The following is a 144,179-nucleotide window of genomic DNA, read 5'->3' on the forward strand; positions in this document are numbered from 1 at the left end:
ATGTTAACATTTAAGTAAGGAACAGCATGATCCTTCAATATTTCACTATTTTGTACAGTATCAGTCTCATGTAGGCAATCATGGACTTCGCTTTTATTGGTAAAATTAGGTGAAGGTTTGGAAGACATGATAACATGACCTACGTCATCGGAATCATAATCAACAACACACTTATCTTGATGATCACCTCTAGCTAACATATTCCCAAGAGGTCTAGACAACTGCAATTGATCTAACGCAGTGTGCACATGCCCCAAATCCCTTTTGACATCACACAAAGACAGATCATTTTCTTCACAAGCTCTAAAGCATCTATCAAGCTTCAAGTCATACTGCCTTTACAGATCCTTAATTGCAGCTTCAATCTTATCATCAAAATCATCAGCTAACGATACTAACCCCAGATTTACTTTGTTGTCAAGCACCTGTAAGTCTTTAACTACCTTTTCGTTCCAAACCATACATTCATTTCTAAATTGACTTATTTCCATTTTGAGATCCTTGAGCTCCTTTGTGTGAGCTTTACTTGCATCCGCTTGCACCTGCAGAGCAGTGTCCATTTTACTATTTTGTGCATTTATTAATTTCACAATGTCCGCCAGTGTGATATTACTCTCAACAGTTTCGGTCATTGTTAAAATATTGCAATAGACGAGCAAGTTAAACACAAAATTACACAAATTAAATATATTTTTAACAATTTACCTCTTATAAATAAAGAGACAAAATGAGTCTCTATAATCTATCTATATAACTGAGACGATGAATACATTAAACAAGAGACAAGATGAGTCTCATCAATCTAATATATAATGAGACGTAAAACAATTCTGATCAATCTTATTATGACTGAGACATATTGAGTCTCATAAATCTTATATATATAACGCTTTTTCCTCGGCTTATTGATCAACAGGTCATATATTTCTCAAATTAAATTAAAGAAAATTGTTTTAAAATTTCAAATCATAAGCTGCCCAAAAGTTCAACTCAAATTTTCATGTGTCAACTTAAGCTTACTAATAACTGTGTTACCCTTTGCATAAATAAAGAAATTACCACATGTGAAGAAATAAAGAACTGTATATTATAATAAAATTTCAGAAATACGAAGAATAGGTTCATACATCATATTCAGCGTACATTCACCTCAACAACTAAGGTTTGACATTTCGTTATCACATTTTGTATTTCAAGTCAGTTTAATACCATGCATAATCACTTTCGATTTTGCGTAGATTTTTAACGGGAATATCGGCACAAATCGCTCGATTATAAACAGTAGAATCCAAGAGAAATTAAGTACATTTATATGTTCAATACACTTTCCACATTCAGTTTAGACACTCTACGTATATTTTCAAACTAGGCCTTTCAATAATGTAGCTACATGCATGTTTCATACTTATCTTAACATTTCAGTTTCACGAGAAGATGGCTGCCATTTTTACGTCCTATGGACCGGTCCCTTTTTAATGTCCTATTCACTTATTAGGTTCTTCACGGCTTTTCTGAAGTTTGAAAAACCGTTACTGCTTTATTTGTGACATTTTAGTCACCTTTCCTGGAACAATCTTCTTGTTTTATACGAAATATTTCTAATTTAAGTCTCCGAAATATTTAGCGACTTCATTCTCCTCGTCCGTGATCTTAAAGATCAAGCAGTGTATCAAAACTCACACTGTTACAACTTTTTGCACAGTATACAAACTTGCGAACATATTTCAAGTGACAAATTTCGAGTTGTACAGTTATTATACATTAAAATGCTTGTAAAATAGATTAGATGCAATAAAATAGATATTACAATATTCAATTACATGTTTACGTATTTTATTTTCACCTTTTTCAGTTATTCTAAGTTTTACAATTTTGGTGGGAAAAAGGTTATTTACGCGCAACTTAGATTTTTCCCTTTATGTGAGTTGGCTATGTTTCCAAGTTTAGGATTACTTCACAGCTTTAGGATTACTATACAAGGCGCTCAATTTATCAAATCGTATCTTTATCGTCGAAATTCTGTCAAAAGTTATATTAAATGGTTTGTACATGTTAGTAACACATTTTAAATACATGTTTGTATCCAAATAGTAATGAAAGAGCAAATAAAAGCCATTGAAACCAAATATATTTGTGATTATGCATAAATTGGCAATTTTCGTGATACTTCACTAACCCAAATTACATCGCTGAGATATAAAACATTTTTAAATACGTGCAATTTACATACGTACTTCAATTATATCAAAGCCAAAGTGATGCAAATTAATTTTCTACAAATATAATTCACCAAATACGACCTCAAATCGTAAATTTCAAGTAATAAAATTATTTTATTTTTCACTTTATGATGGTACTCGTTCTGATACCGTCATAATCGCATAAGAAAATAATTTTGATTCTGAACTCTAATAATGTGTTTAGCAATGTATGAACGTCGTTCGGCAACACGTAACGAGGTGTTTTTAGTAAAGCCGTATAAACAGCATTTGGATAAATTTTCAGAAAATTGATAAAGGCATCTGTGAGTACTGTATATCATTCGGTTTTCTCTAAATTTGCTCTTAAAGCCCTCTAGGACTGCACCCGCACCCTGGCGCTGACTCTAATTGACAGTCATCTTGAAACTTCTAATCAGGTAGTTCTCAACCTCTTTCAGTCCGGGATCAACCTTGAAGGATAGATACAACACCTCACGGGACGCACAAGCATGGCAGATTCACTTGTAGGGGTGTGCACCCAGTTTATAATCGTATTTTTGTTAATATCGAGTACTTTAATAAGCCCTTTTCTACGCTTGCTTAAACAAATTTCATGTACTTCATTCTAGAAAAGTTCCATACATATACAGTTTAAAAGGCTGACATTGAGAGATGCAATGGTAGGGTGCGCATAACAGAAATGTAGACTGCGTACAACATGGGTTGAATTTAAAATGATGAAACAATATATCTTAGTAATTTAATAGATTTTTAAGACAGTAAATCAATTCTCAAGCCCGACTTCGCGACCCACCAAACATCCCCTCGGGACCCAGCTGTGAGTCGCGCCCCATACGTTGAGAAACGATTCGATCTAATGCCTTATTCCCCCCTAGCATTTGAGCGTCGAACAGAAACAAGTTTTGGAAGAATGCTTTTGTAGGCTGTCTCAGTGCACGGCGGCTCGAAGTCTGGAGAAGTGTCAGCAAAGAGCAGGAATCAGGGAAGGAAAAGAAAACATTTACTTACACAAAATAAGCTTGCAATCAGGCACCTTTCGTGGGGGGGGGGGGGGTGAACAACATATTTTTAAGGGGTATAGATAGAACCTCACAAGTGTATGTTTAGGGCTAGTGGTGGCCTTTTGGCAACTTTTGGTGCCAAACTGGGGGGAAGGGGGGGACAAGGAAAGTTTACTCTCTCTTGGTAGACAAGACCTAGCATTAAGAGGCCATAGTGCGGAGGCAAAAAATGGGGAGCAACTGTCCCCTAAATCGAAGCCACCGTTGAACGCTGCAATTTTTATAACAATGTGACGATTCATTGTGTTTGTGCGATTATTATGCCATTACGTCATCATTCTACGGTGAAGATAAAACTTAAAATAACCAAAATGAGACACAGAGATAGAAGAAACTCTCTCCATTAAGCGTAAAGTAGCCTATGCAATGTACATTTATCATGGGCGGATTAACTGGGAAATCTAATACTTTCGCCTGTACCGAAACGTCTCAATTTTTAAAAAATATATTGGGTGACCTAGTGAAATTGAGAAAGTATCAGCCCCGGTGCCTCGTTCCGAATACAGGTCGGTGATCCTGTATTATGACGAGGGAACAGCGTTCTTCTTCATAGTTCACTTGCTCACAGAAAAGTTGATTCAGACTGGATTCCCGGAGGGACAGGCCCACCGTTTCTTGTTTATCAAATTTTCAACTGTGAATATTTGCTTCAAAGTAAAATTAATTACATTGTTCCCTGTGGATGATACCTACCAATGTTTCTGAATTACTTTTGTTCATAAAATGGTAAAGGTAACGGGCATGGAATGAAATTCACGTATTAGGCCTATCAGTAATGGACAATTCTTGCAGTAATAATAAAATATTACTAATTGCCAGAGCTTAACCGTGATCGATTCGTTCACGGTAAAATTCACGCAATGTGGAGACAGATGGGGACAAGTAGTACAATTCGACAAGACGTGAATTTTAACGTGAACTAAGTTTCAGCACCGTTCGACGTGAAAGCTTCACGAGTTATTTTTAAAGAACACTGTTTCAAAGTCTGCGAGCTATATTTCCGCATTTCTATTCATAATGTCACTGATTGGGAATGACCTTCAAGAGCGTAGATTTTTATGAATGACTAGTATGTCAGTGAATGTGTGAAGAAACACGTCTCCTCGGACTAAAAGCGCAAAGTTATGGTAGAGTCCCTTGGTAGCAGAGTGCCAAAGATTTTCTGGTGGTAGGAGGGGAGGGTTGCACGTAATTGTTCATTTATCCCATAAGAAATTTCAAGTCCTTGCTTCTTATGTATATGCATACAAAATATTGAGGACAGAGTGCTGAAAAGAATTTCCCCTCCATTTCTTTATTGTTACTGGCGTTTTAAATATGAGTATTTACATTTTGTGCACATATCCCCACCCATTCGCTTGTAGGAATAATGCGGCAAATTCATCAGTCCTTCAAAAACCGCCACTTCATCCTCTGTGGTGTCTCAAACTGAAAATATATATTATCTTTAAATAAGTGGTTCTCAACCTTTTTCAGTCTGGGATCCACCTTGAAGGATATTACGCTTCACGGAACCCATAAAAATGGGCGCCGGCAGAATTACTTGAAGGAATGTGCACCTAGTATATAATCATATTTTTGCTAACATCGAGTTCTTTAAGAAACCCTCTTTTACACTTGCGTTAACAAATTACGCATACTTCATTCTAGAAAAGTAAATATGTAATTTAAAACACTAATTTACTATAGTCTAACTAATAACACATGCTGAAATTGAGAGATGCCGGTAAAAAACAATGGTAGAGCGTAAATAATAGACATGCAGAGTTTAGACTATGTACGTACAACACGGGTTAAATTTGAATTATTAAAGCAATATATCTTAGTAATTTAAATATAAGAGTTTTATGTGTATATATATATATATATATAAGAGTTTTATGTATATATATAGTTATAATTGCGGCAGCCAGTTACCAAAGCAACACCCTTAATCCACGATCCTTGAATTATCATTTATTTTATTTTATCGGATATCTCAATCTTGGCATTTTTCACATATCCCTGCGCATTAACACTATGTTATTGATGCAAATCTATAAGTTGTACGGCAGAAACACAACATACTATTCACCTTGAAACCATGAAATCAAGTTGAGGTATTGTAACTGATATGGTTGAATGCTCTGCGCAGACTTCAAGGCGCCAATGCAACAGTCCTTTTTCATCTTCCCAGTTGTATCGTGTAAGTGTCTGGAATCACTCTCCCAATTACAAAGTATTTCAGTTCGGCTCTGTGGCTGAAATGTTAGCATGACGCGCTACAAAACTCGGTGTCCTAGGTTCGCATCCTGGATAGAAGTTGTGTTTGTTTCGAAAGTCTTTTTCATCGTTCATTCTAACCTTCATATTATATGAGAGACTTGCCACAGGAATCCTCAATTTGAGAAAGGTACAGCCATTTGCTGCTGTTTTATACTGCCGCGGTAACTCGGTCGGCAGGACGTCTGACTACCAGGCGAGGGAGAACCGGGATTTTTTCCACCTGTTCAAGCGGCCTTGGCGCCCACCCAGCGTAGTACAAAGTGGGTATCTGGAGGAAACTCTGGGGACGTCCAGGGCTTCGGCTGTGACCAAGAAAGTGTGGGGCCCAACTCCGCACCCCGTATATGCCCTCGTGGCGTGGTACAAAGCACAGGGGAGGATTTTACTTTTTTTCCTACTGATTGATTTGATTTATTTTACTTCTCCCTTCTGTCTCTTTTACCCAATCGCGAAAATTAGGTTGTAATTGATGCGCGGGCAATAACAAATACGTATGGACAGTGCGCAATACAGACTGACTGTAGTCCAGACAGAGTGGGATTTATAAAATTTGGGCTCCTGGACTATCCCTTGTTTTTGGCACTGTCGATATTATCATTGTTGTTGTTGTTGTTATTATTATTATTATTATTAACCGTTTTGTTTTCATGGTACTTCACTTCCACTAATTGCGTGCTCTCTATTAATAACACTTGTAAACTTTAAAATATAGACACGTCTGATTATAAATTATTCAGTAAATTTCAGTTTCTTTTAAAATTGCCACTTGCAATATGCATTTCACCATACCAGACTAATACTGCACACGCACTAAAGGAACAGAAACCAACATTACATTACGGTAGCCACACTGGACGCGAATTAACCAAGAAACAAGGATGTTAATTTGGACCGTTAGTATCCCTCCACTTTACTTGACTTTTAATTATTGGCATTTAAAATGTTTACATTCGTTCTTACGAGGAACAATTGTTTATATTCGAGCATAAAAATTGTACATATTGTTTATATGACGCGACCTTTGAAAATAGGATCATCATGTAAGAACTTATTTAAACGTTAGAATCTCCTTCCTTCTTCCTTCATTCATTAAATAAGCAGGTAAAAGGATCTGACATGTTCTAATTTGCTATTATCACAACATTAAGAAAATGTAATAGTCGATGGTCTTTTTAACTTCTGCGCATTCAGGGTCTCATTTTTGTACGACCCTAGGATATAGCATAAGATGGCTTAGTGACACCCCCCCACCCTTCCTGAGTACAGGATGTAATACTTGGAGAGAGGTTGGCATTTTGGTGCTTACACGAGAATCATCCCTTACACCCCGCTTCTGTTATCGCTAAATATGGAAACCTTTCCACTTGTGGGCTGTATTCACCAGCTTTCAGTGGCGTGTACATAAATGTAGTAAAGAAATGTGAGCATAAGGGAGTTATGAGTTATTTTTACCACTCCTAGATTCTGAATTATTTTCCTATGTTTTACGTGTTTTGGAAGGAAAGTTGATCAAAAATAAGACTATGTCCCTCTAAAACTACTTCTAGATACGCCACTGTTACATAACTTCGCAGCTTGCACATCATAATACTGGTCTATCACCCGGTAACAGAATTTAACCCCGTTTAGCGTGAACATAATACAAGCCGATGTAGTGGTTACTATAACAGCCTGTTTTGTTAATATTTACCCTCTCAATTTATATATTAATTATCTCCGTAACAGTTACGATGAACTAACTCCGTGGCAAAAGGTTCCTTCAATAACAACGGCCCGTTAATAGACTTCCTCTTTGGTTGACACGTGGTCAGTACATCGAATCGCATTGCCGCTGTTATCTGGTTTTCTCGATCGGAACCTGCTAGTCCACGTAGCTCCCCAATTGCCTTCAAGAAACCGAAATGTTCTGTGATTGCGCTAACTTGAGTTCTAAATATACTTTATGCAAAGATAGGCTAATCAGGATTGACCTACAGTTAAAAATGGTATCCGAACCACTCTCCCGTGTATCGAACCCGGATCTCCTTGATTACAGGCCGACGATGTTACTGCTACTAAATCGGGGAGGCCCTATATGTTAGGCCCTTACCATTCGACTGTTTCAAAGCTCCAATCATGACATGACGGAAATAAAAATGATAAAGCAAACACAGCCACAGTAATCTTTGCAGTAAAGAATCACCAGTAAATACTTTGAACAAGCCAAAGAAAAGTTTCGCAAAGATACTTCGTAACCTCGTCTTTGAGCTCCGAAAGATGGGCCAAACATTCATTTTGTAACATTTTACTGCCTATTCCGTCCTCAGTAAACCACCGAGCCCAGGTCTTGTAATGTGTTTGAAATGATTAACTGAATGGAGTTGGGTGAAGAGAACAAAGGGCGTAATTCTTACTGCTTTCTTACAGACAGGGGGAGGGACGAACGAACACGTTTTTAATGCTCTTAGCTTCTCACACAAGGCGTGCTTTTCCTGCATTTACTTGAAAGGCGAAAACGTATCAGCAGCCAAGGAAGTGAATAACTCGTATATTCGCCCAAGTTTGATTTGATTTCGAAATCCACCCAAGAAAAGTAGTTTGACCAAGATAAGAAAAATCCACTGGCGCTGTTGCATAATTTTCAACAGTAAGGGAGCAATCAACAGTTTACCATGGAATTCTTCTCCTGCTTTGCCAAATTTTTCAGCACGGTCATCATCTTTATTCAGTGCTGAGCATTTGTATCATCACGAACCTCACACATCGAAAGTAGAGATGTAATATTTATCGTTGTTAAACCTTTTGACAGTGAAGCACTGAAGGAAACTGGCAACACTGCAGTACTCGGGTGAAAGGGAAAAAATAAAGATACACACGCGTTAAAGGAAATGTTAAAACTTTTGCTGCTATTCAGTTTCTTCAATGTATGGATGTTGGTTGTGTGTTCAAGGTCTTGGAAAGATTTGATTTTGTTATTTAGCGTCGCTTTCCTACCACTTTTGGCTAATCGCGACGACGAGGATGAGTGATGACAGGATGAAATTTGTAACATTTGTAATATTTGTAACATTTAATTACATCGATGAAACTTTTATTTCTGTTATTTATTTTTCTAAATAAGCATTCAAACCAGAGACCTAAACGAATACGTACATGTTTATTTATTTATTTATTTATTTGAAAAGTCCTGAATACAGAAAAATCCATTTTACATCAGGATATCAACCGGAAAAGAAATAAACAAAATAATAAGATGGACACATACACACACATATACATATATAACAAGAACAATAACAACTAGGGCAAAAAATAATATTATTTACTCTTCAGCTGCTTTATGCAAGCAGTTCTGTAAGTCTGTTTTGATAAATGGAAGCCCGGAGCGTCTCTTAATGAGTTGTAAATGGTTTGTAGCCTGTAGAGAAGTGATCTTTGTTCTAAGGATAGCTTTGAAGATTTAATGTAAAAGAAGTTGTTGCATTTACTGTTGGGACGTGGGATTCTGATATTAAGAAGTGGCAAGAGTTCGCTGGTGAAAAGTTGTCCATTAATGATTCTGAAGAGTAGTGTTAAATCTGAGAGTTGACGGCGAAGAGAAAGGTCATGAATTTGTAGAGTGGATAGAATTTCTTGTTTGGAGAAGTTTGCAAGGGCCGGGCATCTGTGTTTGACTATTCTGACGAAGAAACTTACTACTTTGTTTGTTTTCTTTAAATTGCTTTCACATGCCATTGACCAAATACAGGAGCCATATTCAAGAATAGGAACAACACACATTTTAAAGTAGGTTTTGAGGGCAGAAACGTGTGTTATGTCTGTAAATCTGTAAATTAGTCCGAGTGTTTTCATCGCTTTCGAAGTTATGTAGTCTATGTGATGGTTGAAAGTCAGTTTGCTATCAAAAATGACACCAAGATCCTTGTGCTGTCGTACGAACGGAATAACCTGGTTGCATAACTTGTAGGATGGCACTGTGTTATTGGATTTTAGGGTAAACCTCATGACAACAGATTTATCCGGATTTAATTTGAGATTCCAGTCTTGACACCAGCGTTCAATGTGTTTGAGATTGTCTTGGATATAGCATGTGTCCTGAAGTGAGGTAATGTTTCGGAATAATTTGCAGTCATCAGCATACAATAATACTGAACATTCGGAAGAAATATATTCGTGAATGTCATCCATGAAGAGAGAGAAACACAGGGGCCCCAGAGAACTTCCTTGGGGCACACCGGAAACTACAGGGAGCCACGACGAAGAGCAACCAGATACGATAACCTTTTGCTTTCTATTGTGCAAGTAAGATGAAAGTAGTTTAAGAAGAGCTCCGTGAATATTGAATCTATTCGATAATTTGTGGATGAGTTGCGTGTGAGAGATAGAGTCAAAGGCTTTGGAAAAGTCTAAGTATACGACATCCATGTCTTGCTTGGCATGCAGGCAGTTAACTGCTTTGGTAAGCAAGCAAGCAAGGTTTGTGTCACAGGAAGCATGAGGGAGAAAACCGTGTTGAGTGGGAGAGAGAAACGGAGAAACATGTGCAAGGATACGATTAGAAATGATTTTTTCAGCTAGCAGTGCAAGTGCAGGAAGTAAGGAAATCGGCCGATAGGAAGTGACATGAGTTTTTTTTCCGTGTTTGAGGATAGGGACTATATTTGCTTGCTTCCATGTACAAGGAAACACACCTTCGGAAAAGCATTTATTAAAGATTGTGCTTATTGGTTTGGATAAAATATGGGCTAAATGTTTCAGAAATGTCGCAGGAATATCATTAGGAGTGGTAGCTTTGGAACTTGAAACAGATTTTAATAATTCTTGAACTTCATTGCAGTTAGTTGAGATTTGAAAGAGTGTGTAAGGAATAATGGACCTGACTTCCGGTAGTGTGGTAGCAGCGTTCTTTGTAAAGTTACTATGGAAGTACGAGTTAAAAAGCGATGATCGCTCATCCTTTGTAGCAGACTTACCGTTCCAGGAGACTTGAGGGGGAATACGGTCATGTTGCCGGCGTGAGTTAATTAGCGTCCAGAATGTTTTAGGATTTTTAGCAGCACTTTCTGTTACACTTTGAATATAATTATTATAGTCCCTTTGAATTAAGTTTTTGCTATACTTCCTTAAGTAAGTAAAAGTGTTCAGTGTATGAACGTTCGGAATTTGTTTCCACAGGATCCACGCATTCTTTTTGTTCTTCAGCGTAAGCTTAGTCTCTTCAGTATACCACACAGGGAATCGGGATGTTCTTGTTTTCCTTAGGGGCACGTGATCTTTAATTACAGCCTGCACACAGTCCACGAGGAAATCCACTGCTTCTTCCGCGGGGAGGGGGTCCATCATTGTCCAAGGAATGAGGCTGGTGAAAAGGGAAAGTTCCTCCCAGTTGACTCTTTTCCAGTTGTAGACAGGTCTGGAGGAGGGGGAGGGCCTGGGGGCTTTTCCAGGGACTTGGATTTCGGCATGCACGGGGGTGTGGTCCGAGGCGATGAATTGCTCACCGGGAGTGGCCTTGACCTTTGTGTGCGAGGACAGCAACAGGTCGAGAGTTTCTGTGCGTCTTGTGGGAAAATCTACAAATTGTTGAAGTCCAATCGCCTTGATGTAATGGTCGAAAAACCACCTGTCATCATTATCTGTGCAGAGGCCAGAGTTCGATGATGACCATTTTATATGAAGGTTAAAATCACCCATAAGAATGATGTCAGTTTCCTCCATAGCATTTAGCACAGAGTCCAATAATGTTGACAAGGTTGCAGTGCCAGATTTAGGGGCTCTATAAAAACAACCGATTAAAAGTTTATTTGAGCCTATATTTACTTGAGTCCATATTAACTCGCATGACGTTTCGAGGTTCAGGCGTCTGATGCAGGGCCACTTGTTGTTTACGAGTAACATAACTCCGCCTCCACGTGAACCTCTATCGTTACGGAATACCTGAAATTCCGTCAGGGGTATTTCATTATCGGCGATCATTTCATTGAACCACACTTCACTGAAACCAATCACATCGTACTCGTTAAACTCGCTACAGAACATTTGTAGAGTTGATAGCTTTTTTGTTAGGCTTTGCACATTTTGATAGTATATTTTCACACCAGACTCATCACGGGAAGCCACCTGGGGACCAGGGTTGACATGAATGTCGCCTGCTAGCAGAAGGGTAAACGCAGCCACGATGAGGCTGTGCTGGGCCGAACCACGTGGCTGGCGGGAAGCGTTGTTCTTGCGGCTTCTGGAAACTGCCCACACGAAGCTCCGATCCGAACCCATGGCCGAGAAAGAAAATCGCCTGTAACTAAACGACCAGTCCTCCACACACTTGCAGTTATCCGGCATTTCATGTCTCGCAATACTACGAATCCACGTCACAAATAACACAAACACAATAGCACACAAACAACCCGAAAACAGTTGAAATTTCGGAGCACTAAATGCGCGTGAATCAGGCTTCGGCGCCATCTTGTCTTGTGCCATCATGTGGGCATGTTAGAGATTTATCCTATAAAAAAATATTCTTCGTAATAAAGGAGTTAGTTAACACGAACAGTTTTCTTTCTCTTCGTCGGATACGGTGCACAGTTCACTTTTCCCTTCAACGGTTTCTCATGAGTAGACCTGTCTTAAGAAACTGCAAATGACTAAATATTGATTCGAAGTATTGAATTAATTAATAATAAAATCCTAGGTAGGTCACCCCGTGATAGTCAGACACCATACCACGTTCATTATTGCACTTCAGAAATTGCATTTTAATATTAATTGTCAGAAAGGAGTGGAATATTTATTGATGATATGAATGTGAATCATGTAAAGGTAAAATAAAATTTATTAAATCGTTGCACGAATATAGCTGTAAGGGGCCACACTTTCTATCTCACTTAATGTCCACTATTTTGGACAATTACTTGATTTAGGAATATTTGAAAAATACTGGCCAACGACGAAGCTGCTATGCCTGCAGTCGTTTGTGGAAACCACAGAAAATCTCAGTCCGGATATGGGTGCATCTGCTTAATGCATGGCGTAAACTTGATCTGACTTTTGTAATTGTTATTCGGCCCAGATTTGAAAGCACCACTGATGCAAAGCCTCTTGTTGAGTGAGCGTGTCATCCGTTTCTGTTCCTCAAATCCTAACTTATGGTGGCGGGATCTCACCTCACGTAAAAGTGTATCATTTTAAAGAGTGGGAAGTTGCATGAACGATTACTATACCGTAGCTAAGAAATGCTGATTACAATGACAGAAGTATATTAATGTTGCAACAAAGTTATCGTTGAGAAATCACATCTTGTAACTTGGATATCTAGAAAAGTATTACAAGAAAGTTTGAACAGTGTAATTTTTGACTTCATTGAAACGTGATGAAAAATGTGGGAAGATTTTTATTAGATTCTTGTGTTTACAGTCAAAAATACAATTACACCTGTTATTGTAAAATATTTTGGCTGCGAATATGAGAGTTGTTGAAAGGTTCCCAATATAGCTATTTCGTTCTTTGATTTATTGGGCTGCTTTAAATAGAATTCGTGAAGGCAACGAGAGCAAGTGAAATATTCATTCGAGAATTAGACTGCAACAATCACTATAGCAGAGTTGTCTGTTTCCATTCGAATCGTGCCCGCGACAAAAGCAAGTTCCGAGCGACCCAGCTGTCAGCTGGTGCCAAAGTGTCGGGAATTGTCTCAAGCAGACCTTCAGTAAGCACACAGGCAATGAATTCGCTTTCTAACTGACACGTATACATACAAGACAAGGGACGTGACCGGGGATGGAGGATTGGGACAAAATATACTTTGTTCAATTTGGACCAAATTGTCTGTTTTTTACCATGTATTTAGTAACAATTGAATTGCTCGCTCACACTCTAAACATTTGTTTCTATGAACCGAAACTCAAGATTATGCTTATTACTTCAAAATTGCTATTACAAAATTGTTAATTTGACTTCACGTAATGGATTTTCAGTTTTCAATATAACGCAGGTGCTCTGCATAGCTATGGAGTCCAACAACCTTCTTAAAGACAAAAGCCTATCAACGGGTTCTTCGTTGAGCGCATTGAGTCCCACCGCCGCTGTTATCAGACTTTCTCAATAGGAGCCAGATCGTCCTTATGAAGTTTTCCTAACTATATTCATTCTTTTGAGTCATCACCCAAATTTTGGAGCTATGACCAGAGTTCGGACCGCGGATAATACGTGGGAGACCTTTTCATGGTAAGAGCATGATAATTACAATGGAATGAGAACCCAGGAGCTAGATATTTTGGCGCCCTAGTAATAGGGTGACCATAATATTTTGGCCCAAAAACGGGACATCCCAAGGAGATCAGTTTACCTCCTCCCCTCCTGGAAAATCAGTTAGGCCTAATTATAAAATTATTGTTATAATTATACTATCGTTATTATTATTTGAAATATGAACTGTCGTTTTTATTATCTCGGTGTGACTTACACGGTATTTCTGGTTCCTTCTGATCAACCTTTGATGTTAGCCCTACGCTAAAGTTGAGGAGTGCAATAAGTATTTATCAGAACAATCAATCTTCTTGAGAGCAGCTATATTTTTTCATCAACCGTTTATAAATCTCCTTGAAAACCTTACCCCACACATCTGACGCGAGATTTGCCATTTGAGTTTCTGGTTTGTGTCTTGTACCAAGTCCCTATTGAAACTGCATGTACGCTTCTTGGGCATGCTTATGCACTGCTCTACAAATAACGGAACACACGCAAAACAATACAAACTTTTTTAGCATGAAATGTCTCAACTTTATACTTGGTTTTCAAGCTAACACCTAGACTTTTATAAAACGGGACAAATAGTGTTTTTAAATAATATCGAAGGGACGACCGGGACACGCCTCTCAAACGGGACTGTCCCGGTCAAAACGGGACGTACGGTCACCCTATATAAATGACAACATCAATAAAGACCTAATGAGTGAACTGTTGAAATGAAGAGCATGTCAAACAGCTCGGTGTATTGAAATCGAGAGGTTAGGGTACGATGAAATGTTGCACGCAGAATGAAGCAACAACTGTCTACAATTTAACACAACCGAAACTTAGTCTTCATGGTTATTTATATCTCGAGGGTAGTAGTGCAGGTTGGAGAGTTCAACGTCATCATGTGGGGCTCAGGGGGCTCATGCCTTAATGGATTTCTCTCGTAAGGCATGAGCCCCCTGAGCTGGCAGTGTTGCCAGCTCCTTACTCGAAAAAAATCACCAAGGTTTTTTTTTGGGTCTAACCTAGCCTAAAGCAAGGAGCTGGCAATCTTGCTTGAGGCTCGCCTTAATGGATTTCTCTCGTAAGGCATGAGCCCTATTTTCTCGCAGTGTTACCAACATCTTACTCGAAAAAATCACCAAGGTTTTTTTTGGGTCTAACCTAGCCTAAAGCAAGGAGCTGGCAACCTTGCTTGAGGCTTGCCTTACAGTGCATAAAGCAAGGAGCTGGCAATCTTGCTTGAGGCTTGCCTTACAGTGCATAAAGCAAAGTTGGCAACCTACTGGTACTTTTGCCATAGCCTTTTACAAAAAAAAGAGAGAGGAGAGAGAGAGGGAAGAGTTAAACAACCGACAGCTGCCAACACCCACCTACAGCCTTTTTTTTTTCTTGGTCTAACCTAACCTAAAGCAAGGAGCTGGCAACCTTACTTAAGACTTGCCTTACAGTGCATAAAGCAATTTTTGCCAACCTACTGGTACTTTTGCCATAATCTTTTACAAAAAAAAGAGAGAGAAGAGAGAGAGGGAAGAGTTAAACAACCGACAGCTGCCAACACTCACCTACAGCTTTTTTTTTTTCTTGGTCTAACCTAGCCTCAAGCAAGGAGCTGGCAACTTTGCTTGAGGCTTGCCTTACAGTGCATAAAGCAATTTTTGCCAACCTACACACACTAAACAAGGAGAGCCGGCAACAAACACGAACTGCCGTAAAAGAGAGAGAGATGGGTGGATGGTAATATAGTATGTGTGTGCGTGTGTGCGTATAATATGTAGCATTATTAACTAGAGTGTGTTGCCAATTTACTTACAACTAAAAAGAAATAGAGATGCCAACTTTGCTGTAAGATGAAGAGAGAGAGAGAGATTTATGGCTGGCAACAGTGGTGAGCGATGTCCTCTTATTGTAAATTTTTTCCAAGTCCCAAAAAAAAAGAGAGAGGCCAATGTTTATATATCGTGACTTTTGTAAACCTCTCTCGGGGGAAACGATGTGCCACACACGCGCGCGCGCGTATGTATTGTGACGCAAACAAACAAACAAAATAATAATTGTTGTTTTTTAGGATACCTGGCCCCTATAACCTCGCCAGGGTGCGTGGTGCCCAGCCAAAAAAGTAAAAGTTTTCTAATGGCTGCGGTTATCTAAAACTGCACCTCTGTAGAGTTTCACGTGTTTTTTTTTTCTCAAACTTCCATGAAACTCTACAGAGGACCTCCGTAATGCATGCAACGTGTACTAACGACTCTAGTGTTATTTGATGTTGTGATATTTTTGGATATAGAGTTTTATTGTGAGATATAGATAAAAATAATTATGTTTATTATAATATTTTCTTGATGAAGATGGAGAATATGTGTGTGTTACAAATAAAGTTGCATGCTTTTTTTTTTCTAGTGTGTGTATGTGTTTTTGATGTTTCGACAGCATCTGAAACGATAAAAAAGAAATTTTATTGTTAATTTTCACGTGTAAAAACAACAACAAATTTTTTTGTGCAAATTTTCTGATTGTCTCGTGCTATAGTGCAAAAAAAGATATTGTAACTGATAACTAATGAAATTGACATTTGTAACTGATCTGAACTAGTGAAATTCGTATTGTGCTATTGTAACTGATTGTGCTAGTACAAAAAATTTCTTATTGTGCAAGAAAAGATGTTAAAAACTTGTTAAAACTGCTCTGTGACCCTCTCGTTCTTCACGTCGTAGGCGAAGGACTTCTCTGCAATCAGGATGACACTGCATAGGGTATCCTCGGGCAAGGCATCGTGGAACTCGCAGACGACCTTGATGTTGGTTCGATCGTTGACCACAACCTTCTTTCTCTTAGATGTGTTGATGACGGTCATGGGTCTCCGTGCTTTGAACTCGCTGGGCGTGTAGTACATGTCCACGCTTCCCTCGGTCACGCGTTTGTAAGCCGAAAACGCTTCGTAAAGTTTGAGGTAATCGTTTTTGGTCACGTCGAGGTTGTAATTCTCGCGCGGGAACACTTCGTTCCTACCGTTCTTCAGATAAACGTTCTTGATCTTGCAGTCGTCGAACTTGCTGGAATCTTTTTCCTGATTCTTGTCCCTCCCGGTCTGAAAAAGCACTACGACGAAATCTGGCATGTCGAACTGTATGTTGTTGAACTGCGTCGTCACGTCGAATTCCATGTGACTTCCCGACGCCATTTTCTGCACGCACTGGTAACCGTGAAAGTGAATCGGCACCTGCGGACTTTTCAAGATCTCCGCTTTGTACTTGAGGGCGTAGTTCGTTTCGTATTCCACCACCGGCATTCTCAATTCCATGCTCCGGATGACGCATTTTGCTGCTTCGGGTAAAGTGTTGGCTATCGGCGTGGTGCCGTCCGGACCCAAAGTAGCGTATCGCATCAGTGCGTCGTTGTCGTTGGCCGCTCTTCGAAACGTGATCCTCAGTCCCCCCTTCCACATGATCTCCTTGTAGTCCGAGAAGAAACCAGGCAGCAGACGCATGGGAAAGAGCACCGTGTGACTTCTCGTCGATATTTTGGTCCCGGCTTCGAATCCCCCGGCCTGGTAGTACGCTGCGTCTGTTTTGGATAATTTCAACGTTCCCACTGCCGTCGACGTGATGCCTGGATAATCTATTCTGTCGATGACGGTGTTGTGTTTCCTCACCTCCACCTGCGAGAACAGGTGAGGCACGAAGTTGTCCACGAGTATCAAGTTTGCTGCTGCGGGAAACGCGTCTCCGCTTTCCTTCTTCACCACGTCGAATTGAAGGTAGAGGTCCGCTCTGTGAGGATGAATGAACCCGTCGCCTACGTCCACGTCGTATTCGATCTCCCTGTTCGCTTCGTTCAGATTGGCGAACGTGCGACGGTTGGGAGGGAAAGATTGCAATTCGTAACTTTCGATTTGCTCCATTTTACATGTATGGTTATTTATTATATGTTGATCTCCACGATGGCCGTCGTAGTGGCACCTGCGAAATCCACCACGTCTCCTTTCTCGTTCGTCACCACCAACTCTATGTCGTCTATGCGGTTGCGACATACTGGAAAATAGATCGGTGAAGAGGGCGTGTAGATGATCGGTTCCATGAACTCGGAACTTGGTTTGAAAGTGGCTATGATTCCCGTCTGCTTGTGACTTCCTAGTAATCCGTCCGAAGATTTCGTGATCATACCTTCCGCCACGATGCAGTGTACGTTCAGAGTCTCTATGGCCAAGAATTTAGGAATGTTGGTTGCTACGTGCTTGATACCAGCTTCGAGTTTTGGGTGGTTGTTCTCGAAACCTAAAAGTTCTCCCATGGTGCCCAGGTCCACGGTCTCCGTCGCGGATAGGATTTCCACTCTGTGCGTGACCGAATTTTGAGAAAGGTATGTGCCTTTGGGTAATTGAGCTTGCAAAGTGGAAAGATTGTATTGTCCTGGCGTGACGACGATGTGTTCGCTTCCGATGCTAATTTTGTTGTTGTGATGCGTAACATTACGTATGAGGTACATGCTGTAGAATGCACGCAGAGCCACGGATTTAGGATAGAGGATGTCGTCGTGCAGCGTGAGTTTCAAGATCGAAGATTCGCTCGTGAGATGAAACACGCCCATCCTCGTGATGCTGTTTCAGGTTCCACAATGCTTTCTGGAAATCCTCGATCGTAGGGTTATTTATTTTAGAGAGAAACGCGAGCACGGAAAGGCAGAGATGACCGCAGTTCACGTCTCCGAAATCTTGAATGCGTTCGTCGTTGTAGTATATAGAGGTTTTGTTCGTTTTGAGATAATGGACTAAATTTGTAGGTGGAACACCTCCGAAAGAATCGAAAACGAATGCTTTGTTATTGTCATCGTTTTTGTGGTAACATATCCAATGCGTGCCTGGATTTTTTTGATTGTCCAAGTTGACTACTCCACATTCTCTTCTTTTGACGGTTGAAGGTAACGAGTCGGACATGAAAACTCCTCTGAAGTGTTTGATTCGTAACGGTTCGATCAGAGATTCAATGTCTCGGTTGGTGAGTGCTTCTGTTTCTTTTTTTTAAACTTTCTCATCACGCCCTTTCCTCCTTTCTTCTCCATGGCCAGGTTGTGACGTTTCTGTTCTTCCAACTCGGCCTTGTTCTTCTTCGAGTCGATGACGGTTTTCGCGATGGCGGCACTTCCGCCGGCCAAACTTCCAACGGCCCCCAATGCTGCCAGGATGGCCGGGATGCTGAATATGAAACCTCCGATCTTTTGCTGTTTCCGCGAACGATGCAAGCGTCTCAATTGAGGTGTGCTGAGAAGTAATTTCATTCCGTGTCCTTTGCTCAAGCAAGAACGTTTCTTCTCGCGTTGCTTCTTGGTGAGTAACCCATCGAGAGCACCTAGATTTTTAAGATTGGAGTATGGTATCTGGTACACGACACCCTTGGGCTTCATGTTGATGCTCTATGTGTTATTTTCACGGTATGTTATTTATATATATATTCTGAGATTTTTTCTTGTGTAGTTTTTTTACGGTATGTTATTTATATACCCCACCCCAATTTTTGTTTCGTGTTCATGGCGATGGTGGTACCCAGTGCGGCGACCCGTTCACCCAGCGATGCGTCTCTGCTCACGAACCTTTCGAAAGCTGCGTGCTCTAACTTTCTGTCTGCTTCGTGACGTGCGTCCAGATCCGTCTGCGTGGTGTTGTAGGCGATGTCGTGATCTTTGCATGCCGCGTCCAACGGATTCACACCCTTGTCTCCTCTCTCCAATCTTTTCTCGAGTTTGGTACCCGGTCCGCAGTACTGGTAGCCAGGTAGATGCATCTCGAAAGGTAACTTGTTGATGATGTCGTTCACGAGTCCCTTTCCTTCGGCCACGTTCCAAAATTTCGGAGGCAGCGTGTTGATGATTTTGATCAGGTAACCTATGCCCTTGTCGTCGTTCACGATGAAGTTGGAAAGTTTCGTGCTGATCATGTCCACGATGCCAACCTTCTCGTTGTAGAAATTACGATTGCCTGCATTCTCTTCGCCGGCTATCACCAACAATCGGTCCACGAGTTTCCTAACGTCGTCCACCCAAACGAATTCTTTGGGTAACGTGTTGTAGCGTTTGACGCCGCTGCCTGTTTTGACCTGGTTCCAAATCGGTTTGATGAGATTCCTGTACTTCTCGCCGCTGCTCGATTTCACCCTATTCTGCGAGGCGTCGTTGTTCTGGTACAAGGCATCCGTCATGATCAGAATTTCCTTGTAACTTTGGTAATCTTCGTCGGTGTAATCTTTCGGCTGCTTTTTGGCAACGAGTTCCCACAGTCCCACCGTACCCGGATACCTGTTCCAACTATCCTTGTCGCCTAAATTGACTTTAATGTCGTTGCCTTCGAAGGTCACCTTCGATTTCCCAATCTTCCACACCACACCGCCGCCTTCGCTGGTTTCCATGCTGGGATACAATCCGAACACTTCATCCTTGTCGAATTTCCCCGTGCTCAGGTAGTCTCGTGCCAAAGGTCCCAACTCGATTTTATCCGAAGACGACGACGTACTACCAATGGCTCGACGTCGTGCCGGTGCATCCTTCAGTTCGAACGGCGTCGAAGGAATGCTCGAAATGGGCGTGGGTACGGCGTAACTTTTAGCTGCGAGCGGTACGAGTTCGTTGATCAAATTTTTATTTTGTTCCGTGACACTTTTAATTTCTTTACCTAGACCGCTGATGGCATCGATCACGGGTTGATCCTGACGTTTCTTCTCTTCGTAGAATCCACGATTCTCGGATTTCCAACCTTTGAAGCGTTTCGCGAGGTAATCGCGAAGCTTGAGATTTTCGTCTTCGATTTTTCGTTTCGTCATGACGTTATTTATACACATCGTTTCTCACAACGTTGCAACGTTTAGAAAGTCGTTGATTTTGTTTCTGTATTTTCCGTCGTTGGGTTTCCTCGTCATGTCGATCGTCGCGAATCCGAAATCGTCACCGTTCCAGCAAGTAGAGCAGCAGCCTTCCGAAAATTGATTGTAGTTCATGTCTCCGCCTACGTAGTCATCGTACGCGTGCTTGAGGTTGGTGTGATCTTAACAAAACAAACATATGAAATTAGCGTTGTCGCGCACTAACTGTTTTGGAATTTTGGAAAACGTTTGAGCTAGGTAAAAACAATCCATTCCTTTGTGACGACCTTGCGTGAAAAAGTTGCGAATTTCATTTTGATTTTCCAGGATGGCGTCGTCGAACACAACAACTGAATTTTCACGACAATCGTCGAGTGGTTTTATTTCCGAGGCGAACGTTGCAATGTCCAGACCATCGTACAGTTTCATCAGTTGCTGGTATTTGGATTGCTCCAAACTTTTCGAGAACACGTACAGGTGCCTGTTCTTCCAATCTAACCAATTCGGTGCGAGGAGAAAATTGTCCACGAGCAGTGTCGTTTTCCCACACCCCGAAGGACCTACGATCAGACAGCGGATGCTGTCGGGAAGCAACTCACCGTTCTTTTTTTTTTCTCGTTTGACTTTCCGGATCCGGTAGACGCTTCACCACGTTCCACGTACTCACAAGATCACTTCGTTCGCGTCGATCCAACTCTTTTCCGGAAGTCCCAGCCATTTGACAAACAGTTTGTCACCTTTCCTACGTAATACTTTCTCGATGAGGTACGTGTCGGGGTGTTTCGTTTTAGAGAGTTCCTCTTCGTAAAATCTTCAGTAGGTGAAACCGTACGTTCTGGGCCGGCCCTTTGACCTACTTTTTATTTTACGACGTTTTACGCACTAAACTAACCTACAATGAAAGAAAAAATGGACAGAAAAAGCTCTGGCATCACTTTTTAAGCTATTTTTTATGCCAACTCGTTTTTTTGACCTACATTTGAAATGACTTACGACATTTTCCTATAAGGCTACCCCCCTCTTACTGTAAGGCCCCCCTCAGTGTAATCTACTACGACCTGCTAATAGAGTAGGTGGAATGGCCGATCCTAGAACAGTCCTTTGACCTACTTTTCGCGCGCAGTGTTGCCAGCTCCTCACTCGAAAAAATCACCAAGGTTTTTGTTTTTGGGTCTAACCTAACCTAAAGCAAGGAGCTGGCAACCTTGCTTGAGGTATTTTCTCGCAGTGTTGCCAACTCCTCACTCGAAAAAATCACCAAGGTTTTTTTTTCTTGGTCTAACCTAACCTAAAGCAGGGAGCTGGCAACCTTGCTTGAGGCTTGCCTTACAGTGCATAAAGCAAGGTTGCCAACCCACTGGTATTTTTGCCATAGCTTTTTACAAGAAAAAAAGAGAGAGGGAAGAGTTAAACAACCGACAGCTTACCCACAGCCTTTTTTGCTCTAACCTAACCTAAAGCAAGGAGTTGGCAATTTTGCTTGTGCAATCAACCCGGTTGACCGCTCTCAAGTGGAGATCAGCGTTGCAAACTCCTCACTCGAAAAAAAATCACCAAGGTTTTTTTTGGTCTAACCTAACCTAAAGCAAGGAGCTGGCAATTTTGCTTGTGCAATCAACCCGGTTGACCGCCCTCAAGTGGAGATCAGCGTTGCCAACTCCTCACTCGTAAAAAAAATCACCAAGATTTTTTTTGGTCTAACCTAACTTAAAGCAAAGAGGTGGCAACTTTGCTTGAGGCTTGCCTTACAGCGCATAAAGCAATTTTTGCCAACCTGCACACACTGGGCAAGGAGAGCCGGCACTGCTGTAAAAGAGAGAGAGACAGGTGGATGGCAACGCAGTATGTGTGTGCGTGTGTGTGTATAATATGTAGCATTATTAACTAGAGTGTGTTGGAAACCCACTTACAACTAAAAAAAAATAGAGATGCCAACGTTGGTGTAAGATGAAGAGAGAGAGAGACCCATGGCTGGCAACAGTGGTGAGCGAATGCGCCATATCGTAATTTTCCAACTCCGTATATCGTGACCTTTGTAAACCTCTCTCGGGGGAACGATGTGCCACACACACGCGCGCACACACCTGTATTGTGACGCAAGCAAACAAACAAAATAATAATTGTTGTTTTTTTATGATACCTGGCCCCTATAACCTCGCGAGGGTGCGTGGTGCCCAACACAGTTCTAATGGCCACGGCTAACAAAGTCATGCCTCTGTAGAGTTTCACGGGTTTTTTTTTCTCAAACTTCTATGAAACTCTACAGAGGACCTCCGTAATGCATGCAACGTGTACTAACAACTCTAGTGTTATTTGATGTTGTGATATTTTTGGATATAGAGTTTTATTGTGAGATATAGATAAAAATAATTATATTTATTATAATATTTTCTTGATGAAGATGGAGAATATGTGTGTGTGTTACAAATAAAGTTGCATGCTTATTTTTCTAGTGTGTGTGTATGTGTTTTTGATGTTTCGACAGCATCTGAAACGATAAAAAAAGAAATTTTATTGTTAATTTTCACGTGTAAAAACAACAACAAATTTTGTGCAAATTCTGATTGTCTCGTGCTATAGTGCAAAAAAGATATTGTAACTGATAACTAATAAAATTGACATTTGTAACTGATCTGAACTAGTGAAATTTGTATTGTGCCATTGTAACTGATTGTGCTAGTACAAAAAATTTCTTATTGTGCAAGAAAAGATGTTAAAAAACCTGTTAAAACTGCTCTGTGACCCTCTCGTTCTTCACGTCATACACAAATGTTTTCTCTGCAATCAGGATGACGCTACACACGGTGTCCTCGGGCAAGGCATCGTGGAACTCGCAGACGACCTTGATGTTGGTTCGATCGTTGACCACGACCTGATTTCTCTTAGATGTGTTAATGACAGTCATGGGTCTCCGTGCTTTGAATTCGCTGGGGGTGTAGTACATGTCCACGCTTCCCTCGGTCACGCGTTTGTAAGCCGAGAACGCTTCGTAAAGTTTGAGATAATCGTTTTTGGTCATGTCGAGGTTGTAATTCTCGCGCGGGAACACTTCGTTCCTCCCGTTCTTGAGATAAACGTTCTTGATCTTGCAGTCGTCGAACTTGCTGGAATCTTTTTCCTGGTTGTTATCGCGCCCGGTCTGAAAAAGCACTACGACAAAATCTGGCATGTCGAACTGTATGTTGTTGAACTGCGTCGTCACGTCGAATTCCATGTGACTTCCCGATGTCATCTTCTGCACGCACTGGTAACCGTGAAAGTGAATCGGCACCTGCGGACTTTTCAAGATCTCCGCTTTGTACTTGAGGGCGTAGTTCGTTTCGTATTCCACCACCGGCATTCTCAATTCCATGCTCCGGATGACGCACTTGGCTGCTTCGGGTAAAGTGTTGGCTATCGGCGTGGTGCCGTCCGGACCCAAAGTAGCGTATCGCATCAGTGCGTCGTTGTCGTTGGCCGCTCTTCGAAACGTGACCCTCAGTCCTCCCTTCCACATGATCTCCTTGTAGTCCGAGAAGAAACCAGGAAGCAGACGCATGGGAAAGAGCACCGTGTGACTTCTCGTCGATATTTTGGCCCCGGCTTCGAATCCCCCGGCCTGGTAGTACGCTGCTTCCGTTTTGGATAATTTCAATGTTCCCACTGCCGTCGACGTGATGCCTGGATAATCTATTCTGTCGATAACGGTGTTGTGTTTCCTCACCTCCACCTGCGAGAACAGGTGTGGCACGAAGTTGTCCACGAGTATCAAGTTTGCTGCTGCAGGAAACGCGTCTCCGCTTTCCTTCTTCACCACGTCGAATTGAAGGTAGAGGTCCGCTCTGTGAGGATGAATGAACCCGTCGCCTACGTCCACGTCGTATTCGATCTCCCTGTTCGCTTCGTTCAGATTGGCGAACGTGCGACGGTTGGGAGGGAAAGATTGCAATTCGTAACTTTCGATTTGCTCCATTTTACATGTATGGTTATTTATTATACGTTGATCTCCACGATGGCCGTCGTAGTGGCACCTGCGAAATCCACCGCGTCTCCTTTCTCGTTCGTCACCACTAACTCTATGTCGTCTATGCGGTTGCGACATACTGGAAAATAGATCGGCGAAGAGGGCGTGTAGATAATCGGTTCCATGAACTCGGAACTTGGTTTGAAAGTGGCTATGATTCCCGTCTGCTTGTGACTTCCTAATAATCCGTCCGAAGATTTCGTGATCATACCTTCCGCCACGTTGCAGTGTACGTTCAGAGTCTCTATGGCCAAGAATTTAGGAATGTTGGTTGCTACGTGCTTGATGCCAGCTTCGAGTTTGGTGTTGTTCTCGAAACCTAAAAGTTCTCCCATGGTGCCCAGGTCCACGGTCTCCGTCGCGGATAGGATTTCCACTCTGTGCGTGACCGAATTTTGAGAAAGGTATGTGCCTTTGGGTAACTGAGCTTGCAAAGTGGAAAGATTGTATTGTCCTGGCGTGACGACGATGTGTTCGCTTCCGACGCTAATTTTGTTGTTGTGCTGCGTGACGTTAGGTATGAGGTACATGCTGTAGAATGCACGCAGAGCCACGGATTTAGGATAGACGATGTCGTCGTGCAGCGTGAGTTTCAAGATTGAAGATTCGCTCGTGAGATGGAACACGCCCATCCTAGTGATGCTGTTTGAGGTTCCACAATGCTTTCTGGAAATCCTCGATCGTAGGGTTATTTATTTTAGAGAGAAACGCGAGCACGGAGAGGCAGAGATGACCGCAGTTCACGTCTCCGAAATCTTGAATGCGTTCGTCGTTGTAGTATATAGAGGTTTTGTTCGTTTTCAGATAATAAATTAAATTTGTAGGTGGAACACCTCCGAAAGAATCGAAAACGAATGCTTTATCATTGTCATTTTTGTGGTAACATATCCAATGCGTGCCTGGATTTTCTTGACCGTCCAAGTTGACTACTCCGCATTCTCTTTTTTTCACGCTTGAAGGTAACGAGTCGGACATAAAAACTACTCTGAAGTGTTTGATTTGTAACGGTCCGATCAGAGATTCAATGTCTCGGTTGGTGAGTGCCCTTGTTTCTTTTTTTTAAACTTTCTCATCACGCCCTTCCCCCCTTTCTTCTCCATGGCCAGGTTGTGACGTTTCTGTTCTTCCAATTCCGCTTTGTTCTTCTTCGAGTCGATGACGGTTTTCGCGATGGCGGCACTTCCGCCGGCCAAACTTCCAACGGCCCCCAATGCTGCTAGGATGGCCGGGATGGTGAATATGAAACCTCCGACCTTTAGCTGTTTCCGCGAACGCTGCAACCGTCTCTATTGAGGTGTGCTGAGCAGCAATTTCATTCCATGTCCTTTGCTCAAGCAAGAACGTTTCTTCTCGCGTTGTTTCTTGGTGAGTAACCCATCGAGGGCACCTAGATTTTTCAGATTGGAGTATGGTATCTGGTATACGACACCCTTGGGCTTCATGTTGATGCTCTATGTGTTATTTTCACGGTATGTTATTTATATATATATTCTGAGATTTTTTCTCGTGTAGTTTTTTTACGGTATGTTATTTATATATAAATATTTTGAGATTTTTTTTCACGGCCCCGCAGTCGCTACACAAATTCTATTACGTGCTTCGTTTTCTTGCCAAAAAGTTCCTTTGTCCCCTTGTACACGATTCGAGTTTTGTTCTCGATTAAAATAGATAGCTTCTCGTCCGATAACATGTTAGCGTATCGATCTGGTAAAAATAGACTGTATTGTGCGTTGAGCAACAGGCGTACCTTGGGACCATACTGGGTAGAAACGATTGAACCGGAAGTTATCGTGTAAGGTTTGTCGACTTCCAATTCCCGAATTTTTACATACTCGAATGACAAATTTAGCATTTGTTTTAATGCTTGGAGGTTACTCATTTTTTCAGTTGTCATATCGAAGAAGAGAAATTTTCAGTGTGTGTGTTAGAGAAATTTAATTTTTTTTTTCACGATGTGTGTTATTTATATATACCGAAGATTATTTTTTTCACGATGCGTGTTATTTATATATATATATTTTTCACGATTTGTATCGAAGATTTTTTTAACAGTGGAAGAAAGTTCGTGCTTCGGAGAACGCGATGATGTGCGTGATGATTTCTTCAGTTTCCTGTTTGGACTTACGCCAATCATCAGTATACCGTCTTCTTCCCTGCCTCGCCTCGTGCAGTTCATCCAACCTCTCGTTCAATTTCTCCCCTGCGGCCGACAGAAGAGTGTCGAGATCACCGCACATTATTCCACTGATCTCCCGAAGATGGTCCTTGAGAACTATTTCGCATCCCATGCGAAATGCCGGCGTCGTTCTAGCTATGATCACAAGTTTATTAACATCTCCGTTAACTACCTTTTTGAATATTTTAGATAGTAGTTCGTGCGGCAAATCAGTTATGCAAGCCATGTTGTTTTTTTTACTGTATGTTATTTATATACCCCACCCCAATTTTTGTTTCGTGTTCATGGCGATGGTGGTACCCAGTGCGGCGACCCGTTCACCCAGCGATGCGTCTCTGCTTACGAACCTTTCAAAAGCTGCATGTTCCAATTTTCTGTCTGCTTCGTGACGTGCGTCCAGATCCGTCTGCGTGGTGTTGTAAGCGATGTCGTGATCTTTGCATGCCGCGTCCAACAGATTCACACCCTTGTCTCCTCTCTCCAATCTTTTCTCGAGTTTGGTACCCGGTCCGCAGTACTGGTAGCCAGGTAGATGCATCTCGAAAGGTAACTTGTTGATGATGTCGTTCACGAGTCCTTTTCCTTCGGCCACGTTCCAAAATTTCGGAGGTAGCGTGTTGATGATTTTGATCAGGTAACCTATGCCCTTGTCGTCGTTCACGATGAAGTTGGAAAGTTTCGTGCTGATCATGTCCACGATGCCAACCTTCTCGTTGTAGAAATTACGGTTGCCTGCATTCTCTTCGCCGGCTATTACCAACAATCGGTCCACGAGATTCCTCACGTCGTCCACCCAAACAAATTCTTTGGGTAACGTGTTGTAACGTTTGACACCGCTGCCTGTTTTGACCTGGTTCCAAATCGGTTTGATGAGATTCCTGTACTTCTCGCCGCTGCTCGATTTCACCCTATTCTGCGAGGCGTCGTTGTTCTGGTACAAGGCATCCGTCATGATCAAAATTTCCTTGTAACTTTGGTAATCTTCGTGGGTGTAATCTTTCGGCTGCTTTTTGGCAACGAGTTCCCACAGTCCCACCGTACCCGGATACCTGTTCCAACTATCCTTGTCGCCTAAATTGACTTTAATGTCGTTGCCTTCGAAGGTCACCTTCGATTTCCCAATCTTCCACACCACACCACCGCCTTCGTTGGTTTCCATGCTGGGATACAATCCGAACACTTCATCCTTGTCGAATTTCCCCGTGCTCAGGTAGTCTCGTGCCAAAGGTCCCAACTCGATTTTATCCGAAGACGACGACGTGCTACCAATAGCTCGACGTCGCGCCGGTGCATCCTTCAGTTCGAACGGCGTCGAAGGAATGCTCGAAATAGGTGTGGGTACGGCGTAACTTTTAGCTGCGAGCGGTACGAGTTCATTAATCAAATTTTTATTTTGTTCCGTGACACTTTTAATTTCTTTACCTAGACTGCTGATGGCATCGATCACAGGTTGATCCTGACGTTTCTTCTCTTCGTAGAATCCGCGATTCTCGGATTTCCAACCTTTGAAGCGTTTCGCGAGGTAATCGCGAAGCTTGAGATTTTCGTCCTCGATTTTTCGTTTCGTCATAACGTTTATTTATATACATCGTTTCTCACAACGTTGCAACGTTTAGAAAGTCGTTGATTTTGTTTCTGTATTTTCCGTCGTTGGGTTTCCTCGTCATGTCGATCGTCGCGAATCCGAAATCGTCACCGTTCCAGCAAGTAGAGCAGCAGCCTTCCGAAAATTGATTGTAGTTCATGTCTCCGCCTACGTAGTCATCGTACGCGTGCTTGAGGTTGGTGTGATCTTGACGAAACAAACATATGAAATTAGCGTTGTCGCGCACTAACTGTTTTGGAATTTTGGAAAACGTTTGAGCTAGGTAAAAACAATCCATTCCTTTGTGACGACCTTGCGTGAAAAAGTTGCGAATTTCATTTTGATTTTCCAGGATGGCGTCGTCGAACACAACGACTGAATTTTCACGACAATCGTCGAGTGGTTTTATTTCCGAGGCGAACGTTGCAATGTCCAGACCATCGTACAGTTTCATCAGTTGCTGGTATTTGGATTGCTCCAAACTTTTCGAGAACACGTACAGGTGCCTGTTCTTCCAATCTAACCAATTCGGTGCGAGGAGAAAATTGTCCACGAGCAGTGTCGTTTTCCCACACCGCGATGGACCTACGATCAGACAGCGGATGCTCGAACCACGGTAAAAAGTTCCGTGCTCCAATTTTTTGTGAATCCCTTCTCGAAGGTGCGTTTGAATTTGCTGATCCTCACCTGGTCTCCAATTTTGTATTTAGCTTTTTTTGTCGTGGGTGTGTACTTTGGACAGTAAACGGTAGAAATTAAACGCTGCTCGTCAGATTTCGTAACGTCAGCTGGCTTCATGCCTATCGTTCTGTGTACCGTATCATTATAGGTGTCGACGAGTTCCGGCAGGATGTCGACCCATTTGTAATTTCCCCGAAGCGTGAATCGTTTCCACATGTGTGTTTTCAGAGTGCGATTGAATCTTTCCACGATGCCGGCTTTGATGTGACTGAAAGTCGAATAATGTCGAATCTCATGTTTTTGAATAAACTTTTGGAATACGGCGTTGTAAAATTCCTTCCCCTTGTCCGTTTGCAGAAACCGAGGTCGTCTGCCACCGCTTTCGCGAAAAATTAATTTGAATGCTTCCGTGACGCACGTCCCCGTTTTGGCTTTCAAAGGTAGAGCCCATGCGAATTTCGAAAATGTGTCTGTGAGGAGGTACTTGTTGCCCTTGTTCAATTTATGTACGATTTTCAAATTGCCGCTTCTCATCTCCACGAGGTCACTTTGCCAGAGGTCGTCGATGCCCTTGGTTACCACAGCCAAACGTTTGTAGTTGCGGCGTGCAGGTTTATGCAATTCTTCGACGATGGCCTGCCTAGACATTTTTTGTTTAGAGATTACGTTTCAAGAGAAGCACAAGCGTGATGGGATTCAAAGAGGGTGGCACTTCGCTCGTGTTTTGAATGATCAGCTTATCGCCGGCACTCACGTCGAAAACGGTGAGATCTTCGTCTTCGTGTATTTCATATATGTTGCGCGTTTCGTTCCAACGTGCCAAAGGAATGTTTCCTGCTTTCTGGACACCACGATTCGATATCAAAGTCATGGTGGGAACGCTAGCTTTTCTACCGTGAGACCAGTACGAAAATTCGTTTATCTGAATCGTGCCATCGAGGAGAAACTTGTAGTACGGATGATAAGGATGCAACATGTACAGTTTGTTACCTTCGACGAAGGTGGAGATTCTCTGTTGATTGGGTACGCTGTTAATTTCGATGGCTTGCAGAGAACGGAGTTTAGCGAATTTAGTATCGATGCTAACAAGGTTGCTGTGAAGCTGACCCAGTGTGTTTTGTACGGGCACCAAATGCTCGACTATGGTATCTGTTACGGTAGAAAATGACGGTTTGATTTTCACTTCCACGTTCAACTGCTTGTAGCTTTCGTTGAGTTCTTGCAACTTGGCACCGAAAGAGGCCAGCGTCGATTCCTGCGTTGATTCCAGCACTCCAACTTGATCTCTGATGTTGACCACAATGTTCTGAAGGTTCTCGATTTGATTCAATTTCGAGCTCTTCTCGGTAAGATCATTCACGATGATTCGCATCTCTGTAAACTGCGTGTGAAGGTCGGCGACGCTCTGCGAAGTGGGCAGCGTCGACACCAGGGAAGCAAGTTCGTCTCGAATCTGTTCCACGTTCGCCGTTTCCGTTTCCAATCGTTTCAGCATACGTGATATGTTCCTTTTCAAAGCGTGTAATTCTTTGGAGGTGGGGAGATTGGCCACCCTACTCTCGAGATCGCTCAACGAACTTTTGATGTCACTCGAATCGGATAGTGCCGTCACCGCCGTTTTCAATTTTTCCAAATCTTCGCTCGAAGGCACGCTCGTTCGTAACGATTCCAAGTCACCCTGTATGTTGTCCAGTACGTGATGAAAATGAGTAAGATTGGATTCGACGTTCAAGTTTTCCAAATATTGGATCTTCTGCTGAACCGTGCTTAACGTGTCCTGAATACTCGTCAACACACTTGCTTCAGCGTGAATATTTTTAATTTCTTCGTTGATCAATTCCAAGGACGCCTGAAGCGTAGCGATGGTGGTTTGAATGTGTTCGAAATCTCGATAAGCCTCCAGTTGAATTTTTATGTTCGCGACGCTTTTACCGATGACCTGCAGTTCGTCCGACGATGGTAGGTTCGTCATTGTATCTTCCAAAGTCTGCAACTTGGATTTGATTTCTTCCAACGTGCCGGTGAATTCTTCTTGTAATTTGGAAACAACAACCTGCAAGCGTTCTACATCAATATCATTCACGACGGTTTGAAGTTCAGAGAAATTCTTTTCTATTGCGGAAGTTCGCTCTTCGATTTCGAGTTTCAATTTTTCCAAATCTTCATTTTTCGATTGAAATTGCTGTAATTTGGCCAAATCATTTTGAAGCGAATCCATGCTCAACTGTATATTTTGAATGTTGTCGTAAGAAGGTACGTCAACATAATTTTTTATCAGTGTTTTCAGTTCGGAATCGATTTTCAGAATGGGATCGAGACATTGCGTTTGGAGCGTAGCGATCTCAGACTCTAAACTTTTGTTTAAGGTCTCCTGCAAAGCAATCAAATCGGTCCTCAACTTCTTAACTCGAACGTCCAGCTTGAGAATCTCTTCTGCATGGTCTACACGCTTGGTGTTGCCGAAAATGTCGTTAGGCATTTTTGGTTAACGGTTATTTATAATAGGATAGACGATTCGTAATTCTACGAAGAGAGGAATAAGTTTGTCATAATCTCCGAGGAGTTCCACGTAAAAATAATCTCCTGCGGAAACATCGTATGCCATGTTAGAAAGCATTTTGTCGTGCTTGATTCGAAAAATGTTCTTGCCGCTAGATATTTTGATTTCGCCTACGTTCTCCGGATTCAGGGTGATCCGAAGTTTCCCGTCGATCGGAATTTCATAGAAATGTAAATTGTTATTAAAAACATAAAACATCTTGCCCACGTCCTCATCCAATTTCGTCCAAATGCTGTTGAGGTGAATAATCAACAGACCGTTGAGTTTAGTTAACGCGGAAGGTAGAAATTCATGATCTGTCGTCGTGCGGTGTACAGTCTCCATTGTTTGCTTTCGGAAACCAAAAAGATTCATGTTGGTTATTTAAGAAAAAAATTGAGGTCGTATCTAATATAAATAACACCACAAAAAAATGTGCAATTTTTAGTAACTTCATCTTTTTTTTCTTAGCAAAAAAAATGGAGAAGAAGGAAGCGAAACGTGCATGCGACCAATGTGGGACATATATATCCATTTCTCACTTGAGAAGACATCGGAAGAATGTGCATGGCGAAGGATCAAGTAAGAGAGAGCTCGATGTTGACGATCAAGCGCCACGAAAAAAGCAGAAGAGTGCCGGCGAAAATATTCGAAATATTTTAACCGAGGAGACTTTCCGATCTGAAGAAACATCTGATCTAAACAACTTTTTTCGCTCGGTCAAAAGCAAGTTAATTTCGTCTATCACCGAAGCTTTGTTGCAATGCTCGTTGAAAATCCACCTCATCGTTTCCGTCATTTACGAAAACATGAAAAAAGAGCGAGAAACTTTCCATCATTACACTGGTGTAAAGAGCCTCCACGCCGCCGACGTCGATGAGGTGGATGCCATTTGCAACCAGATGTTTGACGCTTTGTTGAACAAGCACGAGACTTTCCAAAAACGCGGATCGGGTTGGACACTTTGCGGTTCGCCTCACACTTTAACTTTGAAGGTGGCACGATACAACCCGATGGGAGCATCCAGCTACATCAATTTGCCTCCGGAAATAGCCAGTAAGAAAGCCATAATCAACATTCAAAATGAAGATAACAGATGCTTTTTGTGGTGCATCATTGCCGATCATCACCCAGCCAATAATCATAAGCATCGTTTATACCACTACAACAAGCCAGAATATCTCTCAGAATTTGAAAAACCTATGGCTGGCATTAATTACCCTGTAAATCTACGAGACATTAGTAAATTTGAGACACAGTACAAGACAGATAAAAACGAAAGTATAGCAGTACACATATTCGGATTAGACAAAAAAAACACCATCTACGTTCTCAGACACAGCAACATTAAAAGTAATCGTGTCATCAGATTACTCCTGATCGAAGATGACGATAATTATCATTACTGTCTAATTCAGAATCTTCCAAAATTAATAAGAAGTCAAATTACCACAAATCACCATAAAATTCGAGTATGCGACAGATGCCTGAGTATATTCTACGGTCAAGGAAAAAAGAACGCTGATGAAGAACTCCGAGATCATCATGAAATGTGTAGTAAACATCCGGCCACGGCTATCAAAATGCCTTCTCAAGACATGACATTTTCCAACTACAAGGCATTACTCTGGCATCCCGTGGTGATATGCGCCGACTTTGAAAGTTTCCAACTTCCACTCGCCACATGCGAACCAAATCCCAGCGTATCGAGCACTACCGAAATTCTACATCACAAAGCCTGCGCTTTTGGATTGATGGTCAACAACACAGGCAATGTTATTTTACATCGCGGCAATGATGCTCCACAAAAATTCATTCAAACCCTGAAGCAGATGGCCATACAATTCGCTCCTCTACTAAGAGAAGACAAAGCAATGGAGTCTCTTACCCAGGAAGAGAAGGAAGCATACGACCTTGCCTCTCAGTGTGGTGTGTGCGAAAGTAACTTCACCCTCGAAAATGTCAAAGTTCGCCACCACAATCATCACACGGGAAAATATGTGGCCCCCGTGTGTAACAACTGTAATCTTCAAATCAAAAAACCAAATTTTATTCCTGTATTCATTCACAATTTGGAGGGCTACGACGCCAAAATCTTCATAAAGGAGATGGGATGCGACACTCAACCCATTAGCGTCATAGCTCGCACCAACGAGAAATTCATTTCATTCAGCAAGAAGGTGGACGTTGGAAATGGCAATCACGTAGAAATTCGCTTCTTGGACTCCTACAACTTTCTGTCTTCGAGTTTGGCGACACTCGCGTCTCAACTCACCGACGATGATTTGGTCGCCACCAGGAAATGTTTCGGCGACCAACATTTAGCACTGTTGAGACGCAAGGGTGTTTACCCCTACGAATACATGACGGATGCTTCCAAATTCTCAGAAACATCGTTACCACCGAGAGAAGCATTCTACAGTCGTCTTAGCGACACCTGTTGCACCGAAGAGGACTACCATCATGCTCAGCTCGTCTGGTCTACATTCTCTTGTCAAACCATGGGCGACTATCACGATCTGTATCTGAAACTGGATGTTACGCTATTGAGCGACCGTTTTCATCTCCATCGCTCGAGAGGAATGGCAGCATATGGTTTGGACCCCGCTTTCAGCTACACCACACCGGGTTATTCTTGGCAGGCGATGTTAAAATCCACGAAGATGAAGATAGAACTCATCACGGACGTCAATCAACTTTTGTTTGTTGAAGAGGCAAAACGTGGTGGAATCGTCCAGTGTCCCCTTCGATACGTCAAGGCCAACAATCCATATGTTGCCGATTTCGATGCAAAAAAACCGACAAACTTCTTGGCATACTGGGACATGAACAACCTGTATGGTTATGCCATGTCCGAGCCTCTGCCCATCGGAGAATACGAATGGATGAGCGAGCAGGAACTTCAAGATTGTTTGGAATGGAGCGAAGATCATGAAAATGGATGTTTCCTGAAAGTAGATTTGGAATATCCTGCATCGCTTCATCGAAAACACCATGGATTTGCGATGGCACCTGTGATGGAAACGGCTCCGGAGAAGAAGCTGATGCTCACCTTCAAGAGCAAAAAAAATTACGTGGTGCATTATCGTCTCCTACAATTCTACCTCCGGCATGGATTGGTTTTGAAGCATGTGCACTCGGGATTGAAGTTTAGACAGACCAGGTGGCTAGCACCCTATATCGACGGCAACACTCAACGTCGAGCATCAGCTTCTTCTTCCGCAGACAAAGACCTATACAAATTGATGAATAACAGCATCTACGGCAAGAGCATGGAAGATGCCAGGAAAAGAAGAAATATCAACTTGGTCTCCAACCCAAAGAAAATAAACAAGCACGTCACTCAGCCCACGTACAAAAACTTCACGATACTGAGCGACACGTTGGCATTGATCGAACGTGCTCTCCGCCACATAACATTCGACAAACCAATCGCCGCGGGAGTCGCGATCCTCGAGTTGTCGAAGCTGGCCATGTACAAGTTTCACTACGACATCATGAAACCACGCTATGGAGAGGCGATCGAGGTGGCGTACACCGACACGGACAGCTTCGTGTACAACATCCGCACCGATTATCTATACGAAGATCTGAAAAACATGAGCCAGCATTTCGACTTCTCTAATTATCCAAAAAATCACCCTCTCTTCGACGACAGCCAGAAAATGACGATCGGGAAGATGAAGGATGAAGTCAACGGCCGCATCATCACAGAGTTTGCGGGTCTTCGAGCGAAAATGTATGCCATCAAAGTTCAGGATGAGACCGAAATAAAAAAAGCAAAAGGGGTGGGGCGTTCGAGCACAAACAAACTAACCGTAGAAGATTACAAGTCGTGCTTGTTCGACAAAAAAATCAAACGCATGACCGAACATCGGATCACGAGCACCATCGACCAATTGCGTACATCCATGATTAATAAAGTGGCGCTTGATCCCCACGACACCAAATTGAGGCTACTGGACTGCAACATCCACACCCGAGAATGGGGACGTCATGACGAGGAAGAAATCTGCTCGCACCATTAGACTTCCGCATCAAAAAAGTATGTATTATTTCTTGCACCACTTTTTATTTTTTTTTAAAAAAAATCATTCACACTAATCTTTGCATTCACACTTTTTTTATATTTTTGCATTCACACTTTTTTATATTTTTCTATCGTTTTTTTAAAAAAAACAATCATTCACACTAATTTTTGCATTCACACTTTTTTTTATATTTTTCTATCATATTATGTACACTATTTTGAGGATATTTTTTTTCTTTCAGATGCTGCACCCCCTACGGAAACTTTTTTAGTTTTTACACATTCCATTCTTAACCAAATTTTTTTTTCTTCTCTTCAATCATAAAACACACACATTACACATGGAGGTCCTCTGTAGAGTTTCATAGAAGTTTGAGAAAAAAAACCCCATGAAACTCTACAAAGGCATGACTTTGTTAGCCGCGGCCATTAGAACTGTGTTGGGCACCACGCACCCTCGCGAGGTTATAGGGGCCAGGTATCCTAAAAAAACAACAATTATTATTTTGTTTGTTTGCTTGCGTCACAATACAGGTGTGTGCGCGCGTGTGTGTGGCACATCGTTCCCCCGAGAGAGGTTTACAAAGGTCACGATATACGGAGTTGGAAAATTACGATATGGCGCATTCGCTCACCACTGTTGCCAGCCATGGGTCTCTCTCTCTCTTCATCTTACACCAACGTTGGCATCTCTATTTTTTTTTAGTTGTAAGTGGGTTTCCAACACACTCTAGTTAATAATGCTACATATTATACACACACACGCACACACATACTGCGTTGCCATCCACCCGTCTCTCTCTCTTTTACAGCAGTGCCGGCTCTCCTTGCCCAGTGTGTGCAGGTTGGCAAAAATTGCTTTATGCGCTGTAAGGCAAGCCTCAAGCAAAGTTGCCACCTCTTTGCTTTAAGTTAGGTTAGACCAAAAAAAATCTTGGTGATTTTTTTTACGAGTGAGGAGTTGGCAACGCTGATCTCCACTTGAGGGCGGTCAACCGGGTTGATTGCACAAGCAAAATTGCCAGCTCCTTGCTTTAGGTTAGGTTAGACCAAAAAAAAACCTTGGTGATTTTTTTTCGAGTGAGGAGTTGGCAACGCTGATCTCCACTTGAGAGCGGTCAACCGGGTTGATTGCACAAGCAAAATTGCCAACTCCTTGCTTTAGGTTAGGTTAGAGCAAAAAAGGCTGTGGGTAAGCTGTCGGTTGTTTAACTCTTCCCTCTCTCTTTTTTTCTTGTAAAAGGCTATGGCAAAAATACCAGTGGGTTGGCAACCTTGCTTTATGCACTGTAAGGCAAGCCTCAAGCAAGGTTGCCAGCTCCCTGCTTTAGGTTAAGTTAGACCAAGAAAAAAAAAACCTTGGTGATTTTTTCGAGTGAGGAGTTGGCAACACTGCGAGAAAATACCTCAAGCAAGGTTGCCAGCTCCTTGCTTTAGGTTAGGTTAGACCCAAAAACAAAAACCTTGGTGATTTTTTCGAGTGAGGAGCTGGCAACACTGCGCGCGAAAAGTAGGTCAAAGGACTGTTCTAGGATCGGCCATTCCACCTACTCTATTAGCAGGTCGTAGTAGATTACACTGAGGGGGGCCTTACAGTAAGAGGGGGGTAGCCTTATAGGAAAATGTCGTAAGTCATTTCAAATGTAGGTCAAAAAAACGAGTTGGCATAAAAAATAGCTTAAAAAGTGATGCCAGAGCTTTTTCTGTCCATTTTTTCTTTCAGTGTACGTTAGTTTAGTGCGTAAAACGTCGTAAAATAAAAAGTAGGTCAAAGGGCCGGCCCGGAACGTACGGTTTCACCTACTATCTTCCTCTCAAAATCTCGCCGCTACTATCTTTTATTATATACGTGTGTCGGTTTCCGGGTAAAACTCGAACCACCGTAAAAAGTTCCGTGCTCCAATTTTTTGTGAATCCCTTCTCGAAGGTGCGTTTGAATTTGCTGATCATCACCTGGTCTCCAATTTTGTATTTAGCTTTTTTTGTCGTGGGTGTGTACTTTGGACAGTAAACTGTAGAAATTAAACGCTGCTCGTCAGATTTCGTAACGTCAGCTGGCTTCATGCCTATCGTTCTGTGTACCGTATCATTATATGTGTCGACGAGTTCCGGCAGGATGTCGACCCATTTGTAATTTCCCCGAAGCGTGAATCGTTTCCACATGTGTGTTTTCAAGGTTCGATTGAATCTTTCCACGATGCTGGCTTTGATGTGACTGAAGGTCGAATAATGTTGAATCTTGTGTTTTTGAATAAACTTTTGGAATACAGCGTTATAAAATTCCTTCCCCTTGTCTGTTTGCAGAAACCGTGGTCGTCTGCCACCGCTTTCGCGAAAAATTGTCTTGAATGCTTCCGCGACGCATGTTCCCGTTTTGGCTTTCAAAGGTAGAGCCCATGCGAATTTCGAAAACGTGTCTATGACGGTGAGGAGGTACTTGTTGCCCTTGTTCAATTTATGTACGTATTTTAACTTGCCGCTACTCATCTCGACGAGGTCACTTTGCCAGAGGTCATCGATGCCCTTGGTTACCACAGCCAAACGTTCGTAGTTGCGGCGTGCAGGTTTATGCAATTCTTCGACGATGGCTTGCCTAGACATTTTTTTTAGAGATTACGTTTCAAGAGAAGCACAAGCGTGATGGGATTCAAAGAGGGTGGCACCTCGCTCGTGTTTTGAATGATCAGCTTATCGCCGGCACTCACGTCGAAAACGGTAAGATCTTCGTCTTCGTGTATTTCATATATGTTGCGCGTTTCGTTCCAACGTGCCAGAGGAATGTTTCCTGCTTTCTGGACACCACGATTCGATATCAAGGTCATGGTGGGAACGCTAGCTTTTCTACCGTGAGACCAGTACGAAAATTCGTTTATCTGAATCGTGCCATCGAGGAGAAACTTGTAGTACGGATGATAAGGATGCAACATGTACAGTTTGTTACCTTCGACGAACGTGGAGATTCTCTGTTGATTGGGTACGCTGTTGATTTCGATGGCTTGCAGAGAATGCAGTTTAGCGAATTTAGTGTCGACGCCGAGCAGATTACTGTGAACTTGTCCGAGTTTATTTTCGATGGGCAGCAAATGCTCGACTATGGTATCCGTTACGGCAGAAAACGACGGTTTGATTTTCACTTCCACGTTCAACTGCTTGTAGTTTTCGTTGAGTTCTTGCAACTTGGCACCGAAAGAGGGCAGCTTCGATTCCTGCGTGGATTCCAACACTCCAACTTGATCTCTGATGTTGACGACAATGTTCTGAAGGTTCTCGACTTGATTCAATTTCGAGCTCTTCTCGGTAAGATCGTTCACGATCCTTCGCATCTCTGTAAACTGCGTGTGAAGGTCGGCGACGCTCTGCGAAGTGGGCAGCGTTGACACCAGCGAACTAATTTCGTCTCGAATCTGTTCCACGTTCGCCGTTTCCGTTTCTAGTCGTTTCAGCATTCGAGATATGTTTCTTTTCAAAGCGTGCAATTCTTTGGAGGTGGGGAGATTGGCCACCCTACTCTCGAGATCGCTCAATGAACTTTTGATGTCGTTCGAATCGGATAGTGCCGTCACCGCCGTTTTCAATTTTTCCAAATCTTCGCTCGAAGGCACGCTCGTCCGTAACGATTCCAAGTCACCCTGTATGTTGTCGAGTACGTGATGAAAATGAGCGAGATTCGTTTCGACGTTTACATTTTCTAAATATTCGATCTTCTGCTGAACCGTGCTTAACGTGTCTTGAATGCTCGTCAACGCTCTCGCTTCAGCGTGAATATTTTTAATTTCTTCGTTGATCAATTCCAAGGACGCCTGAAGCGTAGCGATGGTGGTTTGAATGTGTTCGAAATCTTGATAGGCCTCCAATTGAATTTTTATGTTCGCGACGCTTTTACCGATGACCTGCAGTTCGTCCGACGATGGTAGGTTCGTCATTGTATCTTCCAAAGTCTGCAACTTGGATTTAATTTCTTCCAACGTGCTGGTGAATTCTTCTTGTAATTTGGAAACAACGACATGCAAGCGTTCTGCGTCTATATCGTTCACAACGGTTTGAAGTTCAGAGAAATTCTTTTCTATTGCGGAAGTTCGTTCTTCGATTTCGAGTTTCAATTTTTCCAAATCTTCATTTTTCGATTGAAATTGCTGTAATTTGGCCAAATCATTTTGAAGCGAATCCACGCTCAACTGTATATTTTGAACGTTGTTGTAAGAAGGTACGTCGACATAATTTTTTATCAGCGTCTTCAGTTCGGAATCGATTTTCAGAATGGGGTCGAGACATTGCGTTTGGAGCGTAGCGATTTCCGACTCTAAACTTTTGTTTAAGGTCTCCTGCAAAGCAATCAAATCGGTCCTCAACTTCTTAACTCGAATGTCCAACATGAGAATCTCTTCTGCGTGGTCTACACGCTTGGTGTTGCCGAAAATGTCGTTAGGCATTTTTGGTTAACGGTTATTTATAATAGGATAGACGATTCGTAATTCTACGAGGAGAGGAATAAGTTTGTCGTAATCTCCGAGAAGTTCTATGTAAAAATAATCTCCTGCAGACACATCGTACGTAATGTTAGAAAGCGTCTTGTCGTGCTTGATTCGAAAAATGTTCTTGCCGGTAGAAATTTTGATTTCGCCTACGTTTTCCGGATTCACGGTGATTTGAAGTTTCCCGTCGATCGGAATTTCGTAGAAATGTAAATTGTTATTAAAAACATAAAACATCTTGCCCACATCGTCATTCAGTTTCGTCCAAATGCTGTTGAGGTGAATAATCAACAGACCGTTGAGTTTAGGTAACACGGAAGGTAAGACTTCATGATCTGGTATGGTTTCCATAATGATCTGTTTTTTGAAACCGAACAAATTCATAGGCATGCTGGTTATTTAAGAATACGGTCAAAGTTTTTTTTGTAATGACAGTCAAAGTGTTTTTTTTTTGTTTTGTTTTGTTTTTATGAATCTTCTGTTGAAGATGGACATATGTTGCAGGTTTTGCTTTCTGCTAAGCGATAGTGCCCCCACGGCAATGTGTGAATACCACACTCGAGGACGCACCTCTTATCGTCATCGGGATCCAGCGCAATTTTTCTAACTTTATTTGTGGTCAACACATGGTCGACGCTCTGGATGCGCTGTTCTGCTCTTAGAACCGACGACCTGGTCTTGAGGCAATCGACGAAGTCCTCGAATGTGAGATGCTCCCGAACCACCTGTCTGCCGACACCCTTGGCCTTCTTGGTAACGCTGCTCTCGGCTTTGATGGCATAGGCCTTGGCGCGAGGACCTGCAAACTCGAGAATTACATCACCGTCCTTCTCGTCTTTGAGTTTGCCAGGCACCTTCTTGTTGCGGGGCAGGATACCGTACTTGTTTTGCTGGGCATAGCCCGAGGTGTCGAAAAGGTTAACCAAAGATGGAACTGTGGCTATATCCCCGTACGCGTCGTCCGTGCGAACGTGGTACACCAAGCTGTCCGTGTCCGTGTAGAGTAGGCTAATATTGTCGTTATAGTGCTGGCGTAGTTTCCCATAATATATTTGAAACATGTGCAGCTTGCTCAGGTCTAATACTCAGGCGCCAACATAAATTGGCTTGTTGAGCTTCACCTCGCTCTTCCTCATATGCACCAGAGCAAGCTGTTCGTTATAAATGGTCCTCGATTTGAATAACGGGTTTGCTACGAGCCTGCGACATTGCGCTTTGTTTGATATTAGCCTCACATCTACACGATTCCGTACATTCTCCATGGTTTTCCCGAACACCGCATTGTTCATAAGCTTGAAGAATACCTTATCAAGCTCGGACGTGGCTGCGGTGCGGTGTTCGGTGTTGACTTCAATATATGGACGCAACCACGGAGAATGCTCGAACTTGAGGATGCGGTGAACTGCGTGGACCGTGACCCCTCGCTGCATCAACCACCGGAGATTCTGGTAGTGTAGGACGTAATTCTTCTTGGGCTCGAAATCCATGACGAGCTTCTTCTGGTTGGAATCGGGTGGACACTTGAACTCGGGTGCAGGGGGGAGATCGCTGAACAAATCCTGCAGCTTCTCGGAGAATTGCAGATCAACCTCGGCGAAGAACCCATGTTCTGAATCGTCGAAGCTTTCGATGTCGAAGTTGGAGGGGTCAGCCCACTCGAAGTCTCTAAAGGGGAGTGGCTGCATCATGGAGTGTCCGTAGAGGTTATTGACGTCCGTGTACATGATGTAGCTGGACGGTTGTGAGGGGTCGTAGCCGGTGGACATGTGGTGATTGTTGGCGTGCGAGTGTCGCTGCGACACCTGGACCATTCCACCCCGCACGGCACGTTCCACAAACAGCACCATGTCCACGTCCGAAAGAAGCTCCAGCTCGATCTTCGTCACCAGAAACATGGCTGACCACGCCAGTCCGGGGAGACTATAGAAGTAGGCAGGGTCCAGCTGGTAGATCTTCATTGCGGTCGCACGGAACGTCTGGAACACGTCGGCGAGGAGCGTCACATCAAGTCTGAGGTAGGCGTCGTGGTAGTCCCCGAGAGTTCGACAGCCCAGCTCGCGCCACATGGACTGGGCGTGGTGATATTCCTCGTCGGTGAAGTTCGAGCCTCGCAGCTTGCTATAGAAGTTTGCTCGAGGAGGTAGCGACGTCTCTGCGAACTTGGAAGGGTCTGTGATGTATTCGTAGGGATAGACCCCCTTACGCTTGAAGAGGCCGGCGTCCAAGTTCGGAAAGTTTCCGGAGGTAATGAGCATTTGCTCGTCGCTAAGCTTCCCTGCGAGAGCATCGAGGCTGGCCGGGAGGAACCTCAGGGAGTCGAGGAAGCGAAGCTCGACGGTAGAGTGTGATCCTGAGATTCGAACCCACTTGCTCAAGCTAATGTAACGCTCCTCGTTCTGCGCCAGGACGTTGATTCGCATGTCGTCGTACCCAAAGTGAGGCGGCACCAGATGGTGGAAGTCGTATCCCGAGCCATTATGAAAAAACACAGGGATGAAGCGCGGGTCCCGGGCCATGAGGTTGCATCCGTTGCACCAAGGACCAACGTACCTACCGTTAAAGTGATCGTGGTGTTGGACTTTACGGTTGTTGGCGGTGTACTCCTTGACGCAGACAGGGCAAGCGATGGCCTCGTCGTGTCTACGTTGATCGTCGGGGGACAGTGGGAGCATAGACTTTAGGGCCAACAGTACCTTCCCTATCTCGTTGGCCTCGACAACCATCCTCTCGAGGAAGTGTTTGGCTGCGTCTGGGCCACGGTACACGTAGGGCTCGGGGGCGATGTGCTGGTCACGTCGCACCACAACGTATGCGAAACTGGATGCCTCGTGGAGTTGGTAAGGGGTGGTGGAGGAAACTTCGGGATCGGGATCGCAAGTGGACAGGGGTTTGAGGAAGGCCTCGAAATCCGCGATGATGATAGCGGGGTGCTCCACCATGGCACCGTGCATGCGGAAACGCTCCACGGCACCAGGTTCGGGCAAGACTGCCACACCCGGCTCGTTGTTACTACAGTAGGGCTTGTGGCGAGCGAGCTTCTCGACAGCGATGTTGGGACCTCTGATGCGCTGATAATCCTGCTGTTCTCGATTGTCAAAAGTGATCAGACACCTTCGACAAACTTCTATGCTACCATGACGCTTGCTTTTTTGGCTCGACACCAACCGGGAGAGCGAGCGAATGAGGGTGTAGTGGTGATGGGTCTCGTTCTTGATAAGTAGGAGATGGATTTCTCGAGCATCATTGTTGTCTACGTCGCTCACGCAAATAGGGTACACCGCATTTTTGTCAGTGAGACCGTAAACGTTGATAGCCAACCGCGCACGAGCCTCGAACTTTTGAATGTCCGGGACCTCTACGGGATAGTCGATCCCAACCATCGCAACTTCCAGCTCTGCCTCGTAGGGTAGGTAGTGGGTAACGCGTTTTGGATTATTTTTTGGCTCAACTGGGTGCAACGCTGCCAGAACACACCATACGAAGCACTTGGCGTCACTGTTCTGAATCTTCAGGACGGCCTTCTTTGCCACAATGGTAGGTGGTAAGGGGACGTAGCTGGAGGCGGAGAGAGGCATGAACTTACAAAGTTTGACGCACAGTTCGTGAGGCTCGCCACACAGCGAACCCCCCGAGCCTTTAGCTTGATGTTCTTCTTGTTTTGCCACCAGCTCATCGGCAAACTGGTTGTAGATGACCTTGAGGTTGTCGACATCCGCCAGATGCAACGTCTTCGCCTTGGTGTTGTGGCAGAAGCTGTAAATTTCATCAGACGGCTTCTTGTACTGGCAACGTAGCGATGCGTAGAATTTGGTGGAGTGCGTTGCAAGCGCATCACCGAGGATGGAAATGATTTTGGCTTGCACGTTCTCCAAAAAGCTACGCACGTCGCATGAGCCCTCCGAAGTGATGACAAAATCTTCTAACAAACGCTGGAAAGCAGACTGGTTAGCTTTCGCCACAGGCTTGACGCGTTTGGCGGATGGTGGCGAGTCGGCTTCCGCTTTCCTCTTGGTCGAGCTGGTCGACGGTTGTGGAACAGGTGTTCCGACGACAATTTTGCATGATGTTATATGCCTCTTTAAATTATTAATGGTAATATGTATACCGCACCTGGGACATGGTTCGGTGGCAGCCAAATGCTTGCCCGGCACGCAGGTGCGACAATGTCTTGCAAAACGTTTGCTTGATATGGTTCTCTTGCACACAGGACAACTTTTCATGGAGCGCATTTTTTTGGGGGGTATGTTTATTTATATGTGATCTGTTGGTGGTAGAGTGTTTACAAAAAAATGCCTTACGAGAAAAATTTTGTAGGCTAATTCTAATTAGTGTTAGTTTGAGGGGTTTATTTATATATGGGTGGCGTTGTTTTCCTCAAATATGTGCTTTAATAAACCCTGTAAAAAAATTTAAAAAAATATATAAGAAAAATATGATTGTAGATAGAAAAAAGCACAATAAATATTGTATGCATGTGTAATTCTGTTTAGTTTATTTTTTGCTAGACACAAATCTTCTTCAGATTTTATTGCCCATTAGTATATTTTTCTACCAATCTAGTAGAGGTATGAAACTATGAAAATGTACTTGTTTATATATATTCTATTGTTTCGGCTGATATAATAGCAAATATATATATATATAGCTATTTTTGAAATTCTAAAACTTTCAGGTATACTTATTTTTACATGCAAACATACATCATAAAAAATTACACAATCGTATTTTTTTTCCATACACACATTTTTTATTTTCAGAAAACAAAGTTATTTTCGATTTTTTTTAAATCAAACAATAAACATTATTTGTGTTTATAGTATTTGTCGGGCAATAGCAGATAAAACAAGAATGGGTTTTCTACGACCCCTAGTTTACGAGTTACAAAACAACTTAGAAATTACATCTTGAAATTTAAATTTAAAATAACTCGAAAACAGTAAGCACTAATCATTATGTTTCCAATAGGTCGTAGAGTACATTCAATTTTTTATCAAATATCATTAAAATTTTCGAAATAGGGTAAAAACTAAGCCAGCAAATCAAGTTTCTCAAAAAATAAAAAAATTGTCTATATTTTCGAAACTTGAGGGGGTGGAATCGATTTTATTTGCTAGTCGTATAGTTTTCGTCAAATCCTATCCAACAAACCTAAAATAATCATCCTAGGTCAATTAGGAACCAAGAAAATCAATGTCTTGGAAAACATCTTAAGACAAATATCTTAAGAAAATTTTCTTGACAGACCGCAAGTAACATCTTGACAGACCGGAAGTCGACTTTCTTAAAGATTAAGACAAATATCTTAAGATGTTTTTCCAAGACATTGATTTTCTTGGTTCCTATGGGGGCTAGAACCACGCAACTTTGGATTATGTATATACCGTTGTTTTTTCCTACATATTCACTAGGGCTCGAAAGTGCGGTGGTTGTGTTGTTGCCTTGTAATCAAGAGGTCCTAGGTTCGAACCCGATAAAAGTACATAGTGGTTCGGATCCTACTTTAAAAAAAACTGTAGGCCTAGTCCCGATTAGTTTTACTGTGCATATGTGAATATAGGAAAGTACAATGCAAAATCAGCAATGTGTGATGTGGTCAGCACCAAATATTTTAATTTTATATGTATATTTAAGTTTCATGCATAAACATGGCAGTTTTCCTATATGATTTTATGGTATGGTGCTATGCACAGAGGAGCACTTTATTTAAGCATATTTAACTTCTCTTTCCATCTCTCAATCTATTCATATTTGACACAGTCATTGCAAGTCGGCCATTTTGTTTGCGTAGCAATTAGGCTTAAAAAAACTTTGACACACTCATTGCAAGTCGGCCATTTTGTTTACGTAGCAATTACGTTAAAAAAACTTTAAACCACATTATTGTTATTTTTTTGTGAATGCTTGTTGTGATAAAAAAACATAATTACATATATTTTATTTAATTTTATGTTTAATATCTTTTCTGTGTATAAAACTAAATAATAATAAAATTCGAAACACTATATACCTCCACTAAATATCAAACGCACAAAAAAAAAAAAAACAGGCTAACACACGCAAAATTATACTGGTCTGCCAGACGCCAGAGCCTCGTTACTCTACAGTCCAGGGTGTACTACGTGGAAGTGAGGTTAACTGTTGGGCGTCTTACCAGAAAATCGTCCTCTTACACCCCGCATATTGCTATTTTGCATATGCTTGGTGTATATAGTAATATGTAATAAATATATATATAAAAAAAGCAAGAAAAAAAGAAGAGAGATACATGCAACACACTTAAAACTTGTATACTTTCTCTCTCTTCTTTTTTTCTTGCTTTGTGAGTATATATTCCTTCCACAATATGCTTAAGAATTGTTTGGTTTTTGTAGAGAGTTTTACCTTTTATCTACAATTCCTTTACATTTGTTTGGCTATTACAGAATCAACTCACAGAAGCAACACTACCTATTTATATAACACAAAGCCAACTCATGCAAGCTAACAAACAAATTTACTCACGTTAGTTAATTTCAATCACAATCACAATGTTCTTCTTGCAGCTCACAATATTCTCCTTGCAGCTCACAGAGTAGAATGATGCTTTATTAGTCAGAATAGAGGAAGCTCGCTTGAGTGATCTCCCGTTACATGTCCGCCTCCCGCCCCACTCCCCCTAGTTGTTATAAAATGGCGTCGGAAGCGTGTACATGTCTCTCTTCTCCCCGTCTTTTTTTTTGGTTTATGAATAGAAGCAGGAAACTTGGTTCTGGCGGCATCAGTGATGGGTAATGTGAAAGTCTGTGACGGTCTAATGTTAATGCCCTCGAGCTTCTAGTTTTATTAGTCGAGGAGTAATATGTAGGTTAACAACGTGGACTAGTAGAAATCCGCTCTGTCAGCATGAAATTCCATCATTATTGTTAGCTTTTAAAAAAACAGGAAGTACATCCGCTACTGTGAATAGCCAGAAATGCTGCCCCTCCCAGTCATCCATCTCTCTTACAATAGCGTGTGTGTGTTGGCAACTCTCTCTAGTTGCAGGTTTTTTTTAGTTAACTCGTAACCCCCGTCAAAAACTACAGTAACATCATAATATCATATTGCACAGAAGAGGGAGGACATCGCTCACCACTGTTGCCAGCCATAAATCTCTCTCTCTCTTCATCTTACAGCAAAGTTGGCATCTCTATTTTTTTTTAGTTGTAAGTAAATTGCCAACACACTCTAGTTAATAATGCTACATATTATACGCACACACGCACACACATACTATATTACCATCCACCCATCTCTCTCTCTTTTACGGCAGTGCGTGTTTGTTGCCGGCTCTCCTTGTTTAGTGTGTGTAGGTTGGCAAAAATTGCTTTATGCACTGTAAGGCAAGCCTCAAGCAAAGTTGCCAGCTCCTTGCTTGAGGCTAGGTTAGACCAAGAAAAAAAAAAGCTGTAGGTGAGTGTTGGCAGCTGTCGGTTGTTTAACTCTTCCCTCTCTCTCTTCTCTCTCTTTTTTTTGTAAAAGATTATGGCAAAAGTACCAGTAGGTTGGCAAAAATTGCTTTATGCACTGTAAGGCAAGTCTTAAGTAAGGTTGCCAGCTCCTTGCTTTAGGTTAGGTTAGACCAAGAAAAAAAAAAGGCTGTAGGTGGGTGTTGGCAGCTGTCGGTTGTTTAACTCTTCCCTCTCTCTCTCCTCTCTCTTTTTTTTTGTAAAAGGCTATGGCAAAAGTACCAGTAGGTTGCCAACTTTGCTTTATGCACTGTAAGGCAAGCCTCAAGCAAGATTGCCAGCTCCTTGCTTTATGCACTGTAAGGCAAGCCTCAAGCAAGGTTGCCAGCTCCTTGCTTTAGGCTAGGTTAGACCCAAAAAAAAACCTTGGTGATTTTTTCGAGTAAGATGTTGGTAACACTGCGAGAAAATAGGGCTCATGCCTTACGAGAGAAATCCATTAAGGCGAGCCTCAAGCAAGATTGCCAGCTCCTTGCTTTAGGCTAGGTTAGACCCAAAAAAAACCTTGGTGATTTTTTCGAGTAAGGAGCTGGCAACACTGCCAGCTCAGGGGGCTCATGCCTTACGAGAGAAATCCATTAAGGCATGAGCCCCCTGAGCCCCACATGATGACGTTGAACTCTCCAACCTGCACTACTGAGGGTAGCAGCTTTGATGACGTCAGTGTTCATATAATGACGAGTAGATGAATGGTTACTACGAAGTCAACGGTTGTGAACTCGATTTACTTGTCGCCCGGCGTCCAATGTTCCGAATTCTGGACTGGGCATGGATGCGAGTGTCACTTCATCAACTTCATCCGCATCGTCGCGATTAGTCAAAAGTGACCGAAAAGTGAAGTAAAATAATAAAAATGAATAAAAGTTGAGTCAGGTCTAACGACCTGAGCGTTTCTGTGTGTATTGAATCCATGTATCATTGAACTCCTCCTTTAAGAGGCAGATCTTCAAAGTAATCACCTAGGATCTTTCAAAAGTTCAATACCTGTTCAGGATAAGAAGACCGTTCCAAATCATACGCCTTCTCATAGGCGTGCGCACGGAGGGCAAGAGAGACATTACAATATGTGTGTATTGTCCATCATGAGAAAAAATCACATAAGCACAAGAAGGCCAATACAATTCACTAAAAAAAATAATTAAAAAAACAATTTCGTGGTTGGTCGACACTTGAGCGTCAAGTTAACATAGACAATGTGTTTGCAGGATAACGGCACAGCACCGAATGACGATAGGAAATGCTCCACCCCAGTGGCGGCGATTGGGTTCCAAAACCGCGGGGTCAAAGACAATATTTCCTTTTGAAGATAAGGTTTAGCACAGTGCAAGGACAAAAGTGACGATGAACGAGGGACAAGTACCCCCCTCGCCCCCCTAATCGCCACCACTGCTCCACCATGTTATGAATCCCCTCCGGCCCGTGACAAAACAAAAGACTTTCGAATTTTACAAAAGATATATAAGCACATAAATTTCAATGTTAGAGCAACGCTAACAAGTAGACCAACGCCGGGTTGACAAACATGAAGCAATTTTTAATGTTTTGGTTGCTCCGTCACTCGGCCCTTGCATACGCGTACTATGCATTCGGTGATTTATTTACATACGAAGTTTAATATTTTGAAACTTGTTTCGTTCTTGATAAGTCGACCCCCGTGGTGGAGTGGTTAGCACATCGCGCTACGACACCAGGGGCCCCGGGTTCAATCCCGGCCTTGGCCTGGATGTTTGTGAGTGTCCATTCATCAATTTCATGATATCATCACTCATCCCCATCTTCGCAAATTAGCAAAAAGTGGCACAAGAAGCGAATTAAAATAAAGCAAATAAATCATTCAATCGTTCCCTATAATTCGACATTAATTTCAGCAATATCAATTTCCAACGATGTGGTTCGTCCTGCAATTTTCAGGCAAGTTATATTCACGAAATCTATTGTTTCTAGATGTTACAGTCACCTAATGCTTCCAAATTAGTTTGTGTGAGATAATTTCTCCCCCAATTTATGTTATTAAAGCTTTTACAATCCTGTGATTTGGCATAAGTAAATGGACAAACTTAAAAAAGAAAACTACGACAAAAAGTCACATTTTAAAATTAATATACGATAGGTAAAATGGCTTTTTCTAGCCTCGTTGCAACACTGTATGGCATAACCAAATAATTTTCATTGTGAACTCTAATAATGTCTTCAGCAATGTATGAACTTTGTTCGGCAACACATAACGAAGTGTTTTTCGCAAGGTTTTTTTAGTAAGGCCGTATAAACAGCATTTGTATAAATTTTCAGAAGAATGATAAAAGGCATCTGTCTGTTCTATATGTCATTCGGTTTTCTCTAAATTTGCACTGCAAGACCTCCAGGGACTTCACCTGCACCCTGACGCTGACTCTAACTGACTAATCTTGAAACGAGCAAAGGGGCAATGTGTTTTCAAGCCATTTATATTGATGGTGCACTGGCAATGCTGTCAACTTTTTATCAAGGGTCACGAATTCATATCCGGTGGAGGCTCATATTTGCTTGGATTCCGTTCAAACCCGATTAGGTTTGAACGAATTCTCTTCATTCTCGGGACTTAAATCAACTCTTTAATTATTTCCATCAGTATTCAGAAAACGCCACCCACAATTCACTTACTCTGTACGCATTTCTGTGCGGAATTTACTTCCAATTCCAAGTTTTCCTTTAGGGCACCGCCCTGCGTAACGAAGTGGGTAGCACGCCACGAGTTCTTAGTTCGATTCCAGACCTGGGAATTGGGGTTCTTTGAGAGAGTCTCTTCTTCAATTTCATCACTCATTCTTTTCTTCGCCATTAGCCAGAAGTAGCAGAAAAGCGAAGTAAAATAAACTCAATCAATCAGTGAATCGAATCAAACTTTTCAAGGGCCTCTAATCGGGTAGTTCTCAACCTTTTTCAGTATGGGACCCCCCCTGAAGAATATTACTCTTCACGGGACCCACACGTATAGGTGCCGGCAGAATTACTTGAAGGGGTGTGCACCCAGTTTATAATAGTACGTGTTTTTGCTAACATCGAGTAATTTACGAATCCCTTTTTTACGCTTGCTTAAACAAATTTCACATACTTCATTCTAGAAAAGTGCCATACATATATAATTTTAAAAGCTGAAATTGAGAGATGCCGGTGAAAAGCAATGGTAGGGTGCGCATAACAGAAATGTAAAGCTTAGACTACGGACAACACGGGTTGAATTTAAAATATTGAAACAATATATACTAGTATTTTAAATGTAATAGTTTTGTAAGACAGTAAGTAAATTCTCAAGCTCGACTTCGCGACCCACCAAACACCCTCTCGAGACCCAGCTGTGGGTCGCGCCCCATAGGTTGAGAAACGATACGATCCAATGCTTTATTCCCCCTAGCACTTGAGTCGGACAGAAACAAGTTTGGGAAGAATGCTTCTGCAAGCTGTGTCAGTGCATGGCGCTTCGAAGTCTGTAGAAGGGTCGGCGAAAGGTAGGAATGAAGGAAGGAAAAAGATAACGTTTGCTTCCACAAATTAAACTTGCAAAGCATAATTTTACTTGGATTCTCTCATTTTAAATTTGCAGCTGAAGCAGCAGGCAAGTTGTCCATCACTATGTTTATAACTATGCCACATGCAATACAAAATTTGAGGATTGAAAGAAAATCGCTAAGGAAACCGAGGGCAACGGTAGAATATAAAATAACGTACTTCGCGACAACAAAGGGGATAAGGTGTATACAACCTCTCGCCTCACAGAAAGCAAGTTCAAGAGAAGTACAATCAATAAACGATTTTTCAAACCCATATATTTTATCTTCGTATGGTTTTTATGGGTATGTCCAATGATATTTTGTCCCTAAAATACACACCCTTCTGTCTCCCTATTTTTCCTGTTGTATTTTCTGGTACAATGGAAATATTACGGGACGGTTTCCTTAACTTCATATTTACCATGAACCCTGCAGTACGTGCTCAAGACACTCGATCCAAATAATCTTTGCGATTAACTGAAAGTATGCGAATAAAATATATCTAATCAAACCTATCATTATAAACAATTTTATTGGCATACGTACATTCACTAAAGTTCCAACCAACCACGGTTAAGTGGTGAGATTAACAGCCTCCAGAGCCAGAGGTAAGCGGGTTCAACGCTGGTTAGGCATAGACGATTCATTGTGTTTGTGCGATTTTAATGCCATTACTTCATCTTTCTACGGTGAAAAGCAACGTAAAATATCCAAAATGGGACACAAAAATAGAAGAAACTCTCCCCATTAAGCGTAAAATAGCCTATGCAATTTAAATTTAGTCATGGGCGGATTAACTGGGAAATGAGATACTCTCGCCCGAAACGTCTCAAAATATTATTATAAATTGGATGGCCGAGTAACATTAAGAAAGTATCCGCCCTTGTACCTCCATCGGAGTAGAGGTCGGTGATCCTCTATGACTAGGGAACAACATTCTTCTATGTAGTTCACTTTGTTCACAGATAGGTTGATCGAGACTGGATCACGAGGAGATGGGAATGCTGCCATTCCTACAATATCTTGTTATCAAATGTTTAACTGTAAATAAATAATTTAATGAAAAATGAAAATAAATTACACTGTTCTCTAGGGATGTTCCCTACCAATGTTTCTAAATTTCTTTTGTTCATAAAATGATTTAATGTAACGTGTATGGAAGGGAAATTTTCTTAGTAGGCCTAGCAGTAAGGCACAGTTCTTGCTGTAATAATAAAATATTACTAATTGCCAGAGCTTAACCGTGATCGATTGCGTCGCCATCGATGTGGCAACAGATGGGGACGAGTAATACAATTCGACAATACGTAAATTTTGACGTGAACCAAGTTTCAGCACCGTTCAACGTGAAAGCTTTATGGGTTATTTTCAATGAACACCGTTCCAAGTACGCGAGCTATATTCCCGCATTTCTATTCGTAATGTCACTGATTGGGAATGACATTCTAAGAACGTGGATTTTCATGAATTATTAGGTGAGTGAGTGTGTGAAGAAACGCGTCTCCTCTGACTAAAAGCGCAAAGTTAGAGTACAGACCCGTGGTAGCAGCGTGTCAAAGATTTATTGGCGGTAGAGGAGAGGGGGTTGCACGTAATTTTTAATATATCCCATAGGAAACTTCAAGTCCGTGCTTCTTATGTACATGGATACAATACGATATCCCCACCCTTTCCCTTGCAGGAATAATGCGGCGAATTCAGCAGTCCTTCAAAAGACGCATCTTCGCACTCTGTGATGTCTAAAACTGAAAATACTAATATATAGGTATCTATTTTACCTTTAAATAAGTGGTTCTCAACCTTCTTCAGTTCGGGACCCACCTTGAAGGATATTACACTTCATGGGACACACAAGTATGGGCGCCGGCACAATTACTTGAAGGGGTGTACACCCACTTTAAAATCATATTTTTGCTAAGATCGAGTACTTTAAAAAGCCCTCTTTTACATTTCCGTAATGAAATTACGTATACTTCCTTCAAGAAAAGTAAATATGTAATTTAAAAGACTAATTTACTCTAGTCTAACTAAACACGCATGATGAAATTGAGAGATGCCGGCAAAAAGTGATGGTAGAGCGCAAATAATAGACATGCAGAGCTTAGACTTCGTACAACAAGAGTTGAATTTAAATTGTTAAACAATGTATCTTAGAACTTAAAATGTAATAAGTGTTTGAGACACAAAAAATAAATTTTCGAGCCCGACTTCGCGACACACCAAACACCTTCTCGGGACCCAGCAGTGGGTCGTGCTCCATACGTTGAGAAACGACGCGTTTATATACATTATTAGCCATTGGTATGAAGATATAAAATATTTTACCAAGAGTTTTACTTAACTACAAAGATTTAAATTTCCATACTTGTAATTGCAACAGTCAGTTAACAAAAAACACCCTTAATCCACCATAATGCAATTATCATTTCTATTATTTTAACGGTTATCCCAGCTTTAGCATTTTTCACATGTCCCTGCGCATTAACACTATGTTACACACGCATATCTCTAAGTTGGAGGACAGAAACAGACAGAATGACCGGAAGTATGGGCTTGCTTACTATTCACCCTGAAACCACAAAATCAAGTTGAGTGATTGATAGTGATATGGTTGAATGCTCTGCCCAGACTTGAAGGCGCCAATGCAACAGTCTCTTTTTATCTTCCCAGTTGTATCATTTACGTGTCGGAAATCACTCGCCCAAATACAAAGTATTTCAGTTCGGCTCTGTTTTTTATTTTTATTTTTTTTATTTGATTTAGTTTATTTTACTTCGCGTTTTGTACCTCTTGGCTAATTTTCGAAGATGGGGATGAGAAATTGAAATGATGAAATTGATGAATGGACATTCACAAACAACCAAGCCCGACCGGGATTCGAACCCGGGATCCTTAGTTCGGCTCTGTGGCTGAATGGTTAGCGTAACGTGCCAAAAAAACTTGGTGTCCTAGTTTCGCATCCTGGATAGAACCTGGACATGAAATTGTGTGTGTTCCAACAAACTGTTTCATTATTCATTGTAACCTTCATATTATATGCCAGACTTGCCATATGAATCCTCAATTTGGGAAAGGCACATCCATTTGCTGCTCTTTTCTTCTGATTGATTTGATTTATTTTCTGTCTCTTTTCGCCAATCGCGAAGATTAGGATGAAATTAATGCAAGGGCAATGCCAAATACGCATGGGCAGTGAGGAACAGACAGACTGACTGTGAGTCTAGAAGCCAAAGCCCCGTTTGTCGTCAGGCAGAGCGGGATTGATAACATTTGGTCTTGTTGACTATTCCTTGTTTTGGGCAGCATCGACATTATTATTATTATTATTATTATTATTATTATTATTATTATTATTATTAAGAGTTTTCTTATCATGATACTTCACTTCCACTAATTCCACTATATCTTTTAGATATAGATATCTGATTAAAAATTATTCTGTAAATTTAGTTTCTTTAAAAAAAAAACACTGCCACTTGCAAAATGCATTTCACCAAACCACACAAATACCGCACACGCACTAAAGGGAAATAAATGAAAACAACTGGTAAAATTCTAGCCAATTTTGATATGTCGCACGACCTCTTTCCCATTTAAATTTCTGAAGTTGAATTCAAGATGGCGGACATCAGGATGGCTGCCGACCATGCGGGTGAAGTCAATGTGGTTCCCCCTTGGCATGTCAACGATTGGTCATCGCCATTTTCATGTTCCATGCCGCAGTGGCCTTGTACTGGGGGTGTTAAGTGACTTATTGAGCCATAACTTTGAGGTATTGTTAACTCTGCAACAATTAAAGTTAGGTGAAAACAAATGTCACAGTTGTTTTCCTGGTGAAATTCTAGCCCATTTTGATATGTCGCATGACCCTCTTCCAATTTTAATATCTGAAGTTGAATTCAAGATGGCGGACATCAAGATGGCTGCCGACCATGCGGGTGACGTCAATGTGGTTCCCACTTGGCCAGGTAACGATTGGTCATCGCTATTTTCACGTTCCATGTCGCAGTGGCCTTGTACCGAGGGTGTTAAGTGACTTATTGAGCCACCCTGTATGTACATTTATACATATAAATTTAAATATAAAAATCCACGGTCGGTTTTATTTAATGTTTTGCTTTTGACGTCAGTCCACAATAAAACTTCAACTTAGATTCTATTTTGTATAACCTTACTTGGTGCCTTGGACCCAGGATATCCTTCTGGTTATTTGTTGAGATAATACATTCAACTTAAGAAATCGTATTAATAATAAGTTAAGATAGGATTATTTGTGTGTAAAATATTTGTTCTCTACGTAAGAAAGTGACAAAGAACTGTACTGTTTGATCCTGTGAGCAGGCTTTTTCGTTGCAGCTGTAGGGGATTAGCGAGCTAGCGACAAGTAGGTCAGTGGTACAAACATGGTTCGAACGTCGATCTCTCCGTCTCAGGACGAAGCAGCAGAAATAGGCTGGAATAAAACACTTGAATGCTGGGGCAATAGAATGTAGTTTTGTAAAATGTGGTACCATGAATATTGCGCGAGAATGAGCGAAGAAGAATTTGCGAAATTTGACTTAAAACACGAAATCGATCAATCTATAATTTCTTTTTACTGAAAGGTGCTATTCGGAAACGAGCAAAGCGTTTTCGTTACTTACGAAAAATTATCCAACTTTAACCCACAGAATTATAATCGAAACGTTGTTATATATATCTCGGCTATGACTGCCTGGAAAAGATAAAGGAAGTAACGATTGTTAAATGTCGGTTGACTCATTATCTTAGCACAATAAATTCTGGGTTCGAATTCCTATGTCAGTTCCATCTGTATTACGTGGCAAATAAAGAACTAATTAGAGGCAGAGATATATAAAGAGACAGTAAACATATCATTTTGGGGGAAGGGGTACTGACTGCATTTACGCACAGTATCGGCAGTATTAAAAAAAAGTCGGTAATTGCTTTGGTAATATATCAAAAGGTAAATAAAAGCAATCGCTGTTATTCACTTTGTTGATTTCTGGTTAAATTTTTTTTATTATTATTTCGTTGTTGTTAATTTTATCGGAGGAAAAAAATCTTACACTCTGCAGAAGATAAATCGTGTATTAATTTCCGAATAATAATTAATCACCATTATATATCATATGCATATCATTAACATTCTTCTGTTAAGCCTTGCATGTATCCTGCAACAAACGACGGAAACCTGTCAAAATACTTCATCGCAACCAAAGCAGTGGGACAAAGGCCACGACTGTAGAAATGCATGTTCCAACGAACGTCTATTTCAGGCGCCAAAGCGTCTGGATTTGTGTCGCTGAGAGCTTGAGCTTCGGTTTCGGTTGTAAATGAGTGAACACTTAGGCTATATTCACAAGCAACAGTGGACTGTGCATGGGGGCAATTGGTTGAGAATACAGTACTCCCCATATGGTTCAAGCTCGCTGTACAATTAACTTCAACTGCAAATAAAGATGGCGAAATGGTGTGAATGTTGTCTGCTATCGAAATTGTCCCAAATGGCGTAGTGGTAACGGTATCACATGTAATGATGCGGTCCGGCGTTCGATCACCTTTAGAGCCTCAGCGGCTGTTTCCATTGGATGATATTCAGCCAACAACTTCCCCCACAATTGTTTGCGCGAAATCACACCCTTTGAAATGATTCCGGCAAACGCCTCGGAGCGTGTTGTAAACACACTTTATACGCATTGCACCTACAGTGTCTGTGGCAGTGATTAAAGGTGCAAATATAAGGATTATATTCTAAATGTAGTCCTGCATTTTGTTTAGTCTCTTAACAATGACCAGACTATTTATCAGAATATATAAAACCATGTGTACGACCTCGCACACCCCTCAATCGCGGCTAATATGGAGGTGATGTAATGTGAACAAGAAAAAGCATTGATTCAATATTAACATATTACTTTGAAGTTTAGTAAATGATAAAATTTGTGTGTAACACTGGTGCAATAATTGGTTCCCTTTTAATTAATGATTATAATTTTGCAATTATTATAATTATTATATAACTGCACTAATATAAACAGCAAAGGAAGAAATGATTCATTAGAAAATAGCTTCTTGAATTTTAAGGTTAAAAAATATCAATATCTATTCATGTCACTGCTCGGGAATGACCTACTAAAAGCGCGGATTTTCATGAATGACTAGCATGAGAGTCAATATGTGAAGAAAATCGTCTCCTCGAATTAATAGCGCGGAGTTAGAGTAGAACCCAGAGAACCCTGGTAGCAGCAGATTTTCTATTTATCCTTTGGGAAAGTTCAATTTGCTGCTTCTCATGTAGTACATGCATGTGAAATATTGAGTTCAGAGTGCTGAAAATGTTTCTCCCCTACTTCTCTGTTGTTACTAGCATTTTACATGAGAGTATTTAAGTTTTGAACGTAGTTTCCCCCTTTCGCTGTAAGTAGGGTTGCGAGATTTCTAAAATAAAAAAACGGGACATATAGACATGGATATAGTTAAATTTATATTTACAACATTTTTAAACATTACAAAATCAATTGCAATTTAGAGCGGGCGTGTTTCGGCCATCTCTATCGCAAATATAACAATGAGTCGAAGTGGTTGGTAGATGAGAGAAAATAAATACAGACGCGCAAAAATATTCTCGTAGGTCCTAACGTTAGTGCCTCTACTACTCAACCTTACAAGATATAGGTAAATGAATGTCACCATTAAAGAGAGTACTTTATGTTGGTTACCGAAGATACCGAAAATGTCGGTTCTCAGTATATCGATATTTAGAGGTCATATTTTCGAGTACAGATAACGGATCCCGTCTATCGATGGTTTCAGCAACCGGCCTCCGTGGCGGAGTGGCTAGCACAGCGCGCTACGATGCCAAGGGTCCCTGGTTCGAGTCCTGGCCAGGGCATGGGTGTTTGTGCAAGCCTCTTCATCAATTTCATTAGGCTATATCATCACTCATCCTCAACTTCGCAAGTAACCGTAGGAGGCAGAAAAGCGAAGAAAAATAAACCAAATTAATCAATAGTTTCAGCAGCACTAAATATACCCGGATTATGCAACCATTACAGGATATTTTTTTTAATTTTGCCTGCTTTACGGTGCACTATATACACCAGCAAGTTAACCACAAGGAAATGAAGTAATTAGCTCACAAAGCGGATTATATAAAAACAACACCATCGTAGATTCTAGCCATCAGTCGTAGAATCACTTCTTGGTGAACAAGGGAAATTACATTAACATATTATTATTAATAATATTAAACAGAATAGGGTTATACACAGTGGCGGTGATTATGGGGGCGTGGGGGTAGTTGCCTCCCCTCAAATTTTGGCACTTCTTGTCCCCGCAACTGCGTCCTCTAACGAAATTTCCTGACACTCCACTCATCTCCACTTCAAAAGGATTGGTTGATTTGGTGTTTTAAGTCCACTTTATGCACAGTAAGGCTAATCGGGACTGGACCAACAGTTTAAAGTGGGATTCGAACCACTTGTACCTTCACCGGGTATCGAACCCGGGACCCCTTGATTACAAGGCGACGACGCAACCACTGCGCCATCGGGGAGGCCACACTTCAAAAGGAATGAAATAAAGAAATAAGTAAGTTTAGAATAGATGACCACAATTAGAGGCAAACCAAAAGAGTGATCATGTGAGAAGTCGACCCCATCCTCGAAATAATTTGATTTCGATCAGTCAAGTATGAGTTTTTAAACATTTAACAACGTTTTAGATGAAAATCTTTTTATTACATGAATGCGTGCGTTTTGTTGGTTCTGTTGCTACCGCGTTTGCCATTCGTTTCTCTGCAACGTAAAGTTTGGGGGACGGTCGAGATTCTAACCCGAGGCCACGTGATCAACAGCTTGACATGCTTTGCCCAGATGTTGGCTCGTTTGCCCCGTCGCACGGTAAAACTAAAAAAGGAGCTCCCTCTCCTATCAGGAGAAAGAAAACCTCGCGAATTGACACCCCGGAGACTTCGTGACGTGAGGTGAGGTGAGACTCATTTAGGGCTAAAAAGGGCTAAAACATCACCCTAGTTGTTGCAATCAATGGCAGAATTGCGATCCAGTCCCATGTCTTCATCTTTGCTTATGGGTGCGAGAAATCCGCCCCCTTCCTTTCCCTTCTCATTTCAAGTGCTGGAGAGTAAACTTATACCTTGCAAGTGTCAGTCTCAGAATATTACGAGTATAGAGTGAGTTTTAGATACCGGGGTTCAATATCTCGAAATACCGGTTACATCGAAGATGCAGAAAGTACCGGAAAATAGCGAAGGTACCGTTTCGATATATCGATATTTCGGTGTTGCCAATAACTGAGATTCCGGTATTTTCAAGTAACGGTAAATCAATAACTCCACCATCTTTAAAAAGTATCACGTTTCTTATCATTCATATTTATTTTCTAATCACACACTTATACATATGCACACATTGTGGAGGCTGTGTGCCTGTGCAGTGCTTCTTTCGGAAGAAAGTATTCAGGTAAATCAGGTAAATTCGTAAATTCGTAAGGAACATAAAACGAATATCCAAAGTTAATAAACAACTATTTATACTCTGTTATTTACAGCGCGTTCAATTTAAAATTCTACCTCAGTCCGTCCATTTACGAATACTTAACGCAATGTATTTTTCTTGTTTGTAATGGTAACACGACGGCTGAATAGTCACGTAGCTTGGTGTGGAACGAAGAGGCAAGGAAATGAATACTTACTCTCATGATGCTTTTCCGGTGGGTTCAATTTTAAATTGAACGCACTGTATATTTTAAGTGGCTTTTCTTCCTGCTTTCTTAATCGCGACGATTTTACATTTAGGTACTCCAAAGCAATAATTTTGTATATTCACACGTCAACCTGCCATTATCCTTCACATTTATGTTTTTACTTTATCAGTGACTCACTGGCAATTGCTATAATGCATAGTCGAACATCTAAGCAAAAGAAGGGCGAAAAAAAATATTATCGCACTGCGTCTCGGTTTTATTTAGGGGTGAAGCCGTTGTACATTACTCTGTCGCGTCTGAACTGAATCTCCTACCTGCCCCAAAGGAACGATTGATTGATTATATTGCTTTACTTTACTTCGCTTCTTGTGCCACTCTTGGCTAATTTTTTGAAGATGAGGATGAGTGATAACATGATGAAATTGATGAATGCACACTCACAAACTTCCATGCCCAGGCCAGGATTCGAACCCGGGCCCCTGGCGTCGTAGCGCGATGTGCTAACCACTCTACCTTCTGCGGCCGGCCCAAAGGAACGAGTAGAAGTTGTTAGTTATCTAAATAACTTACATAAGTTTCTTGGACGAATAAACTGGTCGCTGCAGAAAATGGACATTGCTTTGCGTTGATTAAAAAGAGTCTCAAAATATTTTATCATATATACTTGCTTCAAATTAGCAATCTCGTTACATAATTTTGTACAACCTTCATTCTTTTCGCGTCTATAAATATGTTGGCTAAAGAAGAGTAGTTGGATAACCTCAGGCTGAATTTTTCAAAAGAAAAGACGAATTGATCTAAAGTTAAAGTATTTTCTGATCATTTTATAAATGTATTTAACAGTTCTGCTGTACACTCAGCGGCGAAAGAAATAGTAGGCGAATTGTCCGCTACCATTTTCATTCCGTCTGTATTACACAATGTGATGATACTGACTTGAAATAATGACGTCAATAAGCAGAGAACAATGCCTGCATCGAAGCAACATAGTGCCATTCCTTAAGACAGCACAGGATGTACAATAAAAAAAGTAATGAAAATAGCAATGGACAATTTGCCTACCATTCCTTTGCTGTTGACTGTACAAAGTAAAAAGAAAACACTCTTTGGTGGGTTCCTTTATTTTCCACAGTGGGCTTTCAGAACGCCACAAGCAGTAACTAATTCTGTGCAACTTGCTTCGTAGCCTCCCTTGTTGGCAGCGTCAGCGGAGTAAAGAATGGCGCCAGGAAGTCTCATCCCCCGGTCGGAAAAGCTACAGACGCAAAATTGCGTTTGCATTAGCTGCTAGTCACTACGTACTTCGTTCTTGCCATCGTTGGTAATATCTGTGCATCAAACGTTGCCCATCATACACTTAAGTAGGATATAATTGAAGTGAATACATGCGAACTACAAAGCAAAACGGATGAGTGAAGGGTGGGGGGCAATGCTGTTTCATCGTTTAATATAGCCTACGTGTCATAGCAAAACTTTGGTCAAACCACATTCATCTGTGGTTTAACTTTGTTTTGAGTCCACGTTTTGCATGACAGGCTAATCGGGAAGGACCTACAGTTTAAAGTGGGATTCGAGCCTCTGATCAATCTACCCCAAGGAAACATGAAAGTTCGATCTCGGCATCCTTTGATTACAAAGCGACAGCGTTGGGCATGAAACAATGAGTGAGGCCCTTATCTTTGAAACGGTAGGCAGAATATGGGTGTAACATCATCATATTGACCCTTCGTCGTCGCCTTGTAATAAAGGGGTAACGGGTTCGATGCCCGGTGGAGGCACATAGTGGTTTGGATCCGATTTTAAAATATAGGTCCAGTTCCGATTAGGCTTACTGTGCATAAAGTGGACTTAAAACACCAACTCAATCAATCAATACTGACTCTTCTTCTTTTTGCTTCGTGTACATGGTGTGAAATCACTGTTTGAGGGGGGAAAGATCTTAATCTACACGCAGGTGCGCTCTAATATGTATACGTAATTAAATACAACATTACTAATTACAAAATCACTAAATATTTAAAAGTAACATTATTAAATACATTTAAAGCAATTATCTTTTTACATTTATAAATATCAGATTTGCATCAAGTAGCAAACTGATTTCTTTACTAAGTGTTTAAAGATGTCAATTAGTTTCAAAATTGTTGAAATCGTTTTATTATGGAACAGCTGAAAGATTGATTGATTGAATTGGTTTATTTTTCTTCGCTTTCTGCCACTTTTGGCTAATCGCGAAGATTGAAATGGCTGATATACAATGAAACCGATGAAGGGACACTCACAAATAACCATGCCCAGGCCGGGATTCGAACCCGGAACCTCAGGCGTTGTAGCACGCTATGCTAACCACTTTATTTTATATATATATATATATATATATATATATATATATATATATATATATATATATATTGTTGTAAACCCGTTTTACCTGGGCTCTGAGAGGTCACAGGGAAGTTTCATTTAAACATTTAGGTAGAGCTTAATAATATCTGTTGGCTAAACCTGCTCCGTAGGAGGGTAGAGATATGGAAAGTTGGTGTAAAAGGTTATTCACGCTTGTTCATACCTGGTAGATGTGTGTGATGTCTTGTCCTAATGCTTATCGCAGACCGAATCGTGACAGTTGCCAAGGTTCTATCCAGCGACCCTCAGCTCACCAAACCGGGCGATCCCTTGCGCCTTGTAGCATGCTAGGCAGCGGTAACTCCGTGTTCCATCGTCGTAGTTAGCAGTGTAACGTGTTGTAAAGTAATCGGACTAGTTATCCATGTAGCGTCGATGAGTGTCAGAATCCAAAAGAGAGCGAGCTCCGGGACGGAGCTTGCTTTTATCATTCTAGGCGTCGATAGGTTGTTAAACCTTTCAAACGCGGTAGATCCTGTTTAGATCCACGCGTTTGCCTTTCCAGTTCCTTGTTTTACGGAAGTTACAAGTTAGCGCATTCTTGGGATCACTCGCTGGTCGGACAAGTTCAGGAAATAAACAAGTGTGAATATTAACATGACGAGGTTTTCTCGGTTTAATGGTCTCCACATCTCTACATTCCCCTTGTTGAAATAATCGAACCACTCTGTGATGGTCGACTACCTCGTCCGGAGTAGGTTATATTTAAAAATTATGATTTATTAACATATCAAAACTCGTAGAAAACCAATACAGTAAACCAATCAGTAGAAGAATCACATCACCGTAAAAACAAAAATGAAATCACCAGAAGAGTCATATCATATCGTGGCACCAAACACCGTTGAGAAAAAAAATATAAAAACACGTAGAATAATAAAAAAAAATTAAATTGTAGGTCATAGCCTCTTATAAACTCAAAAAGTACGAGCACAATTAACTAAGTCTTGAGGCATGGATAAAAATAATTACATAAGTGTGACACTGAACTAGTTTTGATTGAGTGATGACAGCACAATAATAATAAAAAAAACACATGTCAGCACAGTGTGAAGAAACGCCGGGAACCGCAAGCGGTTGTATTTACTGTTTGCTGAGTTCAAAGTACACCCGGCGGAACATACACGATGCTGGGCGGAGCCTTGAGGTATGTTACCTATGGCAACTCTGTAAACTGCATGCCGCCATAGGCTGGACGTTCTGTGCAGCTGTCGATAATAAAAAAAACACAAAAGAAAGAGACGTATCTCTAATCCAATATGGGCAGCACCCATGGGCACAAACTTTGGCACTGTAAAGGACATGCGTGTGTACTAAGTGCGTGTGCCTTACGGTAGTTGAAGTAGCTGAGCACCGGAACACTTTTAGCCGATGAAAAATAACATATGCATCATATGACGTCAGGAAACAAGAGCAGGATGCACTCAGTGGGAGGGGCCTTCTGGAAGTCAAATTTGCGATGGCGCTTCGGGGCAAGAAACGTCCTGGGTAAAAAGCTCCAGTTCTGCATCGCGGCTTGGAAGATGGAAAAATCAGCCATGGGGTCCAGACGGGAACGGGTCCTTGTTGGGGCTGGAACTCCACAAAATCGTCGTCGGTCTCTGCGATGAGCCTAGGTCTGTCGCTCGATGGTACAAGCCAGTGGTCGTCATGGGTCCGGTAGCATCCCTGGCGATGAGAAAATGAAACAAGCGCAAAAAGGGAAAAATTAGGAAAAAGCAAAAGGTAGTGGAGCAGGGTTACAATAAATGATGACGGGTTATAAAATCGATTGAAAAGGGACTTTCAGTTAAAACTGGTGAATTATTTTGGGGGGAGGAGGTAATATCTAATTTGAATGACGGCGAAGGGGCGTTATTACTTATATGATGTAGTGGTTTTAAGGGGGCCTGTTTATGATTAACAGGTTTACCTGAAGAAAAGTTCGCCGGGGCAACGGGGGGGGGGAAGTAGGTGGAATAATCCCATGTTGTAAGGAAAGTTCGCCGGGGGGGAATGGGGGGGATAGGTGGAATAATCGGCCTAGCCGCAATAGGGGCCGGGGGCGACGGTGGCTTGACCTGAGGTGCCGGAAGTCGGCGTCCTTTCGAAAGAATGGTGGTACATTGAGTGGAAGTATTTATTTGTTTCGTACCAGAGGTGAAAGGGGTCGGTGGAAGAGGGGGTGGTGTGGGAATGACTGTCGTCTCCGGGGCATGTGAAAGTGATTGTAAGGCAATTGGGGCACTGATGGAGGATTTCTCTAACCGTTGTTGGGGTGTGGTGACAGGTGATTTGGGGGAACGACAGCAAGATATAATTAATAATGCCAATAAAATAAGTATGCCGAGAAGAGCTATTACGATGGATGCGAAAATAGCATAATGAGCTGGAGACATCTTGTTGTAGGGGTCTGAAATGAGAAAAGAAAGAGGAATTCAGCGATAATAGAACGAACTAAGTGATTACGAGACATTTCCTTCTGTAATATGTGTAAATGTCGTTTATAAAAACAATTGCAAGAATTTTACGTGTATTGTGGACAAAGGTTTAAGCGCCTTCGATTCGCTGCTAATAAAAAAAATTGAAAAAGAAGTGAAAAAGAATAGTTCATTGAAAAATAGAGTAAGTTTGTAATTTCATGGGATATGAGCTATACCATGTTGTATGCTATCAATATTTGAACTATAAAATTAAAGAAGAGAGTGGGAACATTTGTCTATATTTATTATATGCTTTATTAACATATTTAGTGCATTGCAGCTTTCAAAGAAGCAGTTCGCGTTACACCTAAGCGTAAATAAAAAAAATTGCTATGGCCAAAAAGCCAATTGTTCAAGCAAGTTCTACGCAGTTCATTTGTTCTTTAAATCATTGATCTTGTTCTATCTTAGTTCATTCGTTCTTTATTTCTTTGTACTTTTTCTTCATTTGAGCGTATATGTACCAGCAAATGGGGAAAAAAAATATTTGCTAGTTAGAATCATAAACACACTAAGTACTTATTAGTCAAATCAGCTAAGTGATATGTTCTGACTATTACTATGCGTTGAATCGCAAATTATAAAATAACATTAAAATATCTGTAAAAAAAAATTAATTATTAGGCAAGAGATGTATTATAAATGTTCCGACGATTGAGATAGCATTCTGTAATCCTGGTCTTGTTGAAAATAAAAATGTGTTCGTTCTAACGCAGAAATGCAGTGCGAGCACGAGAAGTGGAAAGAGGGGGGGGGAGTCGATGAGCGTGAGAAAATGCTGGATCATGGGATGCTAGCATGTGCAATGTACGCAACGAGGAGCGAGGAGGCTAAAGCGAGTGACAACGGAGTGGCGTGTTAATGAATGTTAGTGGGGTTATCATGGCACTAGTCGTAGCGGGCTTTGAGTCTAGAAATAGTAATAGTGTCAGTCTTTTGTTTACTTCTGCCGTCGATGAAAGTTACTTCGTAGGAATTCTCGTTAACTTTGCGAAGAATAGTTCCTTTGTACTTATAAGAGGACGCAAAGGCTTTTGACACACCTGGAGTTGGAGTGGCATCTAGAATCCATACATGTTGTCCTGGTGAGTACTGTATTTTCCTAGAAGTGCTGTCTGCGTACTTTTTCTGCTGTTCGTAACGCTTATGCAGGTTGTCATGTGCTGTCTTACGTATGGAAGTCAGGAGTTCAAGTCTCTGTGCGTTCGTCTGGGAAACATTGTCGGGGTTCGAAGGAAGGACTGCGTCAGCTAAGATCCTGGGGTTGTAGCCAAAGAAAGTAAAATACGGGCTCTGGAGTGATCCAGAATGGATTGTAACGTTGTGGCTGAACGCTGCGCTAGCTAAATAGTCACACCATGAATCCTTCTTTTCTAACACAAAAACTCTCATAACTTTCTTCAAGTAACTAAATGAACTTTCAACTAATCCATTCGTGAAATGGGCACAAGTATCTACATATTTTAGTTGTACGCCTGTAATATTAGCTAACTCTCGTAAGAGTAAACTTGAATTGGGTGTTGAACGATCTAAATAGATCGTTTCCGGGATGCCATGGACTAAAAAGATTTTCTCAACTAGGGCTGTTGCTATGTTTTGTGCATCGTGATTAGCCAAAGTAGCTGTAATTACATACCTTGTACAACTATCTACTACCGATAGGAAATATATGTATTTGTGCGTTTTTGAAGAGACTAAAGGACCACATACGTCAATATGAATTCGTTGGAAAGGAATTTGGGCTGCTTGAAATGTTTGCAGCGTATGCGGCTTAGAACCTTGTGGTTTCTTTGAAATCTGACAAGGGATGCAATGTCGAACCTTATCGTACACAAATTTCTTCATATTAGGGAAAAAGTAACGCATAAGCATTAAATTATATGTCTTTTGTGCACCTTGGTGACTTCCATTCATTTTGTGTGCATGAATAAGGTCGAAAACTTGATTTCTTAATGCATGAGGAATACAAAGTCTATCCCTATTACCAGTTTTGATTTTATTAGTCCTGTATAAGACTCCATTTTTGAGTACATAAGAATACGAAAGCTTTTCTAGTTTTGGATTACTAGGTTTGTCTTTGTTTTCTAATAAGTCAATAATGTCTCTGAAATAGGGGTCTTTACGTTGTTCTGAACTAATATCAAAATCTGCTGCTTGTGCATGAAATACTTGATGAAAGAATAAGTAATCATCATCATCATCATCTTTCTTGTTATGATTAGTCTTGTCAAGCGGTAAACTTGCACGGGAAAGTGCATCCGCAAGTTCATTTTTACTAGCGCTGACATGCCTTATTTCGAAATCAAAATTCTGAAAATAAAGGGCTCTTCTTCCTAAAATAGAACTATGGTGTTTAGTTGAACGAAGATAGGATAAGGCTTTGTTGTCTGTGAGAACCACAAAATGTTGATTCATAAGAAAAAATTTGAAAGTTTTCAAAACATAATATGCACCTGCAATTTCGAGTGAAAATGTGTCAGCTCTTTTCTCTGTTTCTGTTAAGGCTCGTGAACAATAGGCACATGGATGTAAATTTCCTTCGTCGTCAGGCTGTAACAACGATCCTCCAACTCCTTCTCCGCTCGCATCAATGTATACATATGAGGGGCGCTTAGGGTCATAAGGGCGGAGGATATGGGCGGAAGTGATCATTTCTTTCAGTGTTTCAAAGCTTTTCTGGTGTTCATTAGTCCATTGAAACTTAACATTCTTTTTAAGAAGCTTAAATAAACATTCTGTTGGTCCTGCAAAACCTTGCACAAATCGTCGAATGAAATTTACAAGTACTAGAAAACTACGAAGCTTGCGTTTGGTGGTAGGGGTGGGATTTGGTGACAACATGGCGAGTATGTGATAGGTGAATAAGGTGTGTGCTCCGATGAAATTCTATTTTTAATACTACAACAGGCAACTGAAGACTATATATTGCTGAGACTTGTTATGTAAGTATACTAAGTTTATTGACATTTACTTAAAAGTCAATATAAGTGCATATTCAATGAGCTATGAACGTAAAACTTGATTTTTTCGTTGAACTGTTTTGATAAACAAACATTCACTTGTTATCAGTGTTGCCAATTCATTTGCATCGGAGTTCACAGACTATCACCTCCTTGTGCTTTAGTGGGTGCTCAGTTACTGTCCATATAGACATTTACTGTGCTGTGTGTTTGTTCTAATAATACGTAAAGAATGAGCAATTGTGGTGAGTGTAATAAACCAGTTCCTCGGAATGATGTTAACGCCAAAATAGCATGTACTGACTGTTCCAAGCTATGGCATATTAAATGTGTGAACATTAATGAAACCGATCTGGAGTTTTATAAATCTGAAAATCGACCATGGAGGTGTAAATCATGCAACTCTAAAAAAAGACGATCTATGCATTCTGAAGAACCTTTAGTAGAAGGTGTTTCCTCTTTGCAAAACATTTTCGATTCCGTGAAAGAGTTAAAGGAAGAACTTATTAATGTTAAAAAAACAACTAAGGAGACGGAAATTGAACTTGGTAAATCATTAGAAATGTTACATGTAAAAATGGATGATAATTCTAGTCTAATAAAATCCCAGTCGGACAAAATCAATGCCTGCCTCGCCCACATCGAAGAACTGAAAAAGGAGAATACCGAGTTGAAACAAGAATTAAAAAACACTAAAGTTCAACTTGATGAATTGGAACAATATAGCAGAAGGAATGCATTGGAAATTATTGGTATTCCAGGAAAATCTAACGAAAATGTTTATCAAACTGTTATGGATGTTGGTAGGGCTCTTGATTTGGAAATTAAAGAGGAAATGATAGACGTATGTCATAGGCTTAAGAATTCTAGCAATCATAATTCTCCGGGTATAATTGTAAAGTTTGTAAGAAGAGTGGATAAGGATAAAATGATTGAAAAACGCAAGGTAAAAAGAAATTTAAATACAAATCATCTGGGGTTTACGAATAATCAGCCAATATATATTAATCATAGCCTTACTCCATATAGAAAAACTATTTTCGGCCAAGCTAGGAAATTACAAAGAGAAAAAAACTATGCCTATCTTTGGATTGATAATTCTGGTTCTATTCGTTTAAGAAAGACCCCAAATGACAGGCAAGTTTTTGTAATAAAAACTGAAACAGATATACAAAATATTATGTAATCATGGTGAGTTGAGTCATGGATTATAATGAATCACATAATGAATTGAATTTATACTATCAAAATGTAAGAGGTATTAATACTAAGCTTAATGATGTATATCTAAGTATTCTAAATGAAAACTATGATGTAATTGTTTTTACAGAAACTTGGCTTTCCAATGTTATTAACAACTGTGAATTTATTGATACTCGCTATGCTGTATTTAGGCAAGATCGGTTACATAGAAGAGGTGGTGGCGCATTAATTGCAGTAAAGAGTACTCTGAGGACCAAGAACATTGAAATAACTATAGAAAATATTCAGATTGTTTGTGTTAAGATAATAACTAATGTTTCTTCCATTATAGTGGTTACAGTTTATTTCCCACCTAATACTAAATTACAAATTTACAATATGTTTTTTACCAGAATGGAAGAGCTATGTAATATACATTCTTGTGGTTTGATTATTGTAGGAGATTTTAATATTCCAGAAATTGTAGATTCTAATTACGACTTAGAAAATGGTTGTCCTCTTTCCTTAACATTATTTAGATTTTTAAGTTTACTGGAATTACAAAGTATAAATAATGTAAAAATAACAACGGAAAAACGTTGGATTTGGTACTGACCAACTTGTCTAACAATGTCGTGGTTAATCATAACTCCTTCCCTCTTCTAAGCTCTGATGCTCATCATCCTCCCTTATTACTTCAAGTCCACCGCTTTTATGACAAAACTATTCATAATGTTAAGTCAAGTTCTATTTATACATATGATTACCGTAATGCCGATTTTTTCAATATATATAGAAATCTTAATCAAACTGATTGGCATCCTTTAACATTATTTAAGAATCCCAACGTAGCATTGGACTACTTTTATGAAATTTTAGATAAAATTATTGGTAATAATGTACCCATAAGGAAGCGTAATAAGAGAAAATCGTACCCGCCTTGGTTTACACTGGATATTATAAGATTACTTAAATATAAAGAGTATTATAGACATAGACGTAAATTGTCAGAATATAACCAGAAGAAATTTGTTGAATTACGCAGAAAATCAAAATCTATGATAACCAAAGCTTACAAGATTTACATAAAGAATTCTGAAGAATCCATAAAAAATAATCCTAGGTCTTTTTGGAGTTATATTAAAGGTAAAAAGAAATCAACTAATAATCAGTGTAGTTTAAACTATAATGGAGTATCACTTGACAATAACAAAGATATAGCTAATGGTTTTGCGCAATTCTTTAAGAGCGTTTTTAATGATTCTATTCCAACTTACTCAATTCCCAGTGAAGTACCTATGATAGTAAATCAACCATTAGTATTAGATAGTATTACTGAATCTGAATGTAAAACTTCTATTAGAAAATTGAAATCGAAGAAAGCTAGTGGTCCAGATAGTATACCCGTTTACATATTTAAAGGATGTACTGATTGCTTATTGTTTCCTCTATGCACTATATTTAATCTGATTATAACCACCCAAATTTTCCCCGATAGGTGGAAAATAAGTAAAGTAACTCCTATACCAAAATCTGGTAACGCCAAGGAAATCATCAATTATAGGCCTATATCTTTAATTTCAACACCAGCAAAAATTTTTGAACACATTTTATATAATAGAATTTGTTATCATGTTAAACCGTATATAACTCACCATCAGCATGGTTTTATATCCAAAAGATCAACCTTAACTAATCTTATCTCATTTACCCAATTTTTGGCAGACTCATTTAACAATGGTTACTCTGTTGATACTATTTATACAGATTTTGCTAAAGCTTTTGATAAGTTAGATCATGATATATTAATATATAAGTTAGCAAATTTCGGTTTTTCGTTTCCATTATTAAAATTAATAGCATCGTATTTAAAAAATAGGAAATTCTATGTCACCTACAATTTTGAATCATCCCCTTTATATAATGTTACATCTGGTGTTCCGCAAGGCTCAAACTTGGGTCCCTTACTTTTTATAATATTTATTAATGATTTATCCTCTGTTATAAAAAATTCTAATTATCTGCTATATGCTGATGACCTAAAAATATTTAAATCCATTACAAATATAAGTGATTTAGCGCAATTACAGAAAGATATAAACAATTGCTTTCAGTGTAGTGTCACCAATAGGTTAGATTTTAATATAAGTAAATGCAGAACTATTACGTTTAGCAGACATAACTTATCTTATACTCATAACTATACTATGAATGGAATAGTTTTAAATAGAGTTAAACTTATAAAGGATTTGGGACTTTTACTCGACTCAAGGCTTACTTACAGAGAGCACGTACAAACATTAGTATCGGATGCATTTAGAATTTTAGGCTTTATATTTAGAACTACCAGAGAAATTAATAATATTCAAGCTATTGCTTCAATATACAATTCGATATTAAGAAGTAAGTTAGAGTATGTTAGTGTCATCTGGGATCCTTATTTTCAATGCTACCGTGATTTAATTGAAAATGTTCAGAATAAGTTCGTAAGATATTTATATTACAAAAAATTTAAAAGATCTTCATATTTAGAAAGAATATCCTATAATACTATTTTATCTGAATTTGGGTTCTCTTCATTACAATCAAGAAGAGAACTAGCCAAACATATTTTACTTTATAAATTTATAAATAACTTAATTGATGCTCAAGATTGTCTTCAGTTGATAGGATTCACAATTAAACCTAGAACGTTGCGTTCTTATTTGCCATTTTCTTTGGTTAATTCTAAAAATATTGTACATCAGAATTCAGTAATGGTTCAAATATGTAAAGCTCATAATGTACTAATACAAAATAATGTTAATATTGATTTTGCTATGTCCTACGAGAGATATTTATCTGTCATTAAACAATTTATTCATAATTAGTATTTTGTCTAAAAAAATTGTAATTTTATATTTTTAGTTATTTTATCAATGCTAAATATAATTTTATAATACAATATAATATAACACAAACTGAAAATAGGCATTAATATCATTTAATTATTTGTGTATATGCAATTGGTTTATGTGTTTGTATATGTTAATATTTGTGTTTATGTATATGTTAATATTATGTTTATGTATATGGATATTATATACCATAGTTTATTTACTTGTAAGCCCCCGTTGTAAGTGGAGCAATAGCTCTGTTATGGGGAGTATGTATAAATAAATAATTAAATAAATATTCCAAAATAGCTTTAAGAATGTGTTCTGAAATCTTAACTCCCTTTTGAGATACCAAGTTACCGAGGACTTTTACTTCGGTAAAAGCTAGCCTACACTTAGAGGGTGATAATTTAAGGGATGCTGTTCGTAACTTTTGAAACACTCTGTCCAGTATGTTAAGCATGTGTGGGAGATTTGAACTGTAAATAATAATATCATCAGTGTAAACAGAAAGTTCTGAACTGTCTATTCCGCTAAGGGCAAGTTCGCTTACGCGGTTCATTACACCGGGGTATGTTTTCAATCCCTGGCATAACCTAGCATACCTAAAACTACCAAGATTGTTGATAGAAAAGGCGGTAATGTCCTTAGAACGCTCTGTTAATGAAACCTGAAAGAATGCACTGGACATATCTAAAATTGAGTAATATTTCTTTCCAGCCATCTCTGTCATGATGGTTTTTATGTCTGGGGATTGTAAGGAAATCGGAGCTATTATTCTGTTAAGGTCGCGGAGGTCAGAGATAAAACGGTAAGTCCCATTGGGTTTCTTAACTAATAGGACTGGGTGTCGATAGGGACTCCCTTCACAGCGCTCTATAACACCTTGGTCTAGTAATTTCTGAACTTCCTGTTTCATGGGTTCTCGGTAATGAAAAGGAATAGGGTAGGTTTTGGCATACACTGGGGTGTCATCTGTCAGTTTGATATCATATTCCAATACATTGGTTTTAGTTAATTTATCCCCTGGCCAGAGAAAAATATCTGCATACGTGTATGCGAGCTTTAGGATTTTTTCTCTTTCTTCTCGGGGAATATCAGGGTTAACTGTGAGGAGGGAGGGGTCAAATTTCTTTTGACTTTCACTAAGTTGTTGCTTTACTGTAGTATTTTCATTACAAGAGTATGAAAATGCAACATCTTCACTTTTATGTTCCCAAACGGAAGTAACGTCAGTTAAAATTTCACATGTCGATATTTCGCCTAATATTGTGTCACTTTCCAAAGTGATTGTGGTTTCCGTAGGGTTGTGTATGTGAATGACAGGTGACTGCGGGTTTACTGCAGCATTGGGAAGGACTACTGGATGCTGGCTCATAAGGGAAGCAGATGGTGTAAAAAGTACAGGCTTATGGGTATTATGTGTTATAGTGATAATGTTCAAATTGATATAAGTCTTGGATCGTGGACTTAACTGAACTGTGTTTGAAAGGGTAGCTTTTCCCTCATACACATTTACATTCTCAATTTGGGTAAATATGTCACGCGACAGCTGGTGAGTCTTGTACTTTGATCTTAAAATACTATAATTTGGAGTACGTCCTAAATGACAAAGAGTTATTGTGTTGTCTTTCAACAACATTTCGCACCTCTGCGTTCGTAAAAAGTCATTTCCTAAAAGGGGAGGGACGTTAGTTGAATCTACTATTCTAAATGGGTGCGAATATTTACGCTTTCCAATTATGATAGGAAGAACTACAATTTCAGACACACTCAGTTTCGATCCGGACACACCTTGGATTGTGGATTGTACCTTGTATGTTTTTCTTTCAGTAGGGAGAAGGTGGGAAGGATAAATTGAGATTTGGGAACCCACGTCAATAAGTAAATCTACCTGTTTCCCTTGTATGCTACTATTAATAAAGTATAGGCCATTTCTCTCAATTATAGGAACTTTATCTAATCTGCTATTATCTTCGATTTCGTTCCCGCAAGTCGAAGACGATTTTAGTTTAAACCACTCTCTCGTTGTGGCTTGTAAAAGCAATTGTCGCTCTCGTGATTATAACGACCGCAAAACCTGCAGGCTGAGGTATTTGCATCGTCGCGATTAGCCTGATCTCGACGTTGAAACCTCTTGTTACTATTACCTCTGAACTGGCCCCGAGAGTTCGATCGAAAGTTACCTCTGTGATTAGCTCTAGAATTACCTCTGTAGGAAGAGTTAGTATTCCCCTTGTTGAAACCTCTGTTATGTGCGTTTTGATTAGCCGTTTTCGCAAATTCCAGTACATTTGAGCAAAGATTGAAAAGAGAACTTGCGTTCATCTCTTCGGTTGAATGCAAAGCTAAGGTCGAGATTTGTGACGAAAGTTAGTTTATTTCGTCACCAGAGGCGGCATTTTGAGCGTGTTCTACTCTGGCTACGGCTGGTGCGCAGCGGGCACTATCAGAGCTCGGTACATGATACATTCCTTGATACACTGTGTGAGAATTATTTACGGGTGCTGGATTGGATTGTAGACTTTGGACTTGATGAGTCGATGGTGGGAGAAAAGGAGATGGATACTGGTTGTATGACACAAACTGTTGACTCAGGTTGAGTGGATTACTGGGGAGGGGGGAATAGACCTGTGCATGCGAACAGCTGTGAAGTGGTGTCGGGGTGAATGTCTGGGGCAAGCTCGCCTGAGCAATTGCCTGATCTATTTCCAATTTCTCCTCCAACATACGTGAATTAATTAATGACTGCTGGCGTTCGAAATTCTGTAGGTGGGCAATTAATTCTTCTGTTCTAGCAAAATGCTTGTTGGTTAAACAGCCAATGTATTTGGCTCGAAGTCCCGTGATGATGTAAGAGAGAGTTTGTTCTTCAGTGGCGTTCGGGAAGTATTGCTGGACTAATGCCTTTTTAGCAATAACGTAGGTGTGAATGGGTTCGGTTACCACTTGTTTTCTTTGGAGTATTATCTGTACAGGATCTGCTGACAGGTATGATCCCTTAAATAGCGTACTTAGCTCGTCTTTGATATGGGTGTATGTCAAGTCTACAAAATTGGGTCGTTTCTGTATGTCATGAAAATAAGTTAAAGCGGTGTCAGTCAAAAATAAAGGTAACATCTCTTTACGCTTAGCTTCCGACCATCCTGCGGCGTGTGCTACATTTTGGAACTTGAGGAAAAATGAGTCAATGTGCTTAGGGTCATTTCCGCTAAATGGTGCCGGGTATAATGCAGTTGGAATTGGGGTGGCCATGTTAGTGGTGGAAATTTGTACAGCTACGTTACCAGAACTATTAACAGTGTTAGAGGGAGTTGAAACGGGAGCTGGGGTACTTGCTAAGGGTTGGGGTTGGTTTTTGTTGGGTGTTTGTAGTCCAAGGACAAATTGAGGGTAATTTCTATTAGCAGACCTTAACCGTGTTAGCGGAGGGGAGGGAATTGGGGATAAAGGTCGTGAATTTATTGGATTTGCCGTGATTGCAGTTCCTAACTCTATGATTTGGTCGAGGGAGGAATCTAGGTGTTCGTGCAACGCTATCTGTGACGTATTCATAAACGAAGGTTCGTCGTGCTGACCAAAGAACAACTGAAAGTATCGGTATACAGTTATTTATGTCATTAATATGTCGCTGGTCAAATAAGTATAAGCAAGTGTTCTCATTCCTGTGTGAATGATACGTGAATACATGTTATGCAGAAGAACTAGATTTTTGTTGAAAAAGGGGGGGGGGGCTCGGCATAAAAGAAAAAGAGGGGTTGTTTTCCATAGGGTAATACACAAAAATGTCACTGGGTCTGACGCATCTTAAGCGTACTGTGGGAGTATGAGTTGGAATTACTAAAAATTTACTTTAAAAATGCTCCCAAAGTGGGAGGGAGGGGGAGAGAATAATTTAATGTAAAGCAATTCGTACAGGAGGGTACTTAATTGCAAAAAGGGCCTGAAGCAACTCCACCATGTTGTAAACCCGTTTTACCTGGGCTCTGAGAGGTCACAGGGAAGTTTCATTTAAACATTTAGGTAGAGCTTAATAATATCTGTTGGCTAAACCTGCTCCGTAGGAGGGTAGAGATATGGAAAGTTGGTGTAAAAGGTTATTCACGCTTGTTCATACCTGGTAGATGTGTGTGATGTCTTGTCCTAATGCTTATCGCAGACCGAATCGTGACAGTTGCCAAGGTTCTATCCAGCGACCCTCAGCTCACGAAACCGGGCGATCCCTTGCGCCTTGTAGCATGCTAGGCAGCGGTAACTCCGTGTTCCATCGTCGTAGTTAGCAGTGTAACGTGTTGTAAAGTAATCGGACTAGTTATCCATGTAGCGTCGATGAGTGTCAGAATCCAAAAGAGAGCGAGCTCCGGGACGGAGCTTGCTTTTATCATTCTAGGCGTCGAAAGGTTGTTAAACCTTTCAAACGCGGTAGATCCTGTTTAGATCCACGCGTTTGCCTTTCCAGTTCCTTGTTTTACGGAAGTTACAAGTTAGCGCGTTCTTGGGATCACTCGCTGGTCGGACAAGTTCAGGAAATAAACAAGTGTGAATATTAACATGACGAGGTTTTCTCGGTTTAATGGTCTCCACATCTCTACATTCCCCTTGTTGAAATAATCGAACCACTCTGTGATGGTCGACTACCTCGTCCGGAGTAGGTTATATTTAAAAATTATGATTTATTAACATATCAAAACTCGTAGAAAACCAATACAGTAAACCAATCAGTAGAAGAATCACATCATTAATGGTCTCCATATCTCTACAATATATATAAAGGAAATACCCCTACACGGAGGTATCCCCCACCATTCACTCTTTTTCTCACTTTTACACTTTTCAATTCTTACATTTTTCTTTGTTTCTTATCAACTGGACGAACACAAATACCCATGCCTTACCCGGGACTCGAACCCAGAACCCCTGGCGTTGTAGCGCGCTCTGCTTATCACTTCGCCACGGAGGTCGACAACCACTTCGCCCGCCACGGATGTCGGCGTTACACTTGAAACATTTTGTTTAGTTTTTCTATTAATATAAATCAATTACGTTTCATTCTTATATTTATTGTCCTTTCTTGTTTCACTTTAATTGTGAATACGTTGCTATTACTGCAGATCTGTTAATGATCTCTTGAAAGAGAGATTGTTGGGGAAATACCCCCGTTGCCCTTCGACCTCTCCGCTCCCAATAGTTCTCATGCACTATCATCCGCTGAGAGGAGATCGTTTCGAGTGATATTGAGCAATCCAGTGTTACGGTGAAAGAACCTTCCTTCATTTCACTTCAGGTGACAAGAAAATCGCAAAAAAATCAAGTATAAAGAACAGATTGAACTGTTTGTGACATTTTGACCATTTATGTAAGATTGTACGTGTAAGATGTACATGGTAAGATGTCACTTACCATGTTTTACACCAGAGCCCTTCATTTAATGAATTTATTTTGACTGTAATTTTAGTTTTACGTTCAGTTACTCAGCGCTGGACCTAAAGTTAACTTCTCATCCGGACCTTTTGGTGCACGAGTTTGGGGTGGCAAAATGCCTCATCTTATTTAAATCTTATTTCTTCAACATGCGTGAATAGTAGTGATAGTAAGTTTCATATTATTGAGTATAGGAAAGCAAGCAGAGAACAGCAATTTCAGGAAATCAGGCTGTGATTCCGCCCTTTGGAAAATTATTTCTTACTTATTGCAGACGATTATTTTACCAGAACCTTTGATAACTTCCAGGAAATATCCCGTTTCTACCGTTCTGCACGCCCTGACATATCCGCGTCGTGGTTAACCAGACGGTACAAATTAGTTACCTTCACCTCGTACTAATCCACACAATCCACAATACTTTCACAAAAAAAATACTTGGAACAGTAGCCATATTATTGGTATTATAACCTGAGCATTGCATTGCATTGGTTTGGAGTACGAGGTTGTTGTATTATGAAGTTTATCTAATTTTGTGTGGTGTCGCCAGTGTCACATGTTGGTATAATCCTGAGGATTTCGGTTGTCCCCTTTGTTGACTTATATTCAATGACAACTTAAGGAAAGCTAAGCACTTGTTTATCGCAGAAGAAAATTGTTATAACAGTGTAAAATGTGACAAATCCACAACAAAATTATATGCAAGGTAATTTCGTACTTTGTAAGTCACGTCTATATAACTTATACTTAATGAAAGAATGAATGAATACTGCATTTAAAGTTCTTTGAATATTGCTCATGTATTAGGGGAGTATACAGACCCCCCCACCACCACCACCACCGGTACGCTCTCAGACAAAAAAAAATGTAGAGTAAAAAGTAAAGTTGTTGCGTGGAAATATGACCATTCTATTCAATTGCTATTGCCTTCGGTTTGTAGACCGATTGATTATAAAAACAAAAGTGTTTTCTAAACTTTTCTCCGAAGATCTTGCATTTTCTGCAGCTTGCGTTTGCAATGTATGAGGTTGCAACCAGGAGACAGGACAACCAGGCGATCTTGCTTCTCTTCCATCGGTATGTAAGGTTGCCAGACCTTCATCTTTTTTGCTTAACTGCGCTGCTTTTAAATAACGTTTTTTTTTCAACATTAAAGCATAAACTTGGTATACACAGTTTAAATTGAGAATATTTCTGTTATACGTTTCGTGAAGCAATGCAGAGAGAACACGGGAGGGAACGTTCTTAGTTCTCTCTCTTCCCACACGACCTGCATGTGTTTCTGAGGCAGTGGCAACCATGCCCACTAAGTCTCGCCCTCGCAGACAAGGGATGGGGGGAAATCACTCGGTGTTGATTTTAGATGTTATCTGTAGAAGCACTTCGCAGGTTTCTCTCGCTCTTCCTGTGTAACTTGCGATAAATGCAGAATTCCTGTGTTTTGCGCACAATCGAAGGCAAATGTAAAAATAGACAAATTGCTAATCATTATGTTAATTAATTCTGTGTTGCTCAATGTGATTTTCCCGTGTAAAAATACTGTAAGCTTAAGTGTAACCCTTCTTCAAATAATATATAAAAATAATAATAATACAGCTTCTTAAAAAAAGCCCTGTCTGGGAAAGTAAATAATGGAAAAAAAACTATGGATATTTTGCCTGCTATAATTTTTCCCGTTGACTGTATATAGGAAAAGGACGTTTTGCTGTGGTCTTCGAAAACGATAGCGTCAAGGGATCGTGGGTTTGATACCGGTGGGGACACGTGTACAGTGGTACGGATTCCACTTTAGACTGTAGGTTCAGTCTCGAATAGCCTTTCTGTGCAAGAAGTGGCAATTGAATTCTTCGAAAAGTAGCATACATTTCAAATCTTGGTCGTCTAATACACGAATGTTTGTGCATACAGTTGCCATGCATCGCCAATGTCAACACTAAACTAAGAGTTCCAGTGTATTTCTATTTTACACCCGTTCTCTACCTATCGGGTTAATCTCCACATATACGCCGAATTTGCATAAATTTCATACAGTCTGAATCTCTTGTTCATTCCGCATACAACGGGATATCACTCATCTCTCTAGGACAATTAGCCTCCGATCTACACTCATTTAATTGAAACTCTACATTTTACTCAAAATCGGCTAGGGACCAAGAGGGTTACATGTGAAAATGGCCTTGGGAATCAAAAGGTTGAAAGTAAGGTAAGAAATTGTCGAAAAGTTAACAATGTTTCCCAGTTTTCTTTGTTCAACAAATGTAAAAGAAAAATCATGCAAAAACGCTTTTGCAAGTCAGTTTAAGTACAGATGTCTGAGAGATATGTGCAATCAAACCATGGCCAGTATTAATGGAAGGACTATTATGACAACTCATTTTATACAGGCACACTTTGTGCTTGGGAGAAGTGGGTGGTCAGACGAGGCACTTTCTGCATCTCCCAAATAAATGAAGATAACATTCTGAGCTCCCAGCAGCCATTTACGGTTAGCAACATTTTACTTTAGTAGAAATTTTAGACTAAATATTTGGTCAAAATTGCCGGTTTTTCCCTGAATTTTGCAAAAAAATATTTCTTGCTTGCTTCGATTGTAATATAAACGTTTCTACACGTCACATTCTTTTGAAAGAATTGGCGACCTATTCAATTAAAATGTTCCATGTCCCTACATAGCTATTTCTATGTATTTTTTTGTTTGGTCTATTTCGTGATTGAATCGAAACAATGAGGTGGAATGATAAAATTATGAAGGTACAAACACGATGTCCATGACTCCATATTATCGCGTTTATTCTTTAGATTTAGCTAAACTTCGCGGAAAATTGTGAAAAAGTATTAACGCAATCTTTCAAACTAGAATTTTGGTAATTGTTTGACACCCTCAAGATTGGCCCATGTAAGCAATTGGATCTCCAACGCTGTGCTTCTTGCTTGAGTGAGAGGGGACTTCAAGGGAAGGGAGGGGATGGGTGAAACCGTTCGTGGCTGATTCAAGGGTTGCCGCTTGAGATTACGGAAAGAAGGGAGACTATGCCATTCCTGTTTTCTCTGCTTTCAGGGCATATGGCCTGAGAGCGAACGATTGTCTACAGTCGGGTTAAACATTATGGAGACTCGACTTTGAACTCCAATTAAAAATTAACCAGTAGAGCTACGTATTTAAATTTCGTCAAGATTGGACCACAAGTTTTTTAATTACAGAATCTCGAAGTGAGCATAGTTTAAAAAACACATAAAAGGCTGCATTTTTTTGTTCTCGTCTCACACATAAAGATCGATATTTAAGATTTATTTTTGTGATCGAAGGCACGTAATACCGAAAAACACTTGATTCAGTTAACATGCATTTATTATTATTATTATTAGACGTATAACATATAGCGAATACATTACATTCAGTTAGGGAAGCTGTACAGTGAATATTGTTTAAAATTTGTCCATTCATAGAGCCGTAGGTTGAGAATTCTACGCCAAAGAGAACAACACAATTCGACACACCCTTTACACATCATTAAACTTTTGCTTCTGTCGAAAGTATTATTTTAGAACATATATACTCAATATGAAGGAAAGCTCTCATTTTGAACAGACCGAGGAAATTTACATCACTCAATTTAGGGTTAAAACGGACAATTTAGACCGGTTTGTTAGTGTAAAAAAATATGTATGTGAAATTATCCAATATTTGAAGGCATAGAAAACATTTCCAGGTCCCTAGCCTCCCCCTTCCCTGCATTGAGGGAGCTGCTGCTGTGCAACTGGTCACCGCTGAAACCAACTTTGTTCTATTTTATGTCTTATATTTGTGCAGTTATAACCCCACCAAATAATCCCCTGTTTAAAAGGGAAGTGGGGGGAGGGGTGATGGACTGCGAGATTAATTTGTGGAGTTTATGGACAATACGAAGCTTTGTGGTCTTCCAGGCCAGTGTCGTTTAGAAGTCATTTGTATTTCATATTTATTTTATGTCGCTTTTCTTCCACTTTTGACTATTCACGACGATGGATCATGATTATGTTAAATGGATGAAGAGACATTCACAAAACCGTCTCGTCCAGGCTGACGGGACTCGAACTCGGAGTGGGCCTCCCCCATGGCGCAGTGATAGCGTCATTGCCTTGTAATCAAGGGGTTCCGGGTTCGATACCCGGTGGAGGCACAAGTGGTTCGGATCCCACTTTAAACTGTAGGTCCAGTCCCGATTAGCCTTACTGTGCATAAAGTGGACTTAAAACAACAACTCAAACCAACACGAACTCGGAGTGTACGGTCACTCAACGCACTCGTCCACAGTGTCGAACCTTTAGAAGTGGGGGAATTAATCTTTTCACACCATATTTCTCAAGAAATTACGTTACGACTATGCGTCAATAAGTGATTGAAAATATCATTATATTTTAACTGACATTAAAAGTGTTGTTGAAAAGCCGTGATTTCTTTCTATAAAAATATGTTTCAAAGTATGGATATTTGTGTAAGAATAGAATTTAATCTGTAGGTTTTTAGAACTACAATTATATAGTTTAAAACTTTGTTGAAGAGTTTCATTCATTTTCTAAGATTAATCATTCATATTAATATGATACTTTTGGAGGTTAAGGCTTTCATTTTAAACCTAAAATTCCCAATCGGTTGTTCGGCGTAGCTATAGGCTAGAAAACAGAACACTGAGCGGCGCATAATATGTTGACGGTAGTGACTTGCAACAACTCTTTAGTTCTTTACCTGAATATCCAGAAAAGTAACTTGTTGATCTAAAATAATTCACTTATTCTACACATGTTTATGTAGTTTATTTATTTATATTAATATCGTTAGAAAAAAATACAAATTTTACTTAAACGTCTTCCTACTAAATGCTTTGAATTCAAAGCTTTATTCTTCCATAGCATTTGAACTTCAGAGGAAAACAAGCATGATAGGAATGCTTGGCGCCTCGAAGTCCGGACAAGAGGCCGCGAAGAGTAGGGACGAGCAAGGGAAAGTAACAATTATACCAATACAAAATTAGATTACAGCAGTAAAAATTAGTTGCATTTTGTTACTTCCAGTTTGCAAATGCAGCAGTAGGCAAGTTGTCATCGTGAATATTGTACACATTGTTGTATGCAATAAAAATCGAGGATTGAAAGAAAAGTTGTAAGAAATCCGAGGACAATATCAGAATGTCATAGAATACGGCACACAGCAGTGACAAGAGAGCGGAGAACGTGGTGCAATGCGACGTGCACACGAAGCGAAAATTGGTTGCTAAGAGCCATAAATCTATTCTCCTAACCTAACAACGTAGAATTGTCATTAGAATCAGTGGCGGCGATTGGGTTCCAAAACTGGGGGGGGGCAAAGACAGTACACTTTGGTGCATAAGATTTAGCATAGTGTGAGGGCAAAAGTGAAATAAATAAGGGGACAACAGCCTCCGTCACTCACCCTTATTAGAATTTTAATTGTAAAAATTAAACATGCTAGTTGCTTAGGCGAGTTAAGTTTAGTGCTGTCAGCATATTTTATGATCCTGTGATCCCGAGCGGCTGTCTCTTGATATATTACAGTTTCCTAGATACAGTGTGTTACTTTGTAACATTGTATATCTGACAATTATAATAAAAGAAAATGTTCAATACATCCAAATGCCAACCTCTCTTCCACGTAGTACAACCTCGACTGCATTGTGCAGAGGAAGAAGGTTCTAGCGCTTGGATTCACAATCAGGATAATCCTCTGTGGGGTTTGCGTTATATGTTTGTCCCTTCATCCATTTCTAACATTCACTTGCAACCTCGCAATTAGCCAGAAATGGTAGAAATGCGACGTTAAATAAACTAAATCAACTAACAATAAAATAAATGCTCAACGTACAAACACAACTGCATAAAATATATGTGACGCTTCGAAAGACGGTATTTTGAATTTATTATCCCTTCCCATGCCTTGGATTGCCTCGTATATAAATATTCCTTACGTTGCTTAACTAAAATTATACCCTAGGATAGTGAAATGGTAAACATTAATGAAGCGACAGAAAAATGCAACGTACAGCCTTTAACGTTAATCTGAATTGCTTTTCTTCGGTTAATCGTTAATGAGCATTAATGGTGGAATGCAGAAATAAATGAAAGAACGAACACAATGGTATATCTGTGCCTTACTCAGGATTCTAAATTAGGGCTTCTGGCTTCGCAGCTACTCCTTCATGCAGACCGGAAGGTAAAAAAAATGAATACAATACAGTTGATTTGATTTGAATATTATTATTTAGCGTCGCTTTTCTTTCCCTTTTGTCCAGACGAAACGATGGGATGAGTAATGATACGATGAAATTGATGAAGAGCGCCCACAAAGGAACACCCAAGTAGCGTCGTAATGCGCTGTGCTAACCTTTCCGCCACGAAGGTCAGCTGCAATAGATTGATCGATTGATTTGCTTTATTTTACTTCGCCTTTTGTGCCACTTTTGGCTAATTTGAGAAAATGGGGATGTGTGATGATATGATGAAATTGATGAATGGGCACTCACAAACATCCACGCTCAGGCCGGGATTCCAACCCGGTACCCCTGGTGACGTAGCGCGATGTGCGAACCACTCCGCCATGACGGCCGGCAGCTACAATAGAGTCGAATTTACTGAATGAGAACATATACGCATTGATTGATTGATCGATTGATTTGCTGTTTTAATTCCACTTTATGCACAGTTAGGCTAATCGGGACTGAACCCACAGTTTAAAGTGGGTTCCGAACCACTGTATGGCTCCACCGCATTTACCGTTTTAAGGGGAAGTTTAACTACATAGCTTTCATTTTTTACTATCCCTTCAACGGAGCGTACTGTTGACAATATCACCCGCAGTACGGCCTTGATCGAGAATGTGTGGAGCCATATCTTCTGCTTGAAAGGTAGCACCGTAAGATGCACAAGAAAGAACTTTACCTTTTGTAGCACTCGCCCACACACATTTTAATGGCATAACCTCTGCCTAGGGATTCGCTGTTCCCCTAAGTACACTTGTTTGTGTAACTTCGTAAATATTGTCTCAATAAAGCCACACTAAGGAAATGAACACGCTTCCTTTTACTAAAACTGAATTTTTTGTTGGCCCTTTATTTTATTACATAATTTATTTTAATCTCAATCAAATACACATCTACATATTATTCACGTTTAGAAACGGGAAGAGTATTTATATAGTTTTTTTTACCTTCTCATTTTAAAATTAATGGAATTAATATTTTCTTTATGATCGTACATGGTAAGTACATGTGTAGTTTCCAGGCATTATTTACCATAAAGGAATAAAATCAATGTTTTCTACTCGAGGTTTTCCCCTTTCCCCAAAGTTGTCTGTTGTAGAACATTAGCAAAGATACCCTTATTTCATTGTCCTCTCTGTTGTTTTATGTAAGTAAGAACGTGCATTAAGGATGATACGCATATAATAATTCGAATATCCCTGCGTAAGAATGTGTATGTTATCTATTTATATTTTCTCTTTAATACACGCACATAAACAACACGACAACAAGAGCAGGACACAGAATGTAACTTAAATGGAATTCTATCAACTTCAACATTCGAAATGATAGGTTTCCTACTTTGTGAGGCTGATACGCAATGGAGAGATAGATGAACGTGATAACGGGCAGCTTAGCAAGTCGCGTTGATCCTAGTAGTGTAAGTGTATTGTTTCAAAGTAATACTTGGTACGAGTGCATTTGTAGCCTCTGTTTTTTACAAATCGAATATCAGTTTTTGACATATTTTGACAATTTTTTGTCGATGTTTTAGCGTTTATCGATGTTTTAGTGAAATTTCCCTTTTTTCCCACCTCATACTTGGTACGAGTGCATTTGTAGCCTCTTTTTTTATCAATCGAATATCAGTTTTTGACATATTTTGACAATTTTTTGTCGATGTTTTAGCGTTTAGCGATGTTTTAGTAAAATTTCTCTTTTTTTCCCACCTCACACTTGTAGGTATATCACGATCTTACGTGATATAACTTAACCTATCCTTTTTTTTTATTACGTGCTAAACTACACGAGAGCCTCTACATGCTTTGACCTACTTTAGAGTAGTGTAATCAAGCCGGTTGACCAACATTAATTGGGGTTCAAAAATACCTCAAAAACTCACTTTCTCTCCACGTTCCGCGCCTCATTTATTGCGCTGACGATGTTTCGCAGCGAAGAAAACAGCACCAAAACATCAAAAACTCACTTTACTCATTTGGGGTTCACCAAAAACCTCAAAAAAAAAAAAAAAAACTCGCCTTCTCTCCACGTTTCGCGCCTCATTCATTGCGCTGACGATGTTTCACAGCGATGAAAACAGTATCAAAAAACTTTAAAAAAAACTCACTTTCTCTCCACGTTCCGCGCATCATTTATTGCGCTGACACACAGCGTGATGAGTAAATAATGCACTCTCTCATCCTTGAAGGATGAATGCACCTTATCGTAATTTTCCAAGTCCGGGGCCATGTTTATATATCGTGACCTTTTGTAAACCTCTCTCTGTCGCACACACACATATATGCGCGCGTGCCTGTATTGTGTGATGCAAGCAAACAAACAAAAATAATAATTGTTTTTTTTTTTAGTAGACCCAAATTGGAGAGAGTTCACCAACCGAAATTGAATCTCGGTGAGGCTCGCCTTAATGGTTTTTTTTCTTGTAAGGCATAAGCCTCATTTTCTCGCAGTGTTGCCAACACCTCACTCGATCACGATCTTACGTGATATAACTTAACCTATCTTACGATTTTTTTTTACGATCTTCAGTGATATAACTTAACCTATCATTTATTCTTTTTATTTGCACACCGAACAGTAGTAGACCCAAATGGAGAGAGAGAGTTCACCAACCGAAAGTGGGGCTCGACTTAATGGTTTGCTCTTGTAAGACACAAGCCTTATTTTCTCGCAATGTTGCCAACATCTTACTCGATCACGATCTTACGTGATATAACTTAACCTATCTTACGATTTTTTTTACGATCTTCAGTGACCTATCATTTTCTTTTATTTGCACACCGAACTAACTTACATTATATTTTATATATCCTTGTTGATTTTTTTTTTAGTAAGTGGCAATTTTTTTAGGAATTTTGTTTTTTAAAACTGCTCTGTGACCCTTTCGTTCTTCACGTCGTGGACGAAGGACTTCTCTGCGACCGGGATGACGCTGCACACGGTATCGGCAGGCAGCGGGTCGTGGAACTCGCAGACGATCTTGATGTTGGTTCGATCGTTGACCACCACCTGCTTCCTTTTCGTCGTGTTGATGACGAACATGGGTCTGCGGGTTTTGAATTCGCTGGGCGTGTAGTACATGTGCACGCTTCCCTCGGTCACGCGCTTGTAAGCAGAAAACGCTTCGTAAAGTTTGAGATAACCGTCTTTGGTCATGTCGAGGTTGTAATTCTCGCGCGGGAACACTTCGTTCCTACCATTCTTGAGATAAACGTTCTTGATCTTGCAGTCGTCGAATTTACTGGAATCTTTTTCCTGATTGTTATCGCGCCCGGTCTGAAAGAGCACTACGACGAAATCTGGCATGTCGAACTGTATGTTGTTGAACTGCGTCGTCACGTCGAATTCCATGTGACTTCCGGACGCCATCTTTTGCACGCACTGGTAACCGTGAAAGTGAATCGGCACCTGTGGACTTTTCAAGATCTCCGCTTTATACTTGAGGGCGTAGTTCGTTTCGTATTCCACCACCGGCATTCTCAACTCCATGCTCCGGATGACGCATTTGGCTGCTTCGGGTAATGTGTTGGGCAGTGGCGTGATACCGTCCGGACCCAAAGTAGCGTATCGCATCAGTGCGTCGTTGTCGTTGGCCGCTCTTCGAAACGTGATCCTCAGTCCTCCCTTCCACATGATCTCCTTGTAGTCCGAGAAGAATCCCGGCAGCAGACGCATGGGAAAGAGCACCGTGTGACTTCTCGTTGATATTTTCGTCCCCGCTTCGAACCCTCCCGCCTGGTAGTACGCCGCGTCCGTTTTGGATAATTTCAATGTTCCCACTGTCGATTCTGTCGATGACGGTACCGTGTTTCCTCACCTCCACCTGCGAGAACAGGTGAGGCACGAAGTTGTCCACGAGTATCAAATTTGCTGCTGCTGGGGGAAACGCGTCTCCGCTTTCCTTCTTCACCACGTCGAATTGAAGGTAGGGGTCCGCTCTGTGAGGATGAACGAACCCATCCCCTACGTCCACGTCGTATTCGATCTCCCTGTTCGATTCGTTCAAATTTGCGAACGTGCGACGGTTGGGAGGGAAAGATTGCAACTCGTAACTTTCGATTTGCTCCATGATGTATGGTTATTTATTATACGTTGATCTCCACGACGGCCGTGGTCGTTGCACCTGCGAAATCCACCACCTCTTCTTTCTCGTTCGTCACCACCAACTCTATGTCGTCTATGCGGTGGCGACATACTGGAAAATAGATCGGCGAAGAGGGTGTGTAGATGATCGGTTCCATGAACTCGGAACTTGGTTTGAACATGGCTATAATTCCCGTCTGCTTGTGACTTCCCAGCAACCCCCCGTCCGAGGATTTCGTGATCTTGCCTTTCGCTACGTTGCAGTGAACGTTCAAAGTTTCGATGGCTAAGAATTTAGGAATGTTGGTTGCTACGTGCTTGATGCCAGCTTCGAGTTTTGTGTCGTTCTCGAAACCTAAAAGTTCTCCCATGGTGCCCAGGTCCACGGTCTCCGTAGCCGACACGATTTCCACTCTGTGCGTGACCGAATTTTGAGAAAGGTACGTGCCTTTGGGTAATTGAGCTTGCAAAGTAGAAAGATTGTATTGACCTTGCGTGACGACAATATGTTCGCTTCCGACGCTAATTTTGTTGTTGTGCTGCGTGACGTTAGGTATGAGGTACATGCTGTAGAATGCACGCAGAGCTACGGATTTAGGATAGACGATGTCGTCGTGCAGCGTGAGTTTCAAGATCGAAGATTCGCTCGTGAGATGGAACACGCCCATCGTGATGCTGTTTGAGGTTCCACAATGCTTTCTGGAAATCTTCCACCTGCGGCTTATTTATTTTAGAGAGAAACGCGAGCACGGAGAGGCAGAGATGAAAGTAGTTCACGTCTCCGAAATTTTGAATGCGTTCGTCGTTGTAGTATATAGAGGTTTTGTTCGTTTTCAGATAATGAACTAAATTTGTAGGTGGAACACCTCCGAAAGAATCGAAAACGAATGCTTTATTGTCATTTTTGTGGTAACATATCCAATGCGTGCCTGGATTTTCTTGACCGTCCAAGTTGACTACGCCGCATTCTCTTTTTTTAACGGTTGAAGGTAACGAGTCGGACATGAAAACTCCTCTGAAATTTTTGATTTGTAACGGTTCGATCAGAGATTCAATGTCTCGGTTGGTGAGTGCTGCTGTTTCGTTTTTTTAAACTTTTTCACCACGCCCTTGCCCCATTTCTTCTCCATGGCCAGGTTGTGGCGTTTCTGTTCTTCCAATTCCGCCTTGTTCTTCTTCGAGTCGATGACGGTTTTCGCGATGGCGGCGCTACCCCCGGCCAAACTTCCCACGGCCCCCAATGCTGCCAGGATGGCCGGGATGCTGAATATGAAACCTCCGATCTTTTGCTGTTTCCGCGAACGCTGCAAGCGTCTCAATTGTGGAGTGCTGAGAAGTAATTTCATTCCGTGTCCTTTCGTCAAGCAAGAACGTTTCTTCTCGCTTTGTTTCTTGGTGAGTAACCCATCGAGGGCACCTAGATTTTTCAGATTCGAATATGGTATCTGGTACACGACACCCTTGGGCTTCATGTTGATGCTCTATGTGTTATTTTCACGGTATGTTATTTATATATAAATGTTCTGAGATTTTTTTTTGTTTCGCGTAATTTTTTTTCAAGGTATGTTTTTTATATATATAAATATGTTTCGAGATTTTTTTTTGTTTCCCTCTCGTGTAATTTTTTTTGACGGTATGTTATTTATATATATATATATATATGTTCTGAGATTTTTTTTGTTTCGTGTAATTTTTTTTTTCACGGTATGTTATTTTATATATACTCCGTGCAGCCGTTACACAAATTCTATTACGTGCTTCGATTTCTTACCAAGAAGTTCCTTTGTCCCCTTGTACACGATTCGAGTTTTGTTCTCGATTAAGATAGCTAGCTTCTCGTCGGATAACATGTTAGCGTATCGATCTGGTAAAAATTGACGGTATTGTCCGTCGAGCAACAGACGCACCTTGGGACCATACTGGGTAGAAACGATTGAACCGGAAGTTATCGTGTAAGGTTTGCCGACTTCCAATTCCTGAATTTTTACATACTCGACTGACAAATTTAGCATTTGTTTTAATGCTTGGAAATCAGTCATTTTTTATCAGTCATATCGAAGGACAAAAATTTTCAGGGTGTTATAGAAATCTTTTTTTCACAATGTGTGTTATTTATATATACCGAAGATTATTTTTTTTCACGATGTGTGTTATTTATATATCAAGTTTTTTTTTTGACACGTATATATTATTATTTTTTTTAACAGAGGAAGAAAGTCCGTGCTTCCGAAAGCGCGATGATGTGCGTTATGATATCTTCAGTTTCCAGCTTAGACTTGCGCCAATCATCCGTGTATCGTCTTCTCCCTTGCCTCGCCTCGTGCAGTTCGTCCATTCTCTCGTTTAATTTTTTCCCTGCGGCCGAAAGAAGAGTGTCGAGATCACCGCACCTCATTCCACTGATCTCCCGAAGACGGTCCTTGACAGCCATTTCACATGGGATTCGAAATGCCGGCGTCGTTTTAGCTATGATCAAAAGTTTCCCTATATCCTCACAATCTCCGTTTACTGCTTGTTTGAATATTTTTCTAAGCAGTTCGTGCGGCAAATGAGTTATGCAAACCATGTTGTTTTTTACTGTATGTTATTTATTTATACACCCCACCCAAATTTTTGTTTCGTGTTCATGGCGATGGTGGTGCCCAGTGCGGCGACCCGTTCACCCAGCGACGCGTCTCTGCTGACGAATCTTTCGAAAGCTGCGTGCTCTAACTTTCTGTCTGCTTCGTGACGTGCATCCAGATCCGTCTGCGTGGTGTTGTAAGCGATGTCGTAATCTTTGCATGCCGCGTCCAACGGATTCACACCCTTGTCTCCTCTCTCCAATCTTTTCTCGAGTTTGGTACCCGGTCCGCAGTACTGGTAGCCAGGTAAATGCATCTCGAAAGGTAACTTGTTGATGATGTCGTTCACGAGTCCCTTTCCTTCGGCCACGTTCCAGAATCTCGGAGGCAGCGTGTTGATGATTTTGATCAGGTAACCTATGCCCTTGTCGTCGTTCACGATGAAGTTGGAAAGTTTCGTGCTGATCATGTCCACGATGCCAACCTTCTCGTTGTAGAAATTACGATTGCCTCCATTCTCTTCGCCGGCTATCACCAACAATCGGTCCACGAGCTTCCTCACGTCGTCCACCCAAACGAATTCTTTGGGTAACGTGTTGTAGCGTTTGACGCCGCTGCCTGTTTTCACCTGGTTCCAAATCGGTTTGATGAGATTCCTGTACTTCTCGCCGCTACTCGATTTCTCCCTATTCTGCGAGGCATCGTTGTTCTGGTACAAGGCATCCGTCATGATTAAAATTTCCTTGTAACTCTGGTAATCTTCGTCGGTGTAATCTTTAGGCTGCTTTTTGGCAACGAGTTCCCACAGTCCCACCGTACCCGGATACCTGGTCCAACTATCCTTGTCGCCTAAATTAACTTTAATGTCGTTGCCTTCGAAGGTCACCTTCGATTTCCCAATCTTCCACACAACACCGCAGCCTTCGTTGCTCTCCATGCTCGGATACAATCCGAACACTTCATCCTTGTCGAATTTCCCCGTGCTCAGGTAGTCTCGTGCCAAAGGTCCCAACTCGATCTTTTCCGAAGACGTGCTACCTATGGCTCGACGCCGTGCCGGTACGTCCTTCAGTTCGAACGGTGTCGAAGGAATGCTCGAAATGGGCGTGGGTACGTCGTAACTTTTAGCTGCGAGCGGAACGAGTTCGTTGATCAAATTTTTATTTTGTTCCGTGACACTTTTAATTTCTTTACCTAGACCGCTGATGGCGTCGAACACAGGTTGATCCTGACGTTTCTTCTCTTCCTAGGATCCGCGATTCTCGGATTTCCAACCTTTGAAGCGCTTCACGTGGTATTCTCGCAACTTGAGATTTTCGTCTTCTTGAAATTGACGTTTTGACATTTTGCTATATACGTTGAAACGTTTTTGAAACGTCGAATTCTCAGCCTATACGTTCGGTTCTTGTAGTTTTCTGCTGTCACCCGCTTGAGACTGTCCACTTTTTCTAACACTCACTTTTTGTTGTAATGGTTATTTTATATATGCTTGTCAGACGTTTGAAAAAAAGAACGTTTTTTTTTCAAATTTTATTTTTTAGATTCTCACGACCTTTGATTTTTTTTGGATTTTTTTCATCTTGTTGCAAATCTGAAATTGTCCTCTTGTTAGCCTTTGAGACGTCTAGATAAACGTTTATTTTATTCCTATATTTTCCATGGTTTGCTTTTAGAGTCATTTCAATGGTTACGATTCCGAAATCGTCACTGTTCCAACAGTGGGAGCAGAATTTAGAAAATAGATTGTAATTTATGTCAGCCCCTACGTAATCATCGTGTGAGTGTTTTAAATTGGTGTGGTCTTGTCGAAACAAACATATGAAATTAGCGTTGTCGCGTAGCAGTTGTTTCGGAACCTTGGAAAAAGTTTGTGCCAGGTAGAAACAATCCAATCCTTTGTGACGTCCTCGAGTGAAAAAATTACGAATCTCGTTTTGATTTTCCAAGATCATGTCGTCGAACACCACAACGGAATTCTCGAGACAATCGTCCAGTGGAATAATTTCGGATGCGAAAGTTGCAATGCCCAGTCCCTCGTACAGTTTCATAAGTTGCTGGTATTTCGCTTGTTCGAGACTTTTCGAAAATACGTAGAGGTGTCTGTTTTCCCAGTCTAACCAATTGGGTGCGAGGATAAAATTATCAATGAGCAGTGTCGTCTTTCCGCACCCCGAAGGTCCTACGATCAGACATCGTATGCTGTCGGGGAGCAATTCGCCGTTCCTTTTCTTCGTTTGATTTTCCGAATCAGGTAAACGTTTCACGACATTCCACGTACTCATAGAATCACTTCGTTCGAATCGATCCAACTCGTGTCCGGAAGTCCCAGCCATTTCACCTCTCTTACGCAAAACTTTTTCGATGAGGTACGTGTCGGGGTATTTAGTTTTAGAGAGTTCCTCCTCGTAGAAGCGCCCCAATAAAATGTCACCGCCACTGTCCTTTATTATTTACGTGTGACGGTTCCCGGGTAAAACTCGAACCACGGTAAAAAGTTCAGTGCTCCAGTTTCGTGTGAAACCCCTGTCGAACGTTCGCTTCAATTTACTGATCCTCACCTGGTCTCCAATTTTGTATTTAGGTTTTTTTGTCGTGGGTGTGTACTTTGGACAGTAAAGTGTAGAAATTAAACGTTGCTCGTCGGACTTGGTAACGTCAGCTGGCTTCATGCCTATCGTTCTGTGCACCGTGTGATTATAGTCGTTAACGAGTTCCGGAAGGATGGTGACCCACTTGTAGATTCCCTGAAGCGTGAAGCGTGACCACATGCGCGATTTCAGAGTGCGATTAAATCTTTCCACGATGCTGGCCTTGACGTCACTGAAGGTCGAGTAATGTCGAACGTCATGTTTCCGAATAAACTTTTGGAATACGGCATTTTAAAATTCCTTCCCCTTGTCCCTGTGCAGAAACCGAGGTCGTCTGCCGCCGCTTTCGCGAAAAATTGTCTTGAATGCTTCCGTGACGCATGTTCCTGTTTTCGCCTTCAAAGGTAGAGCCCACGCGAATTTCGAAAATGTGTCTATGACGGTGAGGAGGTACTTGTTGCCCTTGTTCAATTTATGTACATTTTTTAACTTGCCGCTACTCATCTCTACGAGGTCGCTTTCCCAGAGGTCGTCGATGCCCTTGGTTACCACAGCCAAACGTTCGTAGTTGCGGCGTGCAGGTTTATGCAATTCTTCGACGATGGCTTGCCTAGACATTTTTTTTTTTTAGAGATTACGTTTGAAGAGAAGCACCAGCGTGATGGGATTCAAAGAGGCTGGCACCTCGCTCGTGTTTCGAACGATCAGCTTATCGACGGCACTCACGTCGAAAACGGTAAGATCTTCGTCTTCGTGTATTTCATATATGTTGCGCGTTTCGTTCCAACGTGCCAGAGGAATGTTTCCTGCTTTCTGGACACCACGATTCGATATTAAGGTCATGGTGGGAACGCTAGCTTTTCTGCCGTGAGACCAGTACGAAAATTCGTTTACCTGAATCGTGCCATCGAGGAGAAACTTGTAGTACGGATGATAAGGATGTAACATGTAAAGTTTGTTACCTTCGACGAACGTGGAGATTCTCTGCTGATTGGGTACGCTGTTGATTTCGATGGCTTGCAAGGTGAACAATAAGGCGAATTTAGTGTCGACGCCGAGCAGATTACTGTGAACTTGTCCGAGTTTATTTTCGATGGGCAGCAAATGCTCGACTAAGGTATCCGTTACGGCAGAAAACGACGGTTTGATTTTCACTTCCACGTTCAACTGCTTGTAGTTTTCGTTGAGTTCTTGCAACTTGGCACCGAAAGAGGCCAGCGTCGATTCCTGCGTGGATTCCAGCACTCCAACTTGATCTCTGATGTTGACGACAATGTTCTGAAGGTTCTCGACTTGATTCAATTTCGAGCTTTTCTCGGTAAGATCGTTCACGATGCTTCGCATCTCTGTAAACTGCGTGTGAAGATCGGCGACGCTCTGCGAAGTGGGCAACGTCGACACCAGCGAATTAATTTCATCTCGAATCTGTTCCACGTTCGCCGTTTCCGTTTCCAGTCGTTTCAGCATTCGAGATATGTTCCTTTTCAAAGCGTGTAATTCTTTGGAGGTGGGGAGATTGGCCACCCTACTTTCGAGATCGCTCAATGAACTTTTGACGTCGCTCGAATCGGATAGTGCCGTCACCGCCGTTTTCAATTTTTCCAAATCTTCGCTCGAAGGCACGCTCATCCGTAACGATTCCAAGTCACCCTGTATCTTGTCCAGTACGTGATGAAAATGAGCAAGGTTCGTTTCGACGTTCAAATTTTCTAAATATTCGATCTTCTGCCGAACCGTGCTTAACGTGTCTTGAATGCTCGTCAACGCTCTTGCTTCAGCGTGAATATTTTTAATTTCTTCGTTGATCAACTCCAGAGACGCCTGAAGCGTAGCGATGGTGGTTTGAATGTGTTCGAAATCTTGATAAGCCTCCAATTGAATTTTTATGTTCGCGACGCTTTTACCGATGACCTGCAGTTCGTCCGACGATGGTAGGTTCGTCATGGTATCTTCCAAAGTCTGCAACTTGGATTTAATTTCTTCCAACGTGCCGGTGAATTCTTCTTGTAATTTGGAAACGACGACATGCAAGCGTTCCACATCGATATCGTTCACGACGTTTTGAAGTTCAGAGAAATTCTTTTCTATTGCGGAAGTTCGTTCTTCGATTTCGAGTTTCAATTTTTCCAAATCTTCATTTTTCGATTGAAATTGCTGTAATTTGGCCAAATCATTTTGAAGCGAATCCACGCTCAACTGTTTATTTTAAACGTTGTCGTAAGAAGGTACGTCGACATAATTTTTTATGAGCGTTTTCAGTTCGGAATCGATTTTCAGAATGGGGTCGAGACATTGCGTTTGGAGCGTAGCGATCTCCGACTCTAAACTTTTGTTTAAGGTCTCCTGCAAAGCGATCAAATCGCTCCTCAACTTCTTAACACGAACGTCCAACATGAGAATCTCTTCTGCGTGGTTCACACGCTTGGTGTTGCCGAAAATGTCGTTAGGCATTTTTGTTAACGGTTATTTATAATAGGATAGACGATTCGTAATTCTACGAAGAGAGGAACGAGTTTGTCGTAATCTCCTAGAAGTTCCACGTAAAGATAATCGCCTGCAGACACATCGTACGCCAAGTTAGAAACCACCTTGTCGTGCTTCATTCGAAAAATGTTCTTCCCGGTAGATATTTTGATTTCGCCTACGTTTTCCGGATTCACGGTGATCCGAAGTTTCCCGTCGATCGGAATTTCGTAGAAATGTAAATTGTTATTGAAGACGTAAAAAATCTTGCCCACGTCCTCATCCAATTTAGTCCAAATGCTGTTGAGGTGAATGATCAACAGACCGTTGAGTTTAGTTAACACGGATGGTAGAAATTCATGATCTGTCGTCGCGCGGTGTACAGTTTCCATGTTGGTTTGCTTTCGGAAACCAAAAAGATTCATTGTCCTTGCTAGTTACTTATTGTGTATGTGAGACAGTTAAAGTTTTTTTTTCATGTGCATTGCCTACAATTTTTATTAATTTCTAAACAATAGTGTCCCCAAGGCAACGTGTGGATTCCACAAGACAAAATACATCTTTTATCGTCATGTGGATCTAATGCTACTTTCCTAACTTTGTTTGTTGTAATCACGTGGTCTACACTTTGGATTCTTTGTTCTATACTTAATATCGTCGATTGTGAGAAAAGGCAATCGACGTAATCGGGGAAGGTGAGTTTGTTCTCTACCGTATTCTTGCCCACACCTTTTGCTTTCTTCGTGACGCTACTCTCTGTTCTCATGGCATACATCTTCGAACGCAAACCCGCGAACTCGACAATAATATCACCGTTACATTCATCTTTCAGTTTACCTAGGACTTTTTTGTTGAGGGAAGGAATTCCAAATCTGTTGGGTTGAGGATATGCAGAAGTATACAGAATACTCGAGCATGGAAGGATTTTTTATGTCTTCGTATAGGTTAGGTGTTTGTATGCTGTAAATGAAGCTGTCGGTGTCCGTGTACAAAAGTGATATCTTATCATTGAAGAAGGGTTTCATCACGTCGTAATGAAATTCGAACATGTAAAGTTTCGACAAGTCGAGAACCGTTGCGCCAACGTAAATTGGTTTTCTGAATTTCATCAATTTTATATCTAGATTGAAAAGTGCCAAATTCTCGTTGTAAATTTTTGTCGACTTGAATCTAGGATCGGCCACCCACTTCATGCATTTATTTTTATCCGAAACCAATTTCACGTCTACATGATTCCGCACGTTTTCCATCGTCTTGCCATACACCGCGTTATTCATCAATTTAAAAAAATCTTTGTCTAAATCGGAAGTGGCAACCGTCCTATGTTGCGTGTTTGTTTCAATGTACGGTTTGAGCCACTCGGAATGTTTAAACCTGAGGACTCTTCTAATCTTCGCTACCTTTGCACCCTTCCCGATCAAGAATCGGAGATTCGAGTAATGAACAACGTATCTCTTTTTCCCCTCAAGAGTCAATAAAAGCTTGCATTGATTAGAATGAGGCGAAGATTTGAACTCGGATGCCGGTGGTAAATCGCTGAACAGATCGTGTAAATGGTCGGGGAATTCGATATCCACCTCTGCGAAGAAGCCATGCTCACTATCGTCGAAATTTTCTATGTCTATTGATGCCCATTCGAATCCCCCGTAAGGAAGTTTCTGTACCATGGCATGCCCGTAGAGATTATTAACGTCGGCGTAGAAGATGTAATTCGATGCTCGATTTGAATCATAATCTTCTTTCATGTGCACGTTGTTGGCTTTTGCATATCTCTGCACACATTGTACCATCTCGCCCCGAATCCCCCTCTCGATGAAAAGTAACATGTCCACGTCCGATATCAGTTCCAGCTTGACCTTTGTCTGGAATAACATTGCCGACCACGCTAATCCCGGTAGGCTGTAGAAATACGCTGGATCTAATTTATAAATATTCTTTGCCGTTTTCCTGAACGCTTGAAAAACATCCGCGAGTATCGTCACGTCTAATTTTAAGTAGGCATCGTGGTAGTCTCCGAGAGTCCTACATCCTAATTTCTCCCAAATGAGTTGCGCGTGTTGGTATTCTTCGTCCGTGATTCCTTTCTCTCTGAGTCTGCTGTAAAATTCTCTTGGAGGTGGGAGAGCGTCGTCGTTAAATTTAGAACCATCACTAACATATTCGTAAGGATAAATCCCCTTACGTCTAACGAGTTCTATGCCTACGTTGGGAAAATTAGCTGTTGTAATTTTGAATTGTTCGTCTAAAAGTTTGCTGGCAAGAGCGTCCAGGCTGGCAGAGAGAAATCTGTACGAATCCAGAAACCTCATCTCGATGGTATTTTTAGTCTCGGGAATCATAACTTTCTTACTTATAGAGATGTATCTTTCTTCGTTTTGAGCAAGAATATCTATTTTTTGAGCGTCGTATCCGAGTTTCCTGATTAAGGGATGAAAGTCGTAATTAGAACCATTGTGAAAGAATATGGGGACGAATTTTGGTTTTTGGATTTTGAGGTTGCATGCATTGCAGATTCCGCTTATGAAGCGACCGTCCGTATGCGAATGGTGAAACACTTTACGATTGTCGTCTGTGAAGTGGTTATCGCACACAGGACACTCGACAGTGTCGTAGAAATTTTGAAGTTCGATAGCAGATAACGGAAGCATCGGTTTCGATGTTTGCAGCATGCATCCAATTTTCCCAACCTCCTCGACCATCTTTTCGAAGAAGCGTTCGATTGCATCGGGTCCTCGGTATACGTACGTATACGTAATGATAAACCTGTTCTGGATTATTTGACCAATGAATCGGGTGAAGTTCCGCCAACACACACCAGAGAAAACACTTGTTATCGCTGTTCTGTATATTTAACACAGCCCTCTTGTGTTGAATGTTCGGTGGAAGAGGAACGTAGCTGGAAGCGCGAAGAGGCGAGAATCGGTTCACGTAAACAGTTAACGTGTGAGGACTTCCACACAGAGACCATCCCGACCCTTTAGCCTCGAAATCGTCGTGTTTCTTAACCAGTTCATTTGAAAGATCAGAATAAAATTCGTCCAAATTATCGACGTCCGCCAAATGAAGAGCCTGGTTTTTTGCTCGATGATAAAAAATACTTGTTGTACCATCGACTTTTTCGTATTCGGAAAATAGATCAACGTATACTTTTATGGAATTATTTTCCAATTTATTTTTTAGAATATTTATCACGGATGTTTTCGTTTCACGCAAGAAACTAAGAATGTCGCAGCCTGGTTCCGAAGTAAAAGAGAAATCCTGAATATGACGGTTGAATGCAGATCTAATCGGTTTGCGTTCATTACATAATTTAATTTGCTTGGAAGTGGAAGCTTCGGTACCTGGATCATCGATTTTTCTTTTCAATGTTCCTTGTTCGGTCGATGGTTTGCAAATTTTCAGGTGTTTACTTAAATTTGGAATGCTGATCATCTTTCCGCATCGAGCACAAGGCTTAGAAGGTAAGGAACGATTAATTCTCGAAGCTGTTTCGCTACATCTTGCCCTGTGCTTGCTAATATTAGTTTTAGATATTAATTTTTCGCAAGTAACACATTCGATCAAACTGGTGGATTCCATTATGCTTTCTCAGATCACACAAACCAAAAAAATAATTTCCAGGTATGTTATTTTATATGGAATTTCTCGGGGTGATTACAAAACTCAAAAATTCAATGTACTGTGAATACAATTTTCAGGTATGTTATTTTATATAGAATTTCTTGGGGTGATTACAAAACTCAAAAAAAATTCAATCTATACTGTGAATAGAATTTCAGGTATGTTATTTTATATAGAATTTCTCGGGGGAATACAAAAATCAGATCGTCACGAGCATCGTGTGGCCCACGGCGAAGGCTTACTTGGAGTTCGTGGAAAGGCACGCGACTCAATTCGATCTGGGGAGGAAGCTGGATCTCTCAGCCCCCAGCTGGCTAGTTTCAAAAGCGACTGCATCAACGCTCTGGCTTGGCGTCACGTTTTCGAGAAGGTTTTCGGAAAGGATCCGGCCAAGTACCTGCGAACGATTTTTCCGAACACCGTCTGCGACGGCCACGTTCTCAACGAATTCACGTGGACGACCCAGAATCGTTTCCACACGCATTACTTTCTCGGCTGGGGTCTGATCTATCGATTCTGCTGCATCATCCCGACGTTCTTCATCATACACTGCAACATCAATTACCTGGTGTTGCATTATACGGTTCTGGAAAACAAGTTGAACTTCCTGAAAGATTTGTACCAGGACGTGACCGAAACTGACGTGTTCAAAACTCAATTTCTGCGCCTCCTGAGGACGGAAAAGAGAATATCGAATCAGTACAAAACCTTCGAACGGACGATCCTGCCCGATAATTTTCGTTTCCACCAGATCGTGGAGGGTGACAGCGACCAGCAGCAGCAGCACCACCAAGTGTGGTCGTGGGCCGCGTACATCGATTCTCTCAACCTGGACGCGAGCAAAGAACGCTATTTTCCCAAAAAGGATTCCGCGTTCGTTCGGGAGCGTATCGAGCGCGTGAACTGGGTGAAGGTCCCCGCACCGTGGGTCGAAGTCGTGCGAACGCTTTTTTCTTATTTTCACATGAAAGATCGCAATTTCGGAGCCTGGCAATTATTTGGAACCGAGGCGAACAACAACACCGTGAAAGCGGTCGTTTCCCCGAAATTGGGATTCAGCTTGATCCTCGACCAGATCGACCCGCAGGAGAACGAAGCGTCCTGTTTGCTCCATTTCATCCCGGGCAACAACATTCGCATCGAATTCTCCTGCTGCGACGTACCGGACTCGTGCTGCGAATTTTGCCACACGATGTGTTTCCTGCAAACGCTGACTAACACAACCCCGACGCTCATTTCTTGGGATTTGAAAGTTATACTCGTAGGCACCGAACCTTCCTCGTTGCAACCCATCACGAACAATTACAGAGTATGCCAAAAATGCCGCGCCTGGTTTAGGTCGTCGTCCGACGTCGATGCTGCAAATAAAAAAAAATGATAAGTCACTGAAGATCGTAAAAAAAAAATCGTAAGATAGGTTAAGTTATATCACGTAAGATCGTGATCGAGTAAGATGTTGGCAACACTGCGAGAAAATAAGGTTTGTGTCTTACAAGAGCAAACCATTAAGTCGAGCCCCACTTTCGGTTGGTGAACTCTCTCTCTCCATTTGGGTCTACTACAGTTCGGTGTGCAAATAAAAAGAATAAATGATAGGTTAAGTTATATCACTGAAGATCGTAAAAAAAATCGTAAGATAGGTTAAGTTATATCACGTAAGATCGTGATCGAGTGAGGTGTTGGCAACACTGCGAGAAAATGAGGCTTATGCCTTACAAGAAAAAAAAAACATTAAGGCGAGCCTCACCGAGCCTCACTTTCGGTTGGTGAACTCTCTCCATTTTGGGTCTACTAAAAAAAACAATTATTATTTTTGTTTGTTTGCTTGCATCACACAATACAGGCACGCGCGCATATGTGTGTGCGCGCAACAGAGAGAGAGAGAGAGAGGTTTACAAAAGGTCACGATATATAAACATTGGTCCCGGACTTGGAAAAAAATTACGATAAGGTGCATTCATCCTTCAAGGATGAGAGAGTGCATTATTTACTCATCACGCTGTGTGTCAGCGCAATAAATGAGGCGCGGAACGTGGAGAGAAAGTGAGTTTTTTTTAAAGTTTTTTGATGCTGTTTTCATCGCTGTGAAACATCGTCAGCGCAATGAATGAGGCGCGAAACGTGGAGAGAAGGCGAGTTTTTTTTTTTAAGTTTTTGGTGAACCCAAAATGAGTAAAGTGAGTTTTTGAAGTTTTGGTGCTGTTTTCTTCGCTCCGAGACATCGTCAGCGCAATAAATGAGGCGCGGAACGTGGAGAGAAAGTGAGTTTTTGAGGTATTTTTGAACCAAAATTAATGTTGGTCAACCGGCTTGATTACACTACTCTAAAGTAGGTCAAAGCATGTAGAGGCTCTCGTGTAGTTTAGCACGTAATAAAAAAAAGGATAGGTTAAGTTATATCACGTAAGATCGTGATATACCTACAAGTGTGAGGTGGGGAAAAAAAAGAAATTTTACTAAAATCGCTAAACGCTAAAACATCGACAAAAAATTGTCAAAATATGTCAAAAACTGATATTCGATTGATAAAAAAGGAGGCTAAAAATGCACTCGTACCAAGTATGAGGTGGGAAAAAAGGGAAATTTCACTAAAACATCGCTAAACGCTAAAACATCGACAAAAAATTGTCAAAATATGTCAAAAACTGATATTCGATTGGTAAAAAACAGAGGCTACAAATGCACTCGTACCAAGTATTACTTTGAAACAATACACTTACACTACTGATCCATTTCTGCAAGAGGGGAGCGTACTTGTGTTTCCCCGCGACGTTGTCAGGTGAGGAGCTTATCAACTTTTCAAGTCGCAACTTTAAGCAGAGAGGGCAGGAAGTGAAGACGACAAAAAGTGTGGCAACGTAGCAAAAAACTCATGCACGGCGCAGTGGCCGCAGAGGTGGATCGCATAAAACAACAGTGTTGCCAAACACGGTCCTTGGAAAAAGAACTACATTGAAGTTAAGGACTCAGACCAAGCAGTTAGCTTTTAGACGTATAAACACTTGTCTCCGTGCTCTACACTGGGGATTCTGTGTTCGAATCCTGTACGAGTTTGTGGAGCTTCCAGACCAAAGTGAGAAGCGAAGCATATAACTTGAAAACAAACACTCAAAAGTGTATGTGACGTTTCGAAGTGACATGACAAGGTGCACATGTCGAGTCACGTTGCGTCGTTCTAATCTGGTGGCATCTTCTGGTAGCGCAGCTGCACTGAATGCTTGCTTATATTCGTAAGAGGCGCGTGTTGCTTGTTACTTCGGTATGAACCCCTTAGTTTGTACACACTGTTATTCTTAATATGAGCGTTTGTATATATGAAATATTCGATAAAATATAAATGAAATATTTGAACCAATACTATTTTGCTATATTTTACTTCGCTTTTTATGCCACTTTTGGCTAATTTGCAAAGATGGGGATGACTGATGACTGATGACGTGATGAAATTGATGAATAAACACTCACAAACATCTATGCCCAGGCCAGGATTTGAACCCGGGACCCGTGCGTCGTTTTCGAACCAATGCGACACGACAAACATCATGTGTCGCTTACGTGTTTCTCGCAATGAGCGTTGCAGTATTTCTCCCGTCTGGGGTCGTGCCCACGCGTTGAATGGTTTCTTACGGAGAGACTTCAAACCGAAGCTACAGGGTACAAGTATCACAAAACGGCGGCAAGTGACAATTAAGGTTCACATCGAAGTGACAATTACAAGACACACGGACCACTTTAGTCTATCAGAAAGCATTAAAATACGAAAGCCCGAACACCAGACCGCTGCGACATAATTCACGATATTTAGAAAACTGCCCATTCTGTGTAACACGGAAGCAATAAGCGAAACGTGCAACTTGTCACATTGCTTTGTTTCGAAATGTTGAATTCATTAGTGTTGCAATTGTCTCAAAGCGATACGTGTCACTTGTCGCCTTCCACTTCGGTCTGAAAGTTCCATGAATGTTATGCATCATGTCGTCTTGGTCTGTTGTTGGCGGATATGAGAAGACTTGCATATAGACCAAGGTACTTGTGTCACTTGTCACTTCGATATAACCCCCCACCCCTATTGCCCCGTCGATTGTCACTTTTGAACAGAAATCTCCATTCTTATTTTTTTTTTAAAAAATATTATTATTTCGTTATCAATTCATTTTTCTTCAGCGTGACCGAAACAAGTAACGAGAAGTTACCAATAAAGATTGAAAACTCTGCTATTTGTTTCTTGGCAATGGAAGAAAATGTGCTTTAGAAATGTATTTATAGTGCATTTACTAGTGTTATATTAAAACCAACTGATAATTTATTATGGATACATAAAAAAGTCACATTTGGAGGAAGAAATTATCTTGTAGAGTATTGTTTGAGTATAGGAATAAAGTATAATAGAAGAACAGATTTGGTTCCAAAGTTTTAAGTTGGCAATATTGACAGGTCGGGAGCAACAGGACGGCCAGGCGAGCGGGGAATCCCGGCGGCCGCCGAACGAACCTTTCCTTGCCTCTCAACCCCCTGCGATGTTCGGTACCAATACATGCGAAATAGATCCAAGATTTTACACACTCACACTTCACGGTACCAAGAGATGCGATTAAACACCACAGTTTTACACAGCCTTGAAGGTACCAGGTTTCACCAGCAGGTGGCAGAGTGTAACACAGCGACATGAACACTAATCCAACAAATATGAACTTTTTGGTACCTTCGAAATACTTCGCCTACAGGTCGCAAGGGCTCTCAGGAGTCTCGAAATGGCCTTTTCCTTATTGGGACCGGCAAAAAGTCCCAACAATTTCTTTGGTCCCATTAAGAAAGGTGTTTAAAGATACGCCGGTCCTAAGAAGAATATATCTGCGTACCCACACATACATATACACACACACACACAGAGAGAGAGAGAGAGAAAGAGAGAGAGAGAGAGAGAGGGAGAGAGAGAGAGATTTTCAATTTTTAAGTTTATTTTACCAAAGTAAGACGGCTTAGTTTATTCAAGAAAGTTTTCAATTATATTTTGGATGCAAAAGTATATTTTGTCAAGTTCTACCCTTTTATTTTACAAGTTTAGGCTTATTATTACTCAAATAACACAATTCCATCTGTTCAGGAAAGATTTTTAGTTACATTTGCGACGCACAAAGTTTGTCTTGTCAAGTTTTGTCTATTTATTTCACAATTTATTTTAATTTTTTACCAAAATGACACTATTTATACTATTTAGGCAACATTTTTTATTGCAATTTGGATTTACAAAGAGATTTTTTAAAATCTTTGTATTAAAGTTTCTATTTATTACGTTTTGTATCTCACATTCACTAATTTTTAAAGTTTTTTTTTTTAATAATTTCTCTAATCTCTAAGGAAGAAGTATTTTTAACTAACATTTTAGCCACTAACTTTATTATTACTATTATTATTATTATTGTTTTTGATGTAGGTGTTGAATGTGTTGTTAGGGTTTATTGATTTCCACTATGCTATTTTTCGTTCTGTATTTCTATATTAGGATATTACAAAGTTCTAAGGTGTGTATAATATTTCAAAGTATTTTCAGGGTGTACTTGTTAATGCATTTGGATGATAACTATTAGATTTTTGGACGAACTAATGTTAAAAATATATCAACCAATCAGAAAACGCGTCGGTTTTATTTCAACCAATCAGAAAACGCGTTGGTTTTATTTCAACCAATCAGAGAAGGCGTTAGTTTTGCTTATGAGGTATAAAAACTGCGTAAAAGCAAGCAGAACCTATTTTGAGAAGAATTTCTGAAGCATTGTGTCAGAGAAGACATCAAGTAGTGATTATTGTCTGAGAGTTTCAGACAAATAACTCAAGAGAAGCTATAATTAAGGTAAGTGATTTTTATTATGTAGGCGTGTTTTTAAATAATATGTAAATGCAAATATTGAAACGAAGAAAACGTCAATGCAAACCAAAAAGAATATCCGTAATGTGAACAAACACTTCAACTATTTTCCTATTTTTTACAGGTGCTTCTATTTTCTGTGTACTTGTAACTGGAAGGAACTGCTAGTGAAAGATGGCGTCTTCAAGCTCCACTAACAAGGCTAGCCACACTGCGGTGAGTACCCAGCAAGAGATTTTACCATTGGAATGTATATTTCTCCACTAGTTTTTGAAATAATATATAAATCCAGAAAACAAACAAACGAAAAAAGTAAATACAAAAATGAATATGCGTAATGTAAACAAGTACTACAACTATGTTTCTATTTTTCAGATGCTTTTATTTGTGTACCTGTGAGTGGAAGGATCTGTTACTGGAAATAACGCCAACAAAGTAACCGACTAGGACATGAGTCAAATAATTGCAGCATGTCCATGTTATTCCAATTATATCTATAAGGATTGTGTGTTGGAGATTTTGAAGAGGTATACACCTGGCAAGTATATTATATGCTGGGCATGTTATTCTAATCAAGGCAACCAACTAGCCCACGATTGTGTTGTTAACCATTTCTACGAGTGTGAGTGCGTATGCTGTAAAGATGAAGATTTACTCACTGAACGTTATTTTACTTGCCAAGGAGAACGCTGTTTGAATAAATGCCAACGATGTGTAAAGTGGATGTGCGAGATAATCCAGTATTATTTACAGAACTCTGATAACACAAAACATATTTTTGATTTTTATATTACTAACCATGAGGATGTTGCGGATGCTTTGACGGCACACGAGGTACAGACGGAATACAAAGCTTTTTATAGTGTGTCATGTGAAATTTCAAACAATATCGAACTAGTGAAATCTCTTATAAACTCTATACGCTCAGCAGAGCTTACTTATGGTAGCACAGGATTTTTGTGAGAGTTGAATAGAGACTGACTAATAACAGCGAAAATAGTGCAATACATTATTGATGTACAAGGATTTATTTATAACAGAAAATTTATATTGCGTGAGATTTGTGTGAGTTCTACAAATTTGGACACTGTGTATTATGCGCTTGTGAGTGTTCCCGATTATTTCAAAGATAACAAAGAATCGCGCTGGATTAAAGACAATCTCCATGCATTAATGTATGAAATTCCTTGTGGATGTGAAATACACTATGCCCGGAGGGCAGTTAGGAACTTGAACTGTCAAGGTGGTACATTTTTCTGCAAAGGAAAATCCCAAATTATCAAAGATATGTTTAATATTGATAACATTGTTGATTTACAAACTGTAAACTGTCCATCCCTGAAGAATTTGTATATGTTTCAAGGAGGATTGTGCAAGTATCATTCTGAAACTTCTCCCCCAGCTGAACAAGGTTGCGCATTCAGAAATGTTCAAAGACTTGTATGTTGGTACAATAATAAAAATATTAATGTGTAATGTATTTTAGTGCAAATAATAAAGATTTGTGAAAAAGAAATGTTTTCTATGTTGTTATTTAGTCTTAAAGCCTTTATTCAAGGTATTTTCAAATATTACCGTTTTTTTTGTTTGAGTGATTGACTTAATACCAGGAGTTAAACGAGCCGTATTTTTACTACAATCACTATATGTCTATGAGGACTAAAATCCACTGATTGAAGCTTAAAGATTAGGCTTACTATGTATATTTATTAAACACAGGAAAATACGAACCTTACAGAGGATTGTAGGAGGCATAGGCCCACACGCCAGAGCTTTATTAGCCTGCAAGAACAACTTATATGTTGAATTGTGACTGTTTAGCAATAATATTTATAAAGTTTAAATCATTTTCATTAGATTAAATATATATTTTGGATTCAAATAAAACACGCAAGTTAAGTTTTTAAGTTTATTTTTATTTAATATACAAATATAGAATATATCAGATTTACATATATGAAAAGTACTGTACCAAAGAGCAAAAGTCACATAGGGATTACGATTTAGCCGAAGCTGAAATTCTTCCATGAGGGATTTGTAGTAAGAGAGAAATTTTCGCCACTGGTTAAAGTTGAGGGTGACTCCACCAGAGATGTTGGTGATTCCACTTTTATGTTTTCTCCAATGCCCTCGAAGGTGAAGTAAAGTTCTCCTGTAATGTTTATAGATCTGAATCTGTCTTCTTGTGTGGGGAACCTGTTTTTGTAAGTGTTGAAGATCGCATCTGATTTGTACACGCATGATGGGTACTCTTCGCTATTTAGGACAATGTAAATTTTTTTAAGTTTCAAAATCAATTCAGTTTCTGTGAAAGTACCTCGAATTAACAAGTACACCCTGAAAATACTTTGAAATATTATACACACCTTAGAACTTTGTAATATCCTAATATAGAAATACAGAACGAAAAATAGCATAGTGGAAATCAATAAACGCTAACAACACATTCAACACCTACATCAAAAACAATAATAATAATAATAGTAATAATAAAGTTAGTGGCTAAAATTTTAGTTAAAAATACTTCTTCCTTAGAGATTAGAGAAATTATTAAAAAAAAAACCTTAAAAATTAGTGAATGTGAGATACAAAACGTAATAAATAGAAAATTTAATACAAAGATTTTAAAAAATCTCTTTATAAATCGAAATTGCAATATAAAATGTTGCCTAAATAGTATAAATAGTGTTATTTTGGTAAAAAATTAAAATAAATTGTGAAAAAAATAGACAAACCTTGACAAGACAAACTTTGTGCGTCACAAATGTAACTAAGAATTTTTCCTGAACAGATGGAATTGTGTTATTTGAGTAATAATAAGCCTAAACTTGTAAAATAAAAGGGTTGAACTTGACAAAATATACTTTTGCATCCAAAATATAATTGAAAACATTCTTGAATAGACTAAGTCGTCTTACTTTGGTAAAATAAACTTAAAAATTGAAAATCTCTCTCTCTCTCTCTCTCTCTCTCTCTCTCTCTCTGTGTGTGTGTGTGTGTGTATATGTATGTGTGTTTGTGTATGTGTGGGGGTGTGTAAGTGTGTGTGTGTGTGTGTCCAAAACGTAATAAAAAACAACGTTCAAATCGTGTTATTTGAGTGAATATTAGGCTAAACTTGTGAAATAAACAGATAAAAATTGAAAACTCACACTTTGTGTGTCGAAAATATAACTAAAAGTCTTTCCTAAACAGATAGAATTGTGTTATTTGAGTAAAAAAATAGGCATAAACTTGTAAATAATAAATTAAAAGTTGAAAAAATCTCTTTGTAAATACAAAATATCCTGAATAGATGAAATTGTGTTATTTGAGTAATAATAAGCCTAAACTTGTGAAATAAACAAACAGAAGTTGAGAACACACACTTTGTGTGTGGAAAATGTAACTACAAGTCTTTCCTGAAAAGATTGAATTCTGTTATTTTGGTAATAATAAGCCTAGACTTGTGAAATAAACAGATAGAAGTTGAGAACACACACTTTGTGTGTCGAAAATGTATCTAAAAGTCTTTCCTAAACAGATTGAATTGTATTATTTTGGTAATAATAAGCCTAAACTTGTGAAATAAACAGATAGATAGAAGTTGAGAACACACACTTTGTGTGTCGAAAATGAAACAAAACTCTTTCCTGAACAGATTGAATTGAATTATTTTGGTAATAATAAGCCTAAACTTGTGAAATAAACAGATAGAAGTTGACTAAGCGCACTTTGTGTGTCGAAAATGTAACTAAAACTATTTCCTGAACAGATTGAATTGTGTTATTTTGGTAATAATAAGCCTAAACTTGTAAATTAAACAGATAGAAGTTGAAAACACACATTTTGTGTGTCGAAAATGTAACTAAAAGTCTTTCCTGAACGGATTGAATTGTGTTATTTTGATAAAAATAAGCATAAACTTTTAAAATAATAAATTAAAAGTTGAGAAAAATGCTTTGTTAATTTAAAATAGAATAAAAAATGTTTCCTGAATAGATAAAATTGCGTTATTTTGGTAAAATAATAAATTAAAAGTTGACAAGACACACCTTGTGTGTCCAAAACTTGAAAAATAAACAATTAAAAATTGAAGAACGCAGTTTGTGTGTTGAAAATATAATAAAAACTCTTGCTAGAATCGTTTCAATTGAGTTATTTGAATAAAAATAAAAATAAGCTGGAAAAATATTTGACATAAAGTCAAAGTTTGGTAAAAAATAAACTCAATATTATGTTAAATACCACACAGTAACATAAATTTACTACCTAAATCAATAATCAAAGAGTCCTAGGTTCGTTACCCCCTGATAAAAGCAAATGGTGAAAACTGTAGGCCCCGTCCCTGATAGCTCTCCCTTCTTAATATTACAGATAAAAAAACCCTTACGCTTCGTTCTCCTTGTTCAAAGTAAAATTCTCGCTCCAATCTAATTGGGAATCCAAAAATCCTTTTTTCTTGTGTACTGGGCAACCTTGGCTTACTTAGACAGAAACCTGTTCTGACATGCAAGCGCTCTAGCCTAAAACCTCCCCTAAAGCGTCCAGTGCCCTGGAGGCAAACCTGCGCGGAATATTAATTGACGGCGGAAACCGGTTCTACAAGCGACGCATAGCTTCAAAAATTTGACCCTTGCTGCGCATTCGCAGACATCCTTTGTTGTCTGGTTGAATCTCTCCCCTGCCCTACAGTATTGCATGGCTTTCCCCTGTTCTTGCGTTATAGTTGACCTTGGAAAACCGGTTCTGAAAATCTACCGACGCGTTCTCTGATTGGTCAATCGAGTTCTTTCTTTGTTCTGACGTTGTGACGTCATTTGACCTTGACCGCTCATCTCTTGAAATTCGGAGACAGTATTCTGTCTAGCGTCTGAGACCACCGTCTTTCATAACATAATGAAATTATTACATACATTGTATACTATAGGCCTAACCATTTATTACCGTTGCATATATCGGGTTCGAGTACCGGGACCGTCCCAAATCGCAATTAGACCTGTACCTACACCCATTACCACCTTTCATAGCGGTTCATAAACCATAAACTCTTATTTTCAATATTATAAACATTAATTATTATAGTTTCATACATTACATACTTTGCAGTAATGAATATAAAACCATATGCATAGCGTTTAGTACCTCTAATTACCTTCTATATACATATTTTTCATAAAATAAATAATTATATATTCATAAAAGTTATAAACATGCAAATATATAAATGTAATGTATTCTAAGTACCTGCAAATTAGTTCTAAGTACGTGCAAATGCGATCTAAATACGTGCAAATTAATTAAAACCGTGCAATAATTGCCACTGGCGTACATCAATACTACTAGTGTATACTGTATACTACTGCAAAATTTAAAATTATAATTGATTTCTGAAAATATGTGAATGCTTAAATTGACTGAAAATATTTATAAATAACAATTGAATGGAATGAAATACTTCAAATATTACCTAAAAAAATAATGTGTCGAACGATCGTCCTTCTGTTAGCATATTGTTAAAAATAACGTCATTAATAAAGATTATTTGTAAAATATGTGCACTTGCTAATATTGTCCAGATAATTTGAAATACGTAAAATGATATTCTAAGAATTCGAAATCTCGTTGTCCGTTATTGACTCTTTCCCCACTAATGATATTCTTATCTGTCTAAGAATATTAAATATATATATACAATTTTGTATACAAAAAAAATATGGAGAGAAAAAAAATGAAAGTTGGCAATTGGTAGTGTTTAACTATATATATAATCACCTAAAATTAAATGACATAAAAATGAAAACTTAATTGCAATTTATATTCCAAATGTTGCCAGATGAAGAAATATCGTTCTGAACGGACATAAGGTTGCATGTTCTTTTGTATCCTTGAAGTCGATAGCCTGAGTTGAAAGAATGCTCTATCGGCAGTTTATTCAGTTCCCCAGCTAATGTGGAATATGAGATATCTGCTGTTTAATTTGCAACGTGTTGGTTACTTCATGTCAAAGAGAATTTTGCCCCTGCCGATGTAGGGAGATATCGTTGCCGCAAGAAACGAATAGAATGTCTAACGTGCATATTTCTTCAGTTGTTCTGTCTTTCTGAATGTAACTCAAGTTTCCCCATTCCTTAAAAAGGAAGGATTTCCGTTGCATCCGAGTTGAACTTTATCCTTTTGCTGACGAAAGACATTTTACCATGAAGGCATTTAAAATTGACTTTAGATATCGCTTCGAGAAGTGTGAAATACATGTGAGGCAAATTTTAAGTGGGAATTTTACAAGATGGAAATTTCTACCATGCGTAAAAAAATTAGGAAGTACTCTAACTAACTTGATTATAACATTCAATAAACTAATTGTGTCGTATTTGGAATGAAATATCCCAAATTAGATAGATCAATAGTAGTGTAATTGGCTATATTATAAACTCAACAAATGATGAACCCCCCTCAGGCAGATTTGGCTACATTAAAACTTGCTCAACATGCCCATATGAGCTTTTTGCTCAAGTGTGGTACTCCGTCTAATCCAAGATTTGTGTAAAAATGGCCTCGGGAATTTCCCGAAACTACAGTGTACAAATGATGAGCCCCCTCAGATTGATTTGCCCATACTTACAAAAGTTGCATCAGCCAGATTGTTGTCCATAAGCTTGTTAAAAATATGCCCCTTCTTGATATTGTTTTGGATACATTTGAAATTAAGCCAAATCCTCATAAAACCCACACCCACACACACACACATACACACACACACCCACCCAGCCACACACATGCTTACTTCTGGTTTATTTCTATTGCATCATGCTGTGCAACAAATTATTATCCAATATTATGCATGTGTTGTTTTCTGATTGGTTAATTATGACATAATGTGATGATGTGCTATATTCTGATTGCTTTGTTGTTTCAGATGTTTTAATCCATGCTTAGGGTATATAAAGAGATTTTGCATTACATATCAGCCAGTATTGTGAGAGTGGCTGAGGAGTACAGATGTGTTGTTACAGTGCTTCTCATACTTACAGGCCTGTTTGGTTTAATATATAATATTTCTTATTATTCATATTAAATATATTTCTGGTATATTGAACAAAAAGGGCTTATATTTTGTATAAAAAATCTGATATTTGTTGTATCCAGCTTGTTTGTTGTAATCCACTCTTATTTAGAGTCAGGCTTATACAAAAATCAATACATAACGCAGTGCTAGGTCATTGCCTTTCTAGGACATGCGTGTCTGTGCAGGCATTTGCGGAAGGTCAGTGTAGATCAATATTTATTCTATTTTTCCACTTGTAGGCTATTAGCTTGACAACCTGTCATAATAAGCATAGAGTTTTGATTTAAAACCCAAAACATTTTGTATAATAAACCGAGAATAAAAATTAATAATATTAACATATTGAATATACACAAGAAATATACAAAGCACACAGCTGAACAATATATATATATATATATATATATATATTAAGTACAAAATTTTGAATTGAACCCCAGGAAATCTTATATAATAAACCAACAACAAAAAATGCCAAATCAAAAATATTGCAATCAGTGTAATAAAAATATATCCAGCCCCAATTTTGCTAGGCACCAAAAAAATTGTGACCCAGGCAAATATAGAACTCTCACAAAAAAATGCCCCAAATGCTATAAAATATTTAGAAAAGGCATATTTTAATAGACATGTAGGCAATTGTTCTGCACAGTCATCAACATTGCCCCCACAACCATCTACATCTGGTCTGAAAAGGAAGCATGAAACACCTGTTAATGCTGGACCGGCAAAGCAGCCACGCTATGCACCACCTATCCATAGCAGTTTTAATGGCCAACTTAGGGATCACCGGTTTGTATCAGAGCCAAAATGTGACATTAAGAATTTTTTGAACAGTATAAATCCTGATGTGCAGGCAATTCTAAATGCACAAAATGGCTCTTATAAGCTGTCCCTCAAATTGTTTACACAATATAAGAAGCCAAATGGCACAAAATTTACACAGCCCCACATAACAGAAACTGTACCGGTATATTCAAATGCAAATTCAGACAAAATAATAAGCAGTTTGATAGATCAATTGAATATTAAACACTCTGAATTTGCAGAAAAGAGTCTGGATGGAGCCTATGCGGTTCTCCACACAAGCTCTATGTTAATATTTCTGAATTCAGCCCATTACAAGGATCTACATATCTGCTATTACCTGCCAATATTAAAAACAAAAGAGCCGTGGTTAACATAGAAAATAATGATGAGAAATGCGTTTTGTGGTGTATTTTAGCTACTTTTTTTCCAGTTTTAAGGAATCCTGAGAGAATAAGTTATTATAAACAGCATGAACACAATTTTGATGAAGCAATGAAGGGCTTAGAATATCCAATGTCTGTTCAGAATATTGATAAATTTGAAAAAAAAGCCAGGGATATTAATGTTAAACAATTATCTATTAATGTATTTATTTGTTCTACTGGCCGTGGCAATTGCTTGATAGCACCTCTCAGAATCAGTACATTTGATGATGATTCTGCTGTTCCGATTGATCTGCTCTTAATTGAAGGGGATGGCACAAATCATTACACTCTGATACATAATCTTGAAGCTTTAGTCAGAAAACAACTAGACAAATCCAATACAATATTCAAGTTGTGCAGAAGATGTTTAATTGTATTTGATGGTAGAAAAATGGTGAATGGGGTTCGGGAAGTGAATGCAGAAATTGCTAGAAGCAAGTTCATTGAGCATCTGAAATACTGTGGCAACCATAAACCTGTTCATATGCTTATGCCTAACCCAAATGAAAATGCCAAATTCAAAAAATTTGAAACCTTGTTGGAACACCCAGCATATATAGTCTGTGATTTTGAATCAAAACTCAAACCTCTTGCATTCTGCAGCCCAGATCCTGATGAATCCTCAATTACATCATACCAGTTACATGAACCTTCTAGTTTTTATTATGTGGTTGTACAGGATGGGGTTGTTAGTAAAAAAGATTTATACATGGGAGCAGATGCCATCAAAGAATTTGCAGATAGAATAGAAAATGAGTGCCATGACATAGCATCTAATATCTTACTAAAATCAAAACCCATGTTGCCTTTAACAGAGAAACAGATTGAAGATTTCAGCAATGCAGAAAAATGCCCGGTATGTGATTCTGAATTTTCAGATACAAATATCAAGGTGAAACACCATTCTCATACAGATGGTAAATTCTTAATGGCCCTGTGTAATAGCTGTAATATTAAGATCCAGAGACCAAAATTTGTCCCCATATTTTGCCATGGTGCATCCAATTATGATTTTCATCATTTGATCAGGTACGAGGGGTTTGACAAGCAGAATTTAAATATTTTAGCTGAAAATAATGAAAAATATATTGCTATTAGCAAAATAATTAAAGCTAATGGTGTTCCTATTCACTTAAGATTTCTTGATTCATACAGAATTCTGTCTGCTAGCCTGGCTACACTGGCCACTCAATTATCTGATGATCAATTCAAAATCACATGTGCTTTGTTTCCAAATCAGGACCGGAAATTAATTAGGCGGAAGGGTGTATATCCATATGATTATGTTACAGATTTTTCTAAATTTGATGAGTGTTCTCTGCCACCACAACAAGAGTTCTACAGCAAAATCAGAGGATCTGGAATCACTGATGAAGATTATCACCATGCCCAGTTGATGTGGAACAATTTAAAATGCCAGACATTTGGTGATTATCACAAGGCTTATTTAAAACTTGATGTGACCCTCTTAGCTGATATACTGCAGGCTTTCAGAAAATCTTCCATGGAAAATTATAAGCTGGATCCAATGTATTTTTACAGTGCTCCGGGCCTAGCATGGTCTGCAATGTTTTTGAATACTAAAATGCAGTTGGATCTGATCCAGGATCAAGATATGTATCTGTTTATGGAACAATGTATAAGAGGAGGCATGGTGCAATGTTCTCAGAGATATGCCAGAGCAAATAACAAATATATTCCTGATTATGATCCAGCACTGCCATCAAATTATATACTGTATGTAGATGCCAACAGCCTCTATGGTTATGCCATGATGAAAAAACTGCCATATGCAGGGCTTGAATGGGTCGAAGATTTCAATATTGAAAATCTTAAGGATTTTGATGACAGTAACTATGGCCTGTTCTTAGAGGTTGATCTGACAATTCCTGATGATTTACACAACACATTTTCTGATCTGCCCCCAATTCCCGAGGTTGAGTGCTCACCTGGCTCTAAACAGAAGAAATTGATGATGACTCTAGAGCCGAAACAGGATTATGTCATATATTACAAAAACCTCCAGTTCCTGATGAAACATGGTGTTCAAGTGACCAAAATTGGAAAAGTTTTGAAGTTCAGGCACTCAAGATGGTTGAAACCATATATTAATACAAACACAGAGCTTCGAACATCTGCAATGAGCCAATTTGATAAGACCTTGTTTAAATTGATGGTCAATTCAGTGTATGGCAAAACAATTGAAAATGTCAGAAAACATATTGATGTTAAAATAATTACTGACCCCAGCCGGAGCAAAAAATTGATTGCAAAGCCCAACTTCAATTACAGAAGAATTTATGATGAGAATATGGCACTTTTCAACATGAAAAAAACAAAGATTAAGTTTGATAAGCCTATTTATGTAGGGGCTGTGATATTGGAATTGGCCAAATTACACATGTTAAAATTGTTTTATAATGTGTTGAAGCCTTTTTATAACGATCGTGTAAAACTGATGTACATGGACACAGATAGTTTTGTTCTAGATATTCAAACAGATATAACACAGCCTGAATTGTTTAAATATTTTGATACCAGTGAACATACAGAGATTCAACACCACAACAAAAAGGTGCCTGGCAAGTTAAAAGATGAGACACTTGGTGATGTTATTGTGGCATTTGCTGGGATAAGAGCCAAGATGTACAGCTTTGAAACATGTAGTGGCGCTGTTGCAAAAAAAGCCAAGGGCATTGGCAGAGTGACTGTAGACAAAGAACTTGAATTTGAAGATTACAAAAATTGCCTCAAATCATGTAGCACAATCAGAACATCAGAATCCAGAATTCAGAGTGTGGATCACTTGTTGACTACAAATATTGTAAGAAAAGTGGATCTGGACCCACATGATGACAAGAGATGCATTTTATCATGTGGCATACATACTCTACCATGGGGTCATTGTGATTTGAAAAGTGGTAATCAATGCCCAATTACAGAGCATGATTTGAAATAAATAAACATGCCTATGAACTTATTTGGGTTCAAAAAACAGGCTATTATGGACCTGCCAACACCGCAACCCTCTTCTGATATGATATCTAAACTAAGTGCTTTGTTAATTATTCATCTGAACAGCATACTTACAGATGTTGATGATGAAACAGGTAAAACATTGTACATATTTAACAATAATTTAAATCATTACCAATTACCTGTAGGTGGTGAATTGCAATTTATTACAACCCCTGAGGGTAATGTCAAGATTTCAGTAGGGAGAAATATTTATAGAATTAAGCACTCAAACATGATTTCTGGCAATGTATATACTGTTTCTGCTGGTGACTGCTTATATATTGAGGTCCCGGGATCATATGACAAGCTTATACTTTTTTTTATGGAATTAAGAATCAGATATTCAATAATAAATAACCACTAAAACAAAATGCCTAATGATATATTTGGCCATACAAGGCATGAAGATCACAGTGATGAGATTCTGATGCTTGATGTCAGAGTCAAGAAATTAAGAAGTGATTTACAAGCTTTACAAACCACACTCAATGCCAGTCTTCAACTAGAAATTACAAATTTGCAATCACAATGCATGGACCCTCTTCTTAAAATTGATTCAGAACTCAAAGTGCTGCTTCAGAAATATACTGACCTGGCAACATTGGATAATTTTCAAAGTTTAGAAGAAGCTGTAGCAGCTCTTCAAGCCAAATTTAAGACCCAGGCCACCAACTCTGAGCAATTGAAACAGCAATTGGAAGAGCAGAAAAATAATGTCCAGGCACAGCTCCAAACAATTGTCAAAAGCATAAAATCACAAGAAGATTTTGATCTAGTGATTTCCACTCTAAAAGAACAGATTCAATCACTCCAAATACCTAATCTGGACCCTCTGAACAATGCCATAGCCGAGGTTAAAGAAAAAATTGAGACACTTGAAAATTTTATGAACAACTTGCCATCTTCTGATGCTTTGAGTGCAATAACTCGGAGTGTTGTAAACATCAAGCTGCAACTTGAAACATATGAAGATTTTGGAAAAATTCAAAGTACCATAACCCATCTTGAGGGTACAATAGCAGCAGTGCAAAGTGATTTGACAAATGTACAAGAATCCCGCCTGCCTGGTATTGTAGACACACTTGTCAGTGTCCAGCAACAGATCACAAAGCTTGATAACCTCAACACTGAATCTGAGCTATCTCATTTTCATCACTTGATCGATGATATCCAAACAAAACTTGAAATTTTACAACAATCAACACCCACTCAGGCAGATATAGCCCTGCTCCAAAATGCTTTGCAAAATGTGGCTGATGCTTCTGAATTAAGTAATGTGAAATTGACACTTGAATCATTGCAAAATACTGTAACAAATCTGCCTACATCACAGGAACTTAAAAATATTAAGAGAGCTGTGAATCGCATATTGAAATCAGAAGATATCAAGAATATTCAGACAGAGATCAAACAACTCACTCAGACAGTGGCCACTCTACCAACTAATCAACATATTAATGAACTGCATGCCCTGTTTGAGGATATCAGAAGACAGGTCCATGATCTTACTGCTCAAAATTCAAAATTGGCAGTTATTGAAAATTTGCAACAAATTGTAGCTAATATCAAGCAACAGCTAGGGACCATGGAATCCAATCAAGCAAATGCCCTGTCTGTTTTTGCCACCCAGCTTCAAGAAATTGTGCAACAATACAAAAAACTTGTTGTGGACATAAAAATCAAGCCAGGCCATGATGATGTTGTTAGGACCATCAATGAGCACCTTGAATCTGTAACAAGCAGATTGCTTACAGCAGAAAAACAAATAACCGGCATAATCGAGAATCCAAAACATACAGTAATTCTTGAATTGTACAGCATCCCCAACAAAGAATATGATTCACCATTTACACCAGGTGGCAAAATATATATGCTGTCCCCTGCTCAATTTTATTACCAGTTTTTTGTTGGGGGTACACTGAGACCAATCAAGATCAAATATTGGCTTCAACCACAGGCACACCACTACCCCACCTTATCAATAACAAATTCTGACAACAAACCAAAAATCACCAGTGTAGAGTAAGAGGATTTTACAGATCCCAATACATTAGAAACATCTTATGCTGAAGATGAAGGCTCTCTGGAATTTCATATACAAATAGGAGACAAATTATATTTAGAAAATCCTGTAGTATCAGCTGCTGAACACCCCATAGTTGCAATATTCTTGTTTTCATATTATGTCTAGACAAATTATTGTTGATGAATTACACAGACAAGCCAGACATAATTATAAGAGACTGCCAGTAGTCACAAAAGGCATAGATGATTTATGGCAGAGCGACTTGATTGAGATGGCAAGTGGACAGCTGAAAAACTTAGACAAAATCAACAAGGGATACAAGTATCTACTCACTGTGATCGACATATTTTCAAAATTTGCCTGGGCTGTGCCACTCAAATCCAAGACTGGAAAATGTGTTACAGAAGCCTTCAGGACATTCATCAATCAGAGTGGAAGATCACCGCGCTATTTGCAATCAGATAATGGCGAAGAATTTTATAATTCTGTGTTCCAACAATTTATTAAAAGCCAGTCAATAAAACATTACTCGAGTTACAGTGATCTCAAAGCCTCAATTGTAGAGAGATTCAACAAAACCCTAAAAAATCTTATGTATAAACAATTTACACTTCAAGGTAATTATAAATGGCTTAATATTCTTCCAGAACTTCTACATAAATATAACAACTCGGTTCATTCCACAATCAACATGAAACCCTCTGAAGTCACTTCATCTGATGAGCAAAAATTGATCAGAACTGTTTATTATCCTAGATACCAGCCAACAACAAGAAAAGCCAAATACAAGGTGGGTGATCAAGTAAGAATCAGGAAATATAAGCACTTATTCAAAAGAAGCTTTACAAGAAACTGGAGCACTGAATTATTTACAGTGGTTCAAGTTAAACCTGGGACCCTTAACACATATATAATAAAAGATCACCGAGGAGAAATTCTCAAAGGCAGATTCTATGAAGAAGAACTCAACAAAACTAAACAGCCTGACACATATCTCATAGAAAAAATCATCCGCAGAAAAGGCAACAAGTTATTTGTCAAATGGCTAGGACTTCCAGAACACAGCTGGATCGATGCAGACAAAGTGATAATATGAGCACCTGGGATGTTATAAAAAGGCTGCCAGAACCTTAACAGCAGATTAAGAGAAATAGCAAGTTGCTGCCTGATAATATTAGATGTCTTATTGTTGGGCCATCAGCTTGTGGTAAAGCTACACTAATGATTGATAATTTTTATTGGCACCCAACTGGTTAGACTGGAAAAATAGGCACTTGTATGTTTTCTCTTAGAGCTTGGAACAATTAAAATATCAGCAGCTGATGAAGCTATATGATGGACTGGATATTGCCACTTTTGAATCAGATGTTTAGCCACTCCATGAATATCTCGATAATTCTGTTGTTGTGTTTGATGACATTATACTGGATAATCAAAACAAGGTTAGAAATTTCTTTACACAGGGCCGACACAAAAACATTGATTGTTTCTACCTGGCACAGACTTTTTCTAAAATTCCGAAGCAGCTGATCCGAGACAACAGCAATTTTATATGTGTGTTTCATCAAGATCATACCAACCTCAAACACATACATGATGAATATGTAGGTGGGGACTTGAGCTAGAATGATTTTTCCAAGTTTTGCAGTAGGTGCTGGAATCAAAACAGTTATGGGTTTGTCACAATTGATATGACAAGAAAACCCAATAGTGGCAAATACAGAAATAAAATCAACAATTTCCTAGACATTGAAACATATATAAATAACCATGAAAAGGCCAATCATTGATGATCCTAAATTAAGAGATTATCTTGTAAAAAGATTTAAGGGATGGAAATCACAGAACCGAGGAATTTATGAACAACACAAACAAACAGAACAGCCTATTATTGATGCTATTAGTGAATTAGGTAAAAATATCAAAACTGTTACAGAGCAAAATCAAAATTTGATCACAGAGCTTGTACCTGTAGCTGCAAGGAACATATTAGATTATCCAATCACCCCACTTTCCAGTATTCATACACCTAGTCCTGTTGCTCCTCGAAGAATTGAAGCTACTCTGGATCCTATTGAATTGGGTCTTCTTGCTCAAAAATATTTAAGCACACCTAAAGACAACAAAGATGAGGTTTTTGGCTTATATGCTGACACAGAGCGTGATGGTAGCATCATACGTAGAATTGGCAATTTCAGAGTAACATTTATGGGAGATGATCTCATTGTATATTCAGAATCTCATCTTGGAGAAAAAGGTGGTTTTGTTAAATATCCCGGCACACCTCGGTTATGGGAACTGATGACTAGGAAAAGGCCTGGCAACTATAGAGATCAAGACTATGAACACTACAAAGAAATATTAATAAAATCAGATGCTCTATACCAGAACAATGATCCCACACAAAAAACGTTCAAGTCTAGCAGTGGAGCAAAATACAACTTAATCAAGCCCATATGGTCACAGATTAAGACTGGTAGTGGAATCAAACAATACAACACCCTGCCTAAAGAATTTGTGTGGGTTGATGATGTCAGGAAACTTGTAGATAGGTTATTGGTGATAGCTGGGGAGGAAAATGCTGGCAACCACAATTTTTACAATGAAAAGGTTGGAATTATGGACATGATAAGCACCAATTGTCTAATTTTATAGTTAATGACACTAAGGGGATTGGATATCTTATAAAAATTATTAATACTCTACCACCTAAATTTTGGAATATTTCTGAGGGCCGGGGGTTGGTTAATGACATTATAAACAAGCTGCCATTTGAACTACACATTCCAGGCTATCAGTATTGTGGTCCAGGCACAAAATTGGACCATAGATTAAACAGAGGGGACCCTGGTGTTAATCCCCCAGATGCTGCTTGTAGAGACCATGACATAGCATACAACACACATACTGATCTTGACAAGAGACTAGTTGCAGACAAAAAATTAGAAGAGGCTGCATTTGGTAGATTTGTAAGCAAAGATGCTTCTTTAAATGAAAAATAGCAGCATTGGGGACCACCATAGCTATGAACACCAAACAAAAACTGGGGTGGGGGTTGTGAATATGTATATAATAAACCTACAATAAAGACCAAGCGTGTTATGTATCAAATACCTTATGCAGGTCTTAAATCTCTTAAAACTATTGATAGCCTTTTAACCAAAAAGCAGCGCAAGAAAAAATTCTTGTATTGCCAAGGGCCATGGTATGAAATTGTTGCTTAGCACCCCCCAATTAAAAAAAATTACAACAATCTTGAAAAAAATTGCATACAGGGGGTTTCATATTTACTATCCCGGCCATCTTAGCAGCACTTGGGGCTGTTGGGAGCTTGGCTGGGGGATCAGCTGCCATAGCAAAAACAGTAATAGATGACAACAAAAATAGGGCAGAATTAGATGAATTGAAGAGCCATAACCTGGCCATAGAGAAACAAGGCAAAAGTGTTAAGAGAGCCATGAATGAGTTTTAAAAAACAAGAGCCGCTTACAAACCAAGATATTGAAGCTTTAATCAAGCCACTGGGCATCAAAAATTTTAGAGGTGTGTACATGTCTGATTCTTTACCAGAACAACCACTCAACAAAGAGTGTGGCATTGTTAATTTGGATAAGTACAAAAATCAGGGCACTCACTGGATTTGTTATCTTAAATATTTAAAAGATGAGGCATTTGTGTTTGATTCATTTGGAGGTGTTCCACCTGAAAATTTAGTAAAATATCTAAAATCAGCTAATCTTTAATACAATAATGCCCGTGTTCAAAATTTCAAAGATGTTAATTGTGGACATTTGTGTTTATCTGTTATTAGATATATGTCTCAAATAAATAAACCATCAATTGAAAATTTTCAAAAGGCCCTGTGGTATCTGAAACATCATGGGGGTATTCCATCTCACCAGCCAAAATTCAATATTGAAGCTCAAATTACATGATGATATAGTATATCCCAAAACAATAGCTCTCAGAGCATTTTATGGCATGTACTTGATCCCTAATATTACACACCACAACAACAAAATTGCAGTAGGGGATCAAAATATTGTCATCACTCCAGGGCAGTATAATCTGTCCACTGTAAATGCTCTATTACCCAGAGGTATAGTATTAACTCAAAATTCTGTCACTCACAGAGTAGAGATTGTATCTGCTACAGAAACAGTGGATCTGGGTACTATAGGAGAGCTGTTAGGCTTTGAGAACAACACAAAACTTGAACCAGCCATCAAACACACTGCTATTAATATACCTAAATTCTTAGCCATAGAGACTCTGAGTATTCACTGTAATGTGGCTGAGGGTATGATCACCAAATCAAATGGCATAGGCACTCACAAACAAACTGGCATCATTGCAACATTTAAACATAATTCTGAATTTATGGAGCCAATCATCTACACTCCATCCCCAACATTATATTTTCCTGTGTACCATAATAGAATAGATTATATTGAGTTGATGGTCACTAATGAAAAAGAAGAATTAGTTGATTTTGCTGGAGCCACAACAACTGCAATCATAGAGATTAATATTTAAATAAGAAAACATACAAAAAAATGGAAAATATTAAGAGTTATGAGCTACAATCATTCCCCCCAAACAGGAGGACATTTGCAAATTTAAATCAACCCAACACAGAGATTGAGGTTGATCTTGATGTAGGGGATGGCTTTATACACCCCCACGGAGCAGATCTATACATCAAATTTGATGTTGTAAAGCTCGATGGAACAGATTATCCGGCAAATTCAAATATAAGATTGGTAGACAATTTTGTGACGCATCTGTTCTCTGAAATTGAGATCAGAAAACATGGTGTTGTTATAAACAGAGTGGATTATCCCGGCATTACCTCCACAGCTTTGGCCACAATAAAATTATCCAAAACCGAGGGTTCTTACTACAAAATAGGTGGATTTGAGGCTGGTGATAAAATATTATCCAAGAGCCATACAGTGCTGTTCCCTATGCGCCTGTTGCCAGGATTCTTCTCAGATTACAAAGATATTATGTGGAAGGGTGGTTTAAGAATCACATTTAGAAGAGCTGCCAATGATAATAATGCTTTGATGAGGTACAGCACATTAAACTCTACAGGGGAAGCTCTGCCCAATACCTTACCTGATGAAGGCAAATGCATTATTCAGACTATGGAGCTAAGAATCCCAGTTGTTGAATATGAAGCCAGTTATGCTCTTAAATACAAAGCAGATATAATAAAAAATCCACAGATTCCTTTACAATTTTATACATATCAATGTGTACAGAAGCCTGCCGCTGGTACTTATTATGAGTTTGATGCTACAAATTCATTCTCCAGTATACAATATGACATGCCGGATTTTGTGGTGGTATTGTTTCAGACTGGAAGACATAATAATCAGGAAAAAAATTCAAGTAGATTTGATAACTGCAACATCAAGAACATATATCTTAAAAATGGCAGAAATGAGGTATTCCCTAGAGAAAATTATAATTTAGACATGTCCAAGGATGATTTCCTTAAATTATATGAAGCATTTACAGCATACAAAAGGGTCACTACTGGCAATACTGACATGTATTACACACCAGATCAATTCAAAGCACAGAGACCCATGCTTGTCATCAACACTTCAAAAAGGAAACAAGTTGTGGTTAATGACAGGACAAACATTAAAATTATCTGTGAATTCCACAATACACTCCCTGATGACTCTATATGTAGTGTTATTCTCATAGGTGAAAAATCATATGTTTATGATGTAAGAAATGAGAGAGTCACAGAGCAATTCTAGAAGAATTACATTGTTTTAGTACTAGATATGCAAGTTGAGCCTGGTGCCCAATTGAACTTAAACCGGAAGTAAATATGTGTGTGTGGGTGTGTGTTTTATGAGGATTTTGGCTTAATTTCAAGTGTATCCAAAACAATATCAAGAAGGGGCATATTTTTAACAAGCTTATGGACAACAATCTGGCTGATGCAACTTTTGTAAGTATGGGCAAATCAATCTGAGGGGGCTCATCATTTGTACACTGTAGTTTCGGGAAATTCCCGAGGGCATTTTTACAAAAATCTTGGATTAGACGGAGTACCACACTTGAGCAAAAAGCTCATATGAGCATGTTGAGCAAGTTTTAAGTGTAGCCAAATCTGCCTGAGGATGGTTCATCATTTGTTGAGTTTATAATATAGCCAATTACACTACTATGAATGTAACTTACATGTTTAATGAAAGATACTTTATTTAAGACTGTTGTAATTCATCTCATGACTTTGTCGTTAAATTGTTAATAAAATGTGACAAGTGGCTGCTGATAACTCACGATCGTAGCTATAACTTCTCCTATGCTCTTAATTGACTGATTAATCTTCGTATTAGATTTCAAATCTAGCTTTTATGTAAAGTTATATAAGAAAGTTATACAAAATAATTAAATCTCAATGTAAAATGCGTATAATTTTAAACGTAATCTTAATATTTATATTATTTCCATGTGATTCATTTGATTTGAGCTTTATGATTATCCAAGAGCTAAAATATTCACTATTCTCTTCGTATTATTATTATCTGTATTATAATTCTTTTTATCGCAATACTTATTTTAGTCATTATTGATCTGTAACTCGTTTTATTGACTAATTTACTGGCTGTATGCATATTCAGCTCTTATTATAACTGTTCTCTTTACTCTAACGTTGTTTAAATCTTATAAAACTGATAATCTCATATTTTTGTCATTTATTTAGTTATTAAAATTATGAATGTAATTATTACTTAAATTTAACAATTGAAATATTAAAATGTGTACTTGTTTAAACCTTATTTTGACTAACCACGCTAAATCATAGAGAATTTTAATTCTCATTTTCCTTACCGAATGTGTTTAACACATTTTATTCATAAAAAATACTAAAGTCTATTATCGACTTACACTATTTATCCTTTGTAGTTAACAAAAGATTATTTCCATCAGTTGACTGCAGGCCTACAGAAACCTGAAGAAAATTCCTTGCGCGCAATTTATATTCATCACCATTCCCTTTGTTCACTATCCGTGAATACAATAATTTTAATTATTATTATTATTATTGCGCGTTACTGTACTTGTTGTTCATTACTATGAAACCTCGATGACTACGATTTATAACTAATGATTTTAGTTTGGTAATAACTAGTTTTGTCCTCATTTACATTCTCATCGCCGCTACCGTGTTCCGAAGCGTAGTACTTATCAATCTCTGGACCGAAATTGAGTCCACAACTGTCTGTTCCCGTTTTGTCTTATATTCCACTTTGTAAACATTGGGATTTTCTTTTGCTATAATTTTACAAGGTCCTTTATATACTCCCGAAAAGCATTTAGCAGTGTGTACACGATGACTGCCATCGTATACTAGAACCAATTCTCCTGGCGTAAATTCAATGGACTGATGACGTTTATCGTAGTACTTTTTTGCTTGTCTGTGGCGTTTCTGTAGAGACTCATAAGCTGCTGCTCGTGCTTTTTCGAGAATCTTGAATCTCATCTCGTTGTTTACATGCACACTGGGCGTTAAATGTAGTCCGCTCTCCCAGACTAATCTAGGCGTAAATCCATGAAGACGAAAAAATGGACTGTTCTTCAAATTCGCCTGGTAATTAACATTGTACGACCACACGGCCGATTGCAAGTATAAAGGCCAATCTGTGTGTTTTGAGTTCACGAAGTTTTTCATAAGTCCCTGTAAAATAGCATGTGAATGTTCCAATAATCCAATTAAATTGTGATTAGCTGCTGGAGCGAATTTCAGATGGATTCCACATTTCTCCGATAGTTCTTTATATAAACTAGCTGTGAATGAAGTACCTCTGTCCGTATCTATATGAGAAGGACATCCATAGCGTAAAATTACATTTTCAAAAAGGAAGTACGCTCTGTCTCACTTGAAGGATCTGCTACTGATTGAGCAATTAAAAATCGAGTACCATGATCGATTGCACTTAGTATATATTTATGGCGGAGCAAACCACTTGGTGGATACGGTCCGCTAAAATCTAAAGCGATTCTATCGAATGGTTTCTGTGAGTTGAACGTTAAAAGTTCTCCATATGGCGCTCCTTTTATGCGCTTATTCTGCTGACAAATTACACACTCCTTGACCATTTTCTGAATATGGTTCTTCATGAATGGAAAGTAAATCCTATCCAACGCATTTTTGTATGTTTTAGTGAAGCCATAATGCGCTCCTCCAGCTAGTAAACTATGTAATGTCTCAATAACAGTGTTGCGAAGTGACTTTTTTATGCATAATAATTTTTAAGTCGTAGCCCCCAGTTTATGTTGTCTATAAAGAAGTCAATTTTCCATAACATAATAGCAAGATTGCCTCTGCAGGGAGGGGTTGAGTGGGTTGTTGGCCCCCTCGTCTTCTCTTCCTTCCAAAATATTCACGATATTTCCAAAAAAGGAATCCTCTCGTTGGTGTATAGCAACATCAATTGTCTCATCTAACAATAACAATGTACGTGGCTCTGGAAGCTCCTCGTCTTCATCATGTGGATCATGTTCTGTCTCTCTGCTTATAGCATCCGCCATATTTTGTGTAGTTTTACAGTGAATTGGCGTAAAATCGAACTCGGCCATCAACGTGTACCATCTAGATAATTTGTTTGAAAGTTGCGTTGAGGATCGAATGAATGTGATTGCTTGGTTGTCTGTAAATAATTCGAAATGTCTCCCCAGTAAAAAGAATCTGAATGATTTAAATGCGTATATGATTGCCAACAATTCTTGCTCGATGGTCTTTTAACACTCTACTGCAACAGGAAATAGGCTGAAAATCACCGTTCGCATTCGGTTGTAAAATCACCGCGCCAATAGCCTTACTGCTTGCATCCGTATATACCCTTACATCTTTTGATGGATCATATGCCATCAATACAGGAGCTGTAAGTAAAGCTTCCTTCAACCTCTCAAACGCAGTTTGCTGTTCTTCCCCCCAGAGAAATTTCTTCTTTTTTCCTATCAATTTTTGGAAGGGAAGTGCCATCTCGGAATATGATTTTAAAAACTTCCTGACATAAGATGTTAATCCAAGAAATGTGCGAACTTGTTTCACAGTTGTCGGTGTCTTATATTTCTTGATAGAATCAATGATTTTGTCATTGATCCGATAGCCAAATTTTGAAATGTTATGTCCTAAACAATAACCTCAGTGTAGCCGAAGTGACATTTTTCTATAGTAAGTTTTAATCTAGCAGCCTGTAAACGTTGTAACATTTTCTCCAGAGTTACGAGCATTTCTTCAAAGGTATTTCCGAAGCAAAATAAATCGTCCACATAATGGGCAAAGTGATTGGGATCCAAATTTGAGCACGCTAGGTGAATGCAACGAGTCATTGCACTTGATGAACTGACGTGGCCCTGTGGCACGACGTTCATTTGATACTGTGACATTCCTGGTATTGTAAATGCTGTATATTACTTACTGTCCTCGGTGCGAGGAATATTAAAGAATCCGCTCTTCAAGTCTGCCGTACAGTAATATTTCTTGCCCCCCATATTGTATAATATTTCATTGATGTTATTCACACCCAGAGGGTCAAATACAGACGAAACATTCAATCTGCGATAATCCTGGCATAATCTATAACCCCCCTTTGCCTTCTTTACAAGGATAACTGGAGAGTTGAAGGGTGATTGTGTAGGAGAAATAACACCTTGCTTTAATAAAGTCTCAATCTGATCTTTAATTTCATCACGAAGGTGAACTGGAATCGGATAGGATTTTAAGTGAAATTCTGTGTCATCTTTTAGTTGAGTTCTATGTTTATAATTCGCGGCTCTACCTATATCATCCTTTGCCCACGCAAAAACATGTGGATATTTCATTAAAACAGCCAAAAGTTGCTCCTTTTGCTGGGGTTCTAAATTCGGATTCACATCAAACCGACTAGGGTCCGCCCGTGCGTCACCGATGTTCCCTGACTCTTCCGTCGCGAAAACCTGTGCCTGTTCACCAATTTCATCCTTATTCTCATCATTATTGTTACTCATGATTGGCCTATCCCATGTTTCAGCTTTCCCGATAATAGTGCCTTTCTTAATTGTAACATTATAATTTAAAGGATTTGTGATCCAAATGAGATTCGAATCCGGATTAATAATTGCTCTGGCAACCATCAATCCCGTTTTCTCTTGAAACTGTAGGTCCGCTTCCAAGAGTGTCCTATCTTTGTCATATGAATTAGCCAATTTCAATGGAATGCACAAATGTGTCCTGGGTTTCACTTTTATCTTTTTAGCAGCTACAAATTCTGGTTGCAAAACATGATGTAACAAATGGGAAACTTTGATTCACACGTCAAAAGCTTTCTTATTCTCATTTGTAATTTGTTTTCTAGAAGGTGTGCCGAATCTATGCAATGTAAGCTTATTTTCCTCAAAATCTAACTCTGCCTTTTGTCCCTTCAAGAAATCATTTGCTAATATAGTAATTTGATTAAAATCCTTAACAATTCTAAATGGATGAACAGATGTTTGGTTATGTATAGAAAATGGTAGTAACACAATTTCCTTAACCGTCAGTTGACTATTAGTGACCCCTCTAATCGCAGTATTTATATTAAATCGCTTGGCATTGACTGGTATGTTCTTATCTCCCGTTACCGAAATTTGACTTCCACTATCCAGGATGAACTGTAGAATTTCCCCATCTACTTTCACATTGATGTAAATCAAATCTTCAGAAGGAAAAGTAGAGACCGTTAGAGTTTTCCCCGAAGGTCCTACACCTAGGTACCCGTCATATGCAGGTCTTACTCGTTTAAAATTGCTTCTGTTCTTACGAAAAGTAGAATGATTTGTATTAACAACCCGATTAGTGTGGTTATTTGGATCTTCGCGCCCCTGTTGTTGCTCCAGAAATGTTCGCCGCGATGAAGATGAAAAATGCGAACGCTGAAATCGAGGGTTACCGCCATTGCGCCATCGTCCCCTAGGCGAACGTTGTGACTGTGTGTCGAGATTATTATTGTGGTTGTTATGCCAAGTATTTCTGTTCTGAGCTCTGTGATTACTATTATGATAATAGGTTCTCCTATTGTTTCTGTCTCTATATTCATATTCTCTAACTGGATATGAGAATGATGACTCAGTAAATGACTGTTTTTTCCGATGTTCTGCAAGTGCATTTACTTTAGCCTCAAGATTCTGAAATTTCGAAACTAAATCTGACTCATGAGACTGGAGTCCCGTGTTCGACTGTAATTGATCAAGGTCTTGTTGTAGTGCATTTAATCTTTCCTCGATCTCCCGATTAGCCTGAGAATAAGTTATGTCAACATGACCATTGACCGTGCGCTGCAACGTGATAGCTTGCTGAGTCGGCATGTAGGCTCGACTCGATTAAGAACACGACAGAGCTTTCATAGCCTCACATTCAGTTTCTAGAATATTACGTTTTTGCACAAGATATTTGAATTGTTCAACATGTTTCAGGTCTCGTAACATTTCATGCACTGAATCATATTCCATGTTATAAACTTCTTCCATAAAGTTAGGTTGTAAACCACCGCTTATTTGCTTAATTTGTTCACTAATGTCCATGACAGGATCTAATTTTAATAACAATAATTGTTTTTCTCTCACATATTTTGAAACAGGTTCATTTTCCTGATGGAAGCGTAATCTGATTTGTTCTTCTAATTGAAAAGTGAAACCCGGTTCCGTAAATTCTTCCACAATTTTAGTTTTTAAAGTTACAAAATCTATATCCTGTGCTTCCTGAGTTCGACTCCAACTATTGAACCATTCCAGTGCTGAATCACCCAAAAATGCCGGTAGCATTTGCCTTTTCTTTAAGTCATTCCACTCATTAAGAATAGCTAAACTTTCAAATTTATCAATGAATTTTAATACATCCTCGTGAATGTTACCTTGAAACTGGATAAATTCGAGAATGTCGGGGTGGATAAATCTAGATTGTGCCATGATTCTATGATTAGCCTATTCGCAGGAAAAATGCTTCATTAGCTTAAAATTAGCACTAAGTTGCTTGTTTTCTTTTCTCATCCCCCGTGGCTTTGGCAGGACATTTTAAGCAATTCAATTGTTTACTCTCCCGGAAATTTGATAAATTAGGTTCAACAATCGCGTAACAGAGTGACGACAGTACCGAACACATCTTTAAAATATTTAACCAACCTTTATGCAACATCATAATGTTAATCCTCATCTTTTCACAACCCAATCGCCGAATAACCTAGTTGAAACTCTACTCTTATTTATTTGTGCCTTACCGCGTAGCATATTGCTAGACCTACCTTTTGCTTTCTTTTCTTGATTTTTGGTAATAATTGATTATTAACACAACGTGAGTAGTGTAAACGTATCGTTTCAAAATAATACTTGGTACGAGTGCATTTTTAGCCTCTTTTTTTATCAATCGAATATCAGTTTTTGACATATTTTGACAATTTTTTGTCGATGTTTTAGCGTTTAGCGATGTTTTAGTGAAATTTCCCTTTTTTCCCACCTCATACTTGGTACGAGTGCATTTGTAGCCTCTTTTTTTATCAATCGAATATCAGTTTTTGACATATTTTGACAATTTTTTGTTGATGTTTTAGCGTTTAGCGATGTTTTAGTAAAATTTCCCTTTTTTTCCCACTCACACTTGGTAGGTATATCACGATTTTACGTGATATAACTTAACCCATCCTTTTTTTTATTACGTGCTAAACTACACGAGAGCCTCTACATGCTTTGACCTACTTTAGAGTAGTGTAATCAGACCGTTTGACAAACATCATTTGGGGTTCAAAAATACCTCAAAAACTCACTTTCTCTCCACGTTCCGCGCCTCATTTATTGCGCTGACGATGTTTCGCAGCGAAGAAAACAGCACCAAAACATCAAAAACTCACTTTACTGATTTGGGGTTCACCAAAAACCTCAAAAAAAAAAAAACTCGCCTTCTCTCCACGTTTCGCGCCTCATTCATTGCGCTGACGATGTTTCACAGCGATGAAAACAGCATCAAAAAACTTAAAAAAAAAACTCATTTTTTTCCACGTTCCACGCCTCATTTATTGCGCTGACACACAGCGTGATGAGTAAATAATGCACTCTCTCATCCTTGAAGGATGAATGCACCTTATCGTAATTTTTTTCCAAGTCCGGGACCAATGTTTATATATCGTGACCTTTTGTAAACCTCTCTCTCTCTCTCTCTGTTGCGCGCACACACATATGCGCGCGTGCCTGTATTGTGTGATGCAAGCAAACAAACAAAAATAATAATTGTTTTTTTAGTAGACCCAAAATGGAGAAAGTTCACCAACCGAAAGTGAGGCTCGGTGAGGCTCGCCTTAATGTTTTTTTTTCTTGTAAGGCATAAGCCTCATTTTCTCGCAGTGTTGCCAACACCTCACTCGATCACGATCTTACGTGATATAACTTAACCTATCTTACGATTTTTTTTTACGATCTTCAGTGATATAACTTAACCTATCATTTATTCTTTTTATTTGCACACCGAACTGTAGTAGACCCAAATGGAGAGAGAGAGATCACCAACCGAAAGTGGGGCTCGACTTAATGGTTTGCTCTTGTAAGACACAAGCCTTATTTTCTCGCAGTGTTGCCAACATCTTACTCGATCACGATCTTACGTGATATAACTTAACCTATCTTACGATTTTTTTTTTACGATCTTCAGTGACCTATCATTTTTTTTTATTTGCAGCATCGACGTCGGACGACGACCTAAACCAGGCGCGGCATTTTTGGCATACTCTGTAATTGTTCGTGATGGGTTGCAACGAGGAAGGTTCGGTGCCTACGAGTATAACTTTCAAATCCCAAGAGATGAGCGTCGTTGAAAACAACGTTGAAACGTTTCGGTAAACGTTCTTATACGTTCTTAAACGTTTCAACGTTTATATAAGAACGATAAAAACGTACTGTGATACTCATCTTCACAATTAGTCAAACGTATCATTCATTCGCTGTTCATATTTTCCATCGTAAAATTCTAATAATTATGTATTTTATCTAAAAACAGATTAAATTAAATACCAAACATTATCGAGAAGCAATTCCCAAAACATTATACTAAAATATTAACATTATAATAAGTGTCCTTGCATAGCCATTTCAGTCTTCAAACTGCTTCCAACGGCTTCCGTACGTTGATTCGCGATTAGTCAAACTTGTCAAATGTAACTGCTATTAGTAAACGTACGAGGAAAAATAAGTTTTGTAGAAATTGTCTTCTCAATAAGAATACTATATTACTACCTTTATTACATTAAATATTAATTAATTAATTAATTCTCTAGCACTCTTGATTCTGAAAATTCGTGGTTACAGTTCAATTTGTACTTATCCTGAGCAAAATTTATATATATTCTATTACAATCTTTACAGATTTTTTTTAGATTCATCTCCATCTTTGTTTTTGGTCCTTTACCATCAGGTTTCCCAACAAGATTCCTGTAAAACCTCCTTTATTCCTTTCTCATTCGTGCCCACCTAAGTATTTGTGATTTAATCATCAATCTAATAATACTTGGAAACTAACATAAATTATATACTTCTAAATTATGTAACCTTCACCATTTACTTGTTTCTTCATCCCTTTTAGGCTAAAATATTTTCCTAAGAATCTTATTTTCAAATACTCTCAATGTCAATGCAAGATATCAAGTTTTCGCATCCACAGGCACAATTACTGTTATTGGATATTTTAACATTTAGTATCTTAGATATTAAACAAGAAGACAAAAGTTTATGAAGAAAAAAGTAACATGCATTTCCTGAATTAAGCCTACTTAAGAGACCTGTAGGAAGACCAAAACAAAAAAAAAATGGAGAAACAACGTTGAGATGGACCTAAAGGAAATCGGTAGGGATAGAAAGAGTATATAGAACTTGCTCAAGATAGAGACAAATAGAAGGCCTGTGTTGCTGCAGCCATGAACCTTCGGGTTTAAGAAGGTTAGGGAGTTAGTTAGTTAGTTAGTTAGTTATTGTGTTGAAGAGGATTTTTCCGTTATCAATTGTGTTCACACACAAAACTTAGTACCTGTCTGCATCCATACCTAGATCAAAAGATTCGAACCCCTTGTAACTTATTTAATTATTTACGCTTGTGATTGTATTTGCTCTCTTCGGGTTTAAAAAGCCTAGAGAGTTAGTTAGTTGGTTGTTTCCCACTGCACTATTTTCAATTTTTGAATAATCACATGTTAGTTGTGAATGCATTGTTGACATCCTGTCTGATCATATATGTGTTTGGGCTGAGGCTCCGTATCTACCTGCAACATTTATTTTCTTCTTTTCCTTGTTATCTGCTTTCTATATTTAACATTAGAAACAACACATTCCCATTAACAATATTTCATGTTATGCAAAACATTTAAGTTTATACACCATCAGAGGTGTGATTGCAACAACGTTACCACTACGTCATCCGACAAAAAAGCCAGAATCGGTACTGTTATATTTTATTGCTCAGGTCATTTCATTTTTTAATATGTATAGCTATAGTGAACATACTAACTTAAGCCCTCAGACTCGTAAACCAACAAATATATACCTCTGTTAACTGCCTTGTATTTGGGGAGGGGGTAGCTGTTGGTGCAATACACTTTGAAGTTTTGTTTTCTAAGTGCCAAACATCAATTTCATCATAATTATCATTATTCATCCTCATCGTTGCCATAATCAAAATTGCCTCTTCTTTTTTACAAATTTTCGTACTGATATCGCCTTAGCAGATTAACAGAAATCGTCTAAAATTTGAACTCGTGACACCTCCCAATACCGTTGCAAGCTTATTTGTGATTGTTCCCCTCCTTTATTTAAAATACCTCACTTTCATATTCAAATACACACAAGTAAAAAGATTCATATCACATTAGTGATTTTAAATTGTATTCTTGGGGGCCACTTTCTAACATTGTTGCCTGATATTAAAATAAGCGAAAACACAAAAAAAAAATTACTCGAAAACTAGCTAAATTTACTCAAGCTTTTATTTTTCATGAACACAATGTCAAGAGCATCTACCTCTAGCGCAGGTTGCTTGTTGCTGATATATTACAACTTACAGACTGATAAGAGCTTATGCAAGAGCACCCTGCTTGGCGACGAGCTGTAGAAGCCACAATTACCTAACCTATTTTTTTTAAATATATTTGTAAAATCCATCTAATGTCTGAATTAAAAAAAATATTATATTTGTTAACTGTTTAAGGAAATTTTTTGCAAAATACCCCGACAACGTTTCAGCTACTAGGACCTCATTACCATGAGCCTAATCCTAGTAAGCCACATACACACCTGTTCTTCGTATCGAATATGCTAGTAAGTCAGATGACATCATGGGAGAATCACATTTCCCCCAATGATCCCACCACAACAAACGTCGCACATGCTAGAAGAAACAGGATCAGGATATTTTATGCTAAATTTACGGCTGCCTGTATGCAGTTATAGGCAAATCATTAAAAGAGTGCTCTAATATACAATGATTTCTCCTACCATGTACCCTAACATACAATTTAACATAACAAGTAAAATTTCGATTCGTCTATATATACCCAACGAAACTCAGAAACTGTCATACGCGAGAGCTATAATTTTGCAACAACTATAATTACCCAACACTAGCAACAAGAACAAAAAAATATATCAATTACTTGTATACTATTAATTAGTAATTTTAGATAATATTAATTATTAGTTTTCAGTTGTAATTAATTTAAAAAACAATTAATAACATGTTAGGTGATGATAACCAAGTGCAAAAAGCATTGCATTTTTTTTACACACAAACAAAGCATCACTTAGTTCACAAAACTTGGAGATTTTTTTTTGGTGACGTAGAGTACGCGTAGAGAGGTCGGGTTTAGTGTGTCGGTCAAGTCTCGGTGTCCTCTGTCCTCCCATACCAAAATAAACATAGGTTGTCATAGAACCAATTTTTCATCAATCGAAAATTTTCCAAGTCCTGTGTTAAAAAATCATAAATTTGCAAATATCTCGAAAATGGTAAGAGTTATCGAAAAAATATATCGAAAAACACCCCCATACGGCATCGTTAGATGCCCCCTGTCGATTTTGGAGGTGTAGAATACGTATACCAAGTTTTGGTGGTCCTGGGGTCAAGGGGTAAGAAGTTAGCCCACCACCTCCCAAAAACTTTGATCACTCGTAACTTTTGAACGAATAGTCGTAGAGAGGTCGGGTTTAGTGCGTTGGTCGAGTCTCGGTGTCCTCTGTCCACCCATACCAAAATAAACATAGGTCGTCATGGAACCAATTTTTCATCAATCGAAAATTTTCCAAGTCCAGCGTTAAAAAATCTTAAATTGTAAATATCTCGAATTTTTGACAAACAGGGTCATAGAACCCTCCAATTCATGACTTGGGAAAAATCTGTTTGCTGATTCATCATGTACACCTACACGTGAGAAAAAGTATGAATAGTACCTATGCTCGAAAATCCAAAATGGCGACCGGAAGTGGGGTTATCTTGGAAACGGTAAGACTTAGGAAAAATCTGTTTGCGGATTCATCACGTACACACCTGTTCTTCGTATCGCATATGCTAGTAAGTCAGATGACATCATGGTGAGAAAAAGTACGAATAGAACCTATGTTCGGAAATCCAAAATGGCGACCGGAAGTGGGGTTATCTTGGAAACGGTAAGACTTAGGAAAAATCTGTTTGCGGATTCATCACGTACACCTATACGTAAGTAAAATATGAATAAAATCTTTGTGCGGAAATCCAAAATGGCGACCGGAAGTGGGGTTATCTTGGAAACGGTAAGACATAGGAAAAATCTGTTTGGGGATTCATCATGCACACCTATACGTGAGAGAAAATGTGAATAGAACCTATGTTCGGAAATCCAAAATGGCGACCGGAAGTGGGGTTATCTTGGAAACGATAAGACTTAGGACAAATCTATTTGCGGATTCATCATGTACACCTATACGTGAGTAAAATATGAATAGAACCTATATTCGGAAATCCTCACAGAGCGGACCTTTACCTTCAATTCGACGTGGTGAAGAAGGAAAGCGGAGAAGCCTTTCCGCCCAATGCCAATTTGAAACTCGTGGACAACTTCGTGCCTCACCTGTTCTCGCAGGTGGAGGTGAGGAAACACAACACCGTCATCGACAGAATCGATTATCCAGGCATCACGTCGACGGCAGTGGGAACATTGAAATTATCCAAAACGGACGCGGCATACTATCAGATGGGAGGATTCGAGCTGGGACGAAAATATCAACGAGAAGTCACACGGTGCTCTTTCCCATGCGTCTGCTTCCGGGATGCTTCTCGGACTACAAGGAGATCATGTGGAAGGGAGGACTGAGGATCACGTTTCGAAGAGCGGCCAACGACAACGACTCACTGATGCGATACACCAACTTGAACGCCGACGGCACGCCGATAGCCAACACATTACCCGAAGCAGCCAAGTGCGTCATCCGGAGCATGGAGTTGAGAATCCCGATCGTGGAATACGAGACGAACTACGCCCTCAAGTACAAGGCGGAGATCTTGAAAAGTCCGCAGGTGCCGATTCACTTTCACGGTTACCAGTGCGTGCAAAAGATAGCGTCCGGAAGTCACATGGAATTCGACGTGACGACGCAGTTCAACAACATACAGTTCGACATGACAGATTTCGTCGTAGTGCTCTTTCAGACCGGGCGCGATAACAATCAGGAAAAAGATTCCAGTAAATTCGACGACTGCAAGATCAAGAACGTTTATCTGAAAAATGGTAGGAACGAAGTGTTCCCGCGCGAAAATTACAACCTCGACATGACCAAAGACGGTTACCTCAAACTTTACGAAGCGTTCTCGGCTTACAAGCGCGTAACGGATGGAAGCGTGGACATGTACTACTCGCCCAGCGAATTCAAAACCCGCAGACCCATGTTCGTCATCAACACCACGAAAAGAAAGCCGGTGGTGGTCAACGATCGAACCAACATCAAGATCGTCTGCGAGTTCCACGACGCGCTACACGAGGACACCGTGTGCAGCGTCATCCTGGTCGCAGAGAAGTCCTTCGTCCACGACGTGAAGAACGAGAGGGTCACGGAGCAGTTTTAAAAAACAAAATTTATAAAAAAAATTGCCACTTACTAAAAAAAATCAACAAGGATATATAAAATATAATGTAAGTTAGTTCGGTGTGCAAATAAAAAAAATGATAGGTCACTGAAGATCGTAAAAAAAAAAATAATCGTAAGATATGTTAAGTTATATCACGTAAGATCGTGATCGAGTAAGATGTTGGCAACATTGCGAGAAAATAAGGCTTGTGTCTTACAAGAGCAAACCATTAAGTCGAGCCCCACTTTCGGTTGGTGAACTCTCTCTCTCCATTTGGGTCTACTACAAGTTCGGTGTGCAAATAAAAAGAATAAATGATAGGTTAAGTTATATCACTGAAGATCGTAAAAAAAAATCGTAAGATAGGTTAAGTTATATCACGTAAGATCGTGATCGAGTGAGGTGTTGGCAACACTGCGAGAAAATGAGGCTTATGCCTTACAAGAGAAAACCATTAAGGCGAGCCTCACCGAGCCTCACTTTCGGTTGGTGAACTCTCTCCATTTTGGGTCTACTAAAAAAAAACAATTATTATTTTTGTTTGTTTGCTTGCATCACACAATACAGGCACGCGCGCATATGTGTGTGTCCGACAGAGAGAGAGGTTTACAAAAGGTCACGATATATAAACATTGGTCCCGGACTTGGAAAAAAATTACGATAAGGTGCATTCATCCTTCAAGGATGAGAGAGTGCATTATTTACTCATCACGCTGTGTGTCAGCGCAATAAATGAGGCGCGGAACGTGGAAAAAAAAGAGGTTTTTTTAAAGTTTTTTGATGCTGTTTTCATCGCTGTGAAACATCGTCAGCGCAATGAATGAGGCGCGGAACGTGGAGAGAAGGCGAGTTTTTTTTGAGGTTTTGGTGAACCCCAAATGAGTAAAGTGAGTTTTTGATGTTTTGGTGCTGTTTTCTTCGCTGCGAAACATCGTCAGCGCAATAAATGAGGCGCGGAACGTGGAGAGAAAGTGAGTTTTTGAGGTATTTTTGAACCCCAAATGATGTTTGTCAAACGGTCTGATTACACTACTCTAAAGTAGGTCAAAGCATGTAGAGGCTCTCGTGTAGTTTAGCACGTAATAAAAAAGGATAGGTTAAGTTATATCACGTAAGATCGTGATATACCTTCCAAGTGTGAGTGGGAAAAAAAGGGAAATTTTACTAAAACATCGCTAAACGCTAAAACATCGACACAAAATTGTCAAAATATGTCAAAAACTGATATTCGATTGATAAAAAAGAGGCTACAAATGCACTCGTACCAAGTATGAGGTGGGAAAAAAGGGAAATTTCACTAAAACATCGCTAAACGCTAAAACATCGACAAAAAATTGTCAAAATATGTCAAAAACTGATATTCGATTGATAAAAAAAGAGGCTAAAAATGCACTCGTACCAAGTATTATTTTGAAACGATACGTTTACACTACTAACGTGAAGCGCTAACAAGTGAAAATTCCGGCGCCATATCGCAGGCACGCAATTTGAAAAGCTAGAAGGCTCTATTATTTTCATCATATTTCGGTATGAAATAGATGAAAATCGCTGTATATCACGTTTTGCAGTGTTTTCTCATCACATTTGCAAAAAAATTGATGAGAAGCCCAAAGCACGTCCACCACGTAACGCAACTCCCAAGCTGCGTTTGGGATCGAACCAAGAACCTCTAGATTGAATTGGGTGATGTAGTTATTTCTAATTCATCTCTCAGATGGTTATCACTCGCTTGGCCTAAATGTGATAAATGCAAGTGGTTACATTTAAAGGAATGGCGACAGAAATTAACTTAGGTTAGATATGGGTTTTATACTCTCCATGACTGAACCGATATGGATTGGTTAAGAAAAGGATATTACTTGCCTTACAAATAGATGAAGATTATTCCTGCACTTGTCCTCCCAAATGTCACTTGTCTGACCTTCCTGTCAGACATCAGACTTTATACTTCTTACCCAATACCTTGGGTACGATACGAAATTTTTGGTGACGAGTCTCTCCGTATGGTAGTTGAATGCTTCTGCGGACGTCCTTCATAAAAAATGCCCATAATTGATGTAGGCATTGCTCGTCCACGTCTTTTCGTATAGACAGGTTAGGTTAAATAAGAGGAAAATTATAATAAAAGGAAACTGCTTCGGATAGGTGTATTTAATTCACGTTATGCACACAAGACCAAACTCATTCCATTGCCTTTTCTTAAAATTAAATTAAATGAAATTGCCTCATCAAGATAAAATATGATTGAATAACTGCCATAACTCTTTGAAAATAAATATATTATAATATACAACCGTAACTAAAATATTAATGTCCATGATTGATGTGTTGCCTTAAATTATGAATTATTACTGTGCTGCTCTGAATGAACCTGTCTTGCAAGTTGACGTTGCTTATAAAAATAGTACGCAAGTTCTGTAGTTAATAATAAATTCCAAATAATAAAACTACTATAGACATGGGCTAAGGGTTTAAAACTAATTCCTGAAATGAAATCCCTTACTAATAGATTGATTAAGTTGCTTTAAGGCAAGTTCAAGCGGAGTCCATTGGGGAATAGTGAAATCAGATAAATTCTTGGGAATATTAAGTGGTAATACAACTTCCTTCATTTTTACCTTTTCAAAAGCTAAAATTCTTGTATGTAAAATTTGTTGATCCACAAGAATCTGAGAAAAATCCTGATAATTAAAAGATATAGATTGCTCCTCGTTAATCTGAATTGATCTGTGGGTGTTCAAATTATTATTCAAATTCTGAATGACAATAAATTTACCTGAGCCTGATATTAAAATACCATTAAGTGTTCTGATAAACTGAAATAGTTTATTGTCAGTAATAGATTTCACTTCAAATTTACAAAATTTAAAGTTATTGGACAAAAGTAAGTCTTGCAAGCATGTTCTGAATTCTGTATAAATTTTAAAAAATTAATATAAAAAATTCGAGTTGCACAAAGCAAGCTATTAGTGTCCTAAGAAGTTACTTTAGCAAGCCTCTAATGGCCTCATAATAAATGATAGGCCGGTGCAATTTTGCCGTGGTTCAATATTATGCAATGTAAAAGAAAAAATTCAGTAAATGCTACTTCTGACTTTCGTTGAGACTCCAGGCGGTAACAAATATATCATCAGGGAATTAAAGAGTGAAATTCAAATTTTAAACACAGTAAGGATAATAAAAAACTTTCTCAATTCCAAACTTTCTTTGAACAAAAGAAATTTAACCACTCAAAACTTCTCGAGTCCGCCGTATACTTCAAATCACTTGGTCTTATAGACAGACCCGCCGCGGAAAAGTATACTTGACTCATATAGGAATGGTGTGTCAATCCCTTAGGTTCGTCCAAACAAAATATCTCGAAAATAATTATGCAATATATTATAATATAAATACAAATTACTAGTTATTACCTACTGTACTAAAATTAACACAAAGTTAATCAGTAAGAAGTAATGAATTTATTGCTGCATCGTCGAATAAGGTGCAAATTGGGTAAGTGAACTAAATTTAAATATTAATAAATGAACTAAATTTCCTAATAATAAATAATAATAATAATAATAAATTCTCAAATTATAACATCTGTGGTAAACCACACTGTTAAAATTTGGAAAGGCGACTTTTGCTGCACATGCCTGTGCTAATCACCGAGGCTTAGCCCGGACACGTTGCTGGAAATTTTGATTAATCTATGTGCATAAAATGCTAAAATTTCCCTTTTGTAAACATTTCCCTGATTTCTATTAAAATTTCGTTTGACTTTATTCTGATTCTAATTAAATGCAAATCGATTTCCAAAAAAAATGGACTAACTAATAAATATCTTTATAAAAACGGGAAAATTTTGCAAGAACAACTCAAAAAAAATTTCGTCTTGTTGTTCCTTTGATGAAATTATAGGTCGTGATTAATCTTAAGTGCATAAATGCGACGTTTTATGGCAAAAGTTATTTATGTAGAACAAAATATCCCTAACATTGTTGATATGAAATTTTATCGTGAAAATCAAATTCTGATGGCAATATCCTTAACTAAACTGGTCCCATAAATATTTAATGAGCGAACGCCACTGGTTCGTAAAAAATATGCAGAGTCTAAAGTTTTCGTTGTAGTTTCCATGCTAAATCTTTCTGAGCTACTAGCGTGCTCTCGAAGGCGTCAACGCGGAGAAAGTAATTTGTAAATTCAGCGGCGATGTATTTCTGCTTAGCGTTGCATTCCGACGTAGCTTGGAAGGCTTCAATGCAAGGCAAGGCTGGCTCGCTTGCCGGCTTGTTCGGGCGACATCTTCGGGTACAGTTCGGGTTCCGTCGGAATACCGGACGAAAGAATCTCATCGACCTATGATGTTTGGACGTTAACCTTGCAACGGACGGACGAAGATAAAGAGGGGCTATGATTCGCTGACTCGCTGGGTGACGCGTTAATGTTGACAAAATTTTAAATTATTACGAACAAGGTTTAATAAGAGCTGCGAGAATCTAAACGAAGTCAAGGACTTTTGAAATGACGTCATAGGCGGGATGGAGAGAGAAAAATTGTCGCGCTGTGTTAGCTTACTACAAAACTCGAACACTTTCCGTGATCGTACAATAACAAAACTTGGGAAGGTGCTAGCAAAATAAAAGACTAATAAATCTTGCATAAAATACAATCAGACCTAAAAAATGGATTATAACTTAAAATTTAAAACGTAATGAATATAATAAAAATTCTAGGCAAACGTATAATCGTAAAAAAATGTGATCAGTAAAAGATACAACAGGTTCGGAAACATGAGAATCTGGCTTACTTTCTGCTTTTTGAGTGAAACTTTCAACTTTCTCGACTTTTCCTGTTGACTGATTTACAAATAAATCTTTAACTTTTAAAATTGGCTGGACACAGGGTGAACTAATCAATTCACTCTCAATTTTGCGGTTGCTTTGAACAAAACTTGGGCCCTTGCTTACGGCAAACTTCTAAACTCTATCTTTAACAGATACAATATTCTTCGGCAAATCTAAAATGTTGTCTTTGGTGACTAATATATTTCGGGGTGAATCTCGAACTTCATCTTGTAAACTATGCTGAATAATAACGGATTGGGGAAGGGGAGGCGGCATTGGCGGGTGAATAGTTTTCAATGGTACCACTTCAACCATTGATGCAACGTCATCGTAAAGCTGGTCCATGGATAGTGAATCCTTATTAAGTTCACTTAACACTAATTCGTTGGTACACTCATGGTCATAAGTAATAGATTTCTTGCGTTGACATTTACAGAAACAAAAGTAGTGTATATTGGCCGGTTCTACGCAATACTTAGTAGGTATGCATTTGTAGCCTCTTTTTTTATCAATCGAATATCAGTTTTTGACATATTTTGACAATGTTTTGTCGATGTTTTAGCGTTTAGCGATGTTTTAGTAAAATTTCCCTTTTTTCCCTTTTTTCCCACTCATACTTGGTAGGTATATCACGATCTTACGTGATACAACTTAACCTATCTTTTTTTCTTACGATTTTTTAATTTTTTTTACGATCCTAAGTGATATAACTTAACCTATCATTTTTTTTATTTACGATCTTTTACGCACCGAACTAACCTACAAGGGATTCTGTTTGTTTTATTTATTTCAGTATTTTAAAGTTTTTTCACATATTTTTTATATACCCTAAAAATGTGTAGATTTCTTTTAGTATGTGGCAATTTTTTTTTACGAATTTTTTAAAACTGTTCCGTCACCCTCTCGTTCTTCACGTCGTACGCGAAGGACTTCTCTGCGATCAGGATGACGCTGCACACGGTATCCTCGGGCAGCGCGTCGTGGAACTCGCTCACGATCTTGATGTTGGTGCGATCGTTGACCACCACCTGCTTCCGGTTCGTCGTGTTGATGACGAACATGGGTCTCCGTGCTTTGAATTCGCTGGGCGCGTAGTACATGTCCACGCTTCCCTCGGTCACGCGCTTGTAAGCGGTGTAAGCTTCGTAAAGTTTGAGGTAATCGTCTTTGGTCATGTCGAGGTTGTAATTCTCGCGCGGGAACACTTCGTTCCTGCCATTCTTCAGATAAACGTTCTTGATCTTGCAGTCGTCGAATTCGCAAACAGATTTTTCCTAAGTCTTACCGTTTACAAGATCACTTCCGGTCGCCATTTTGGATTTCCGAGCATAGGTCCTATTCATATTTTTACTCACGTATAGGCGTACGTGATGAATCCGCAAACAGATTTTTCCTAAGTCTTACCGTTTCCAAGATAACCCCACTTCCGGTCGCCATTTTGGATTTCCGAACATAGGTTCTATTCATACTTTTTCTCACGTATAGGCGTACGTGATGAATCACCAAACAGATTTTTCCTAAGTCTTACCGTTTCCAAGATAACCCCACTTCCGGTCGCCATTTTGGATTTCCGAGCATAGGTTCTATTCATACTTTTTCTCACGTATAGCTGTACGTGATGAATCCGCAAACAGATTTTTCCTAAGTCTTACCGTTTCCAAGATAACCTCACTTCCGGTCGCCATTTTCGATTTCCGAACATAGGTTCTATTCATACTTTTTCTCACGTATAGGTGTACATGATGAATCCGCAAACAGATTTTTCCTAAGTCTTACCGTTTCCAAGATAACCTCACTTCCGGTCGCCATTTTCGATTTCCGAACATAGGTTCTATTCAATCTTTTTCTCACGTATAGGTGTACGTGATGAATCCGCAAACAGATTTTTCCTAAGTCTTACCGTTTCCAAGATAACCTCACTTCCGGTCGCCATTTTCGTTTTCCGAACATAGGTTCTATTCATACTTTTTCTCACGTATAGGTGTACATGATGAATCCGCAAACAGATAGTTCCTAAGTCTTACCGTTTCCAAGATAACCTCACTTCCGGTCGCCATTTTCGATTTCCGCAAACAGATTTTTCCTAAGTCATGAATTGGAGGGTTCTATGAGAACCTATATTAATTCTCGTAAGAGAACAGAACTGTGGTCACTACAACAAATAGTCTTCTTCAACCCCAATCCAACAACCCAAAAATCATCATCCTAACTAGAACCATGTAACTATCTGCCATCTGTTAGAGGTTTTGTGAACTAAGTGGTGCTTTGTTTGAGTTTTAAAAAAAATGCAATGCTTTTTGCACTTGGTTATCATCACCTAACATGT

The sequence above is a fragment of the Lepisma saccharinum genome, chromosome 2 (assembly GCF_977018435.1).
Source record: "Lepisma saccharinum chromosome 2, izLepSacc3.1, whole genome shotgun sequence".
Classification (NCBI taxonomy): domain Eukaryota; kingdom Metazoa; phylum Arthropoda; class Insecta; order Zygentoma; family Lepismatidae; genus Lepisma; species Lepisma saccharinum.